General features: G+C 36.6%; 1 non-coding gene across 1 annotated transcript; it reads right to left on the bottom strand.

The window, feature by feature from the left end:
- Positions 1-5,588: 5,588 nt before the first annotated feature.
- Positions 5,589-5,711, bottom strand: LOC117034241 (small nucleolar RNA SNORA32). The gene has a single exon (XR_004425053.1). It is a non-coding gene; the product is annotated as a small nucleolar RNA SNORA32 (small nucleolar RNA).
- Between the last annotated feature and the right edge of the window lie 138,468 nt (positions 5,712-144,179).

Consider the following 144,179-nt stretch of genomic DNA (forward strand, 5'->3'; position numbering starts at 1 on the left):
AAATAAAGACAAAATACCCCTCCATTTATTATATATATCTTTTTAAAAAAAATTAAAGTTTATTGGGGTGACAATTGTTAGTAAAGTTACATAGATTTCAGGTGTATAATTCTGTAACACATTATCTGTATATCACATTGTGTGTTCACCAGCCAGAGTCAGGGGGAAGAGGGTGGTAGATGAGGGTAAATATATGGTGATGGAAAGAAACCCCTCCATTTAAATTGAGTCAGTGAAGCTTTCCATTGACTTCATGACAGTTGATTTACCTGTCTCCCATTGCCTTCCCTTCTTTTCCGGTGTCCTCCCACATTTCCCAGTGCATTTCTGCATCTTTCAGGGTCTTCTTTCCTTACTAGCATTTCCCACTACAGATGATCATTTCAAACTTTACTTACCTCTTCAATTAAAAACTCATCACCATGAAGACAGAAATGATGACAAGCTTTGTATATTACTCCTGTCTGTATCAATTACATTTTAGCATGATAGAAAACATGAAAGGATGAGAATAAACTTCTAATGGTGGAATTTCAAGTATCAGTAACAGAGTTTGGAGAGACATTTTGAGAAGGACAGCATTACCAGAATATTCAAAACACACAAGTTGGGTAACTACCTCCCAGGCCCATTTATGAGGTTAGCCCTGACCAAAGGTGCCTGGTATTTCTTTCAAAGAAGGCAGATACACCCCTAATTTGGCCCTCATGCCATTTCTCTGCACATATTGACTTTATTACAAGAGGGCAGGATTTTCTTCCTAGACAAGTTTATGAGATGTCACTTCCCATTACAACAATTGCAAAAATTTAACAAGTTTAATTTCCTTACCTTTTTCCTTCCACTTTGGGTTCAAACCTAATTTGTCAAATGCAGGAATACTCTTAGATTGTCACCTTGAATAAAAATATGACCCTAAATGTGCTCTACTCTTTAAAACCCATCTATTCTGGATATTCAGACCTATTTGTACCTGAGCATTTGGAACATAGCAAACGAATTATTTCACATATGTAACGAATCACTGATCAAAACTTCCTACTATTGATAAAAATGAATATTTTGCCAAATAATCATTAAATTTAGCATTGTAGATTGGAGAGGTCACGTGTCATTCTGCAGACAAGTGGGGTCTCTATTTCAGTGGAAGGAGTTATTTTTTTAAGTGTGTTTCCAAAGAAAGGTTGCATTTGATTGATTTGTTCCAGAAATTTTGCCGACAAAAATTACAAAAGTGAAGTCATAATTTGTACACAAAGTTTTAGAAAGCTACATCTTGTAAAATGTTTTTGATTGATTTAAAAAATGAAAAAGAATTTTGATTTCCTGATTGGCATGAATGTACACACACACACACACACACACACACACACACACACACACACACTCTGGTACAGTGACTGAGGAAATTTTTAAAAAAATATCTATACTACTTCGTGATGTATATGTTTATTTGAAGAAAATTAAAATTGGGATCACATTCACGATAATTGATTATAGTAAATACGTATATAGTTTATTCTATTTTACTGTTTTTTAGTCTTCCTTTTTAAATGTTTTACTTATTTTTTAATTTATTGGGGTGACAATTGTTAGTAACATTACATAGATTTCAGGTGTACAATTCTGTATTACATCATCTATAAATCCCATTGTGTGTTCACCACCCAGAGTCAGTTCTCATTCCATCACCATATATTTGATACCCCTACCCTCATCTCCCACCCCCCCATCACCCTTACCCTCTGGTAACCACTAAACTATTGTCTGTGTCTATGAGTTTTTGTTTCTCATTTGTTTGTCTTGTTCTTTTGTTGTTTTGATTTATATACCACATATCAGTGAAATCATATGGTTCTCTGCTTTTTCTGTCTCACTTATTTCGCTTAGCATTATACTCTCAAGATCCATTCATGTTGTCACAAATGGTCCTATATCATCTTTTCTTACCGCCGAATAGTATTCCATTGTGTGCATATACTAAAACTTCTTTATCCATTCATCTATCGAAGGATATTTTGGTTGTTTCCATGTCTCAGCCACCGTAAACAAAGCTGCAACGAACATTGAAGCACACGTGACTTTATGTGTAGATGTTTTCAGATTTTTTGGGTAGATACCCAGGAGAGGGATTGCTGGATCATATGGTAATTCTATTCGTAATTTTTTGAGGAACATCCACACTGCCTTCCATAACGGCTGTGCCAGTCTGCATTCCTACCAGCAGTGTATGAGGGTTCCTTTTTCTCCACAGCCTCTCCAACACTTGTTTCTATTTGTCTTGTTGATTATAGCCATTCTGACTGGGGTGAGGTGATATCTCAGTGTGGTTTTTATTTGCATTTTTCTGATGATTAGTGATGTTGAACATTTTTTCATGTCTATTTGCCATTTGTATGTTCTCTTTGGAGAAATGTCTCTTCAGGTCATCTGCCCATTTTTCAATTGGGTTATTTGTATGTTGTTTAATTTCCATGTATTTGTGTTTTTTCTTGCTTTTTTTTTTTTTTTTTTTGCAGTTGATATCCAATTTCAAAGCCTTGTGATCAGAGAATATGCTTGGTATGATTCAATCTTCTTAAATTTGCTGAGGCTGCTTTTATGTCCCAATATATGGTCTATCTTTGAGAATGTTCCATGTACACTAGAAAAAATATATAGTCTGATGTTTTAGGACGAAGTGCTCAATATATGTGAATTATGTCCATTTCATGTAATGTGTCATTTAGGACTGCTATTTCGTTATTTGTTTTATGTTTGGATGATCTATCCATAGCTGTCAATGATGTATTTAAGTCCCCTACTATAATTGTGCTTATTCAATTTCTCCCTTTAGTTCTGTTAGTATTTGCTTGGTATATTTTGGTGCTCCCTGATTGGGGGCATAAATATTGATGACTGTTATGTCTTCTTGTTGTATAGTCCCCTTTACCACTATGAAATGTCCATCTTTGTGTCTTGTTACTTTTTTCACCCTGAAGTCTGTTTCAGCTGATATCGGTATGGTTAAACCTGATTTTCTCTGGATACCATTTGCTTGGAGTGTCAATTTCCACCCTTTCGCTTTGAGTCTATGCTTGTCCTTGTAGCTGAGATGTTTCTCTTGGAGACAGCATATGGTTGGGTTTAGTTTTTTGATCCAATCTGCTACTCTGTGCCTTTTTATTGGTGAGTTCAGTCCATTTACATTTAGGATGATTATTGATATGTGAGGATTTCCTGTTATTCTCTCTTTAGTTTTCTGGGAAGGCTGTGTCTCCATTCTTTCTTTTCCTTTTTGTTGTTGTCTATTATTTCTGTGTGGTGGTATTCTATGATGTTTCCCTCTGTTTCTTCTTTTGTTACAGTGTATATTTCAATTTTGGACTTTTTTTTGGGTGGTTACCCTTAAGTTTAAGTAAAAGAAAGTTTGATATTTAGAGTATTCCATTTTCTTTAGCACGATTACTTTCTCCATTCCCATATTCCAGTTCAGGCCTTTACTCTCCCCGTTTTTATGTTTTGGTTGCCCCAAATTGTCCCTGTTGATGGTGGTCGAATAGCCTCCTTTAGTATTTTTGTAGTGCTGGTCGTGTGTTAGAAAATGCCCTCAGCTTCTCTATGTCTGGAAAGGTCTTTATTCCTCCTTCATATCTAAAGGATATCTTTGCTGGATATATTATTCTTGGCTCATAATTTCTTTCTTTCAATACTTTGAATATTTGGTTCCACTCCGTCCTGGCTAGTAGAGTTTCTGCTGAAAAATCTTTTGATACTCTAATGGGCTTTCCTTTGTAGGTTACTGTCTTCTTTTCCCTGGCTGCCTTGAGGATTCTTTCTTTGTCGTTGATTTTAGACAGCTTCAATACAATGTGCCTTGGAGAAGGCCTCTTGGGATTGAGGTAAATAGGTGTTCTATTTACTTCTTGGATTCGAGGATCCAGTTCTGTCCACAAGTTTGGGATGTTCTCATCGACAATTTGTTTGAACATATTCTCTGTTCTCTTCTCTCTTTCTTCTCCTTCTGGTATGCCCATTATTCTTATATTGTTCTTTCTGATGGAGTCAGAAAGTTCTTGTAGAGTTCTTTCATTTCTTTTAAGTCTCAAGTCTCGTTCTTCATCCATCCGTGTAATTTCCAGGTTTCTATCTTCGATGTCACTGATTCTTTCCTCCATCTGGTCAACTCTATTACCTAAGCTGGCTATTTCATTCTTAATTTCTTCTATTGAGTTCTTAATCTACAGAAATTCTATTTGGTTCTTTTTTAAAATTTCAATCTCTTTCATAAAACGCTCATGTTGTTCTTTGATTGTGTTTCTGAGTTCATTAAACTGCCTGTCTGTGTTTTCATGCATCCAGTTGAGTTTTTTCAGAACTGCAATCTTGAATTCTCTGTCATTTAAGTCACATATTTCCATATCTTTAAGTTCCTTTTCTGGAGACTTTTCACTTTCTTTCTGAGCTATCTTGTTGACTCGGTTATTCATGGCAATTACTGATTTATTATTTCTCTTCCTACACATCTACAGGAGTGACTTCTGCAACAGGTTGATTAGAAAAGGTCTTTCTTTTGTTTTCCCGTACTTGTTGGTAGAATGTTTTATTTTCTCTCTGACTGCAGCCGTTTTTTTTCTCTCTACACGGTAGTGCTGTTTTCTCTGCACTATTACAGCTTCTCACACAATGGGGAAATTTCCTGAGAGATGGGCTTCTCTTCTGTTAATAGTTCGCCTGGGTCACAGAGGGCTGTGTTCGTGTGGGTATGCCGAGAGCTTTTGAAGTTTCAAAGCTCTTCCTGCACCAGATTCAGAGCCTGTATGTTTCATCAGTTCTGCCTAGTCCTCAATGTATCCGTCCAGACAGGTGGGGCCAGGGGCAGGGTGAGTTTTGAGTGGTGGCCCAGAGTAATGGCAGTGACAACCAACACAGCCGGTCCTACTTCCACAGCTCCTTCCTCTTTGCCGGAACTAGTTGTGCTGTGAATCTGTGTGTACGGTCCACAGTTCTCAGAACAGCAAATATTCTGTTCTTTTGATTTGACACTGCTACTGTTGCACTTCTAGCACCGGGCAGGTGGGGAAGGCGAGCTCTTGGAGGGTAGGTAGGTGCCGGCTAGTCTCAGTGCCTAGGGCTTCCATTCTCTGTGGCAGTGAGGTTTTAAATTACCCTTTTCAGCCTTCTTCCCTCAGTCTTTTTTCCGAGGTCTCTGCCATGAGCGTTGGGTTCAGCCATGTTATATCCTGTCCCCTCAGCCCTGTGGGCCATAAACGGAGCCCTATCAGTCCAAGTTCTTCCCTCTCCCACAGCTCAGGTAGCTCCAGGATGCAGCGAGTTCAGAGCACTGAGCTAGGTCTGAGTCCTGCACCCGTGCGGCTCCGTTTCGGCACTTCTCTCTTCCCTCCTCCCCCACTCTTGCAATTCGCCCACCTATAGGTGAATTCTATAGTGGGCCTCTTCGTCTTGCCTGTCTGCTGTGCAGGGAGTCCTTTGTGGAGCTATAGTTGTTCAATTAGTTGCAAATTCCAGGGGAGATTTACAGAGGCTCACCTCACGGCGCCATTTTGATGATGTCTTATTATTTTTTAATTAAAAAAATATTTTTAATAAAATGTTTCCAATAAGCTGAGTGCTAGCAAAATAGCAGAAAGAAAACCTAGGGTGGAAAAATGTTCTGTAGTCATGTCCACAGCAAATGAGAAACTCCATTCTAAAAGCCTTGGTAATGACCATCTAAATATATATATTTTAAAGACCAAGGAATATTAAACTTACATTGTTTAATCTTAGAGAAGCTAATGGCTGTGGAACAAAGATTAGTAGCAGGTAGAGATTCAAAGTGCATTTTTTCTCCTTCTTGCCACTCTAAGAGCTATTTATTGTTAAATGGAAAGTTCGATTTTGGACCGAGAATACAACTTCTACATAGTGAATTGCAAAAATGAAAAGAACAATTTTTTTTCCATTTAATTTATGGGCAATGGAAGCTTCAAACCTAGAAGTGACTATCACCATGTTGTACTGTGGTTTCAATAACAGAAGATCTAGGAGTTTGCAATCCTCAGCTTTTTAGGAAAAAGTAAGATGGGTCTAAACTTTTTTGAATCCCCTCCTCTTTCTCAACACGTCCAGCTATGGATTTTCAATGAACACACAGATCTGTTAAGAAACCAGGGGTGATAATCATAGAAAATTACCTATATTTAAAAAAATAACATAGATGTAAAACTTTTGGTAAATAATATTATTTGTAATGAAATAATAAAACCGACTCATTAAATTAGGCTCACAATTTTCTGACTGTATAACATTCTCTGTGTGAGTGTATACATATATAGCAACCAGAATCGTGAATTTACATCTACTTTTCTGTTTCATAGAACTTGTGTTTGGCACATAGATTACCTAACAACTCTTATGTTGATGAGAGTTAGATTTTCCCACCATAATTTATTCATTTTTTTAAAAGGCCATCGTATCAAGAGTTAAAAGCATATTGTGAAATTTATGATAATACATTTGTTCAGCTGGGCCCATGTTGACCCTTTTCTGCTTCCTTTGGATTCATCTGAATCTTAGTGAACTTAAGGTGAGAGTGAGACACATCAATTCAACATCGAGTTGGGGTGTGCTGAATGTTGCTTTGCCCTAATTAAAAAAGCTATTATGTTTTTATGGCAGGATTCTGGAGGGATGCACTGATTTCCTGATGAATGTTGACAGGACTATTAAAGCTGTGAAACAACATAGCTTGAATATGGCATTAAATGAAAGAACTGGCTTAGCCATGCTGTTCTTGGGTGTTATAAGCTGATTAAATTGGAGCCAAAGGGAAAACCATCTTTGGACTATGGATTTATTTTCTCAGCTTTTCTGTTTGTTTGTTTCTCAGCAACTATTTCACAAAGTTGGTAGCTAAATGTTTTACTATGGCTTTTAAATGCTATCCATGACATAAAGAATAAGCCACTTTGTCTCTGGGTCCTTTAGTTGCCCCAAGACACCTGGTGTGCTACACAAAATAGACCCCCCCTATACTTTGAGCCATAACTTTGGTTGTTTGTGTGTATATACTTCTGTAGAGACAGAATTGACTTAGACCAAATCCATTTCAACTGTGATCACACCCTTTATTTTTCCACAAGTGTTTAACCTCTCTGACACTCAGTATTCCTCAGCTATAAAATAGTCATGATAAGTTTATTATGTGAGTTAGATCATGCAAAGTTCCTAACATAGTTTCTGGCATAGATTAGGCACTCAATGAAAAATAGTTCTTATTATTGTTTTTGAAACAGTCTAGTCAGAGAAAAATGTAGGAGTTATTGCCATTTTTGTTAGATAGAGAGCAATTTGGGTTAGAGGAATAAAATAGTGTTTCTACAAATAAAAATGAAATGAAATCTGAAACACTTGCTTGGAACTAAATTTTAGGCCTCTGGTAAGAATTGGCATACATCTTTGAAGAATTAATTTTGACAAATTTAGTTAATTTGACTTTTATAGAACTTTAAAAAAAGTCCTAAGGGAAGTTGGGTGAGATTCTTCTAGTCATTACACAAAATGTGATGAGTATCGGAGAGCTATTTAAAAACAAGTAATATGATAATATGAAAATAAGAACACATCGAAACAGGTGAGATATGAGCTAAAGCATCACATGACTTTTCTAATGAGGTGTTGAAATATTAAATTAGGAAATTAAGAGAGACCCCAAATACTTCTTATCTGATATTTTTAAATCTGCAATTGGAAGTGTAATTTGTTGATAGGTGATAAGATTCTTAAAAACATTAATCTCCTGAATCTGCAATTCTATTTCTATTTATGCATTCTAGGAGAAAATACAAAAGTCAGAAAATTACTTTATGCCCAAAGATGTTCACTATAGTATTACACACACACACCCACACACACCAATTTAAATGTACAAATATAGGGAAATTATTAAAACAATTGTGTTAAATTTCATGTAAATAAATATTACATAAGCAAGCTATTTGTGAGTTTAATGGGAGAAGATTTCTGCAATATATATATATATACATATATATATATATATATATATATATATATATATATATATATATATAACATTACAGTGGTACCTTGGTATTCGAACATAATCTGTTCTAGAAGACCGTTCGAGTTCTGAAACATTCGAAAACAGCCTACAGCTAGGCCTCAGGATCTTGCACTCAGCAGAAGCCACGTGACACATTCGACTTCCGAGCCATGTTCAAAAACTGAAGTATTTACTTCTGGGTTCACAGTGTTTGTAAACTGAAATATTCGTCAATGGAGACATTTGAAAACAGAGGTACTACTGTATATATAAACTATCATTTTAAGTACATAAAACAGTTATTGTAAAAAAGGCTGTAAGTAAATATTTATTTGAACCATATAAATTTGTTGATTTTGACCTACAGAAGTACTATTTCACATGGTTCAACTTAACACTAACACATGAATGTCTTTGAGAAGTGATAAAATTTTCAGCAATATTCTCTTTCTGTGAAGTTTTGATGATTTTCAATTTACAGAAACATAATTTTATAATTATAAAGAATTTTTAATGAAAAACAACCTGGTCATCTAAAAAGGAACTGTTCTAATTTAGGCAAAATTTATAAAGAATAAATTAGATTTCTATTTCTGGCAGTATTACAAACTTGATACTCTGAAAAGCCTTATACTAAAAATTAATCCAAGATACTATATAAAGTGTTTGGAAAAACTTTTAACGCTTGGTTGAGCTGGCAAAAGAATAAGGAAATCCCCAGCAGTCACACATGAAGCAAAATCATAAATCCTAGGAGAAAAGTCCACTGCTCTCTGGGCACCTGTGAATTTCTGGTGAACCAGAGATTAAGTTTTAATGGCCTCATAGGGAGCAGGGAACAAATCTTAGTGTCCATATAATATAGGGAGGCAGATCAAAGACGTGCATATGAAGTTAAGACTCTAACCTATCCAAAAGGACCACACCTTCAGTGAATATTGAACTAGAGGTAAATCCTAATTTACAAGGGAAATTTGCCCATTTTATTTTCTCCATTAGCTGGGGGGAAAGAAAAATTATTAGAAAAAATGGGCTTAAATGTGGCTAGCAGAAGCAAGAATAAATCTTCTGTGTATAAAAGAACCCTCAACTTTATACCACTAAAGGAATTCTTTCAGATAAAACTTATATCAGATAATGGATGCAACAGTCAAACATCACAAAACAGAAGTGAAAACAAGAAACATTGTTTGTTGTTGAGGATTAGCAGGAATACCCATTAGTTGAATCAAATATATAAGGTTTATGATACTCAAATGGTCAAATACAGAATAGAAAATGAACATATTTTAGAAATTTAAAGAAATATTAAACAGTATTGAAAGTATGAGTAAGGTTCAGAGACTCTACCTGATGACAAGACATATTTGAAAAGGAAAACATAGACCTGAAAAATATAATTGAAATAAACTCAGTTGTTTTTAAAGCAGATTACATGCAGGTCCAACACACATGTTATCAGAGTTACTGAAAGAGAGGCTAGAAAGACTGAAAAATAGATGCTATTCTGAGAGAAAATAGTGAAAAATTTTCCAAATTGATAAAAGATACAAATCCTAAGATTAGGTATAACTAAATTCCAAGCAGGAAAAATGCAAAGACAGATATACCAGTTACATCCTGGTGAAGATGTAGAATAAGAAAGGAAAAAAAATCTAATGAGAAGTTAGAGAGAAAAGACAGATTAGCAACAAATAACATTTAGATTGATGGTAAAAATGAAAAATAGAGTGTAGTGGTATACTACTTTCCAAGCCTGAGAGAAAATAAATGTGAACTTGGAGTTATATAGCTACCAAAACTTTTTTTTAAAGAATGAAAGTATAATTAAGACATTTTCAGAAAATGAAAAAAACTGTTTGCTATTAAATATGGTACTTGTCACCATCAATAGAGGAATTACTGAAGAATGTACTTCAAGAAGAATGAGAATGATCCCAGAAGGAAGGCCTGAGAAGCAAGAAAGAAAGAAGAATAAAGAAAAGAATGGGAGATGTCATCAAAATGGCGGCATGAGGTGAGCCTCTATAAATCTCCCCTGGAATTTACAACAAATCGAACAACTATAACTCTACAAAGGACTGCCTGTACAACAGACAGGCAAGACGAAGAGGCCCACTACTGAAATCACCTAAAGGTGGGCGAATTGCAAGAGTGTGGGAGGTGGGAAGGGAGAAGTGCCGAGATGGAGCCACTCGGGTGCAGGATGCAGACGTAGCTCAGCGCTCCAAGCTCGCTGCATCCCAGAGCTACCGCAGCTGCGGGAGAGGAAAGAACTCAGACTGCTAGGGCTACGCTTATGGCCAACACGGCTGAGGGGACAGCATATAACACGGCTGAACCCAACGCTCACAGCAGAGACCTCAGATCAAACTCTGAGGGAAGAAGGCTGAAAAGGTGGTTTAAGCCCTCACTGCCAAGCAGAGAACAGGAGCCTTAGGCACTGAGACCAGCCGCCAGCTCCCTAGCCTCCCAGAGCTCGCCCCACCCCTACCTGCCCGGTGCTAGAAGTGCAAAAGTAGCACTGTCAGATCAAAAGAACAGAATATTTGCTGTCCAGAGAACTTTGGTCCGCAGACACAGATGTGCAGCCCAACTAGTTCCGGCAAAGGCGAGGATAGCTGTGGAAGCAGGACTGGCTGTGGCGGTGGTTGCCGACATTGCTCTGGGACACCTCTCACAACTCACCCCACCCCTGACCCCATCTATCTGGGCGGATCCCTGCAGGAGAAAACAGAGCTGCTGAAACACCCGGGCTCTGAATCTGGTACAGGAAGAGCTTTGGAACTTCAAAAGCTCTCCGCATACCCACACGGACACTGTGCCCTGTAACCCGGGCGAACTGTCAACAGAGGAGAGGCCCTTTGCCCAGGGAATCCCCCCATTGTGTGAAAAGCTGGAATAGTGCAGAGAAAACATAGCACTACAGTGTCAAAGAGAGTAAAAAAGGCTGCAGTCGGACAGAAAATAAAACATTCTACCAACAAGTACTGGAAAACAAAAGAAAGACCTCTTCCTATAAACCTGTTGCAGAAGCCACACCTATAGATGTCTAGGAAGAGAAATAATAAATCAGTAATTGCCTTGAATAACCAAGACAACAAGACAGCTCAGAAAGAAAGTGAAAAGTCTCCAGAAAAGGAACTTAAAGATATGGAAATATGTGACTTAAATGACAGAGAATTCAAGATTGCAGTTCTGAAAAAACTCAACTGGATGCATGAAAACACAGACAGGCAGTTTAATGAACTCAGAAACACAATCAAAGAACAACATGAGCGTTTTATGAAAGAGATTGAAATTTTAAAAAAGAACCAAATAGAATTTCTGTAGATTAAGAACTCAATAGAAGAAATTAAGAATGAAATAGCCAGCTTAGGTAATAGAGTTGACCAGATGGAGGAAAGAATCAGTGACATCGAAGATACATACCTGGAATTGACACAGATGGAAGATGAAAGACTTGAGACTTAAAAGAAATGAAAGAACTCTACAAGAACTTTCTGGCAACATCAGAAAGAGCAATATAAGAATAATGGGTACACCAGAAGGAGAAGAAAGAGAGAAGGGAACAGAATATATTCAAAGAAATCGTCTATGAGAACTACCCAAATTTGTGGAAAGAACTGGATCCTTGATCCAAGAAGTAAATAGAACACCTAATTACCTCAATCTCAACAGGCCTTCTCCAAGGCACATTGTACTGAAGCTGTCTAATATCAACGACAAAGAAAGAATACTCAAAGCAGCCTGGGAAAAGAAGACGGTAACTTACAAAAGAAAGCCCATTAGAATACCATCAGATTTTTCAGCAGAAACTCTACTAGCCAGGAGGGAGTGGAACCAAATATTCAAAGTATTGAAAGAGAGAAATTATGAGCCAAGAATAATATATCCAGCAAAGATATCCTTTAGATATGAAGGAGGAATAAAGACCTTTCCAGACATACAGAGGGTGAGGGCATTTTCTAATACACGACCTGCACTACAAGAAATACTAAAGGAGGCTATTCAACCACCATCAACAGGGACAATTTGGGGCAACCAAAATATACCAAAATATAAAAAGGGGGAGAGTAAAGGCCTGAACCGGAATATGGGAATGGAGAAAGTAAGCATGCTAAAGAAAATGGAATACTCTAAATATCAAACTTTCTTTTACTTAAACTTAAGTGTAACCACCCAAAAAGAGTCCAGAATTGAAATATACACTGTAACAAAAGAAGAAACAGAGGGAAACATCATAGAATACCACCACACAGAAATAATAGACAACAACAAAAAGGAAAAGAAAGAATGGAGACACAGCCTTCCCAGAAAACTAAAGAGAGAATGACAGGAAATCCTCACATATCAATGATCACCCTAAATGTAAATGGACTGAACTCACCAATATAAAGGCACAGAGTAGCAGATTGGATCAAAAAACTAAACCCAACCATATGCTGTCTCCAAGAGACGTATCTCAGCTACAAGGACAAGCATAGACTCAAAGTGAAAGGGTGGAAATTGACACTCCAAGCAAATGGTATCCAGAGAAAATCAGGTGTAACCATACCGATATCAGTTGAAACAGACGTCAGGGTGAAAAAGGTAACAAGACACAAAGATTGACATTTCATAGTGGTAAAGGGGACTATACAACAAGAAGATATAACAGAACGAAAGGGAGAAATTGACCAAAGCACAATTATAGTAGGGGACTTAAATACATCATTGACAGCTATGGATAGATCATCCAAACATAAAACAAATAACGAAATAGCAGCCCTAAATGACACATTACATGAAATAGACATAATTGACATATATAGAGCACTTCATCCTAAAACATCAAACTATACATTTTTTTTATAGTGTACATGGAACATTCTCAATGATAGACCATATATTGGGACATAAAATCAGCCTAAGCAAATTTAAGAAGATTGAAATCATACCAAGCATATTCTCTGATCACAAGGCTTTGAAATTGGATAACAACTGCAAAAAGAAAGCAAGAAAAAACACAAATACATGGAGATTAAACAACGTACAAATAACCCAATTGAAAAATGGGCAGATGACCTGAAGAGACATTTCTCCAAAGAGGACATACAAATGGCAAATAGACATATGAAAAAATGCTCAACATCACTAATCATCAGAGAAATGCAAATAAAAACCACACTGAGATATCACCTCACCCCAGTCAGAATGGCTATCATCAACAAGACAAATAGAAACAAGTGTTGGAGAGGCTGTGGAGAAAAAGAACCCTCATACACTGTTGGTGGGAATGCAGACTGGCACAGCCGTTATGGAAGGCAGTGTGGAGGTTCCTCAAAAAATTACGAATAGAATTACCATATGATCCAGCAATCCCTCTCCTGGGTATCCACCCAAAAAATCTGAAAGCATTTATACCTAAAGACATGTGTGCTCCAATGTTCATTGCAGCTTTGTTTATGGTGGCCGAGACATGGAAACAACCAAAATGTCCTTCGATAGATGAATGGATAAAGAAGTTGTAGTATATATACACAATGGAATACTATTCGGCGGTAAGAAAAGATGATATAGGACCATTTGTGACAACATGGATGGATCTTGAGAGTATAATGCTAAGAGAAATAAGTCAAACAGAAAAAGCAGAGAACCATATGATTTCACTGATATGTGGTATATAAACCAAAAACAACAATAGAACAAGACAAACCAATGAGAAACAAACTCTCATAGACACAGACAATAGTTTAGTGGTTACCAGAAGGGTAAGGGAGGAGAGGGGAGACAAGGGTAAGGGGAATCAAATATATGGTGATGCAATGAGAAGTGACTCTGGGTGGTGAACACACAATGGGATTTATAGATGATGTAATACAGAATTGTACACCTGAAATCTATGTAATTTTACTAACAATTGTGACCCCAATAAACCTTAAAAAAAAAAGAAAAGAATGAACATATAGGTAAATTCAGATAAATATTTATTGTATAAAAAATACTCAAAATAACAGTGACAGTGATAATATTTACCTTGTAGTATGTAAAAAAGCTTTAGGTACAAGTAGAATATATCCTGACAATAACATATAAATTGGAGTTTTATTATTAAAATGTTTTAGACTTTTGTATGTTTACATGTTAAAATTTCTAAATAGCTATTAAATAATAGAAAGAATGTAAAATTCCAAACTATTATAGGCAAAAAAAAAAAAAAAAAAAAAAGGAAAAATAACAAAACCCCTAAGCAATCCAAAAGAAGTTAATAAAAAAAAATACAAACAAAAAAGCAGGGCAAATAAAAAGGCAAAAATGAGATGGTAAAAATAAATTCAGTAATCTCACTAAATATCAATCTACTAAACTATTTGGTTAGAAGGTTAAGAAATTAAAACATTCTTGACATATTACTGAAAGGTTGAATTCTCTTGGAATTAATAACAGTTCAAAACATGAATGCACACCTCATAGACCATGTCAATGCCTGACTACTGTGTAATACACCTGAAGATGAAATAGAATAACATTGAAGGTCAACTGTAATTCTATAATTAAATATATATGCATTATATAATTAAATATATATATGTTCTATAATTAAATATATAATGTATAATTAAATATATATACATATATATACTTATATATTTGTATTTAATTATAGTATATATTTATTTATAGAATATATATATATATATATATATATATATATATATATATATTTAATTATAGAATTACAGCTGACCTTCAATATTATTCTGTTTCAGCTTCAGGTGTATAAAACAGCTGTCAGGCATTGACACAGTCTATGAGGTGTGCATTCATGTTTTGAGATATGTATATATGTATATATATATATATATATATATATATATTCATCCACAGGATGTAAATACTATATATATTTACAGCATAGGGAATATAGTCAGTGGTATTGTAACATCTGTATACGATGTCAGAGGGGTTTATCATTTTGTGAGGGGTGTAAATGTCTAACTATTATGTTGTTTGTACACCTGAAACTAATTAAAAAAAAAACATGAATGCACATAATAACTTCAAAACATATAAAGTAAATGCTAAAAATCCTATGAGGATAAAGTAAAAAAATTCACCATCATTATAAGCAATATTAAAGTAACTCTCAGCAACTGATAGGTCAAGCAAACAATTAATAAGTTAGGATATAGGACATTTTCCCACCACAATCAACAAATTTAATATATTAACTGTTGTACCAAAAAATTGGAGAAAAACATTCTTTTCAAGCATCCATTGAACATTTATGAAAACTGGCCAGTTACCAGAGAGAAGTCTCATCGTATTTTAGAGAATTGTCATCATACATTCTGTGATAACAACACAATTAAGTTAGACATATATTATGAAAAGATGACTAAAGCACACTGTACATTAAAATTTTTTTTATTGGGGTGACAATTGTTAGTAAAGTTACATAGATTTCAGGTGTACAATTCTGTATTACATCATCTATAAATCACATTGTGTGTTCACCCCCCAGAGTCAGTTCTCATTCCATCACCATATATTTGATTCCCTTTACCCTCATCTACCACCCCCTCTCCCCTTACCCTCTGGTAACAACTAAACTATTGTCTGTGTCAATGAGTTTTTATTTCTCATTTGTTAGTCTTGTTCTTTGGTTGTTTTTGGATTATATACCACATATCAGTGAAATCATATGGTTCTCTGCTTTTTCTGTCAGACTTATTTCGCTTAGCATTATACTCTCAAGATCCATCCATGTTTTCACAAATGGTCCTATATCCTCTTTTCTTACCTCCGAATAGTATTCCATTCTGTATATATACCACACGTTCTTTATCCATTCATCTATCGAAGGACATTTTGGTTGTTTCTATGTCTCAGCCACCGTAAACAAAGCTGCAATGAACATTGGAGCACACGTGTGTTTATGTATGAATGTTTTCAGATTTTTTGGGTGGATACCCAGGAGAGGGATTGCTGGATCATATGGTAATTCTATTCGTAATTTTTTGAGGAACCTCCACACTGCCTTCCATAACAGCTGCGCCAGTCTGCATTCCCACCAGCAGTGTATGAGGGTTCCTTTTTCTCCACAGCCTCTCCAACACTTGTTACTATTTGTCTTGTTGATGATAGCCATTCTGACTGGGGTGAGGTGATATCTCATTGTGGTTTTTATTTGCATTTCTCTGATGATTAGTGATGTTGAGCATTTTTTCATATGTCTATTTGCCATTTGTATGTCCTCTTTGGAGAAATGTCTCTTCAGGTCATCTGCCCATTTTTCAATTGGGTTGTTTGTTTTTTTGTTGTTGAGTTTCATGAGTTCCTTGTATATTTTGGATATTAGCCCCTTATCGGAGGCACTGTTTGCAAAAATGTTCTCCCATTCATTTGGTTGCCTCTTTATTTTGTTGATGATTTCTTTTGCTGTGCAGAAGCTTTTAAGTTACATGTAGCCCCATTCATTTATTTTAGCTTTTACTTCCCTTGCCTTTGGAGTCAAATCCATTAAATGCTCTTTGTACCCAAGGTCCATAAGTTTAGTACCTATGTTTTCTTCTATGCAGTTTATTGTGTCAGGTCTTATGCTTAAGTCTTTGATCCATTTTGAATTAATTTTGGTACATGGTGACAGATAGCTGTCTAGTTTCATTCTTTTGCACCTGGCTATCCAATTCTCCCAGCACCAATAATTGAAGAGGCTGTCTTTTCTCCATTGTATGTTTTTAGATTCTTTGTCAAAAATTATCTGTCCATATTTATGTGGTTTTATTTCTGGGTTCTCAGTTCTATTCCATTGGTCTATGTGTCTGTTTTTCTGCCAATACCATGCTGTTTTGATTATTGTAGCCATGTAGTACAAGCTAAAGTCAGGGAGTGTGATACCTCCAGTATTGTTCTTTTTCCTTAAGATTGCTTTGGCTATTCGGGGTCTTTGGTGGTTCCAAACAAATCTGATGATTTTTTGTTCTATTTCTTTAAAAAATGCCATTGGGATTTTGATGGGGATTGCATTAAATCTGTATATTGCTTTGGGTAATATGGCCATTTTAACTATGTTGATTCTTCCAATCCATGAGCACAGAATATCTTTCCATTTCTTTGTGTCTTCTTCAGTTTCTTTAAAAAATGTCTTATAGTTTTCAGCACATAGGTGTTTCACATAATTGGTTAAGTTTATTCCTAGGTATTTTATTCTTTTGCTGCAATTGCAAAAGGAAATGTTTTTTGTATTTCTTTTTCTGATATTTCATTGTTAGTATATAGGAATGCAATGGACTTTTGTACGTTGATTTTGTACCCAGCAACTTGACTGTATTTGTTGATTGTTTCTAATAGCTTTTTGGTAGAGTCTTTAGGGTTTTCTATATATAGCATCATGTCATCTGCCAAGTGTGATAATTTATCTTCTTCATTCCCAATTTGGATGCCTATTATTTCTTTCCCTTGCCTGATTGCTCTGGCAAGGACTTCCAACACTATGTTGAAAAGCAGAGGTGATAGGGGACAGTCCTGTCATGTTCTTGAACGTAGAGCAAAGAGCTTCAGTTTTTCACCATTAATTATGAGATTGGCTGAGAGTTTGTCATATATGGCCTTTATATTGCTAAGGTATTTTCCTTCTATACCTATTTTATTAAATGTTTTAATCATAAATGAATGTTGTATGTTGTCAAATGCTTTTTCTGCATCAATTGGTATAATCATATGATTTCTGTCCTTTATTTTCTTTATGTGATGTATCACATTGATGGATTTGCAGATTTTGAACCATCCTTGTGCCCCGGGGATAAACCCCACTTGGTCGTGATGAGTAATCTTTTTAATGTATTATTGTTTTCGGTTTGCTAGAATTTTGCTTAGGATTTTTGCATTTGTATTCATCAGAGATATCGGTCTGTAGTTTTTTTTGTGTTGTCCTTACCAGGTTTTCGTATCAGGGTAATGTTGGCCTCATAAAATGAGTTGGGGAGTACTATCTCTTCTTCAACTTTCTGGAAGAGTTTGAGCAGGATTGGTATTAGATCCTCTTTGAACGTTTGGTAGAATTCACTAGTAAAGCCATCTGGTTCAGAACTTTTGCTTTTGGGAAGGTTTTGGATGACTGATTCAATTTCGTTACTGATGATCTGTTTGTTTAGATTTTCCAGTTCTTCATGGTTCAGCCTAGGAAGGCTATATGTTTCTAAGAACTTGTCCATTTCTTCTAGGTTATTGAATTTGGTGGCATATAGTCCTTCATAGTATTCTTGGATGATCCTTTGTATTTCTGTGGCGTCCGTGATAACTTCCCGTTTTTCATTTCTGATTTTGTTAATTAGTGTCTTCTCTCTTTTTATCTTAGTGAGTCTTGCCACGGGTTTGTCAATTTTGTTAATCTTTTCAAAGAACCAGCTCTTTGTCACATTATTTTTTTCTATGGTCTTTTTGTTCTCTATTTCATTTAGTTCTGCTCTGATTTTTGTTATTTCCTTTCTTCTGCTGACCTTGGGTTTCATTTGTTCTTCTTTTTCCAGTTCGTTAAGATGTATCATGAGGTTATTTGTTTGGGATTTTTCTTGATTCTTGAGATAGGCCTGTAATGATATAAATTTCCCTCTTAAATCTGTTTTTGTTGCATCCCAAAAATTTTGGTAGGATGTATTTTCATTGTCATTTGTTTCCATGTATCTTTTGATCTCTCCTCTAATTTCTTCTTTGACCCGGTCGTTCTTTAAAAGTATGTTGTTTAATTTCCATTGATTTGTGGTTTTTCCTGCTTTCTTTTTGCAGTTGATATCCAATTTCAGAGCCTTGTGAGCAGAGAATGCGCTTAATATGATTTCAATCTTCTTAAATTTGTCCAAGCTGATTTTATGTCCCAATACATGGTCTATCCTTGAGAATGTTCCATGTACACTAGAAAAAAATGTATAGTCTGGTGTTTTAGGACGAAGTGCTCAATATATGTCAATTACATCCATTTCATCTAATGAGTCATTTAGGGCTGCTATTTCGTTACTTGTTTTCTGTTTGGATGATCTACCCATAGCTGTCAATGATATATTTAAGTCCCCTAGTACAATTGTGTTTTGGTCAATTTCTCCCTTTAGTTCTGTTAGTAGTTGCTTGGTATATATCGGTGCTCCCTGATTGGGGGCATAAATATTGATGACTGTTATGTCTTCTTGTTGTATAGTCCCCTTTACCATTATGAAATATCCATTTTTGTCTCTTGTTACCTTTTTCACCCTGAAGTCTGTTTCATCTGATATCAGTATAGTTACACCTGATTTTCTCTGGATACCATTTGTTTGGAGTGTCAATTTCTACCCTTTCACTTTGAGTCTATGCTTGTCCTTGTTGCTGAGATGTGTCTCTTGGAGACAGCATATGGTTGGGTTTTTTGTTCCAACCTGCTACTCTGTGCCTTTTTACTGGTGAGTTCAGTCCATTTCCATATAGGGTGATTATTGATATGTGAGGATTTCCTGTCATTCTCTCTTTAGTTTTCTGGTAAGGCTGTGTCTCCATTGTTTCTTTGCCTTTTTGTTGTTGTCTATTATTTCTGTGTGGTGGTGTTCTATGATGTTTCCCTCTGTTTCTTCTTTTATTACGGTATATATTTTAGTTGTGGATTTTTTTTTTTTTTGAGTTGTTACCCTTATGTTTATGTAAGAGAAAGTTTGATACTTAGAGTATTCCATTTTCTTCAGCATGATTACTTTCTCCATTCCCATATTCTGGTTCAGGGCTTTACTCTCCCCCTTTTTATATTTTGGTTGCCACAAGTTGTCCCTGTTGATGGTGGTCGAATAGCTTCCTTTAGTATTTCTTGTAGTACAGGTAATGTATTAGAAAATTCCCTCAGCTTCTGTATGTCTGGAAAGGTCTTTATTCCTCCTTCATATCTAAAGGATATCTTTGCTGGATATTTTATTCTTGGTTCATGATTTCTCTCTTGAAATACTTTGAATATTTGGTTCCACTCCCTCCTGGCTTGTAGAGTTTCTGGTGAAAACCTGGTGATAATCTAATGGGCTTTCCTTTGTAGGTTACTGTCTTCTTTTCCCTGGCTGCCTTGAGGATTCTTTCTTTGTCGTTGATATTAGACAGCTTCAATACAATGTGCCTTGGAGAAGGCCTGTTTGGATTGAGGTAATTAGGTGTTCTATTTGCTTCTTGGATTCAAGAATCCAGTTCTTTCCACAAGTTTGTGAAATTCTCACCAACAATTTGTTTGAATATATTCTCTGTTTCCTTCTCTCTTTCTTCTCCTTCTGGTATGCCCATTATTCTTATATTGCTCTTTCTGATGGAGTCAGAAAGTTCTTGTAGAGTTCTTTCATTTCTTTTAAGTCTCAAGTCTCTTTCTTCTTCCATCTGTGTCATTTCCAGGTTTCTATCTTCGATGTCACTGATTTTTTCCTCCATCTGGTCAACTCTACTACCTAAGCTGGCTATTTCATTGTTAATTTCTTCTATTGAGTTCTTAATCTCCAGAAAGTCTATTTGGTTCTTTTTTAAAATTTCAATCTCTTTCACAAAATGCTTAGGTTGTTCTTTGATTTTGTTTCTGAGTTCATTAAACTGCCTTTGTGTGTTTTCTTGCATCTCGTTGAGTTTTTTCAGAACTGCAATCTTGAATTCTCTTTCATTTAGGTCACATATTTCCATATCTTTAAGTTCCTTTTCTGGAGACGTTTCACTTTGTTTCTGAGCTGTCTTGTTGCCTTGGTTATTCATGGCAATTAATGGTTTATTATTTGTCTTCCTAGAAATCTACAGGAGTGCCTTCTGCCACAGGTTGATAGGAAGAGGTCTTTTTTTTGTTTTCCAGTGCTTGTTGGTAGAATGTTTTTTTTTTCTTTCTCTCTGACTGCAGCCTTTATTTATTTCTGACACTGTAGTGTTATGTTTTCTCTGAACTATTCCAGCTTCTCACACAATGAGGGATTCCGTAGGAGATGGGCTTCTCCTCTGTTGACAGTTCACTCGGGTCACAGCGCGCAGTGTCCGTATGGGTATGCGGAGAGCTTTTGAAGTTCCAAAGCTCTTCCTGCACCAGATTCAGAGCCGGTGTGTTTCAGCAGTTCTGTTTTCTCCTGCAGGGATCCGCCCAGATAGGTGGGGACAGGGTCAGGGTGAATTGTGAGAGGTGGCCCAGAGCAATGGAGGCGACCACCACCACAGCCAGTCCTGTTTCCACAGCTCTCTCCCCTTTGCCGGAACCAGTTGTGCTGCGAATCTCTGTGTGCAGTCCACAGTTCTCAGAACAGCAAATATTCTGTTCTTTTTATCTGACACTGCTACTGTTCTGCTTCTAGCACCAGGCATGTGGGGGTCGGGTGAACTCTGGGAGGGTAAGGAGGGGATGGCTAGTCTGTGTGCCTAAGGCTTCGGTTCTCTGCTTAGCAGTGAGGGCTTACACCACTGTTTTCAGACTTCTTCCCTCAGTTTTTTCTCCGAGGTCTCTGCTGTGAGTGTGTGGTTCAGCCATATTATATCCTGTCCCCTCAGCCCTGTGGGCCATAAATGGACCTCTAGCAGTATGAGTTCTTTCCTCTCCAGCAGCTGCAGTAGCTCCGGGATGTAGTGAGCTTGGAGCACTGAACTAGGTCTGCGTCCTGCACTTGCGCGTCTCCGTCTCAGCACTTCTCCCTTCCCACATCCTCCGCTCATGCGATTCGTCCACCTTTAGGTAAATTTAGTAGTGAGCCTCTTCATCTTTCCAGTCTGCTGTGCAGGCAGTCCTTTGTAGATTTATAGTTGTTCGATTAGTTTTAAATTCCAGGGTAGATTTACAGAGGCTCACCTCATGCCGCCATTTTGATGACCATACATTTGAAAATTTAAAGATTAAATAACTCATGTGTCAAATAAAAATCATAATGATATTTGGAAAATACAGTTGAATGAAAATGAGAATATTACATATTGAATTTGTAAACTGCAGATAAAGAAATACTTAATTTATATTACAAAAGAATGAAAAAAGTTAATAATCTAACACTGCAACTCAAAACTTAAAAATAGCAATAGAACAAAGCCGTAGAAAGTAGAAAGAAAAAAATAATAAAGATAAAAGTAGAAATGAATGAAAAATAGAAAACAGAGGGAAGTTAAAAATTTGGGTTTTTGTGAAGTGACAAATAACATTGCTCAATGTCTGGTAAGACTGATAAAAAAATGAGATAGAAGACATAAAAACAACCTATGTTAGGAATAAATAAAAGGAGACGTGTCTCGAGATGCAGAGAACTTAAATGACAACACAGTATTATATAGAAGTTATTTCAATAAACTGAAAGTTTGGATGAAATGTACAAATTCCTTGAAAAAATACAACTTATCTAAACAAACAAAAGAGGGAAGAAAATCTGGATAGTCTCATTGCCATAAAATAATTTGAACCAGTGGCTTAAAATCTTCTTACAAAGAGAATGCTAGGGTCAGATGATTGTATAAGCAAATTATTCCAAATACTTTCAAATATTTATATAACAGGTAATTCCACAATTTTTTTTCAGCAAGTAAGAACAGAGAGAATATTTCCCAACTTGTTTTATAAGAATGTTAAATCTTATCAAAATCAGACAATGATGGGTAGAAAAGGGGCAATTATAGGATAATTTCGTTCACTACTACAGGTGCAAAAATTCTAAAGGAAATAACAGGCAAATGAAATCCAATGAAACATGTCATTTGCTAAGGTGGTTTCCTAGTTATGAAGGTAGTTCAATATTAGAAAATCACCATATTAAAAGATTAAAGAGGAAAATAATACAATTATCTTAATAGATGAAAAATAAAAGCAATAATTAAGACTCCCAGTTTATTCATATTAAAAATATTTTAGTAAACTAGGAATAAAAAAGAATGTCTTCAATCTGATAAGTGGTTTCTATCAAAGAAATACAGAAGACATTTATTTAAACTATGAAATGTAAAAACATTCCCTTTAAAATCAAAAACAATACAGTAATGCTATTACCATTTCTATTCAATAGTTTACTGCTAGTCCTAACCAACAAACTAAAAGGAAAAAAAATACATAAATGGTGTAAAATTTGGAAAAGAAGACACCAAACTGTCATCACTGAAGATGATAGAATTATCTACATAGAAGGTAAACTGACAATTTCTTTTGAATTAGTAAGAGTTTAGGGTACTAGCTGTAGGTCAAGATATGAATCAATTACATATTTATAATTAACAACAAGCAATTAGAAAATGTATATATTTGAAATATGCTATTTACAATGGCAACAAAAATATGGTCCTAGAAATAAATCTAGTAGGAGGTGCAGAATTTTTAGAGAAAATTATGGAATCCATTGAAAGATACTACTAAGACCTAGACAAAAGATACTTCACGTTTTTGTTAGAAAGACTCAATATCACAAAAAAATATCAGTTATCCTCAAATCTCCAAATTCGATGGAATACCAATCAAAATTTCAGTAGAGTTTTTAATAGAACTTGATAAATGGATTTAAAACTATAAACAGAACAACACAGACCTATGAATAGCTGGGACACTCCTGAAGAAGAACAAAGTAAGAAAACTTAGTCTAGTTGATATCAAGAATTATTAAAAACCTATAGCCAATCACAGCATCATAATTTTGGCAAAAGCATAGAGAATTATGTCAAGAGAACAGAACAGAGAGGTTAAAAGCTGACTTGCGCCTATTTGGAAGCTTAAATTTTAAAGAGCAAGTATTGCAGTCAAGATGGTCGGGATGGCAGGGATGGAACTTGGGGATGTTGGGGGCAACATTTATGTGCCAAATGGTATAAAACAACTTTAATATTTATCAAAGAGTATGGCATGTTGGTGTGAATCATCCTGCCACTCCAGTTTCTTTCTTTTCACCTGTCTGCTTTGGGGTAGGTGGGTCTGCTCTTTCAACCAGCTTAGATCATGGTTCATTACACTGACCATGTGTTTAGTGCAGGAAAGGACTCAGTGCCTCTAAGTAACTTTTTCTGAATTTCTGTTTTGGGCTTACTTCTTGTCTCTGTTTTGAGATGGCATCTTGTACACACCTCCACTACAGCACCTTCCTTGCTCTACTAAGATGTTAAGATCATGGCTGGGGAATAAGATTGACTGGGTTCAGCCATGAACTTGGGCAAATTACTTAATCTCAGTCTTCTCACAATAAAATAGGAATAATAATAAGAATTGTCTTCTACCTTAGAATTCTTGCAAGGATTGAAAGATCCTCACAAAACATTTGAAACATTCTCTGACACTATAATAAGTTATGCATGTGTATATTTTAAAATTAAATTAAAAATTATGACTTTGTTTCCCTTCCTGAATTGCAGACTCCTTAAGGTCAGAGATTATCTTAATTACCTTCAGATGCTCAGTGCCTAGCATGATGCCCGGTAGTAGATGCCCACTTAAAGGCTGTTGAACTAAACAAATGCTATTGGGAAAACTGTACTGTTGGAAATGGTATTTTCTACGGTCTTCTATGGCTTTATTGATTCAATACTTAATTAGTTATTCACTAAACTATAATTATTAATTAACTAATTAAAAATGAATAATTCAATCATTCATTAGTGATGCTTTGGGGTAAGAAGGTCAATCAATCCAGCCTTGGAGACTCACTTCATAAAGGAAGTGATAATAACCAAGCTAGACCCATTGTTGTGTGGGGCATCCGGCAGGGTCTCTGGTCCTGCTCCCCACATAAAAACACAGGACATGGTGATGCCAAAAAGGAACACCCACGGAACTGTAGACAGGGGAGTCATAGCACTATATTCTCGCTGGCAGCTGGTTTGGAGACACAGGAAGCAGGAGCCACACTGTCCACAACCTGCCGCCCTAACTGCAATCTGTGCTTGCTAGCTCAGCCACCATCTTCTTGCTAGCCCCCATTTTCTGCTAGCGTAGCCACCACAGTTATATTAGTGCCCAATGGCTCACTGGTTACAGCTGACGGCCAACTAGCCACAGCTGATGGCCATCTAATCACAGTTGATGGCCATTTACTACCTGAGCCAGCACCTTTCCACGTGAGGCCGAGAACCTGGAAACTGCACTTCTGGCTCTGTCCCCACACCCATGAAGCCCATGGGAGCCATGATTATCTCCATCTCCATCACCACTTTCTATTCAAGGCCCAGTCCATTGCCTGGCCCATAAATGTTAGGTGAAAGAAAGAAGAAATGGGAATTAGGTGGATAGGGAAGACAGTGGTGCCATTCCATGTAGGAAAAATAGCACACTCAACATTTTGAAGGTTGAGTTAGGAGGATGTTCAGACAGTTCAGCAGAATTAGAGAATAAAGTGTGAGTTTGGGAAGGGGCGAGATGAAGCTGGGCAGTAAGGGGCCACATTATGATAGTCCTTGTATGGCACACCAAGGAATTTAGACTTGTTCTTGAGACTAGGTCATTGAAGGCATTTAACTAGAGGAGTGCTATAAGCAGGTCTGCATTTTAGGGAGATCACTGGTCACATTGGGAGGAATCATTTACAAGGGGCAAAATTGGAAGCAGAGAGATCAGCTAGGAACTGCTCAGTCATTCTCTGCTTCACACATTTGGCTTGCAGTTATTCAACTGTTGCCTATGTGGACTTCACCTGTCTCCTATAGAGAAATGTTAGAGTACTTTAAAAACCTTTTCAATTTCTTCCCTTTCCCACCCCATTTGGTGACTCTATGTGCTTTATGTGGGTATTCCATTATTTTCCTTTATTTTCAGAGTGCATAGTCACTAAACTTTCCATAATTTACTCTAAGGTACATTCCATTAATGTCCAGCCCAGTGTCTTTTGTTCAGTGAATCACACACATTTTTCCAAATTTTGCTTCACTGAAGTTTTATGCCTTATTTTTTTCCATTTCTGGGACTCTCCTGGGATTTCATGGGAAAAACGAAGCAGCACATTCAAAGACTCATTTGGCTTCCATGTAGGCCTGTTGATTTATCATCAATAGGTAAATAGAAACTCTACTTTTTTTTTTTTGAATCTATGCTGAGATTTTTTTTTTAAAAACAACTCTCAGACAAAAATTGCTCCGTATGTAGATCCTCTTTGTAGCTGTTTGCTTCCATTTAACTAATCTGGGTACCTCTAGTCCAAGCATGCGAACAAGAGGGGCTCCAAGGCACCACAGCACTCTCCCTCCCATCAGACATAGCTGTATTCCATTTCATTCACACACCAGCTGCTCCCTAAGCTAACATCCTTTAGCTGCAACCTTATTTGAGAAACTCTCTGTCTGAAACTAGTGGGTGTAGAAATAGCAGGTGACTCCATTTCAGCAGTTTTGGTGGCCAGAGACGAATTATTGCTTCCTTCAATTTGTGGCTCTGGTAAGTGCCCAAGAGGTGTAGTCAAAAAATCAACACATTAGTAATCCAGCAGGACTGACTCCAGCTGTTTAACATGGCCTAGCTCAAATGTCACATCCTCGGTGATGCCTTCTCTGACCCCCCCCTCCTAGCCTACTCAGTTTTACTGTACCCTTTGAGCTCCCATATCCCTTTGTTCAAACTAGTACTAATATGACTTTTATCACTCACTGTTATTTTAACTTATTGAAAATTACATTTGAGTTTGGTATAGGGGAAAAAGAATGAATTTTCAGGGGGGACAAAACTGGGTGCCCATCACTCAGGCTTGAGACTTTGGGTAAGTAAAAACCCTCTTTGAACCTCAGTTTCCTTATCTGTAAAAGAGACCATGAGATTAAATAAAGGAGAGTGGATAATGCGAATTACACAGAGCCTGACCTCTAGCAGATATTTAACAAATATCAGTTTCCTTTATTTTCCCTTCCTGCTTAGATGTGGGCCTGTCTATCTCGCCCACGAGACCATGAAGCCTTTAGGGAGACATCTTGACGTTTTAATCTTTCTAGCTCCCAGCCCTAGTACAGTGCCCAATACAGGTGTTCAATACAAGTGTGTTGGCTGCTGAATAAAAGGAAAGCTATGTCAAATCCTGAAAAACTTGGCCTAACTTATTGGCCAGCATCCTTTGACAATGCATGTGAATCTCTGGTTTGGTTACCTCTTTATTTTATCTAAGCCATTGATTTGTGGATGATGAAAAGAGACAGGGTGGCTTAATTAGGTCCATATAGTCTTTGAACTTAAGATAGGTAAATGTAGACTCCTTGTTAAAGTTACTATACAAGAAAGCTGTGAGTTATAAAGAACCAGACTTATATGGTGAAAAAAATGGGGTGGGGGCGTTAAACCTTGGAGCCATTGGAGCGATGTGTGGGAGGTTTTGACTACAATTGGGGTGTTCCCTCAGGAATAGTCCTGCAATACAAACATGGGTTCATGATCAAGGCTCTCTTGGCCTTCTTCCGTGGAAAATCACATGCATTTGGCTGAAGAGAAAAAAGTAACTTGGCAGGTACTGTACTGCTTTAAAGTCCTTTCAATATCTGAATTAATTCCATGTCACCACACTTAGCTTCAAGTTTCATATGAACCATGCCTTGGTTCATACTGCCTGTGGTGTGATTAAGATAAGTTGATGGCAATCCCTTTGTAAGATATCAATCATATAGATAAGTGATGTTGATGACATGTGAATACTTTGCACTTATTAGACATCTTTTTCTTTTGACCATCTCCTCCACAATGCTTTCCAGAGCAGTGCCCAGTTTGAATCTATATAAAAATCAGGCATTTCTTCCCTATCTTTCCACTATAAGTCAGGCATTTTTCTAGGTATAGGGGGTACCATAGGAAGCAAGTCAGACAAAGTTCCTACCCTCCGGGAGTTTGCATGTTAATGCACCTATAAACTCCTTTTCTTTACTCTTATTTTTGGTGTTTTGGCTTTCATTTCCTCACTGTTACTTTGTCTATCTATGAATTCCATTAAGTACATCTTACACACTCTATTTTGCTTTTTAAGGTTTTTGACTTCTCCTTTTCACTTGAGGTTTTATTGATTTTCTAAAAAGCTATGATAAGGTCATAGACTTTTAGAACTAGGTGCACTTTGAGTGAATGTAATCCAACTATGAGCATTGGGGATGTATTGGTTTCTCTGGTCACATGGTGACACTATGGTGGGTGAAACACGGTTCATTGTTTTTAATTACCCATTACACTGTCTGCCCGATGTCCTATCTCATACTTACCTTGATGGTGATTTCCTTTATTCGGCAAAAATTATGGATTTCAACTTCATGCCAGGCTGTGCTCTAGATATTGAAGAGACAAAGGTATAGATCCTTTCTATGGGAAGGATTATCATCTTCCTCCTTTTTGCCTATTTCTCTCCCTTTATTTTAAATTTCTTCATATTATAGTAAGATTTGCTCATTCCTTATATATATCCCTGCCAGATTTCTCAGTTGTTTTTTTATTTCAGGTATTTTTAAACTTTAAATTTCATGTTTATTCCTATTTACACATAAATATGTCCTCTATTGATTCACTTATCTTTTAGATATACCATTCAACATGGTAAATAGGTTTATATGAGCGCTCCTCAATGACACTTTTCTTACAGATTGATTCTAAAATTTTAATTTGTCACTTTTTATGCTTCTTAGCTAACAGATGAAATTCCTTCTTACCACCAGTGACTTGTGGGGATATAGCAGTGGTTTAAACCCTGGGTGCACATTGGATTCCCCTGGGAGGAGGCTTTTAAAAATACTGATATTTGGACCCCACCCCAAACAAATTAATGGGACTATCTGGGGCTGGGGCTTAGACACTGGCGTGGTTAGAAAATGGGATTCTGACATGCAGCCAAGATGGAGAACCACTGGTCTATAGGATATGTCATTTTCTTCCTAATTTTCCCATTTTTTGGAACAATTTTATTTTAGATACTAGCTCTTTTCTTTTCCACAACTGTATGTCTTTTACCAAAGATGACATAATTTTCAAACTTTCGTTAAATGAACTATACCCCATAGATTCATGTTCCTGTAGTGGCCTGTATGAATAGCTCCTAAAGTAGTATCTTTTCAACTTTTTTCCTTGCTATGAAAAACCAACTTTTCTCCTTTAGGGTTCTGTATATGTACAATATTTAAATCCTGTGTTCCAACTTGAATGTGCATTTCCTCCATGACCTTCACACTTAACTGAATCATTTCAGCCCCACTTTGAGCACCCCTTCTTTTTTTCCCTTTGCTGTCTCAGGCTCAGTGTCACTGTGCTCTGTGCTCTTTCTACAGATTTGGAATTTAGGTTTCCTACAATGGGCTACTATTTTCATTTTCCTTTCTTCCCTTCATTTTCCCAAAACTCTCCTGTCCCTTTATCTTTTTTCCTATTAAAATTTATTCTTCAAAAGAAGATTTTGAATATCAGGGTTTTGATATCCAAAAAGAAGTAGCTTTCTAATTTTCTCTACTGTTTTTTGCTCTATGTTGCTTATTCCCAACAATTTTATATTTTATTCTCAATTATGGAAACTTGAAATACATAAAAGGGATCAAACTTATGGTGGTGGAAGGAGATCTGACTCTAGGTGGTGAACACAATGTGATATATAGATGATGTATTACAGAATTGTAACTTCACTAACACTTGTCACCCCAATAAACTTTAATTAAAAATAAATAAATAAACAAACACACGACAATAAATGTAAAAAAAAAAATACTCATCTATTCTCTCTCTTTTGTCTTATTTGAAACCCTTTGTGCTGTCATCTTTCAGTGCTACCTAACGCCATAACTCTTCTTCCCCGTTTGTTACATTTGTATGAGTTCTTCAGCTATGCATATATCACATAACCCCCTTCTATTCCTACATTCAAAATTCCTGGAAAATATTTAACCATCACCTTCCCTTGTCACAGATCTCATTCATAATCATATTTTCCTCATGTAAACCCCAGTATGTTACTTTCAGTGGAACTGTTAGTACATCACCCTATCTGTTTAATTATGCCACATAATTGCTTTTATTCACTCTTTCATTCATTCTTTAAGTAAATGAGGTTGGTATTCAAACCTGCCTAGAGGTTTCTCCACAAACTTATTTCCAGGAGTGCAGATCCTTTCTCTCTTTGATACAATTTCTCCAATAAAATCCTATTTCTCTGTTGCTCTGGAGGCACTACCGAGTCCTAACTGTAAGTGATTTGGATTATTACAAATAGATGCTCAGGCACATCCTGTACTCCTGGAATATCACTATTGAAATAAACACTACATTTTATTTCATCTACACCATTGTGTCCTTTATTTCAACTTATTGGGATTTCCCTCAGCCAGCTTTTGGTTTCACATGGTATCTTTCTCTTGCCCTTGGTTTGTGTTGCTTTATTGATGATTGCTTCCTGTGTGAAACTGGTGGGCTAGCTGCCACTGACTCCCAGCTGCACAAACTAATTCATCCCTGGAGCTTGGTATCCCTGGGCACTTACACATTGCTTTTCTGGCTTACTCTACTTGGAGCTGCATTATACCAGTTGCCTCAGGTTGCTTTTGCTTTTCCTTATCAGCATATTGTATGGTCTAACCTGGTGAATCTGAGTTTTCATTTCAATGAAAAAAGAGGCACTCTGACATAAGCTGAACATGGAAATTTACAGAATAGTGACCTCCACTCTCATTTATTCAATAGCTTTTTGTTGAGCACAGTCTCAGCCAGACACTTTGCTAATATACTCTAAAGTTACAAATATGGGTAAAATTTTAGCTCTGACCTCCAGGAACTTTCAAACTAATAGAAGAGACAGGCAAGTATACCCATAATTAAAGTATATCAGCAAAAATACCATAATTACTAGAAAAGGTAGAATAATCTAGTGCTGAAGAGAACAGGCTTTGACGTCAGACAGACCTGAACTTGAATTTGGACCTCATTACGCATGAGCAGTATGGCCTGGGCAAGTTCCATAATGTTTCTACATTTCCCCTTCTTTTCTATAAAATACTAAGTGACAGTCCTTTCAACATAAGATTGTTAAGAGGATTAAATGAATTAATAGGGGTTACATGCTTAAGCCAATGCTTAGCCCTTAATAAGTGCTTGGCAAATAATGGTTTTAAAAATGATAGTGGTATTTACAAGCTGCTATGAAAACACACTGAGAGAGTCAAGGAAGTTTTCTGGGAAGAAGTGACATGAGTTGAGTTTTGAAAGACAAATAAGCAGTAAGTAGATAAGTAAAGTGAAGAAAAAGAATTCTAAGCAGAGGCAGTAACACATGCAAAGATGTGGAGGTGTGAAATCAAATGATGACTAGGTGAACCAAAGGAGGTTCCTTGTGTATGGGACAATAATACATAACCAGAAGATGGAAAAGTTGATGGCTAAGGCAAAGAAAATATTAAAAGCTAATTTCATCAGAAGAAATTCTGCAACAAAAAAAACATATCACTCTTCTACACAAAGTGCCAAGATGTATGAGAGAGATGCAACCTCAAAATTTCAAAGATGCCTAAGAAGACCTCCCACTAATATGAGGCAGAAAGGACTGCAGAATGAAGAAAAGAGAGAGAGAGAGAGAGAGAAAGGTGGTAGAAATAACATCCTGACACTCAATTAGAAATATGTCATAAAAAAAGACATTGGTGTCTAGTCCAAATGGTTATGAACCTGCAACCTATACAGTTCCTACAGACACATGACCCCCAAAGCCCATTTCCATCCACCATTATATTAAACTTTTAACCATTCCATCACCTGGCTTTTTGTTATTGGACACATAAGTATGTAGTTTAAGATATTAATGAAAGAGCAGAGTAACTTGGTGCTATGACACCTGAGCCCAGCAGCTGTGTGTGAATGACCTGCAGACAGAAAGGCAATACTCCTTGTCCAAGCAACCTAGACATGGCTGCACTGTGTCCTGTAGACACCCAGGGCTGAATTTGCACAGTCATTGCCAGAAAAGCACACCACACCCACATGTCAAAACAAACATGATATCCAGGGGAGGTTTCAGTTGTTTCTTTTTTTCCCTCGCCAAATCCCAAGAATCCAGTGAGTTTTAATAACACTTCTAAAATGTCAGTAGAAAAAAAATCTTACTTTTTAAAAAGTTGGAACAACCAAGGGGGTCTTTTGTAGAGTCTAATTTCACTCTAGTCCCCTCAGGGATGGTAAGGGGTGCAGGTGTGCCTTGCTTTAAGAAAATGCAATGAAAAAAATTAAGCATAGGATAAGGACTTCAGAAGGTGATTATTCATATTATAATATAGGTTTTTAATTTTATCTGAATCATAGGTTGCTTTAAAACAGTGCCCGTCCTGTGAATTAGTGCCTATTTTCTGATTGCTAATTTGATAGAGTTGGGAAGAGAGTGTTGAGCAATTTAGTGTTTAAGGATTAAATAATCGTTTTTATTTATGGAAGATATATCTAAAACAAAGGCTAAGCATTTATGACATGTCAGGAGTCATTGAGAAGGGCAAGAGTATTTATTAAGTATTTATTATGTGTAAGGCACTTTACATATGCGATGAGGATAAAATTTATTAAAGCATGATTCCAATTTCACTTCCTTCCTTTTCTCTGCCTCTTATTCTATACAACTTATCTTGTCCCCTGTTAGAAAAGATTTGAATCTGTGGCCAGGTTCTTGTGATTTTTAAATGCAGAATCAGGAAAGTGGGTAGAGAGAGATCAGACTGGATGGTTCAGGGGGAAGAGGGGAAAAAGACAAAGAAAAGAGCTGATACAGACTTCAGTACTGAGGAGAGCTTGGCAAAAGTGTGTACTAGTGAAGGACTTGGCTAGGGACTCTAGAGAAGCTATGAACTATGAGAAAATTGAAATTTTATGAAGTTGTGCTTTAAGTTATGAATTGAGTTTCCTTTATGTTCAAGAGATGCAAAGGAAGATTTAAAAAAAAAAATTAATTGCTTTTGAATCCTGGACTGTGCTACTTTGAATGTGAAAATCCATTGACACTGTGCAATAGGAGGCTCTGAGTGCTGTCTGATCTCATTCAATCTTGTAATAATCATACAAAACGGGCATTTCATTTTCAATATACTGATGAAAAACTGAGTTGGATAGATGTTCAGAGATCTGCCTAAATCACACAGCTAGTATAGAAGGACCTGGGTTTAAAAATAGGCCTGTTTCTGGTATCAAAAAGAGAGATAACAAGTGTTAGCAATGGTGTGAAGAAAAGGGTACCCTTGTACACTGTTAGTGAGAATGTAAATTGGTGCACCATTATGGAAAACAGAGGGAGATTTCTCAAAAAATTAAAAATAAAACTTTCATACAATCAATATGATCTAACAATCCCAGTTCTCTGTATATAACCAAAAAAGTGAAATCAGTGTATTGAAGACATATCTACACTCCCATGTTCACTGCATCGTTACACACAAGCACCAATATAAGGAAACAACCTAAGTGTCCATTGACAGATGAATGGATGAACAAAATGTGACATATACACACAGTGTAATTTTATTAGCCATGAAAAGAAGGAAATCTTGCCATGTGGGATAACATGGATGAAACTGGAGGGCATTATGCTAAATGAAATAAGTCAGACATAGAAAGATAAGTTCTGTATGATTTTATTTATATGTGAAAAAAAATTTAGCTGAAAAAGTTGAACTCATAGAAGCAGGGAATAGAATGGTGGTTACTGTGGGCTTTGGGCTGGGGGGAATTGGGCGACGTTGGTTAAAAGGTATAAACTTTCAGTTATAAGAGGAATAAGTTCCGGGGAGCTAATGTACAGTATGGTGACTTTAATAATTATGTACTAGAAATTTGCTAAGAGAGTACAGAATACATCTTAAGTGATTTCATCACACAAAAAATGGTTACTATGTGAGATGATGGATATGTTAACTTGATTTTGGTAATAATTTCACAATGTGTACATGTATTAAATCATCACATGTACAACTTAAAAATCACACTGTACAATTTAAATATATACAATTTGTAATTGTTAATCATAACCTCAATAAAATTAGGAAAAAAACCCAAGAACATACAAAAAAATTTTTAAAGATAAAAGTAGTCCTGTTCTTATGATATCTCTATATATTCATATCAACTACCCATCTTTACTTTCTGGGATTTCTTCCCTGTTTATTTATTTATTTTTTTACCTCTAATCATTTAGGAAATAATAATTCTGATTTAATTCTGCTAGTGGTTACCCTTAAGTTATTTAAAAGTATTTGTTGGGCTGGCCCGGTGGCTCAGGCGGTTAGAGCTCCATGCTCCTAACACCAAAGTCTGCTGGTTCGATTCCCACGTGGGCCAGTGGGCTCTCAACCACAAGGTTGCCAGTTCGATTCCTGGAGTCCCGCAGGGGATGGTGGACTCCGCCCCCTGCAACTAGAATTGAAGACGGCACCTTGAGCTGAGCTGCCTCCCCGATGGCTCAGTTAATTGGAGTGCATCATCTCAACCACAAGGTTGCCAGTTCGACTCCCGCAAGGGATGGTGGGCAATGCCCCCTGCAACTAGCAATGGCGACTGGACCTGGAGCTGAGCTGCACCCTCCACAACTGAGACTGAAAGGACAACAACTCGAAGCTGAACAACACCCTCCACAGCTAGGATTGAAGAGACAACGACTTGACTTGGAGAAGGGTCCTGAAGGTACACACTGTTCCCCAATAAAGTCCTGTTCCCCTTCCCCAATAAATCTTTAAATAAATAAATAAATAAATAAATAAATAAATAAATAAATAAATAAATAAATAAATAAAAGTATTTGTTATGATATGTTAATTTTTTGTTAAACAAAGTAAAAAATGTATGTATTTTGATTCTTTTCTGTGTAAAATGAATATTTTGACATGTGTTTTCCTCCTATCACCATCCTACATCTTCCTTTCCCCCTCTTAAGTTTGTATAATTTTAGGAGTACATTTGTTTTTTTCTGTTTTCTTTTAATAATGATTTTTGATATTTATATTCAGATTTTCTCAACTATAGTTCTCAGTTTAACTATGTAACTATAGAGCTATTTTCTACAGATTCTGACAAGCAAATCATTGTCCTTTCAGTGTTATAGTTTTATGTCTTATAATGTGTTTCCATGACATTTTTAGTGGAAGGGTGGTGTGGGGACAGAGTCAGGAGTACAGTTTCCAGGCTCTCGGCCTCATGTGGAAAGGTGCTGGCTCAGGTAGTAAATGGCCATCAACTGTGATTGGATGGCCATCAGCTGCGGTTAGTTGGCCATCAGCTATAACCAGTAAGCCATTGGCCACTAATATAACTGCCGTGGCTACGCTAGCAGTAAATGGGGGCTAGCAAGAAGATGGTGGCTGGCAAGCGCGGATTGCAGATTGCAGAGAAGTGGACAGCAGGTTGCAGACAGTGTGGCTCCTGCTTCCTGTGTCTCCAACCCAGCTGCCAGCAAGACTATAGTGGTATGACTCCCTTACCTATGGCTCCGTGGGTGTTCCTTTTTGGCCTCACCATATGCCGTGTTCTTATGTGGGGAGTGAGAGCAGAGACCCCACAGGCCGCCCCGCACGACAGGTGGGCAGGAGAAGAGGACAATGTAATAGAGCTAAGTATACATATTTTATAAGAGAAAGCAAATAGATAAATTAACAAATAACAATATAATCTTATGGAAGAAATGGCTAAAATATTTAAAAATAACTGCATGAAAGATGATAAAGGTGAGATAGAAGCTGTTTTTATTACATACCTTTTAATATGATTTGATTTTGCAAGTAGCAATGTGCATAGATTTTAAAAATAAACAGTGACATATATACCAAAGTTCTGATCTCAACAGTAAATATGGAATAAATGTGGACAAATATGTGATATATCTGGGTTACTCTCCTCCCCTAGAAGCAGTATATGATCCTACAACCTGGGAGTGGGGGAGAATTAAAGAACCCTCAGGTAGTTAGATCTGGTGAATATCCTCAAGAAGCAGGCCCTGCAGCCTGCTCCTCTCCTATGCTGGACTGAATCTCAGAGAATGGCCATAGAAGTCCCAGACAGATTTGAGGATCCAAATATTGAGGAGTCTTATGTTCCACTTCTTAGTGGGGTTTTGGGAAGCAGCAAAGCTCCCATAGTTCCTTGTGCTACCATGGGCCAGATAAACAGAAGCACCTATATTGTATGCCAAGGCAAACTGACCTCGGGCAAATCCACAGATCTTCCAGGTACCCTAGTGGGGTGCAAGGGCAACAGATTCTTTTCATGGGACTGACATTGAGTAGCATTTGAGACCGAGACTGGAAGACTTGCAGGATGGAGATGTCATAAAAGATGTGGTATGAACCATCAGGATCCTTGGTTAGAAACAAGGAAACAAGTCTGCTTAACATAAGCAGAAAATTAATTTATGGGAAGGATACCAGAGAGTTCTCATAATCAGAGGACTCAGAAAAAGGGAAGAATTGCCTCCAGCCAAAACCACAGCACAGGAAGTTTGGTAAAATGTGGACACAACCACTGCATCATCACTGTCAGAAATGGACACAGGACATCACTGCTGTTAACCTCTGCCACTCCCAGAATAGGACTTTGGATGCTGTTGCTGCTATTACTGCCAGAATAAATTCTGCAGCCTCCCTCACTTCCTGTTCACTGCTGATTTGATGTCTGGGTGAGATTATCCTATTGGCCAACATCAGCCATGTGCCCATTCTCCAGCTGCTTGGGAACAGGCCTATCTTTGGCTTATATCCTTAGGGGATGGTCCCTGAGCACATTTATTGTGGCATCCCTCACCCCTGCCCCACTCAAAGAAAGAAGGTTCTTACTCATGTGGTCAAATATGACAGTTTCTAGCACTCTTAACTAGAATACCTTGAATTAACTGGATTTACTAGAACTGACCACATTTAATTTCTGCCACTAGAAGGAGTGGGAGCTTAAGATATAAGAAATGTTTTAAATTCAACCATAGAAAAAGGTAAACTTACATTTTCACACATCTGAGCTATGGCCTGAAAAATTCATATGTGCTTCATCCGTAGAATGAATGACACCTTACTCGAGCACATGAATGCCCTATTTCACCATCACAACTACCCTGAAATTCATTATTAACCCATTTTCTAGTCAGGAAGCTGAAGGTAAAGGTTGAGACATTTTTCACGTCAGTAATTGGCAGAGCCAAGATTCAATGGGCTTTGGTACTAAGTCTCAGAACCCTTTCAAACATTACATTGTGATTTGTTCTCAACATGTTAAGGCCAGATGGTTACTGAATTAGACTATTCTAGATCATTTGTTCCAAGCTCCTATCCTTAGCATGGTACTTTTTATTATGTCCATTTCCCCTTTTATTATGTCTGTGTACATGTCTGAAATACTGCATGTCTCCTCCAAACACGATACTGAAACTTAATAAACCCCACAGAATTTCTCCTGTTTAGATCACAATCTTGTGTCACCAGAGAAACAAAGAACAAGGTATTCTTTCCCTACCCACCACATTTTTTCAATTACTTGCCCTAGCTCCTTTCTTCCTCTTGCATTTCCTGGGTTGGAAGGGATTAATAGAGAGGAAAGGCATTTTCCAGGTAATTTTTTCTGTTGCACTTCACTCTGACTACACTTGGATCCCCGTGCAGTTACCTCCTCTTAGCTGAGGAGGCAAGAAATGTTTAATACCAGAACTGTAATAGGTTTGTAAGTAAGAAATGTATCTGTTTTTCCATTAAAGAGATTAACTTTTCTGTTGGGGTTGTTACAGGACTAGGTCAGGAGGCTGCTTGCGGCTGATTGTTACTTCTTCTGACTGGGTGGGCAGTGTCCCCCTCTCCCCTCTCAGCTTGCCTCTGAAGCAGGCAGTCTTTTCTTCCAAACCTGCCTTTCTCTGATGAAGTTAGATTAATCAGAGGCCCTGCTTTGAATAGTGACACAAAAGAGTACTAATGGTAAATCCTTGTTTTCAGGACACTAGGGAGTGAAAAAGATAGCACTGTGATCATGTTGTCAATGAAGATGTTCCCATGTTAAATTGCAGAATAATTTTTTTTTCTTTTTTTGGTAAAAATAACCTCTTATGTTGGTTTCCCACACAATATGTTTGTTTATTACTTATATCAATCCAACCCTAGCATGGAGCTTCACCACGTAGTAAACATTAATGAATAGGAGAATGAAAACTTTCTCAAGACTTAGAAGCAGATGCAAATCCCTATAGACCTATGTAAAATTGGATTTACAGTAGACTATGAGGGCACAATGAAGGATGTCAGTTGACTACCAGTTGTAGCTATTCATTTGTTTTCTGGTCAGTTCTTCTCTCCATCCTCTTTGCCCCCCTCCTTTCTCTCTCTCCCCCTTTGTCTCTCTCCTTTTCCTTCCTTCTCTCCCTCCTTCTCTTTCTTTCTTTGTAACTTTCATTATGGCAGTTTTCAAACAAACACAAAAATAGAGAGATTTTTCTAATGTACCCCATGTACATATCACCCAGATTTAATAAACATCTGTTCTTCTGCTTTGTCATTCTTAATCTCCCTGTCCTCACACTTATTTTGAGGTATTTAAATTAAAACCCAACCATTGCATGATTTAACCCACAATTGCTTTAGTATGTATCACAAATAGAAAAGGACTTTTAAAAAAAATCTGCAACCATAATATCATTATCACATCCCCTCCAAAATTAAAAATAAAATGTGTAATATCATCTGATGCTTAATTTGTGTTTGACTATCATCTCTTCTGGGATTCCTGTAAGATTTCTTCTTAAATGTTAATTTGTGGCTTATGACTAATGGTTTCCTACTCTAGATGGCAACCTCCAAAACCTTTCCCTCCAAACACCAATTGGATACTTATAATTGTTAAATGAATAATTTAAATCTCCATTAATTAATTTGGGGAATATTTCATGAGCACTTAAAATGTTCCCATAGTATGAAAGGTTATGGAGCTACCACCATGAATAAGATGGGTGGTGTCTTTGGGCTCAAGGAACTTACAGTTCAAGGGGGGATGTGGTCAGTTTGGATTTCTCTTTAAAATTTCATATTTAGCATAAAATCAACCTCATCATCTTACCCGTAAAAGGCCAGCTCTCCATAAGTTTCTGAAGTCTGACAGTGGCCTTACCATTCTTCATGCTTCCAAGGTCCACACTGTTGACTCTTTTTCTTCATCTTCCATATTCTGTCAGTTCCAACCCTTGCTATTTTTCTTCTGAAATGTTTTCCATATCCATCCTCCCCACCTCCTCAGGGAAGGAAGTGTTTTGTGATGAAGAAAGCCAAGTAAACTGTGTAAGAATTTATAAGCATCCTGCCTTCTATGTTGGGGCAAACTGAGAGGGAGTTAGCAGCAGCTCTGAGAGTCTAGTCCAGTGTTGTGCTGGGAGAGGCTTCATATGCGGTAGGTCAAGGATGCAATGTCAGGATGGAGATAAAAGAACATGGAAAAAAGAGCCTGGAAAATGTCACTGTGCATCCTATGTGATGGGTGTGGCAAGTAGGGACTAGGCAGAAAGGAAGGAAAGCTGTGACCAGGAATGGTGACAGAGAGGTAGTGTTGATGTGAGGTATGACTAGTTGAACCATTTGGAATTTTTACAAGTAGAGAATCACTATCTGATCACCTCATTTACCTAATAGCTTTCTATTGCTGTGTATTAAATTACCACAAATTTAGCAACTTCAACCAAAATTCATTTATTATTGTGTAGTTTTGTAGGTCAGAAGTCAAGGCAGATCAGCTGGGTACTTTGCTCAGGGTCTCATAAAGCTAACGTCCCAGTGTTGGCCAGCCAAGGGTCTTATTTGGAGCCTGGGGAAATCAGCTATCATTTCAATAACCACCCCCTCAAGGTATCAAATAGAGAAAAAGACCCTCTCCAAATCACGGGGATGATTTCTAATTTCTCTGCAATTTTTTCCACCATGCCACTGATCTAACAATAAATACAATCTTTCTACCTGTTTCCTCAGCTTGAGCAATTATTTAATATCCTTACTTGACAAAAGAGACCAGGCTCTCCGTTTATTACAAAGAAACAAACAAATTAATAAAGACGTAGAATTCTTTTATAGGTTTGAAAAAAATAATGCGTGTGTGTGTGTGTGTGTTTATTAAATTGAAGTTTTGCAACTTCATGATGTCACCCCATTGAAAACTGAGATGCTAAGACCCATTGCTCTTTCTCATTGTTCTCAGGGCCATCTGGAATATTTAATATGTTTAACACATGATCACATCAACAATGAACTTTCTAGCTGGTTTTCAAGAAGACTTTTCCTACTTACTTTACAAAAATTATTAAAAATAAGTCTCCTATTTTTAGAAACATAGTATGTCCCTCAGGAATTATTTTTCTCAAAGAATTCAGGAGTTGCTAATTGTAGTTTTTATTTCTGAGGTTAGCATGTGAAAATGACTGAGAATTTTCAGCAGGCTAAGTGATTATAGCAAATACATGATTGAACATTAATGAACATACTGTTTATAAGAAAACACCCTCAATTTTGTGGGGGCACTGTTTTCTTTTTTATGTGGGGTTGAAATTATTACCTATTAATTTTTTAGCATTTTAGGAAAAATTTCCCCTTTATTTTAGGATCCAATAGTTCACCTACATAAGATTTTTAGAATAATGCATTTACTAGAAATTAAAATCCAATCCATTTACCTTGAAAACCAATGGCAATCACAAAGACAGCATTCTTAAAAGACCAAAACAATACCTATAGGTGTTTAAAGATAACCTATTAGGGTTAAGTACTAATATATGATCAAAGTGAGATGACAAAATTGATTTCTATATTTTCAAGTTGATTTTTCCAATTCAGAATCCATTTAAACTAGTGTTGACTTAAAGAGATAATGGAATTATGCTGTGGGCTTTTCTAAAATTTCTCAAAGATTCAAAAACCCCAAACAAGCAGCATCTGGCCTCAGTGTGCCTGTACTTCTTACTAAGCAGCTGCAAGCTTGGCACTAGTGACAGCCAGCCTCAGTTTGAAGCTAAACCTCTCCCAGGAACCTTAAGGCCAGGACAAGTGGCAACCACCTGCAGATTACTTCATAGCTTATACACAGTGGCTCTGGGCAGGGCACATGCAGCAGATGAACTGCGTCTGTACCACAGTCCCTCCCAAAGTCCTCAGAATCAATACACCAAGTGGTCAGCTTCAGACCACACTAGAGCACCGCACAACCACCTTTACAAATGATGCACCCAAAGAGCACACTGGGCAGGCACCAGAACTCTGCTTGTGAATCTGGCTCCATAGGGACAGCCCCTTGACAACAGCTCCTCCACTGCAGTCACTCTCTGTCCTCACAGCCAATCAGCTTAAAAGAAAATCCCTCCCACTGATGTGCAAAGAGTAACCAAGGCTCAACTACAACAGGAGGGCACACACAACTCACACAAGGGACACACCTAGAGCACTTGGCTCAGGTGACCAGGGAGACTGAGCCACTGGACCCCAAAGAACACCTACTATATAAGGCCACTCTACTAAGACCAGCCATAGCTATACATAGAAACAAACACAAGGAGGCAGCCAAATGGGGAGACAAAGAAAAAAGCTCCAGAAAAAAACTAAACAAAATGAAGACAAGCAGTCTACTAGACGCATAGTTCAAAATACTGGTTATAAGGATAATCAATGATCTCAGTGAGAACTTTGAGAAAAAAATTGGAAACATAAAAATGGAGGCAGAACACAAAACAAAAAAAAAAAAACTGGTTAGAAATGAAGAATGCAATAACTGAAATGAAGAATGCATTAGAGGGAATCAACAGTAGATTATATGAAGCAGAAGATCAAATTAGTGATTTGGAAGATAAGATAGCAGAAAACACCCAATATGAACAACAAAAAGAAAAAAGAATCCACAGATAATTGAGGATAGTTTAAGGGGTCTCTGGGACAACATCAAGTGGGCCAACATTTGCATCATAAGGGTACCAGAAAAAGAAGAGAGAAAGCAAGGAATTGGAAACTTATTTGAAGAAATAATGACAGAAAACTTCCTTACCCTGGCAAAGGAATAGATGTCTAGTCCAAGCTAAAGAAGCACAGAATCCCAAACAAGAAAAACCCAAACAGGACCACACCAAGACACATCATAGTTAAAATGTCAAATGTTAAAGACAAAGAGAGAATCTTAAAAGCAGCAAGAGAAAAGCAGTTAATTACCTACAAAGGAGCTCCCATAAGACTGTTAACTGATTTCTCCACAGAAACTTTGCAGGCCAAAATAGATTGGCACAAAATTTTCAATGTGAGGAAAAACAAGGACCTACAACCAAGAATACTCTGCCCAACAAAGCTATCATGTAGAATCGAAGGATAGATAAAGATCTTCCCAGACACGAAAAACCTGAAGGATTTCATCACAACAAAACCAGTATTACAAGAAATGATAAAGGAACCTCTTTAAGAAGAAGAAAAAGAAAAAAAAAAGATTAAAAATATGAATATAAAATGGCAATAATTACATATCAATATAAATGGATTGAATTTTCTAATCAAGACATGGTGGCTGAATGGATAAGAAAACAAGACCCTTACATATTCTGCCTGCAAGGAACTCACTTCAGATCCAAAGACACACACAGACTGAAAGTAAAAGGGAAGGAAAAAGATATTTCATGAAAGTGTAAATAAATAATAAAAAAAGCTGAGGTAGCAATACTTACAGCAGATAAAATAAACTTTAAAACAAAAGCTATAACAAGAGACAAAGAAGGACCCAGTAATCCCACTTCTGGGTATTTATCCAAAGAAACCCAAAACATTACTTTGAAGGGACACATACATCTGTATGTTCATTGCAGCATTATTTACAAAAGCCAAGATATGGAAGCAACCTAAGTGTCCATCAATAGATGAATGGATAAAGAAGAAGTTGTACATATATACTACAGAATATTACTCAGTCATACAAAAAAAATAAAATCTTGCCATTTGCAACAATATGGATGGACCTAGAGGGCATTATGCTAAGCAAAATAAGTCAGAGAAAGACAAATACCACATAATTTCTCTTACATGTGGAATCTAAAAAACAAATGAACAAAACAGAAACAAACTCATAAATACAGAGAACAAACTGATGGTTGCCAGATGGGAAGGGGTTGGGAGGCTGGGTGAAAAAAATGGAAGGGACTAATAAGTACAAAACAATCATGAGGATGTAAAGTAAAGCATAGGGAATATAGTTAATAATATTGTAATAATGGATGGTGTCAGATGGGTACTAGATTTATCAGGATAACTGTACATTATATAAATATCTAATCACTATGCTGCACACCTGAAACTAACATAATATTGTATGTCAACTGTAATTAAAAAAATACAATATTATATAATAAAAGAGATAGTGCTGCAAAGAAAGCAATCCATTCAAAAAATTATTTATACTGGAAGCGTTTCAGTGTTTTGAAATTTATATTCCATTTTATTCAGGAATTGACTTGGCTAAGAAAGAGGTTGAGATGGTTTTAGCACACTTGTGTTTCCCTCATTCTTCTCCTCTTCCCCTTAGTAGATTCAGGCAAGATAAAAGCAATGTTTGGAGGAATGGTGCTGTATAGTTGGTACTCAGTAAATAGTTTTTGAATAAGTGAATGAATTGATGAATGAATGAATGAGGATAGCACACAACCAAGGAGGCTGCATGCTTCTGGAGTGGTTTTTAATCCTCTATAAAGTAACAGGTGATTTGCAGGAACCAAGAACAGAACAGCTGCTTCCCATTACCTTCCCCCAACTCTAGCGGTGGGTGTTGCTGTGACCTCAGTCTTCCTGGCACTTATTGCACAGAGAAGACGTGCAGGTTCAGAAATCTTGTGAAATAAAGTCAAGAAAATTTACAGGATGCCTGCGGGGCAGGGGGTACCAAAAAGACCAAACGGGAGTTTATGTAGTGACTATACCGGTAAAAACTTCCCCTGGTGGCTGGCTGTGAAGTCTAGAATTTGACTCCTAATGTCATCAAGAGTGACACATGTTATTAATGGCACTGCTTCCTGGAATCTGCTTGAATCTTGCAAATTTCTCTCTCTCTCTCTCCATCATATTTTCTTCCTCTCTCCCTCCCTCCATCTATCACACACACTCTCCACTTTTCCAAGTTGGTGGTGGACAGTGTAGGGAAGACAGCTTTACTTAGTGTCTGCTGAGATGGAAGAGGAGTTCCTTCTGTGATAGGTATATTCATGAACTCAAGGTCATACTCCAAGAACATCTAAAGATGATTCAGCATCAGCATGAAGTACTTTGAGTTTTTTGGCATTTTCCAAACTATGAGAGAGGGGGGACAAAAAGGTGGAAATGAATCACTTCATGTAAATATAACTTCAATAGTACTTTTCTGAGAAAAAGCAGAAACAGCCCATCATAGAAATGTCAGTCTCTGTGCCAAGCGGGAAGTAAGCAGGGAGCAGTTTGAACAGACACAAGGTCACCTCCTGGAATAGCCTCGTCTTGCCCATGGGCAAAAAAAAATGGAATTATTCATTCAGGAAAAGTGAGGAAGACAAATAGGTAAATAAATATCATGATAAGAATCATGATCAATACTTGTCAGAGGGAATGATAAAGCAACTAGGCAGCTAGGCACAGAGATGTTAAGGAATTTATTTCCTCTCAGAACTCTCATAAGATAAGTTTCTGGAGTTACTGTTGTTGTTATCATTTGCAGAGAAAAATTTCAGTGACTAGTGACTTGTCCTGATAAGGCTGGTTGGGGGTGTTGATTTGTTTATACTTTCCTCATTCAAGCTCTATTGTAAGACCTAAAATTTCAAGTGCTGTCTTGACATCTTTGAAACTGATAAGTCCCCAAAGGCTTAACTGTGAATTCCCTGTTCTCAGCAGATATGCCCTTCACCCAGTGGAAAGGCTCCACTTAGCTAGTTCCTTCATCAGACAGATCATTTGCACTCCATCTGTATCACAACCTAACAGGCTTCACTTCCTTGCCAGTCTGTAAAATTATTCAAACAGGCTGTAGAAACCAGAGGACAAGGACACCTCACCCTCTTGATACTACAAAGCCTGCCTCTCATAGCCCCTCATTGTCAAGTCTACTCCCAAGTGCAACTCTTATGTGGCCATGCCTGGCATGCAGTGTTGTCCTCCCCAGGCTGTGAGTATATGTGACTAACAAACTGCTGTTGGTCTCATCTGTCCAGTGTCAAGGGCTCTGTGTTCAGCTACCTCATACTGTTTAGGTGGGGTGTACCTCCTTTGTCAACAGGGTTGTGATATACGAGAAATGCATTTGGTATTTTTGATGACCAAAATATATTTCTCATATATATTGGTCTTCTTCCACAGTTTTTAACTCACAGCTCCCCAAACCCTTGGAATTTCCTGAGCAATAAGAGCAATGGGAGCATCTTTTGTCATAATATTTGGTCTCTTGTCTGTAGTTCCTGAAATGGCTTCAGAGCTATAAAGGTGAAATGCGTGTTTTATTATTCATAGCAAGTCCATTTCCACCACAACAGGGTTTATGTTAATGAGGTGATTTTTGGAAATCACCTAAGGTTGGGTGCTGGTCACCAGGGAAACCATGAATAGAGTTGGAACTTTCAGTACTATCTCCCTGACCACTGGGGAGGGAACAAAAGGCTGGAGATTGAATCAATCACCAATGGCCAATGATTTAACCAATCATGGCTATGTAATGAAACTCCCATAAAAACACAGAAGGATGGGATTTGAAGAGTTTCCAGTTAGTAGAACCAGAATGCTTCCACGAGCCACCATATTGGGCTCCAAACTCCACTAGGACAGAAATTCCTTTGTTTGGGACTTTATCGTATGCATCTTTTCATCCAGCTATTGATCCATATCTTTTAATACACTTTGTAATAAATCAGTAATCTAGTGAGTAAATGGGTTTCCTGAGTTCTGTGGGCTATTCTAGCAAATTATTCAAATCCAAGGAGGGGGTCATTGGAATGTCTGATTTATAGCTAGTAGGTCAGAAGTACTAGTAACAACCTGGACTTGTGAATGATGTCAAAGAGATGATTGTGGAAACTTCCAATCTCTAGCGAGTTGCTCAGAAGCACAGGTAACAACCGGGACTTGAGATTGGCATCTAAAGTAGAGAGCAGTCTTGTGAGACTGGTCCCCTAACCTGTAGGATCTGATGCTATCTCCAGGTAGATTGCATCAGAATAGAGATGAATTGTAGGGCACTCAGTATTGCATGTTGTGTGGAAATCTCCACACACACATGTTGAAATTGAGTGCAGCACACTTTTTAAGGGTGAATAGGAGGTTATCTGAACATGTGCACTCATGACTCTCAGGTATTGGCCAATGATTGGCTCACCCTATGACCAAAGGTATAGTCACATTTCTTGGGACAGCCATTTGCAGATAGATGGGAAGCCAAAACACAGAATATAGAATCAATGAACACAGAACTGACCTGATCTTTTAGTTCTTGGATCAAGCCTCATGATCCAGAAAATAGGCGAGGATCAGCAATATGAAATCATCCCATGAAAAACTGACTGTCTCACTCTGTCTCCACATACTTGTTTTTCCCCATTGTGAAGCAAAATCTTTAAGACTTACAGTGTTTTGAAATCAGCTCTTTATTTTATGTCTGGAAACTGTCGTTCTTGAAGTTTCTGATGGCATTGCTTAAGATGAATTTGATATAGAAACATCAACATGGAAAAACAAAGAAAAAATTAGTTAAATTAAACTAGAATTCAGAAGCAAGTTACTACTTTAGATGTTTTCATCTTAATAAAAACAGCCACAATACTAAACAAAGGTTAAGTTACACTGACTGCAATTATTACTTTATATTTAGCTGTGTTATTCTCAGTGTCAAAGAATATTTGGTTCTTTTTTCTTTCTTTTCTTTTCTTTCTATATAGACCCTTAAATGCCATCATTCTGTGGAATATTTTCTTTAAACTTTGATGGAGTAATATATTTAAATATGTTTTTTAAATATAGTTCTTTCTCTTTATTTCACAAAATGAGTAATGCAAGCTGGGATGTGGAGCTATAAAGTCATTGCGGAAAAAAAAAATTACACAGCAAAACTGCTATTTTTGGCTTTTAATTCCTACCAGTTTGCCAACTTGTTGCAAGTTATACTTATCAAGGGATCATACACTTTTTCCATCATGTTTCATCTTGAACCCTAAAATGCTAACAGAGATCATGAATGGTATTTGATTTAATTAGCTAGTGTTGCAATTGCTTGCTACATCTCCCAGCTCTAAATATCTCTAAAAATAAGCTTCCTTTGATTCCAGCTTTAAAGTGACACAAATTGTATTCACAGGAGAGAAAAGCACTACTTAAGTTATCTATAATATATCTGTTTATATTTCTAACTGGTATGCTTTATTACACAGACCTTGGTTTGTGTTATAAAAGGATGGATCTATAATAAGCTAGCAGAAACCACAGGCATTCCTTTGAAATAACTCTTAATGGGATATGTTTTTTAAGAAGGAATATTTAAACTTTGCAAAAATGAATTTTTAATGAACCAGTTTTATTTTATTCACTCTGTGAAATTTAAGACATTGAAATTAAACATTATAATATATAGTACACAGGTGCAGTTTCTTTTTTTCTTTAATAGGAGGTATTTAGTGAATATCATTTTGGTCATTGAAATGAAACAATTTTAACCTATTTTACACAGAGAGAGAAAGACCTCCTCCAAACTAGGGATAGATTTATGTAAAGAATGTTATTTAGTAGTCAAGAGTCTTTATTGGCTAGAATTCAAAGGAAACAATTGCCAACTTTAGATATAAAATTCAACAGAGCGTGTAGTAGGCAGAATTCTAAGATGGGCTCACAGTTTTCCTCCTTCCCAACCCCATGGAGTACATGGTTATGTAATTCCCGGGAATGTGAAAAGGATGGATTTTACTCCGTGATTAGATTATGTTACATGGCACAGTTGTCCTTAATGCAGGTAAATTATCCACATAGGCCTGACCTAACCACATGACTTGGGTCACAGAAGAGGAAGCCAGAGATTTGAAGCAGGAGCAGGATTTGATGCACTGTTACAAGCTTAAAAATGAAAGAGGCCAACTGGCAAAAAATTTTGTGGGCTGGGTCTAGGAGCTGAGAGCAGGCTTTTGATGATAGCAGCAATAAAATGGGATCAATTTTACCATTGCAAGGAGCAAAATTCTGCTAACAACAAGAATAAGCTTGGGAGCAGACTTTTCCCTAGAGCCACAAGAAAAGAACTCATCTAGTCAACACCTTGATTTTGGCCATGTGATATCCTGAGTAGAGAAACCGGCCATGCCATGCCAGACTTCTGAACTAAAGAACTAAGAGCTAATAAATGGCCATTATTTTAAGCTGCTAAGCTTGTAGCAATTTGTTATGTAGGAATACAAAACTAATACAGAGCATAAAATTATATTTTATGGAAAAATTTGCATTTATTAGTCATCATCATTCTTCAAAGGAGAATATGTGGGAACGTAGAAGAGGACATAAACTCCTGCTCAACTGTCTCAAACTATCTGTGGTGAAGTATTGGGTTTTGTTTATTACCAATCTATCATGGATCGGTTCTTTTATAAACTATGATAAAAATAAATCAGTATAAAAATGAAACAAATACACAAAAATATCTAAAAATCAATCCCAAATTTGATATTAATAAATGCAGATCAACTTTGTCAAATTTCTATAAATGTTTATTAGCACTTATTTTCAATTTTTATACTTTTCACTGATCAGTAACAAACAGTCCATGGGCCAGGTCTGGTCTGCCAACCACATTTTGAGTAGCATTGGTTTAGATAACATTAAATTTAAAGGTTTCTGGGGCTAAAAGGATTGATCTGTTCTAAAACTTAAGAAAGTAAAAATTTAGCCATTTTTTTGTTTTCAGCTGCTTTTAAATAAGGATAGCTGGTGAAACTGATACTTGGGCTTCAAAACCTTGATCACTAAAACACTAAGCTATAATGAAAGTGAAAAAGTGGTTTATATGAGTTTGACAGAAATATCCTGAAAACAGTGTCATGAGGCATGAATGTTTGTGTGTTATGAGTCTAGAGAATGACACTAATTTGCATATCCTTTCAAATAAATTAAATTTCTTCCTCAAGTTGACCACTTTGTGATAATATGGGTTATGTGATAGATGGGTTTTCTGATAAGCTATTATTCACAGGCAAGCAGTATAAAGAAAGTGGGATGGCTTAAACATTGTTTCAGTAAGAGAAACTAAGAGTAGCAGGATGGTTTTACAGCATGTTCATATCATAATTTTCGTACTTTATGAAAGGATTCAACTTCATGAGGGTTGTCACCCTATGGAGAAATATGGTGTGGATAATGACAATTTTACTGAACACAGCACCATACGCCTGGAAGCAACATCAAGGTCATTGAATCTAGACCCCAGTTGACAGTGCACAGATAGCATGATCACTCCCTCTATTCTCTCTTCAGTCCCTGGTGGACCATACTAATCATGCAAGATTCTTCCCACTGACTCAAGATACAGTCTCACAATCTTTCTCAACACGGCATTCTAGGAAGTAATACTTATCTGTTGTTGGCTCAAAATCATACCTAAATATGCCATCCATATACTTAACCAAGATAGATTCTATCTCTTCTTCTGTAGATTAAATTGATTGTCATCTCATTCTCATTAAAGGGACTACAGGTAGAAGTGGAACCACATAAAGAGAAACCAATGTCTTTAATTAATATAATCTCTAAAGACAGGGGCATGGCTAGATTAAAATGTTTAAAAGACATTTTCTTTGAACAAAATACCTATCAGAATCCCCTAATTTTTGGTAGCCTGAGAGTTATTGGATAGATTAACTCAGAAACCCTGACAATTGGGTTTAGATCAAACACTGACAAGAGAATACACAACTGGTAAAAATGTTACACCTAGTGATTTATCAGTGGTTTTTCTATCAATTGAAAAGCAGAAGAAAAGATCAGGTGTAATTTTATTGGGGCCAGTCTTTGGCTGACATGTGTTATCATCTCAGTCATGACTAATGATATGGAAAGGAGTACATTTATTAAATTTGGATGAGTAAGTTGGCTAGGATCTTATACAGCTGAATTAATACTCAGAAAGACTGTGGTACTGAAAACACGTTCACTGCTCTGTCTCTAATTCCTAAGCAAAATGTAGGGAACAATAGAAACATTGCTACAAACATGTTTACCTTTGGCAAAACTGGTTTTTGAGAAATATTTGGTAAGTATATGGCAATTTCAAGCAATTGGCCAATATTTGAAGACAGCTTCACAATGGATGCGGCTGGATTGTTAGGGCTGATGTTATGCTACAAAATCCTTACAGTGGTATAACAATTCTGGGTATGTGTGTGGAGCATATGTTATATATGCAATGCTTCATAAAGGAGAAACTTAGAATGAAGCACACCATTGCGAGTGCACTTGAAATTAAAATTAAAACAAAGAATTTGGAAGGAAGCTGCAGCTGAGTTTTTGGTTTTACATGAAACAAGATAGGCATGTGCATCCTAAAATTTATTCATGAACTTCTGTAGGCCAGTAAGTCAGTAGTACCTGGGTATTAAGTAAACATAATCATTGATTTTTTCTGATTATTCAAGCTTGATTCTTTGATAGAATGAAGAGCATGAGAGTGAAAGAGAAAGCAAAGGAGGCAGCAGATGTTAACTTCAGGAGAGTTTTATAATATAAACTAAATGACATACTAATCAAAACTTACTGAAGTTCAAAAACTATTTATGATGAATGAGAGATGATTTCTGGAATGCTGGAGTGATGAACTTTGTAAACCTCTTCCCAGTGAAACATCATACCTGGTGAAAATAACTAAAACGTATATTAAAATGTTGGAAATTGACTTAAAGGCATGCATTTAGAAATGTGCTTGAATGAAGTACATTTATACTTGATAAATAAATGAAAAACATTTAATAAGTAAAAACATTCTACTGTATCTCAATAAGAGTAATAAGAGTTTGTAGCATTTGAGTCATGATTCACTCCCTCCCTCCCAACTCCCAGCTCAAATGATGGAAGCTCTATTTCAGGTGTGTTCAGCCAAGAACATAGGACATCCTCTCTCGCATAGCTCTCAACTGAGGGCTATGCTATTTCCTGCAGAGGCCCACACCACCAGAATCCCCCCCAGTGTGCAGTCTCTGATGTCATGCCTGAAATGATGCAGCTTTGGGCATGTATCTCCCTTCCTAAATCCATGTTGCAGAGGCTCTATTCCCAGAAAGAATGGATGATGGCTCTGAGGCTCTCTTCTATCTCACTCATAGGGTGGAAACTGTACCCCAGGCATGGCAGGCCAGAAATACTGGAGTCCTGATTGCCCTGGTCCAATTTTATTTATAGGGTGAGACTTATACACTGGAAAAAGGATGCTGAGAAGACCAGAGTCTGCTACCCTAGCCCAGTTACCCACGCTTGAGGCAGAGAGAAATAGGTCACTGTTCTCACCTCTAGATCTGGAGCAGTGTTGCAGAGGTTTTTCCAGGGAGAGAACACCATCAGAACAGAGATTGTGGGAATAGAGCCAGGAGTGCAGTTTTCAGGCTCTAGGCCTCACGTGGAAAGGTGCTGGCTCAGGTAGTAAATGGCCATCAACTGTGATTGGATGGCCATCAGCTGTGGCTAGTTGGCCGTCAGCTGTAACCAGTGAGATATTGGCCACTAATATAGCTGCCGTGGCTACACTAACAGAAAATTGGGGCTACCAGGATGATGGTGGCTGAGCTAGCAAGAGTGGATTGCAGTTAGCACGGTGAACTGCAGCTAGCAAGTGAGGTGGGTTAGCAGAGAGAAGTGGACAGCAGGTTGTGGATAGTGTGGCTTCTGCTTCCTGTGTCTCCAACCCAGCCACCAGGGAGAATATAGTAGTATGACTCCCCTATCTATGGCTCTGTTGCTGTTCCTTTTCCGCTTCACCATATCCTGCGTTCTTATGTAGAGAGCGGGAGTTGAGCCCCGCAGGCTGCCCCGCACGACACATGGCGCAGCAAGCAGGGTACGGTGCCGGCCAAAGCTCCCCGAAGGGCAGTGAGGCAGTTTGTGCTTATGAACACTCAGTCTCAGGAAGACCAGGAGGAGCTGCTGCCGGAGATCTGGACCCCCGTGGAAGGGTGGGAAGATGTGGACGGTTCCCCAACCAGCATAGGCTGGAGAAAGCAAAGGTCATTGTGGCCCTGTGGGCTGGGAAGTTCTTGCTGAGGCAGCCCGGATGCAGGACTTGTAGTCCCAGGAGGAAATGCTTGCTGAGTCCTCTATGGGAGATGCGGGTGAGGTCAAGGTTGTCCCTCACCCCCAAGACAGCCCTGGTGAATGACGATGGACTATGGGGAATTGCCTTCCATCCCTAATTTAATGGACAGCTTGACTGTTTGCTTGGGAACATACCACCATGTAGTGGAACTGGCGGAAGTTTGCTTTTGTGTCTCGAGTGGCTGCCATCAAGAATATGTGAGAGAGCCAACGTCATTTTTCACAGAAATAGAACATATAATCCTAAAATTTATATGGGACCATAAAAGACCCCGAATAGCAAAGGCAATCTTGAGAAATAAGAACAAAGTGGGAGGTATAACAATACCTGACTTCAAATTATACTACAAGGCTACAGTAATCAAAACAGCATGGTACTGGCATAAAAACAGACACATAGATCAATGGAACAGAATAGAGAGTCCAGAAATAAATCCACGCCTATATGGCCATTTAATCTACGACAATGGAAGCAAGAATGTACAATGGAGTAATGACAGTCTATTCAATAAATGGTGCTGGGAAACCTGGACAGACACATGCAAAAAAATGAAGTTGGACCACCTCCTTACACCATATACAAAATAAATTCAAAATGGCTTAAAGACTTAAATGTAAGGTCTGAAACCATAAAATACCTAGAAGAAAATATAGGAAGAAACTTCTCAGACATTACCCGGAGTAAGATTTTTACTGATATACACCCTCGCGCGAGGGAACTAAGAGAAAAAATAAACATGTGGGATTATATCAAACTAAAAAGTTTTTTCACAGCAAAGGAAACCATCAATAAAACAAGAAGGGATCCTACTGAATGGGAAAAGATATTTGCCAATGATATATCTGATAAGGGATTAATATCACAAATCTATGGAAAACTTACTCAACCCAACTCCAAAAAAACAAACGATCCAATTAAAAATGGGCAGAGGACTTGAAGAGACATTTTTCTGAAAAGGACATACAGATGGCAAACAGACATATGAAGAAATGCTCAACCTCACTAACCATCAGAGAAATGCAAATAAAAACCACAATGAGATACCACCTCACCCCAGTCAGAATGGCTATCATCAATAAATCAACAAACAACAAGTGCTGGCGTGGATGTGGAGAAAAGGGAACGCTTGTGCACTGTTGGTGGAATTGCAGACTGGTGCAGCCGCTATGGAAAACAGTATGGAGGTATCTCAAAATTCTGAAAATGGAACTACCTTATGATCCAGTAATTCCACTTCTAGGTATCTATCCGGAGAAATCCAGAACTTCAATTCAAAAATCTCTATGCACTCCTATGTTTATTGCAGCACTATACACAATAGCTAAGACATGGAAACAACCAAAATGCCCATCGGTAGATGACTGGATTAAGAAACTGTGGTACATTTATACAATGGAGTATTATGCAGCCATAAAGAAGAAAGAAATCTTACCATTTGCAACAACATGGATGGATCTAGAGAACATTATGTTAAGTGAAATAAGTCAGACAGAGAAAGATAAGTACCATATGATCTCACTTATTTGCGGATTCTAAAGAAAAGAATAAGTGAATGAACTAATCAGAAACAGTTTGGGAGACAATGAAGAAAAACTGAGGGTTGCTAGATGGGGGGGGAGGGTGGGGGGTGGGGGGAAGGGTGAGGGGATTGGAGGGCAGTCGGTGACCACAGGATGGCCACGGGGTTTGAAAATTAATCTGGGGAACGTAATTTGGTGGTTACCAGAGCGTAAGGGGGTTGGGGGGTGGGGGATGAGGGTGAGGGGGATCAAATGTATGGTGATGGAAGGGGAGCTGACTCTGGGTGGTGAACACACAGTGTGATTTATGGATGATGTGATACAGAATTGCACAACTGAAATCTATGTAATTCTACTAACAATTGTCACCCCAATAAATTAAAAATAAATTAAAAAAATAAAAAAAATAAAATAAAATAAAATAAAATAAAATACATATTTCTCCTAAGAATTGAAAGTCCTATAAGCCCTCAAAAATAGCATCTTTTTATATTCACCTAAATTTTTTTATCAAGTAACCCTTTCACATTTCCTGAGGGAAAAATTCCTTAAATAATCATTGTTAATTATAATTCATGAGTTATATAATTATTAGAATCAGCACACTGCCCTGTCATTAAGAAATTGACTTGAAAATCACCTGCAGAGTCTACTGTCACCTGGAAAAAAAAAAATGTGCATCTGTAAAATAATATTCTAGGGATTTACTGCACTAACTAGCCACTATTGCCTCTAAGAATCATTTTTACTTGAATACAGTTGCTAAAAAGTTAATTTTGCTTTTTTTATTTGGTGTTTCTGGGAAACTAAATTGCAACTCACAAAGACACTTATTAAGGTCTGAATATAAAATGTTTAGATTAAATATCATGCTCACATTCAAGAATCATTGAAATTGGTTCATTAAACAGCAGCATTGCAGTGGGGTCTATATTTTTATTTGCTTCATTACTTAAAACTAAATAGCAGTTATTAGCTACATTACAGTGGTTAAAGATTCCACAGTTTACATTGTTTATGTTGAAATTTAGCTTCATATCAACTTGTTGACAATTTTTGCTATTCAATTAATATTGACAAAGTGATAGATGATGGTTTGGCTGTATTCTCTGCTCTGATGTTGAGTTTTATTAAAGGAAGTTGTTTGTATTACTCAAAATATAATGGATTATGAACAATAACAAACTATTTCAAAATCTTAAAAAAAAAAAAAAAAAAAAAAAAAAAAAGAATATGTGAGAGGCCCTGGCTGTGCCTGGGGAGACTGGTGGTACCCTAAGAAGTCCAGGAAGTCTGGCTGTGCCTAGAAGGACTAGTGGTGCCCTTAGAAACCATGGCTGTGTCCAGAGAACCTGGCTGTGTCCAGGATATTGCATTGACCTCCAAGCTCCTCGCACAGGGCCCCTCGCGGAAGATGCTTGTCGCGTAGATTGTGAGGCGAGACCCTGTAGGGGTGGAGTGTGGAGACAGAGCCAGGAGTGCAGTTTCCAGGCTCTTGGACTCATGTGGAAAGGTGCTGGCTAAGGTAGTACATGGCCATCAACTATGATTGGATGGCCATCAGCTGTGGTTATTTGGCCATCAGCTGTAACCAGTGAGCCACTGGGCACTAATATAACTGCTGTGGCTATGCTAGCAGAAAATGGGGCTACCAAGAAGATGGTGGCTGAGCTAGCAAGAGCAGATTGCAGTTAGCATTGTGGATTGCAACTAGCAAGTGAGGTGGGTTGGCTGAGAGAAGTGGATGGCAGGTTGTGGATAATGTGGCTCCTGCTTCCTGTGTCTCCAACCCAGCCACCAAGGAGAATATGGTAGTATGACTCCCCTGTCTATGACTCCGTGGGTGTTCCTTTTTGGCCTCATTGTATCCTGCGTTCTTATGTGGGGAGTGGGACCAGAGGCCCCACATGACACCCTGCATGACAGAGATCTATCTATGAGCTCTCCCCAATGGAATTGACTTTATTTGAAACAGAGTGTGGGGAAGTTTATGCCTAAGTGTGTTCTCAAAAATAATGGAAGTTGTGGTAGTAACCAATTAAGAGAAGTGTGGTAGCTCCATGAGAGCAGCAAGCGAAACTGTAAACCATCAAGAAGTTTGCCAGAAAAAACCTAGGAAAGAGACTGCTAAAGAAACCCCTCATAACAAATCTCAAAGACTGGTTTCAAAAATTAGACCTGCAGAAGAACACAAATTTAATTGAAATTTGTGCTCTAGGGCATTATTTAAAATAACAGAGCAATCAGCTGGCACTGGGTGGAAGATAACAGCTGAGTATGATACCAACAGAACAGACAGCTTAACAGAAGATCAGGGGAAGAGATACTAAAAAAAAGAGTCCTGATAAAATCATTGTCATACCAGGGTAACTGTGTGCATGCCCAAGGCTTTACCCTTTGAGGCATGCTATCAGAGGGTGCACACTGTGTGAGAAATAGACTTCACTAAAATAGCCCAGCCAAGGCATCAAACAAATAAGTAAACAAACAGCAACAAAAATAATTCCTGGGGTGGGAGAGGGCATTAGTATCCAGAGTTCCTACAATATTTGACATAAAATGTCCAGTTTTCATCAAAATTTAAGAGACATGAAAACAACAACAACAAAAAACCAAACCAAAAAAAAAAAAAAAATCCCAGGAAAATATAATCCATTAACAAGAAATAAAGCACTGTCGGAAATTACCTTAGAGAGGGCCCAGGTGTCAGACAACAAGGACTTCAAAGTAGCTATTATGAAGACATAATTTGATTACCTAATCATAAAAAAGACAGCATGAGGTGAGCCTCTTGAAATATCCCGTGGAATTTACAACAAATTGTACAACTGTAACTCCACAAAGGACTCCCTGCACAACAGACAGGCAAGACTAAGAGGTTCACTACTGAAATCATCTAAAGGTGGGCAAATTGTGCGAGCGGGGTAGGAAGGAAAAGAGAAATGCGGACTGACATAGAGGCACTGGCATAGGACACAGACATGAGTTTGAAGCTCCAAGCTCACTGCATTCTGAAACTACAACAGCTATGGGAGAGGGAAGAACGCGGACTGCTAGGACTCTGCTTATGGCCCATGGGGCGGAGCGGACAGCATATAACATAGCTGAACCCAATGCTCGGGGCAGAGACCTCAGAGCAAAGACTGAGGGAAGGATGAAAACAGTGGTTTAAGCCTGCATTGGTGAGCAAAGAATGGAAGCTTAGACACTGAGCCTAGCTGCCCTCTACCTACTGTCCCGGAGCTTGCCCCGCCCCTCACCTGACGAGGGCTAGAAGATGAATGTAGCAGTGTCAGAATAAATTAACAGAATATTTGCAGCTCTGAGAACTGTGGTCCACAGACATGGACTTGCAGTTCAACTAGTTCCAGCAAAGGGGAGGGAGCCATGGAAGCAGGACTGGCTGTGGTGGTGGTCGCCGACACTGCTCTGGGCCACCTCTCACAACACACCCCCCCATGTCCCCACCTATCTAGGCAGATCCCTGTAGGAGTAAAGAGCTGCTGAAACACAAAGGCTCTGGATCTGGTGCAGGAAGAGCTTTGGAACTTCAAAAACTCTCCGCATACCCACACAGACACTGCGCCCTGTGACCCAAGCGAACTATTAACAGAGGAGAAGCCCGTCTCCCAGGGAATCCCCCCATTGTGTGAGAAGCTGGAATAGTGCAGAGAAAACATAGCACTACCGGGTGAGAGAAATAAAAGGCTGCAGTCGGAGAGAAAAGTAAGACATTCTACCAACAAGTACTGGAAAACAAAAGAAAGACCTCTTCCTATCAACCTGTTGCAGAACCCATTCCTGTAGCTGTCTAGGAAGAGAAATAATAAATCATTAATTGCCATGAATAACCAAGGTAACAAAACAGCTCAGAAAGAAAATGAAAAGTCTCCAGAAAATGAACTTAAAGACATGGAAATATGTGACTTAAATAACAGGGAATTCAAGATTGCATTTCTTAAAAAACTCAACAAGATGCAAGAACACAGACAGGCAGTTTAATGAACTCAGAAACACAATCAAAGAACAAAATGAACATATTACAAAAGAGATTGAAATTTTAAAAAAGACAATAAAATTTCTGGAGATTAAGAACTCAATAGAAGAAATTAAGAATGTAATAACCAGCTTAGGTAGTAGAGTTGGCCAGATGGAGGAAAGAATCAGTGACATCGAAGACAGAAACCTGGAAGTGACACGGATGGAAGAAGAAAGAGACTTGAGACTTAAAAGAAATGAAAGAACTCTACAAGAACTTTCTGACTCCATCAGAAAGAGCAATATAAGAATAATGGGCATACCAGCAGGAGAAGAAAGAGAGAAGGGAACAGAGAGTATAGTCAAACAAATAGTCGATGAGAACTCCCCAAACTTGTGCAAAGAACTGGATCCTTGAATCCAAGAAGCAAATAGGACACCTAATTACCTCAACCCCAAGAGACCTTCTCCAAGGCACATTGTGTTGAAGCTGTCAAAAATTAATGTCAAAGAAAGAATCCTCAAGGCAGCCAGGGAAAAGAAGATGGTAACCTACAAAGGAAAGCACATTAGGTTATCATCCCATGTTTCAGCAGACACTCTACAAGCCAAGGGAGAATGGACTCAAATATTAAATCTCTTGAAAGAGAGAAATTATGAGCCTATAATAATATATCCAGAGAAGATATCCTTTAGATATAAAGGAGGAATAAAGACCTTTCTAGACATACAGAAGCTTAGGGAATTTTCTAACACATGACCTGCAGTACGAGAAATACTGAAGGAGGCTATTTGACCAGCATAAATAGGGATAATTTGTGGCAAACAAAACATAAAAGTGGGGAGAGTAAGGCCTGAACTGGAATATGGGAATGGAGATTGTAAGTATGCAAAAAAAATATGAAATTTTCCTTTACATAAACTTAATGGTACCACTCAAAAAAAAAAAAATCCAGAACTGAAATATATGAATTAATAAAAGAAGAAACAGAGAGAAAAATCATAGAATACCATCAAAGGGAAATAATGGACAACAAAAAGGCAAACAAACAATGGAGACACAGTCTTACAAGAAAACCAAGGATAGAATGATAGGAAATTCTCACATATCAACAATCACCCTAAATGTAAATGGGATGAACTCACCAATAAAAAGTCACAGAGTAGCAGACTGGATAAAAAATAAATAAACCCAATGATATGCTGCCTCTAAGAGACACATCTCAGCTACAAGACAAATATAGACTCAAAGTGAAAGGATGAAAATTGACACTCCAAGTGAATCGTATCCAGAGAAAATCAGGTGTATCCATACTGATATCAGAGGAAACAGACTTCAGGGTAAAAAAGGTAACAAGAGACAAAGATGGACATCTCATAATAATAAAAGGGGCTATACAAAAAGAAGACATAACAGTCATCAATATTTATGCCCCCAATCAGGGAGCACCAAAATATGCCCAGCAACTACTAACAAAATTAAAGGGAACATGTTAAGCGAAATAAGTCAGACAGAGAAAGATAAGTACTGTATGATCTCACTTATTTGCGGATTCTAAAGAAAAGAATAAGTGAATGAACTAATCAGAAACAGTTTTGGAGACAAAAAGGAAAAACTGAGGGTTGCTAGATCGGCGGGAGGGGTGGGGGGGGGGGGGGGAGGGAGAAGGGATTGGAGGGCAGTTGGTGACCACAGGATGGCCACGGGTTTGAAAATTAATCTGGGGAACGTAATTTGGTGGTTACCAGAGGGTAAGGGGGTTGGGGGGTGGGGGATGAGGGTGAGGGGGATCAAATGTATGGTGATGGAAGGGGAGCTGACTCTGGGTGGTGAACACACAGTGTGATTTATGGATGATGTGATACAGAATTGCACACCTGAAATCTATGTAATTTTACTAACAATTGTCACCCCAATAAATTAAAAAAAATAATAATAATAATAAAAAAAAATTAAAGGGAGAATTTGAGCAAAACACAATTATAGTTGGGGACCAAAATACATCATTGACAGCTATGGAGATATCATGGAAACAGAAAACAAATAGCAGCCCTAAATGACACATTAAATGAAATGGACATAATTGACATTTATAGAGCATTTCATCCTAGAACAACAAACTATACATTTTTTTTTCTAGTGTACATGGAACAGTCTCAAAGATAGACCATATACTGGGACATAAAACTAGCCGCAGCACATTTTAGAAGATTGAAATCATACCAAGCATATTCTCTGATCACAAGGCTTTGAAATTGGATATCACGTGCAAAAAGAAAGAAGGGAAAATCACAAATACTTGGAGATTAAACAACCTTTAAAGAATGAATGGGTCAAGAAAGAAATAAGGGGAGAGATCGAAAGATATATGGAAGCCAATGAGGATCAAAATACATCCTACCAAAATTTTGGGGATGCAGCAAAACCAGTTTTAAGAGGGAAATTTATACCAATACAGGCCTATCTTAAGAAACAAGAAAATCTCAGGTAAATAAGCTCATATCACACCTTAAAGAACTAGAAAAAGAAGATCAAATGAAACCCAGGGTCAGCAGAAGAAAGGATATAATAAAAATCGGAGTAGAACTAAATAAAATAGAGAACAAAAAGACAATAGAAAAAATTAATGTGACAAAGAGCTGGTTCTTTGAAAAGATTTATAAAATTGGCACACCCTTGGCTAGACTCACTGATAAAAAGAGAAAAGAAACTAATAAACAAAATCAGAAATGAAAAAGGGAAATTGTCATGGATGCCACAGAAATATAAAGGATCATCCAAGAATATTATGAAGGACTATATGCCACCAAATTCAATAACCTAGAAGAAACGGACAGGTTCTTAGAAACATAGCCTTTCTAGGCTGAATCACAAAGAATTGGAAAATCTACGTAGACTGATCACCAGTAAGGAAATTGAATCAGTCATCTGAAACCTTCTCAAAAGCAAAAGTCCAGGACCAGATGACTTCACTAATGAATTCTACCAAACATTCAAAGAGGATCTAATACCTGTCCTACTCAAACTCTTCCAAAAAATTGAAGAAGTGACAATACTCCCTAACTCGTTTTATGAGGCCAACATTACCCTGATATCAAAACCTGGTGAGAATAACAGAAAAAAAGAAAACTACAGACCAATATCTCTAATGAATACAGATGCAAAAATCCTAAACAAAATTCTAGCAAATTGAATGCAACAATACATTAAAAAGATTATTCATCACGACCAAGTGGGGTTCATCCCAGGGGCACAAGGATGGTTCAGCATCCGCAAATCCATCAATGTGATACATCAAATAAACAAAATAAAGGACAAAAATCATATGATTATATCAATAGATGCACACAAAAAAAGCGTTTGACAAGATACAACATTCATTTATGATTAAAACACTTACTAAAATAAGTATAGAAGGAAAATACCTTAGCATAATAAAGGCCATATATGACAAACGCTCAGCTAATATCATAATTAACGGTGAAAAACTGAAACCATATGATCCACGTTCAGGAACACGACAGGGCTGCTGCTATCACCTCTGCTTTTCAACATAGTGTTGGAAGTTCTTGCCAGAGCAATCAGGCAAGACAAAGAAACAAAGGCATCAAAATTGGGAATGAAGAAGTTAAACTGTCACTCTTTGCAGATGAAATGATACCATATATAAAAAACCCTAAAGAGTCCACCAAAAATCTATTAGAAACAATAAATAAATACAGTAAAGTTGCCAGCTACAAAATCAATGTAAAAAAGTCCATTGCATTCCTGTATACTAACAATTAAATCTCAGGAAAAGAAACAAACAAACAAAAAACAAAAACCAATTCCTTTTGCAATAGCAACAAAAAGTATAAAATACTTAGGAATGAACTTAACCAAGGATGTGAAAGGCCTATATGCTGAAAAGTATAAGACATTTTTTAAAGAAATTGAAGCAGAGATAAAGAAATGGAAAGACATTTCATGCTCATGGATTGGAAGATTCAACATAGGTAAAATGGCAGTATTATTCAAAGCAATATACAGATTTAATGCAATCCCCATCAAAATCCCAATGGCATTTTTTAAAGAAATAGAACAAAAAATCACAATAATCACAAAAGATCCTGAATAGCCAATGCAATTCTAAGCCAATGCAATCCTAACAAAAAAGAGCAATGCTGGAGGTATCACTCTCCCTGACTTTAGTTTGTACTACAGAGCAACAATAATCAAAACAGCATGATATTTGCCGAAAAACAGACTCACAGACCAATGGAATGAAATTGAGAACCCAGAAATAAACCCACATGAATAAGGACTGAAAATTTTTGACAAAGAAGCAAAAAACATACAATGGAGAAAAGACAGCCTCTTAAATAAATGGTGCTTGGAGAATTGCAAAGCCACGTGCAAAAGAATGAAACTGGACTACTATCTGTCACTATGTACCAAATTTAATTCAAAATGGATCAAAGCCCTAAGCATACGACCTGAAACAGCAAACTACATAGAAGAAATCATAGGTTTCTTATGCACTTATGGACCTTGGGTTCAAAGAGCGTTTTATGAATTTGACTCCAAGGGCAAGGGTAGTAAAAGCTAAAATAAATGAATGGGACGATATCAAACTTAAAAGCTTCTGCACAGCAAAACAAACCATCAACAAAATAAAGAGGCAACCAACTGAATGGGAGAAGAGTTTTCCACACAGCACCTCCGATAGGGGCTAATATTCTAAATATACACGGGACACATACAGCTCAACAACAAAAAAGCCAAACAACCCAATTGAAAAATGTCAGAGGACCCAAAGAGACATGTCTCCAAAGAGGACATACAAATGGCCAATAGACATATGAAAAAATGCTCAACATCACTAATCATCAAAGAAATGCAAATAAAAACCACAATGAGATGTCACCTCACATAACAAGTGTTGGAGAGGCTGTGGAGAAAAAGGAACCCTCTTACACTGTTAGTGGGAATGCAGATTGGTGTAGCCACTATGGAAGGGAGTGTGGAGATTCCTCAAATTTTTAAGAACAGAATTACCATATGACTCAGCAATCCCTCTCCTGGATATCTGCCCAAAAAATCTGAAAGCTTTTATCCTTAAAGATATGGATTCTCCAATGTTCATTGCAGCTTTATTTATGGTGGATAAGACATGGAAACAACACAAATGTCCTTCAATAGAGGAATGGATAAAGAAGTTTTGGTATTTATACACAATGGAATACCTTTCAGCAGTAAGAAAAGATGAAATAGTACCATTTGTGACAACATGGATGGATCTTGGGATTACAATGCTAAGTGAAATAAGTCAGACAGTAAATATAGAGAACCATATAATTTAACTGATATGTGGTATACAAAACTGAAAACAGCAAAAGAACAAGACAAACAAATGAAGGAACAAAACCTCATAGACATAGACAATAGTTTAGGGGTTACCAGAGGATAAGAGGGAGGGGCAGTTCTAGAAGAGGGTAAACGGGATCTAATGTATGGTGGTGGAAAGAGAACTGACTCTGGGTGGTGAACACACAATGTGAGATATAGATAATACATTACAGAATTGTACCTGAAATCTATGTAACTTTACTAACAGTTGCCATCCCAATAAACTTTAATTTAAAAAAAGAAAAAGAAAAAATAAATATTTCTCCTAAAGAAAGAGGATTTTCAGTTAAGATAAATCTTAAGTGGAGTAGATAAACGCTTAATTTATCAGTTAAGATAAGATAAGATAATTTATCAGTTAAGATAAATCTTATCTACTGGAGTAGATAAACGCTGTGCTCACTTCCTCTCAGGGCCACATCAGTTACAACTAAACTACAGAAAAACTATCATTGAAGATTGTCTGAAGTCTAGCTGAACTGAAGCCCTATAACTATGGACATACAGAAGAAGCCACCTCAAGACTGGTGTAAGGGGCAGAGACACAGAGTGGTCCTACACCCACCTGTGACCATTAAAATTTGTGAAGGCTATGGAGGTTACCCCCCAGAGGAGTGAGGGATTCCAGCTCCATACTAAGCTTCCCAGCTCAGGGTTCCAGTGCTGGAGAGAGAAGTTCCCATAACCTCTGGCTGGGAAGACCAGCAGAGCTTGTGGCTGAGTGAGCCAAAGGACAGCTGCAATTCCAAGTGTTCCTCTTAAAGGATCTGCACATGAACTTACTCACCGAATGATTCACTTGCTCTGAGCTCCAGCACTGGAACAACAGCTCGAAAGGCACCAGAAACATACAGGGAGGAACTGAATTGTCTAATTTCAGGGTGAGAGCAGGAGGGGCAGTTTTCTCCCAGAAGAAGGAGCTGGGTGGAAGCCATTGTTTCTTTGTTCAGCCCTCCCCCTCCCTGCCTGCAGACGCTGTCAGGAAGCATATCTGAGTCTCCATCAGACTACCACCTTTCATCTGCCCCGCCCCAGTGATTCCCAGAGTCCCTGCCCCACCAAACTTTTGGACACACTCCCAGTGGCTTTTCCATACAAAAAAAACTGTCTTAGCTCATGCTGTGGACTTTCATAAAATGTCTCAAAGTTTCACAAAACCCAAACAAGCAGCATCTAGCTTCAGCATTTCCTATACCTCTGGCTGAGCAGCCCTAAGCCTGGGACTAGTGACAGCCAGCCTTGGTTCCCAAATTGGCCTCATGAGGCACTTCTCAGCCCAGTGCAGGTGGCCGCCAACTTCAGATTCTTTTGTGGCCCATACCAGTGGCTCTGGACAAGGCAAAGGCTGTGGTTAATCTTGGCCTGTGGTGGAGCCCCTCTCAGGAAGCCCGAGGCCTGGTATGCCAAGTGACCAGCTTTGAACAAAGACAGAGCATCACCCAAGCACCTCTAAAAACTATATACTGAAAGAGCAGACTAAGCAGGCACCAGAGCCCCAATAAAGTGAACCCTGCTATGTAGAGTCAACCCTTGCACCACAGCTCCTCCACTGTAGTCACAGCCAGTCCTCACAACCAATAAGCTTGAGGGTCAATCCCCTATACTGACATGCAAACAGCAACCAAAGCTCAACTACAACACACAACCCACAAAAAGGACACACCTGGAGCACACGGCTCAGGTGCAGCCCTATATAGAAAGAAACACAGGAAGGCAGCCAAAATGGAGACATAAAGAAACATATCCCAAATAAAACAACAGAACAAAACTCTAGAAAAAGCTAAATAAAACAGAGACAATAGTCTACCAGAAACAGAGTTCCAAATACTGGTTATAAAGCTGCTCAGTGATCTCAAGAAGAACATCAACAAAGATATAGGAAACATAAAAATGGAGATAGAAAACATAAAAAAGAACCAGTCAGAAATAAAGAACACAGCAACTGAAATGAAGAATATATTAGAGGGAATCAATAGTAGATTACATGAAGACGAGGATCAAATCAGTGATCGAATCAGTGATTTAGAAGATAAGGTAGCAGGAAACAACAAGTCAGAACAGCAAAGAGAAAGAAGAACCCAAAAAAAATGAGGATAATTTAAGGGGCCTCTGGGACACGATCAAGTGTACCAACATTTGCATCATAGGAGTACTAGAAGGAAAAAAGAGAGAACAAGGAATTGGAAACCTATTTAAAGAAACAATGACTGAAAATTTCCCTAACATGATGAAGGAAATAAATATACATGTCCAGGAAGCATAGAGAATCCCAAAAAAGACAAAACCAAACCGGCCCACACCAAGACACATCATAATTAAAATGCCACAGATTAAACACAAAGAAAGAATTTTAAAAACAGCAAGTGAAAAGCAGATAGTTACCTACAAGAGAGCTCCCATAAGACTGTCTGCTGATTTCAAACAGAAACTTTACTGTCCAGAAGGGAGTGGCAGGATATATTCAAAGTGTTGAAAAGCAAGGCCCTACAACCAAGATTACTCTACCTAGCAAAGTTATCATTTAGAGCTAAAGTTTCCATAAGACTATCAGTTGATTTTTCTACAGATAATTGCAGGCCAGAAGGGAGTGGCAGATTATATTCAAAGTGATGAAAAACAAGGGCCTACAAAGAAGACTGCTCTATCCAGCAAGGCTGTCATTTAAAATTGAAGGAGAGAAAAAGAACTTCTTAGAAAAGAAAAAAAAAACTAAAGGAATTCATTACCATCAAGCCAGAATTATAGGAAATGTTAAAAGGACTTCTTTAAGCAGAAGAAAGGAGAAAACAAATTAACTAATGAAGACCAGAAATAAAATAATAAAATGGCAATAACTATGTACCTATCAATAATTACTTAACATGTAAATGGATTAAATGTTTCAATCAACAGACATAGAGTAGCTGAGTGGATAAGAAAACAAGACCCATGCATATGCTGTCTATAAGAGACCCACCTCGTTTCAAAAGAAAACACAGACTGAAAGTAAAGGGATGGAATAAGATATTTCACACAAATGGAAATAAGAAAAAGCTGGGGTAACAATACTTATATTAGACAAAATAGACTTTAAAACAAAATTTGTAGTAAAAGACAAACAATGGTATTACATAATAATAAAGAGATCAATCCAACAAGAGGACCTAAGCCTGGTAATCATCTATGCATCCAACATAGGAACACATATGCACACACATGCACACACACACATATACGAGTTCTGACAATTATGTTCGTGAACTTGTTGCAATGATGTTGCCAACCTTTTTTGATATCAGAGGGATTATTCATTATGAATTAGTATGAACTGGGCAAACAGTTAACCAAGTTTACTATTTGGAAGTGCTGAAAAGGCTGTGTGAAAAAGATGACCTGACCTTTTCTCCAACAATTCATGGTTCTTTCATCACAACAATGCACCAGCTCACATGGTATTGTCTGTGAGGGAGTTTCTAGCCAGTAAACAAATAGCTCTATTGGAACACTCTCCCTACTTACTTGACTCTCCCTACTTACTTGATCTGGCCCCCAATGACTTCTTTCTTTACCTAAAGATAAAGGAAATATTGAAAGGAAGACTTTTTGATGACATTCAGGACATCAAGTGTAATACAAGGACAGCTCTGATGTCCATTTCAGAAAAAGAGTTCCAAAATTTCTTTGAAGCATGGACTAGGTGCTGGTGTCGGTGTACACCTTCTGAAGGGGAGTATTTCGAAAGTGGCCCTAGTCACATTCAACAATGAGGTATGTAGCACATTTATTGGATGAGTTCGCAAACTTAATTGTCTGACCTTGTAAAACATATGATTGGCAACATATGGACAGAGATCAACAAAAACTTAATCATAGTAGGGGAATTCAACACCCCACTTACACCAAGGGACAGATCCTCCACACAGAAACTTAATGCGGAAACAGTGGCCTTAAGTGACACATTAGACCAGATGTATTTAATCAATATTTTTAGAGCATTTCACCTCAAAGCAGCTGAATATACATTCTTTTCAAGTGTGCATGGAACATTTTCCAACATAGACTACATGCTAAGCCACAAAACAAGTCTCAATAAATTGAAGAAGATTGAAATCATATTAAGCATCTTCTTTGACCACAGTGTTATGAAACTAGGAATTAAATACAAGAGACTGAAAAACACACAAACACATGGAGACTGAATAACATGCTACTAAAAATGAATGGGTCAACAATGAGATCAAGGAAGAAATCAAAAGATACCTTGAGACAAATTAAAATGAAAATATAGTGACCCCAAATCTATGGGATGCAGCAAATAGAGGGAAATTCATAGCAATGCAGGACTACCTCATACAAGAAACAATGCAAGAAACAAGTAGAATATTAAATCAACAGTCTCTCTTTACACCTAAGGGACCTGGAAAAAGAACTGCAAAATAAGCCCAAAGTAAGTACAAGGAAGGAAATAATAAAGATCAGAGCAGACATAAATGAAATAGAGAAAAAAAAATCAATGAAATCAAGAGATGGTTTTTTGAAAAGATACACAATATTGACAAACTATTAACCAGAGTCATCTAGAAAAAAAGGGAGAGGACCCAAATAAATAAAATCAGAAATGAAAGAGGAGAAGTGACAAGAGATACCACAGGAAAAAAAAATTAAGAAAATACCAAAAGGAAATATATGCCAACAAACTATACAATCTGGAATAAATGAATAAATTCCTAGAAGCATGCCATCTTCGAAGGCTGAATCAAGAAGAAGCAGAAAATCTGCACAGACCAATTACTACCAATAAAATTGAATCAGGAGTCAACAAACTCCCAAGAAACAGAAGTCCTCAACCAGATGGCCTCACAGGTGAATTTTACCAAACACTCAAAAAAGAATGAACACCTATTTTCAAACTATTCCAAAAAATCCAGAAGGAGAGAAGTTTCCCAAGCTCATTTTACGAGACCACCATTACCCTGATCCCCAAACCAAAGACATTACAAAGACAAAGACATTACAAAGATAGAAAACTATAGGCCAATATCCCTAATAAACATAGATGCAAAAATCCTCAACAAAATATTAGCAAACCAATTCAGCAATACATTAAAAAGATCATACAACATGATCAAGTGGTATTCATTCCTAGTATACAAGGTTGGTTCAATATCTGCAAATCAATTAACATAATGCATCACATTAACAAAATGAAACATAACAATCATGTGGTCATATCAATAGATCCAGACAAAGTATTTGACAAAATCCAGCATCCATTTATCATAAAACCTTTCAGCAAAGTGGGAATAGAGGGTACATATCTCAACATAATAAAGGCTATATATGACAAACCCACAGCTAACATCGTACTCAATGGGGAAAAGCTAAAAGCATTCCCCTTCAGATCAGGAACAAGACAGAAATGCCCACTTTCACCGGTTTTATTCAACATAGAAGTGGAAATTATAGCCATTTCAGACTAGAAAAAGAAATAAAAAGCACCCAAATTGGAAAGGAGGAAATAAAATTGTCATTATTTGCAGATGACATGACACAATATATAGAGAGAACCCCAAAGATTCCAGAAAAAAACCTATTAAAACTGATAAATGACTGTAAAGTAACCAAGTACAAAATTAGTATTCAGAAATCAGTTGCATTTGTACACACCAATAACGAACTATCAGAAAGTGAAGTTAAGAAATCAATCTCATTTACAATTGTGTCAAAAACAATAAAATATTTAGAAATAAATTTAACCAAGGAAGTGAAAAAACCTGTATTCATAAAATTATAAGACATTGAAGAGAGAAATTGAAGAAGATACAAATAAATGGGAACATATACCATGCTCATGGATACGAATAATAAATATAGTTAAAATATCCATACTACCTAAAGCAATATACATATTAAATGCAATCCCTATCAAAATACCAGTGACATTTTTCACAGAAGTAGTACAAATAATCCTAAAATTTTTATGGAACCATAAAAGACCGTGAATAGCAATGGCAATCCTGAGAAATAAGAACAGGTATCAAACTACCCTACATCAAATCATACTACAGTGCTCTAGTAATCAAAACAGCATGGGATTGACATAAAAACAGACACATAGATCAATGGAATAGAATACAGAGCCCAGAAATAAATCTATGCTTATACGGTAATTTAATTTATGACAAAGAAAACAAGAATTTACATTGGAGTAAAGACAGTCTTTAATAAATGGTGCTGGGAAAACTGGACAGATAAATGCAAAAAAAAATAATATAACTGGATCACCTTCTTATGCCATATATAAGAATGAACTCAAAATGGATTAAAGACTTAAATGTAAGACCTAAAACCATAATACTAGAAGAAAACATAGGAAGCAAACTCACAGATATTATCCTTAATAATATTTTTACTGATAGGTCCCCTAAGAAAAGGGAAGAAAAAGCAAAAAAGAAAAAATAAACACAGGAGTACATCACACTAAAAAGTATTTTCACAGCAAAGGAAACCATCAACAAAACAAAAAACATCCTACTGAATGGGAGAAAATATTTGCTAATGATCCATCTGCTAAGGGGTTAATATCGAAAATTTATTTAAAAACCTCATAGAACTCAACACCAAGAAAACAAACAACACAATTGAAAAATGGCAGGAGATACAAGGAGACATCTTTGTGAAGAGGACATGCAGATAGCCAATAGAAGAAATGCTCAGAGTCACTAATCAATAGAGAAATGCAAATAAAAGCCAAAATGAAATACCACCTCACTCCTGTCAGAATGGCTATCATCAATAAATCAACAAATAGCAAGTACTGGCAAGGATGTGGAGAAAAGGGAATCCTTGTGCACTGTTGGTGGGATTGCAAACTGGTGTAGCCACTATGGAAAACAGTATGGAGGTTCCTTAAAAAATTAAAAATAGAACTACCTTATGACCCAGCAATTCACTCCTGGGTATATATCCAAAGAAATCCAAAACACTTATTTGAAAAAATATATGCATCCCTATGTTTATTTCAGCACTATTCAGAATAGCCAAGATATGGAAACAACTGAAATGCCCATCAATAGACAATTGGATAAAGAAATTGTGTTACATTTATACAATGCAGTATTACTCTCCTATAAAAAAAGAATGAAATGTTACCTACCAAGATCATGTAGGGTGCCTGATGGTACTGGACTTATTAGGGGGATCACTTCATAGATTGTGTAGGTGACTGAGTACTTGAAGATGAAATAGAATAATACTGAATGTCAACTATAACTAATATATATGTATACTGATATATAACTAATTTATATGTATATATATGTATGTAAATAACTAATATATATGTATATGTATATGTATGTATATATAGTCATGGGATGTAAAGTACATCATAGGGAATATAATCAATGGTATTATAACAGCTATATACAATGTCAAAGGGTTAGTAGACTTGGGGGGGTTATCACTTTGTTAGGGGTATAAATGTCTAATCATTATGTTGTTTTGTACACCTGAAACTAATATAATAAAAATAAATAAAATAAGTATATTTCATGAAAATGGAAACAAGCAAACAAACAAAAATAGCTGAGGTAGCAAGACTTATACCAGACAAAATAGACTAAAACAAAGGCTATAACAAGAGGCAAAGAATGACCCAGTAATCCCACTTCTGGGTATTTATCCAAAGAAACCCAAAATGCCACATTGAGGAGACAAATGCGTCCATAGTTTCTTTGCAGTATTGTTTATCATGGCCAAGGTATGGAGGCAGACTGGGCGTTCATTGATGGATCAATGGATAGAGTAGGTGGTACATTTATACAATGAAATATTGCTCAGCCATGGAGGGGAGGGGATTCTTGCCATCTGTGACGTCATAGATGGACCTTTAGGGTAGGGTGCTGAGTGGAGTATGTCAGACAGAGAAAGACAGATGTGATGTGATTTTACTTATATGTGGACTATAAAGAACAAAATTTAAAAAATAAGCAAAACAGAAACAATCTCATAGACACAGAAAAAATTTTAATGGTTGCCAGATGAAAGGTGGGTTGGGGATGAGTAAAAAAATGGGAAGGGATTAAGAAGTACAAATTGGTTGTCACAAAACAGTTATGGGGATTTAGGATACAGCATAAGGAATATAGTCAATAATATTGTAATAACTATGTATAGTGTCAGATAGTACTAGATTTATTGGGTGATGGAGGGGTTAGGGGGTATGGTGAAAAAAGTGAAGGGATTAAGAACTACAAATTGGTAGTTACAAGATAGTCATGGGGATGTAAAGTAAAGCATAGAGACTATAGTTAATAACATGGTAGTAACCATGCAAAGTGCCAGGTGGTTATATAAATGTCTAACCACTATTCTGTACACCTGAAATTAATATAAAATAATACTGTATGTGAAAATAAATAAATGAAGTTAAAAAACATATATAATTTTTTTAAAAAAAGTAAAGGAAGGAATGACAATATCTTATTAAATAGAGAATATCAATACAGATACAAATGCTTAAAAGGAACCAAATGGAAATTCTGGAGTTGTAAAGGGCAATAAGTAAAATGAAAAAAAAAAAATTACTAAACAGACTCTGCTGGTAGATTTAAACTGGTAGAGGGAAGAATCAGTAAACTTGAAGATGGTGCTGTAGAGATTATACAGTTGAAATAAAAAAGAGCAAAAGGAGTACAGAATAATGAACAGATTCTCAGAAAAATGAGTGCACCAATATATGCATTATGTGAGTACCAGAAGGAGAGGAGAGAAAAAACACAAAAAACAAATAGAAAAATATTTGAAAACATAATGGCTATAAATGTCTCAAAATTGATGAAAAACTTTGATCTATACATCCAGGAACCTCATCACACTCGAAAGGATAAATTCAGAGAGCCTCACCCAGATATATTATATAAAAATGTTAAAAATAAAAAGAAAAAAAAGAAAAAAAATGAAAGTAACCATACATAAATGGCTCAACATGTGCAAGAAAATCTAAGAAAGATGAGCATCTAACTTTTCATCAGACACATGAAGGCCAGAAGGCAGTTAGATAACTATTTAAAGTGCTGAAGGAAAAAATTGTTAACTAAGAATCTTATATCTAAGAAAACTAGATCTTTTAAAAATGGTGAAATAATGACATTACCACATTAACAGCAATTTATTTTTAGCAGACCACCAAAACAAATATATATTGTTTTCCTTTCTTCTCTTAACTGATTAAAAAAGCAATTGCATAAAACTGTACATATATAATTGTATTATTGGATCTATATCATATGGGAATATAATATATTTGATAATAACAACACAAAGGAGGTAAATGTATACCTGTACTATAGTAAGGAAATGATACCAGATGGTCCCCAAATCCACAATTAGCTTGAATGTAAAGGATGTAAAATATATATCGAGTAAACCAAAACCAGAAAATAGCTAGAGTGGCTATACTAATATCAGACAAAATAGATTTAGAAACAAAATATGTTACTAGAGATAAAAAGGGGCATTTTATAATGAATGATAAAAGAATTGATCTGTCAGTCAGATAAAGCAGTTGTAAACATATATGCACTTAACAGCAGAGCTCCAAAATACATGAAGCAAACAGTGAAAAAATTGAAGAAATAAACAACTGAACAATAATTTTTATATGTTTAGCCCACTTTCAATAATGGATAGAACAAACAAGTAGAAGATCAACAGTATAAACCAAGTATAACTAATAAACATTTATAAAATACCCTATCCAAAAACAATAGAATACATACATATTCTTTGCAAGTGAATATTAATAGACCATATACTAAGCCATAAAACAAGCCTTAATAAATTTAAAAGTATTGGGATCATACAAAGTATGCTTTCTGACAACAATGGAATGAAATTATAAATCAATAACAAATTTTGAAAATTCAAAAATGTGTGGAAATTAATCAGCACATGTCTAAATAATAAGTGGGTTAAGAAAAAATTACTGGGGAATTTAGAAAATACTTTTAGATGAGAGGAAATCAAGATAAAATATACCAAAATGTATGGAAAGCAGTGCTTACTGGAAATTTTATAGCTATAAATGCTTATATTAAAAAAGAAAAATGATCTCAAATTAACTACCTAAGCTGCCACCTTAAGACATTGTAAAAAGAAGAGAAAACTAAATCTAAAGAGACAAGAAGGAAGAAAATAATAAAGTTTAGGATGGAAGAGATTGGGTGCATTCAGGGTGGTATAGTCGTTAAAGGGATCAAATATATGGTGGTGGAAGGAGAACTGACTCTGGGTGGTGAACTGACACAATGTGATATATAGATGATGTATTACAGAGTTGTACACTTGAAACCTATGTAACTTTACTAACAATTGTCACCCCAATAAATAATTAATAAAAAAAGACTAGGATGGAAATTAAAGAGCTAGAGAATAGGAAAACAATAGGAAAAAACCCAACAAAACCAAAAAAAGAAAAAGAATGAAATAAGAATCAAGAATGTATTATGAACATCTCTACACCAAAAAGTTAAATTCCTAAAAACCCACAAATTTCTAGAACTGACTAAAGAAAAAATAGCACAACTGACAAAAGAAAAAGTAGATACACTAAACTTCATTAAAATAAAAAAAAAATGTGCTTCAAAGGACACCATGAATAAGCTGAAAAGGCAATCCACAGAATGACGTATTTTCAAATCATATATTTTCTAAGGTACCTGTACACAGAATATATAAAGTGCCTATACAACTCAACAATAAAGGGACACATGATGCTTATGTAACTTTACTAATAGTTGTCACCCCAATGAACTTTAATTTAAAAAAAAATAGAGATAACCCTATTAAAAATGATCGAAGTATCTTAATAGATATTTTTCCAAGGAAAATATACAAATTACCAATAAGCACATGGAAAGATGCTCAACATTATCATCTATCAAAGAAATGTAAATCAAAACCACGAGATACATCTTCATATCCATTAAGATGACTATAATAAAAAAAGATACATAATAACAAGTGTTAGTGAGGACATCAAGTAATTGGAACCCTCTCATACATTGCTGGTGGGAATGCAAAATGGTGCAGCCATTTTGGAAAATAGTCTGTCAGTTGCTCAAATGGTTAAACATAGAGTTACTATAAGACCTAGAAATTCCAATCCTGGGTATATGCTCAAGAGAAATAAAAACATGTATTCTTAAAAAATCTAGTACCTAAATGTTCATAGCAGCATTATTCCTACTAGTGAAATAAATGGAAATAACTCAAATATTCATCAACTGCTGAATGAATAAAATAAATGTGGTATATTCATATAATCAAATATTATTTGGCCATGAAAAGGAATGATGCATTGATAAGTGCTACAACATGGACAAACCTTGAAAATATTATGCTACGAGAAAGAAGCCAATTACAAAGAGCATATATTTTATGATTGTTTATAAAATGTTAAGAATGGACAAGTTTATTGAGACTGAAAGTAGTTTGATTAGTCGCTGCCTAGAGTTGGGAGTAGGAAGTAGATTGGAGAGTGATTGCTAATGGTATGATGTGTTTTAGGGAAGAATAAAGAAAATTTCGAAAATTAGACTTAGTAATGATTTCACAGCTTATGTGAATATACTAAACACCATTAAATAGTACACTTTAAATGGGTGAATGGTATGTGTGTGAAACGTATCTTAATACAGCTTCAAAAAATAAATAAAAATAAAGGTGTGGTTAGAACATTTTAGCTGAGCAGTTTTTAATGATAGTGTTAGTATGGGGAACAGAAAAAACCTGTGGATCAATTGAAAAGGTAAAAGATAAACAGAGGTAATTTAATGTAGTGCTAATCCTTGGCCTGGTTATATTTCATCCAACAAAGAATCAAAGAAGTGTTTATTCATTCATAATTCATTCATATAATTTATTCAATAATTTATTCATTTATTATTTATTCATCTGTTCAACCAAACTTCATTAAGTTCGTGCGATGTACTGTATACCATGATTAGGTCAGGAGATTGTACCTGAGCACAATCGTGTCTATTTGTCTTATATTTACTGAATCACAGAATTTGAGATCTGGAAGCATTTTGGGGAGCTTATTGTACTCAAATGTTTCATTTCACGAGTGGTAAAAGTGACCCCAATGAATATCTAAAGGCATGTTGTGACTGAGAAGTAAAACTGGTTTCTGACTTCAGTTTCTGACTAAATTTTTATTTAAGGTGTTGATAGCATATTTATCTAGCTAGTACCTTAGGTAAATGGATTCACAGTGGAAATGACCCAGGCAAGTGGTCAAGTGAGTTTGTTACTAACTCTAGGGATTAGCAGAGACTAGCTCTGCTCTTAAGAACTGCTGCTACATCACCTAAATATGTGGATGAAAACGTTACTGCTGACTTTTTTTTTGTGGCAAGAGAGAAGGATATTGGCCTTCCTTTTAGTAATTTTCTATGCAGTCATTAGAGAAAGAAGAATATGCAAATTGGTGTAAAAGTGAATGAATACATCTGGCTTTTCAAACAGTGGCTGTGATCTCCGTGCCTGGGAATGAATAGGACTGTGGATATTTGACCAAACAGTAGATCATTATAGTATGTGCACTATAATGATCACTTCCATTTATGCATTGAATTTAATTGCCTAAAATAGGCACTTGTCATTTATTTGGGCTCTTTATTCATTCTGATTCAGCATCTAAACCTTAGTAAAAATTCAAGGGAATTGTTTGTTTAATTTCCCATCCTTTGTGTCTTGGTGTGGAGCAAAGATTGTTTGTTACTGTGGTTGCTGAAAATGCTAGATTTTTTGCTTCTGTAATCTTATTTGCAGTAGACCACAGCACCCAACATACAATCAGGGATATCTACATCTGAATTTGATTTGGAAGCTCATAAGAAGTAAAGAATAAGAACCTTTTCTTTATGGCTGCAAAGCCAATCAACTGAAGTTGTTTCTTCACTGGAAAAGGTTCTAGATTTGGGGAGATTTTATATTGCTGCCTAGCTTCTAATACTTCCAGTGATTTTGTGAATTACCTGATATATTCTTAATTAATTCCTTTTTCTTCTTACTTCAGCAAGAATCTTCCTCTGTTGCTTGCAACTAAAAGCCCAGCTGATGCAATACTCATAGTGCATTACCTTGTTAATGTTGGGGCTAATCAGTCACCAGAAAGGGCTGCTTCTTTAGCATGTGAAGGACAATGATATTAAATGGAGGACATATAACAGGGTTCAAAGAAACAAAACCATTTATAATTTTTCAAACATTTAGAAACAAAAATTTATTTTTAATAAATTGACTTTAAAATAATTTAAAATCAATTAATTAAAATATATTGTATACACACATCATTTACATCAGTTTGTTTCCCAGTGGGAAGATTAAAAGGTACATTATAGCAAAATGGAGAAAATTTTAAATAAATTGGAAGAATAAGGGCAAATAAAAATTAAGTTAGGAAAATAAGGTGAAGTTTATATTGAGGTTTGAGCACAACTTGCATACTATGAAGTCTAAAAGATTTGCTGGAGGTATGATGTAATTCTAGCAACAATATATCATTTATTGGGTAACCTCGGGCACTATTGAAAGTTGAAAGACAACTCTATAATTAATAAATCCAAGAAACTACATGTTAATCTGAACTCTTTCATACAAAAGGGATGATTTAATATAAATTTCACACACACATACACACCCCTACACTCAGATAAACTTGGATTTCACCATTCTATCTAAAATCCTACAATGTTTCATCAGCATATGCTTGGTTATGCTATGGGAAAAAGCAGCCCTCAAATCTCTGTGGCTTGAAAGATAAAGGTTTATATCTTAATCACACTGCATGTATATCAAGGGTCAGCTGGGACTTGCTGTTTCTCCTTCATTACTCAAGACCCAGGGTAATGAAACATCCACTAGTTGGACCATTCTCAGTCAGAGGGAAAGTGGTGTCTATAGCAGTATTTAACTGCAATGCTAGGGAATACGTACTTCTAGCCCCAATTAATTGGCCAGAGGTGGTCACATGCCCCACCTAACTACAGGGGTCCAGGAACTGCAATCTTACTATGTGTCTAGAGTATGGAGAGCTACAAATATGTTTGTTTAGCAACATTAATAACTAGCACACAGAGTATTTTATAAAGACACTCTTCTTTTTTTAAAAAAAAATAAACTTTAGAATAGTTTTAGATTTACAGAAAAGTTGTAAAGATACTACGACCATGTCTTTTTAAAGCGTGACTTTATAACTGAGGAAATGATGATGCTCAGTCCAAAGATGCCAGGAAGGAAAACAAAATCAGAGTATATTGTTGTCTTCACCCTGTATTTTTTATTTTAAGTCCCTCCCGTCTGCCATCCAATATTGAAAATGGCAGAAGTCAATTCCAGGCTTGCCCTATTACTTGAAGCTCTGTCAGTAGCTACCTCTACTACCCTCTAGCAATTGAGGGAAGAATTGAATCACATCTTTAGTTAGATCAGAGACTAAGTTGCTGGGTGACATTTGGAGTGACAGCTTTCTGTACCTGTAGAACCCACAAAACTAATCTAAATAATGAAAAGGTGGGAGATACTAGGATACTAATTACAGGAATGAACTCCTTAATCAACTCATCATCAGAATTTAAGCTTTGGATTTCCTTTTTTGACTGAACTCTGTGAGTGTATCACTAATGCAGTGATGTTAAGACATGGGCTGCTTGAAGGGGGACCTGACAGATTTGATATACGCTGGCTGACACCTATTATGGGCTATCCTAGTAATATCAGATGGTTTTAATAACTGAATGTTCAGCCCCAGGATTCTTATGGAAATGTGTGGATGAAAATAGATATATGGAGCAAGAGTCTTTACCTACTTCCCCCTTGCACTGACTTGCTCATATATTTCCATTAAAAACAAACAAACAAACAAACAAAACCTCTCTTACAAATTACACTGTTATGATGAACATCTTTTTATTCACATCTTTGTATATTGTTTTTTATGATTATCCCAGGCCTTATTTGAATATCTAGGTCAAAAGTATGACACTCGTAAGGCTCTTGATACATATCTCTGAATTGCTTTTCAGAAATTACCAGTTTAAACTCTCAGGAGTAATGAATAAGAAAGTCTATTTCCACACCATCATCAACATTGGATTTTTCAATGTTGAATTTGTAAATTTAATAGATAAAAAATTGTATCTTATTTTCATTTTTATTTCTTTGAAATACTGGATTTTAGACCTTACCCACTGACTCTTAGATGATACATATTTCATATGTTTACGGGCTAATTTAATATGATTTCTTATGACTTTTTTATAGGTATCCTATGCTCATTTTTAATTGGTATGTTCATTTTTATTCTGTTTGATTTATAAAAACCACTCATATATTAACTATATGTAAATATGTATAAATAAATATATATTATATCCATTGCTATCATGTATGCTATAGATACTTTACCAGTTTGTCTTTTGTCATTGTATTTTGTTTATGATAATTTTGACATCCATAACTTTATTTATTCTCACCCTCTTGAACTCACATATAACCATCTTATCCTCTTATATTTTGAGTGTAATTGTATGCTTATAAAGACCAACTCTACCCTAAGAGAAAAATTTCCTCTTTTTCAATATTTTAACTATAATCCACATGACACTGTAGTGCATGCTGTGAGATAGAGAATTACTTTTCTCTCAATACCTGAATGTTCCAGTCTGAATTTTCTTATCATTTGTTAAATTCTTATGTATTCTTGGAATTAAAAAAAAAGAAATTCATGGTCCATCTACTGAGTTCTCTTAGGACAAAAGTGCTGTACTTGTTACATCTTTTTAATGATTTCAAGTTACAGTAATCTTCCCCTCCACCAATTTACTGAGTATTTTCACGTGCTTAATTTACCATGAATTTTAGAATTATTACATTTATAAAGTCACTTTGTAATTCAATGCAATCACAAAATTACAATTGTAATTGCTCTAGTACTATTAATTTGAAGAGATATCATATTATATTTTGAAAAGAGAATTAGGTTTAAGTTTTGAAATTTCCCTGATTGGAATTCTTCATGCATGGGGAGATACTATGGAGAAAACCATTTTTAATTTATTTCAAGAATCCCCAAATGATAAACTTTAGAGACTCTCTCACCTTATGGTATTGTGAGGAACAGGTAAAAAAAAAAAAAAATGAGTAGCTAAAGGGGTGTTTAGGACAATCATGCCAAGGGATGGTAGAACCATGTGAAAGTTGCTTTCTGGTGGGTGAGGGGGCTGGCAAGGGAGTGAGCCCAAGATTAAACTGGTTGAACTGGCCATGTTGGAGGATGCTATAGAGTTTTTCGCTGTTATTATGACCCTAGGATTTTTGTGGTAATAAACATCAGGGAATGGTAGACTTGGAACTTGAGGAAGGAGATATCATCCTGGACTTGGGGATACTAACCAATATAAACACACAGTACAGCTGGGCTCCCCGAGTTCTCCAGAGAGGGAAGAGTGTACATGCTGCTGGCTGGGGGAAGCTTGGAGCAGCCAGAGGCCCCTTTGCCAAGATTCACAAACCAAGATTGAATTTCAGCTGAATTTCCAGGAAATTTGAGCCAAATTGTAAAGGGACCTGGGCTGTGTGGAATGTCAGGTAGGAGACATGAGAAAACCACTTAATTCAGGATTATTCATTTGATCTAAAACTAGAGAGAAAGAGCAGTCTAGGAAATTTAAATTCATGGGAATCTCAACAAATCCTCCTGATATCTGCTTTGTCAGTCTAGAGCTCTGAAGTATATTAGTCTGGTTTTATCCTCACATAATCTTGAACGCAAGAGGGCAAGACCTATTTGTTAACTCAGAGAGCAAAGAAACAACACTATACTTTCTTAGTAATGTTTGATTGCAAAGAAGAATTAATTTCTTCATTGAAGTAACCATGTTAGAAAGTTGGAGATGTTATAGAATTCCTTTCATAGTAATTTTTGAGAAAAGGGAACTCCTCACCCTAACTTCCTCATTTTTCTATCATGGAGACCAGGGGAGAAATAAATTGCTGCCATCTGGAAGTAACTTTAGCTTTTTTAAAATATATTTTTAGAAACATTTATTACATTTTGCTAAGTTATTAAAAATCACATTTATTTAAATGTTTTACAAACACGGTACACTATTTGTAAAATCTTTATGCTCTAATCCTGTCTTTTAGCCATCAGAAGACATAGGATTATATGGTCAGTTGAGCAGCGGAGACCTAGGCTCTAGATCCAACTCTGCTACTAACTACAAAAGAAACTTAGGACAAGTCACTTACCTGCTATGGGCCTCGATATCTTCAATTTGAAAAATGAGGTTGTTGGACTAGGTAATCTTTATAATTACCGCCACGTCACTACCAGCTTTAAGTTTCTAAGATTGTATATGTCCACTTAGAGGTAGGACAAAGGAGTATATTCAATTAAGAAGAAAAGGGTTATCGTATTTATGCTGTAAAATACAATGACCATTCCTATTGCTTATGTCCATTACTCATTAAATGATATCTCAATTAGCTTATGTTTATCGTTTTAGTCAATATCAGTAATTTTCACCACTCTCATCAGATGTTTAAATGCAAAATTGTGCAAACCCATATTTAGACCTTAGTCATATCAGCTGAGAGTATATTGGAGTATGTGTTTGTGTGTGCATGGATGTATTTTCCCATAAGAACAAAACCATTATCTTCAACTGAGGATGTAATACTTCAATAACAATAGCTTCATTACAATTAAAAAATGTTAGTTGCCAAATAAAATAAAATGTCCTTAGCCAACTTTCAGCTGTATAACTGTAGCTTTATTTTTTGTCTCACTCCAAGGAATTGGGTTTAGGTTTTCCTTGGGAAACCTTTTCCTAATCTAAAACATTTATATGGTGTGTCTCTTTATTTTTCTCTGAATTTTTTTTTTGTCTGTTAATCTTAATTAAAATTAAAAAAGAAACTTATCTGGAAAGAAATAAGCCCTATAGAGAAAAGAAAATGCTTTCTATAAGATATTTATATATGACATAGGTAAAGAAAGTATTGCAAAACTTCAGGACAACACACTTCTCTTTGGATAAGTACTAAGTAAAACATACAGTTAACCATGTATGTATGAACCATGTATGTAACCATGAAGTAATGTAGGGAATTTTATATTTCTTTCATCATTAAAACCCTGATTTTACCTATTACTATTGAAGAGATGTGTTATCCTTATAAATGGTCACAGATTGAATTGTTTCTTTAGCTATATTTGGGATCTGAGAGTGTTAAAAAATAATTGGGATGATCTAGTACAAGTTAGTACAAATTACAAGTTAGTAATTTAATGAAAAACTTACAGACGAAGGAAAGTGTCAATAATGACATAGCATTATATCTATTACAATGGCTAAATTTAAAGTTCATGCAAAGCAATCTATAGATTCAATGCAATCTCTTACATTTCTTTTTTTTTTAATGTATTGGAGTGACAATTGTTAGTAAATTTACATAGATTTCAGGTGTACAATTCTGTATTACATCATCTATAATTCCCATTGTGTGTTCACCACCTAGAGTCAGTTCTCCTTCCATTACCATATATTTAATCCCCCTTTCCCTCATCTCCCACGCCACACCCCCCCCTTATTCTCTGATAAGCAATCCCTCACATTTCAAATGGCATTTTTCAAAGAAATAGAAAGATAAATTCTAAAATTTGTATGAAACCATAAAAATACCCCGGATAGCTAAAGCAATCTTGAGAAAGAATAACAAAGAGGGAGTTATCATGCTCCTTGATTTCAAACTATATTACAAATCTATTGTAATCAAAACAGTATGGTATTGCCCTAAAAACAGACACTGGAACAATGATCAGACACTGGATCAATGCAATAGAATAGAGAGCACATAAATAAACCCACAAATATAACGATCAATTAGATTTTGGCAAAGGAGCCAAGAATATACACTGGGGAAAGGAAAGTCTCTTTAATAAATGATTTTGGGAAAAGTGGGTAGCCATATGCAAAATAATGAAACTAGACCACTATCTTATACCATACACAAAAATTAACTCAAAATGAATTAAAGGCTTGAATGTAATACCTGGAATCATTAAACTCCTAGAAGAAAACATAATGGGTAAGCTCTTTGACATCAGTTTTGGTGATTATTTTTGTATTTGACAGCAAAAGCAATAGCAACAAAAGCAAAAATAAACAAATGGAACTATATCAAACTAAAATAAGCTCCTGCACAGCAAAGGCAGCCATCAACAAAATGAAAAGTCAACCTATTAAATAGGAGAAAATATTTGCAAATCATATATCTGATAAGGGGTTGATATATAAAACACATAAAGAACTTGCATAACTCAATAGCCAAAAGAAAAAAAAAAGAAACAGAAAGAGAAAAAGAATCCAAATAAAAATGGGCAGAGGATCTGAATAGACATATTTTTCAAAGAGGATATACAGATAGACAACAGGGATATGAGAAGATGCTCAACATCACTGATGATCAGAGAAATGCAAATCAAAATCACAATGAGATACCACCTTATACCTATTAGAATGGCTGTTATCAGAAAAACAAGAAAAAGCAGGTGCTAGTGAGCATGTGGAGAAAAGGGAATGCTTGTACACTGTTGGTGAGAATGTAAATTGGCACAGCTACTATGAAAAACAGTTTGGGGTATCCCAAAAATTAAAAATAGAACTAAAATATGATCCAGCAATTCCATTTCTGGGTATCTGAATCAAATGAAAACACTAATTTGAAAAGACATATTCACCCCAATGTTTGTTGCAGTATTATTTACAATAACCAAGATTTGGAAATGACCTTAATGTCCATTATAGGTGAACGGATAAATAAAATGTGAGATATATTTAAATACAATTATTGTAATGGAATATTATACTGTATGTGTATAATATATGTATATATAAATATATGAGCATATATCATGAAGTATTATTTGGCCATAAAAAGTAATGAAATCTTGCCATTTGCCACACCATTGACAGAATTTGAGGGCATTATGCTAAGTGAAATAAGTCAGACAGAGAAAAATAAATACCATATGATATCATTTATATACGAAATCTTAAAAAAAAAAAGAGTCCATAGACACAGAGAACAGATCCGTGGTTACCAGAGGTGGGGGATTAGGAGTGGTGTCGGGTAAAGGGGGTTAAAAAGTACAAACTTCTAGTTAGAAAATAAATAAGTCAGGAGGAATGTAATGTACAGCATGGTGCCTATAATTTATAATAATGTATTGCATATTTGAAAGTTCCTGTAGAATTATGTACTTGAAACCTATATAATTTTACTAATTAATGTCACCCTAATAAATTTAATAAAATTTTTAAAAAAACACAAAAAGGAAGATAATAGCTATGTTGCTTTAATGCCTAATAAAAGTTTCTAAGAAAGTAGATCTTAGATGTTCTCTTCACAAGAACAAATGAAATTCTAATGATACCAACTGTTGGCAAGGATGTGAAGCAACTAGAACTCTCATATATTGCTGGTGGGAATATAGAATGGCATCACTTTGGCAAACAGTTTGGAAGTTTCTTGTAAAGTTAAACATATGCTTACCATATGACATAGCAATTTTAGCAGCCATTGGTTTTCACCTCCCAAAAGTAAAAATCATGTCTACACAAAAATTTATTTGAACTAGCTTTATTCATAATAGCCTCAAACTGGAAACAACCCAAATGTTCATTAATAGGTGAACAGATAAACAATCGTGGTGCATTTATGCAGTGGAATACTGTTCAGGATTAAAACAGATGAGCCACTGATTTATGCAACAACATGGATGAATCTCAAGAGCAGTATACTGAGCAAAAGAAGCTAGGCACAAAAGAATACATATTGTATGACTCCATTCATATGAGACTCTAGACAAGACAAATCAAATTTATAGTGACAGAAAGTAAACCAGTGGTTGCTAAGGCCAGGGATGGAGTTTGGGAAAGGGTCACAGAAAACCATTTGGACTGATGAAAATGTTTCATATTTTGATTGTGATTGTGGTTGCATGGATGTATATATTTGTCAAAGTTCCTTGAACTGCAATCTGGTTCTCCACTCCAAAGGTGGGGTGAGGGAGTAGTCCACTCCAAGGTACAAGCAATAAGGGCATGCCATTGTCTGAAGAGAATTAAAAAAAACAAAAACAGTAAAACTGATGAAAAGTCAGTCTTTTATCATTCCCATGCATTAGCAATCCTAGACAATGGCAGTGCTAAAATACTTCTCTCTGAAAGAAAAGTATTTCGTTAGTCTAAGTTCTAAATAATTATTGCTGTTGCTATTGATTTTTTAAAAATATATTTTTAAAATTTTCAATTGCAGTTTACATACAGTATTATATTAGTTTCAGGTGTACAACACAGTGATTTGATATTTATGTAACTTACAAACTGATCATCCTGATAAATCCAGTACCCATATGACAGTTATTACAGTACTACTGATTGTATTCCCCATGCTATGCTCTAAATCCCCATGATTATTTTGTAACTACCAATTTGTACCTCTTAATCCTCTCTCCCTTCACCCATCACCCAAGTCTCCCCAATTCAGCAACCATCAAAATACAGATGAGAGCTGCTCTTTACTGAGCCCTGGCTGCATTATGACCCCAGTAGCAGGTATTCTGTTAAGTGTCTCATGTATATCACCTCATTTTCTCCTCACATAACTTCATGAGCTATTCAGTCATTTAACAGATACTTATCAAGGGCATCCACTGTGTCAGGCACTGTGCTAGGTTCTGGGAATAAGGCAGTGGAAAAAAGCTCTGGGTATCTTGTATCTTATATTCAAAAGAAGATAATAGGCAATAAAAATCAATCAGTAAAATATAATGTCAATTCTGTACAAAAAGGTGGTATTAGATAAATAAATAAGTACATCAAAAAAGAAAAATAATATAATGTCAAGCAGTAACAAGTGCTATGAACATAATAAGGCAGGGTAAATGAATGGCTAGAAAATGTCCTCAGGTGTGCATGCATGGTGCTTTTTTTTTTTTTTCGTAATATAGTCTTTTATTGTCATTATCAAGTACTATGTACTGTACATAATTGTATGTGCTATACTTTTATACAACTGGTAGCACAGTAGGTTTCTTTATGCCAGCATCACCACAAACATGTGAGTAATTTAGTGGTGCTACGATGTTGCCGTGGCTATGATGTCACTAGGTGATAGGAATTGTTCAGCTCCATTATACTCTTATTGGACCACCACTGTAAATGTGGTCCATCAAAGACTGAAACAGCATTATGCAGTGCATGACTATACTCACAACTCTCCTTTGAGGTAAGGGATTTGATTCTTCTCTCCATTTTGTAGACAGAAACCAAGGCACAGAGAAGGGTCCCTCAGCTAAGAAATGCTAGGGCCAGGATTTCAAATTGAGTGTTCTTTTTAACGATGCCATGAAAGGGAGACAAAGACATGGGGGAGTTGTGCAGAGAGGTGGAATGAAATGACAAGGACACAGATATTAATAAAGGAGTAGAATTTGTGAGCAGACTAAGACATGGGGATAAAAGCAGACAACAGGAAAATAAAACTTTAGGGACACATTTCCCAAAATATATGTCATAAAAATTGTTGTCCTGACGTGCTGCATGAAGAAATAGTGTGAGGGTTACTCAAGTGGGAGAAACCCTGCTTATTTTATTTTCTGCTCAGAGATTCACAGTACCCATAGAATTTTGAATACTTCTGACAAGTTTTGCAGAAAAGAACTGTATGTATTTACCTTTGTTTAACCAATCACTCTTCAAACTTATTTAAGCATGGAATCTTTTTACTACTGTTTGTCTCTAATGGTACACAACTAGTTTTCTGGGCCCGGGAAGCTGGAGAAAGGCAACCCATAGATGAGTATCACAGGAGTTAACGTCTTAACATTATTTTTCTTCTGGCCCCATCACCTCTTTTCCTCTTTCATAGCAAGACTCTTAAATATCTACTTATTTTTAAAACTAAACATCAGACATACAAATGTCATATGGAGAATAATGTAAAAGACATCCATGCTAACATCACCCAATTTAAGAAATAACATTATGGATACTATTGAAGCCTCCTGTGAACCTTTCCTAATGACATTCTCTTTTTTATAACCTCACCTGCTCCCCAGAGGTAACTACCAGATCTATCCTGAATGTCTTATGCATCATTTCCATGCGTATCCTTATTGTTTTATTACATATACAGAGGATGCCAAAAAAATGTATACACATTCCAAGAAAGGAAAAAACTATTAAAATTGTAACACTCAATATATACCAATACCAAAAGATGAATACTAGTTGTGTATACATATTTTAGCACCCCTAGTATACGCATTCCTAAACAATGTGGTATGGTTTAACATGTCTTTAAACTTTATGTAACTGTTATCATAATTTATACACCTCTTGTCACTTGCTTTTTGTTCAACATTATGTTTTGAGCTTTTTCCACGTTGATAGATTACCTCTAGTTTATTACCTCTAGATTACCATAGTGTAGTATTTCATTGTATGAATATGCCAATATATATTTATGCATACTTTTATTTATTGGTGTTTGGGGTGTTCCCATTTTACTATTCTAATGATCCTGCAATGAATATTATCATGCATAAATTGAGAAAATGTGAGAAGCTTTCTTTAGCATTTATATATAGAATTGCTGTGTATAGGGTATGCACATAGTGAATCTCACTAGATATTACCAAATTGCTCTCCAAAGTAGGTATGCAGAGTTCATTTTCTCCCCCATGTATGTGTTTCAGTGACTCCACATTAACTCTTCATATTGTCAGCCTACATTATCCTGGCCAAATTAATGGATGTGAAATGATGTTTCATTACGAATTTAAATTGCATTTTTCATTTACTAATGAGATTGATAGTTTAGTTATATGCTTATTGGCCATTCAGGTTTCCTTTTCTGGGAATTGACTATTTAAATATTTAAAAACTTTTTTCAATTACAGTTGGCATAAAATATTATATTAGTTTTGGGTGTACAATATAAAGGTTAGATATTTATATGACTTACAAAGTGATCACCCTGATAAATCTAGTATCCATCTGACACAATACATAGTTGTTACAATATTATGGACTGTGCTCCTGATGCCGTACTTCACATCCATTACGATTTTGAAACTATTAATTTGTATTGCTTTATCCCTTCCCTTTTTTCATCCATTTGCCCAGCCCCCGTCCCATCTGGCAACCATCAAAATGTACTCTGTATCTATGAGTCTGTTTCTGTTTTGTTTACGTGTTTATTTTGTTCTTTAGATTCCACATGCAAGTAGGATCATATGGCATTTGTCTTTCTCTCTCTGACTTACTCCACTCAGCAGAATACCCTCTAGGTCCACCCATGTTGTTGCAGATGTCAAGATTTCATTCTTTTTATGGCAGAGTAATATTCCTCTAGTATATATGTATATATGTACCATCTCTTCTTGATGGACACCCAGGTTGACTCCATATATTGGCTATTGTAGGTAATGCTGCACTGAACCTAAGTATGCGCATCTCCTTTTGAAGTAGTGTTTTGTGTTTCTTCAGATAAATACCCAGAAGTGGGATTAATGGGACTTTCTTTGTCACTTGTTATAGCTTTTTAAAAAAATTAAATTTATTTTGGTATAATGATTAGCAAAATTACATAGGTTTCAAGTGTATAATTTTATAACGCATCATCTATATACCACATTGTGTCCTCACCACCCAGGGTCAGTTCTCCTTCCATAGCCATGTATTTGACCCCCTTTATCCTCTTCTACTATCCCCCTTTGCCCCTTACCCTCTGGTAAACACTAAACTGTTGTCCATGTCTATGAGTTTTTGTTTGTTTGTTTGTCCTGTTCCTTGTTTCTTTCAGTTTTATATCCCACATATGAGCGAAGTCATATATGGTTCTTTACTTTTTCTGTTAGACTTATTTCACTTAGCAAAATAATCTCAAGATCCATCCATGTTGTCACAAATGGAAGTATTTCATCTTTTATTATGGCAGAGCAGTATTCCTTTGTGTATATATACCACATGTTCTTTATCCAATCATCTATGGAAGGACACTTTGGTTGTTTCCATGTCTTGGCCACCATAAATAATGCATGGGATTATATCAAACTAAAAAGCTTCTGCACAGCAAAGGAAGCCATTAACAAAACAAAGAGGCCACCAAACGAAAAGAAGATATTTGCAAACAACACCTCTAATAAGGGGTTAATATCCAAAATATATAAGGAACTGACACAACTCAACAACAAAAAGACAAACAGTCCAATTAAAAAATGGGCAGAGGTAATAAATAGAAACTTCTCCCAAGAACACATACATAGGACCAACAGATAAAAGGAAAAAACGCTCAAATTCACTAGCTATTCGGGAAACACAAATCAAAACCATGATGAGATATCACCTCACACCAGTTAGAAGGACTATCATTAACAGGACAAATATTAACAAGTGTTAGAGAGGCTGTAGAGAAAAAGGAACCCTCATACACTGTTGGTGGGAATGTAGATTGGTGCAGTCACTATGGAAGTCAGTGTGGAGGTTCCTCAAAAAATTAAGAATAGAATTACCATATGACCCAGCAATCCCTCTGCTGGGTATCTAACCAAAAAATCTGAAAACATTTATCTGTGAAGATACATGTACTTTGATGCTCATTATAGCCTTTGTTTTAAAGTCTATTTTGTCTGGTATAAGTATTGCTACCTCAGCTTTCCCCCCGACACACTTCTATTTTCATGAAATATCTTTTTCTATCCCTTTACTTTCAGTCTGTGTACATCTTTTGATCTAAAGTGAGTGTCTTGCACGAAGCATACATAAGGATTTTGTTTTCTTATCCATTCAGCTACCCTGTATCCTCTGATTGGAGCATTTAATCCATTTACATTGAAAGTAATTTTTGATAGATGTGTAGTTACTGCCATATTTATTATTCATATTTTTAATCGTTTTCTTCCTAAATATTTTTTGTAATACTGAATTGGTGGTTATGAACTCCTTTACCTTTTTCTTCTCTGGGAAGCTCTTTATCTCTCCTACAATTCTAAGTGACAGCTTTGCTGGGTAGAATAATCTTGGTTGTAGGTACTTGCTTTTCATAGCTTTGAATATATCCTGCCAATCCCTTCTGACCTGCAATTGTTCTCGAGAAATCAGTTGACAGTCTATGGGAGCTCCCTTGTAAGAACTAACTGCCTTTCTCTTGCTGCTTTTAAGATTCTCTCTTTGTCTTTAACTTTTGGCATTTTAATTATGATGTGTCTTGGTGTGGACATCTGTAAGTTTATTTTGTTTGGCATTCTCTGTGCTTTCTGGGCTTGTATGTCTATTTCCTTTGTCAGGTTAGGAAAGTTTTCTGTCATTATTATTTCTTTAAATAGCTTTTCAATTCCTTGCTCTCTCTCTTCTCCTTCTGGTACCCCTATGATGCAAATGTTGGTACATTTGATGTTTTCCCAGATGCCCCTAAAACTATCCTCTTTTTTTTTGGGGGGGGGGATTCTTTTTTCTTTCTGCTGTTTTGACTGGGTGTTTTCTGTTACTTTATCTTCTATATCGCTGATTTGAATCTCTGCTTCACGTAATCTACTGTTGATTCCCTCTAATGTATTCTTTATTTCAGTTATTATAGTCTTCATTTCTGACTGGTTCTTTTTATGTTTTCTTTCTCCATTTTCATGTTTTCTATCTCTTTCTTGTAGTTCTTTCTGAGATCATTGAGCATTCTTGTAAAAAGTGTTTTGAGCTCTGCATCTGGTAGATTGCTTTTCTCCATTTTGTTTAGTTCTTTCCCTGTTCTTTCATTTGGGACATATTTATTTGTCTTCCCATTTTGGCTGCATTTCTGTGTTTGTTTCTATGTACCAGGTAGAGCGGTTATGTCTCCCGGTCTTAGTAGGCTAGGCTTATGTAGTAGGTGTCCTGTGGGGCTGAGTGACACAGTCTCCCTGGTCACCTGAGTCAGGTGCTGCTGGTGTGTCCCTTGTGTGGCTTGTGTTCATCCTCCTGTTATAGTTGAGTCTTGGTTGTTGTTTGTACATCAGTTGGAGGGATTGTCTTTTAGGCTGATTGATTGTGAGGACTGGCCATAACTACAGTGGAGGAGCTGTTATACAGGGGCTGACCCTACAAAGCAGGATTCACTTTAGCAGGGCTTTTGTGCCTGTCCAATCTGCCTTTATGGATTGTCACTTGTGAGGTGGCATGGTGGTTCTCTGTTGTGGTCCAAAGTAGGCCACCAGTCATGCTGGCCTGCTGGCCCTAGGGCATGCTTGGAGGAGCCCTGCTAAAGGCCAAATTCAGCAGCAGACTGTGCCTTGCCCAAGGCCACCTGGCATGAGCCACAAAGCAATCTGCAGATGTCGTCCTCCCACGCTGGGCTTGGACGAGGCTAAGCAGTGAACTGAGACAGGTTGCTGCTAGCGCAGGGCTTGGGACTACTTAGCAAGATATATAGGGCATGCTGAGGCCAGATGCTGCTTGTTCAGGTTTGTAAGCTTCTGAGAGATTTTAGGGAAGTTCAAAGCATGAGCCAAGACTGGTCGTTTGTATGAAAAAGCCACTGAAAGCAGCTTGAGTAGGCTCATAAGTTTGGTGGGGTGGGGTCTCAGGGAATTACCAGGGCAGAGCAAATGTTGTTAGCCAGGTTGATGGAGACTTATATATGGTGTCTGCCTGTGTGTGCATGCTGGGATGTGGTAGGGCTTAACAAAGAAACAATGGCTTCTACCAGCACTTCTGTCTGGGAGAAAGCTTCCCCTCCAGCCCTTGCCCTGAAGCCAAATAATTCAGTTCCTCCCTGTATGTCCCTGTCACCTTTTGAGCTGCTGCTCCAATGCTGGAGCTCAGAGAGAGTGAGTTTGTCAATGAGTAAGTCTGTGTCCAAGCCCTTTAAGAGGAATGCCTGGAACTCCAGATGCCCTCCATCTCACTCAGGCACAATATCTGCTAATTACCACAGCCAGAAGTTCTGGAGACTTCTCTTTCTTTCACTGGAATCCTAGGCTGGATAATCTGGTATGTGGCTGAGACCCCTTGCTCCTCAGGGAGTACCTCTGCAGTTAAGATATCCAACCCAATTTTTAATCACCACATGTGTGTAAGGGGACTAGCCTGTTCCATGTCTCTGTGCCTGCTAATAGTCTTGATATGGTTTCTTCTGTGTATCCTTATTTATTGGATTTCCATTTGGCTAGACTTAAGGTGATTCCCTGTGATGGTTGTTCTGTAGTATAGATGTAATTTTGATGCGGTTGTGAGAGGATTCAGTGTTTACCTACTCTGAAATCTTGACGACTCGACTTTTTAAATAACATATATGAAGCTTCAAATTAGCAACTATAGTTCAGGTTAATGAACCATATACTAGGTTAATGCAGTAGCTTTGTAAGGCAGTTGCTCTCATTTCAGTCTCTTCTTATTCCAATGTGTCATTCATACTGCTACCAACATCTCTGAAAAGCTCCTCTGGTTAAAGGTACCAATTATTTCCCTTACCAAAACTATAAGGATAATTCTTTAGCTAGGAAAACTGGGCCCTTCAGGTTGTAGATCAAACTCTTCCTTTTTAGACTCTCATTGGTCATTTCTCATATTTTCTATTTTAGTATTTTTCACACCATGCACCTCCTGCATTAGAATCACAGAGAGGTGTGGATTGCAGGTATGGATGTCCCTAAGCCCTGCTCAAAATCTGCAGAGTCAGTGTATCTGGGGATGGAGTTCTAAGCTCCTCAGATAATTCCTAAGCATAATAAAATTTAAGAATTTCTGCTCTATCATCACCAACTACTTCGTTGTTTTCCTGAACATGTGGTGTGCCTCCACACTAGACATCTCTGTATTGTAGTTACCTTCACTACCCTAGAATATGCTTTTCCCATTTTTCTTTACAAAATGAATCTTTCCTGTATTTTAAGGTCCAACCTTATTGTCATCTCCTTTATAGAAACTACTCTTTACCTCAAATACCCTTCTTTATGCTCCCACAGCACTTTTTACACACTTAGATTACAGTTCACATGACTTGGTGCTATAGTTATTTTGGTAGATATTAATGTGATTTTCCAAATGTTTCTGTTTTCCTCTCTTCCATGATAGGATTGAATTCCTGGCTCTGTGAGGTTATGCAGTCATGCAACTAATTCTGATCAATAAATCGTGAATGGAAGTTTTATGTACCACTTCCAGGACAGAATATTTAATACAGCCCTATATCCCTCTACCCTGGCAACCTGGTAATATTCCAAAAAGTGATTATGGACCTCCATCTGAAAGGAGAATCGACTGGGGTGGCTTTGTGGGCCCTTATGTCTACTCTCCATAGATACATGTTACTTAGAGCTATTAGTAATGACTATTAGTGGATCAAGGATATTGTCCGAGTCCATTTAGTTTGCTGTAAAAAGTACCGTACATTGGCTGTCTTAAACAACTATATATATATATATATATATATATATATATATATATATATATATATATAATATATATATATAATATATATTTTATTTATTGGGGTGACAATTGTTAGTAAAATTACATAGATTTCAGGAGTACAATTCTGTATTACATCATCTATAAATCCCGTTGTGTGTTCACCACCCAGAGTCAGTTCTACTTCCATCACCACATATTTGATCACATTTACCCTCATCTCCTACCCTCCACCCCCCTTACCCTTTGGTAACAACTAAACTATTATCTGTGTCTATGAGTTTTTGTTTCTCATTTGTTTGTCTTGTTCTTTTGTTGTTTTGGGTTCATACACCACATATCAGTGAAATCATACGGTTCTCTGCTTTTTCTGTCTCACTTATTTCGCTTAGCATTATAATCTCAAGATCCATCCATGTTGTCACCAATGGTCCTATTTCATCTTTTCTTACTGCCGAATAGTATTACATTGTGTATATATACCACAACTTCTTTATCCATTCATCTATCGAAGGACATTTTGGTCGTTTCCATGTCTTGGCCACTGTAAATAAAGCTGCAATAAACATTGGCGCGCACGTGTCCTTATGTATAAATGTTTTCAGATTTATGGGGTAGATACCTAGGAGCGGGATTGCTGGGGCATACGGTAATTCTATTTGTAAATTTTCGAGGAACTTCCACACTGCTTTCCATAGCGGCTGCACCAGTCTGCATTCCCACCAACAGTGTATGAGGGTTCCTTTTTCTCCACAGCCTCTCCAACACTTGTTTCTATTTGTCTTGTTGATGATAGCCATTCTGACTGGGATGAGGTGATATCTCATTGTGGTTTTTATTTGCATTTCTCTGATGATTAGTGATGTTGAGCATTTTTTCATATGTCTATTTGCCATTTGTATGTCCTCTTTCGAAAAACGTCTCTTTAGATACTCTGCCCATTTCAATTGGGTTGTTTGTTTTTTTGTTGTTGAGTTGCGTGAGTTCCTTGTATATTTTGGTTATTAGCCCCTTATTGGAGGCACTGTTTGCAAAAATCTCTCATTCAGTTGGTTGCCTCTTTGTTTGGTCAATGGGTTCTTTTGCTTTGCAGAAGCTTTTAAGTTACATATAGCCCCATTCGTTTATTTTAGCTTTTACTTCCCTTGCCTTCGGAGTCAAATTCATGAAATGCTCTTTGAACCCAAGGGTCATAAGTTTAGTACCTATTTTCTTCTATGCAGTTTATTGTGTCAGGTTGTATGCTTAAGTCTTTGATGCATTTTGGATTAATTTTGGTACATGGTGACAGATAGCAGTCCAGTTTCATTCTTTGCACGTGGCTATCCAATTCTCCCGCACCATTTATTGAAGACGCTGTCTTTTCTCCATGGTATGTTTTTTGCTTCTTCGTCAAATATTTTCTGTCCGTACTTATGTGGTTTTATTTCTGGGTTCTCAATTCTGTTCCATTGGTGTATGCGTCTGTTTTTCTGCCAATTCCATGCTGTTTTGATTATTGGCGACCTGTGGTACAAGCTAAAGTCAGGGAGTGTGATACCTCCAGCATTGTTCTTTGTTTCTTAAGATTGCTTTTACTATTCAGGGTCTTTTGTGGTTCCAAACAAATCTGATGATTTTTTGTTCTATTTCTTTAGAAAAGGCCATTGGGATTTTGAGGGGGATTGCATTAAATCTGTATATTGCTTTGGGTAATATTGCCATTTTAACTATGTTGATTCTTCCAATCCATGAGCACGGAATATTTTTTCAATTCTTTGTGTCTTCTTCAATTTCTTTAAAAAATATCTTATAGTTTTCAGCATATAGGTCTTTCATGTCCTGGGTTAAGTTTATTCCTAAGTATTTTATTTTTTTGCTGCAATTGCAAAAGGAATTGTTTTTTTTTATTTCTTTTTCTGAGCTTTCATTGTTAGTATATAGGAATGCAATGGACTTTTGTACCTTGATTTTGTAGCCAGCAACTTTACTGTACTCGTTGATTGTTTCTAATAGCTTTTCGGTAGAGTCTTTAGAGTTTTCTATATATAGCATCATGTCATCTTCAAAGAGTGACAATTTTACTTCTTCATTCCCAATTTGGATGCCTTTTATTTTTTTCTCTTGCCTGATTGGTCCGGCGAGGACGTCCAACACTATGTTGAAAAGCAGAGGTGATGGGGAAAGCCATGTCGTGTTTCTGAACGTAGAGCAAAGGGCTTCAGTTTTTCACCATTAATTATGAGATTAGCTGAGGGTTTGTCATATATGGCCTTTATTATGTTAAGGTATTTTCCTTCTATACCTATTTTATTAAGTGTTTTAATAATAAATGGATGTTGTATCTTGATGCTTTTTCTGCAAAAATGGATATAATCATATGATTTTTTTCTTTTATTTTGTTTATGTAATATATCACATTGATGGATTTGCATGTGTTGAACCACCCTTGTGCCCCTAGGATGAACCCCACTTGATTGTGATGAATAATCTTTTTAATACATTGTTGCATTTGATTTTCTAGAATTTTGTTTAGGATTTTTACATCTGTATTCATCAAAGATATTGGTTTGTGGTTTTCTTTTTTTGTGTTTTCCTTACCAGGTTTTGGGAGCAAGGTAATGTTGGCCTCATAAAATGAGTTAGGGAGTACTGTCTCTTCTTCAATTTTTTGGAAGAGTTTGAGCAGGATTGGTATTAGATCCTCTTTGAAGGTTTGGTAGAATTCACTATGGAACCCATCTGGTTCAGGATTTTGTTTTTAGGAAGGTTTTGGATGACTGATTCAATTTTGTTACTAGTGATCGGTCTGTTTAGATTTTCCAGTTTTTCATGGTTCAGCCTAGGAAAGCTATATGTTTCTAAGAACTTGTCCATTTCTTCTAGGTTATTGAATTTGGTGGCATATACTCCTACATAGTATTCTTGGATGATCCTTTGTATTTCTGTGGCGTGCGTGATAACTTCCCCTTTTTCATTTCTGATTTTGTTAATTAGTGTCTTCTCTCTTTTTATCTTAGTGAATCTAGCCACGGGTTTGTCAATTTTGTTAATCTTTTCAAAGAACCAGCTCTTTGTCACATTAATTTTTTTGTGTGTGTTTTTGTTCTCTACTTCATTTAGCTCTGCTCTGACTTTTGTTATTTCCTTTCTTCTGTTGACCTTGGGTTTCATTTGTTCTTCTTTTTCTAGTTCTTTAAGGTGTAACTTGAGGTTATTTATTTGGGATTCTTCTTGCTTATTGAGAAAGGCCTCTAATGATATAAATTTCCCTCTTAAAACTGCTTTCGCAGCATCCCAAAAATGTTGGTAAGATGTATTTTCATTGTCATTTGTTTCTAAGTATCTTTTGATCTCTCCTCTAATTTCTTCTTTGACCCGGTCATTCTTTAAAAGTATGTTGTTTAATTTCCATGTATTTGTGTTTTTTCCTGCTTTCTTTTTGCAGGTAATATCCAATTTCAGAGCCTTGTGATCAGACAATATGCTTAGTATGATTTCAATCTTCTTAAATTTGCTGAGGCTGATTTTATGTCCCAATATATGATCTATCCTTGAGAATGTTCTATGTACTAGAAAAGAATGTATAGTCTGATGTTTTAGCATGAAGTGCTCTATATATGTCAATTATGTCCATTTTATCTAATGTGTCATTTAGGGCTGCTATTTCGTTATTTGTTTTATGTTTGGATGATCTATCCATAGCTGTCAATGATGTATTTAAGTCCCCTGGTATAATTGTGTCTTGGTCAATTTCTCCCTTTAGTTCTGTTAGTAGTTGCTTGGTATATTTCGTGCTCCCTGATTGGGGGCATAAATATTGATGACTGTTATGTCTTCGTGTTGTATAGTCCCCTTTACCATTATGAAATGTCCATCTTTGTCTCTTGTTATCTTTTTCACCCTGAAGTCTGTTTCATCTGATATCAGTATAGCTACACCTGATTTTCTCTTGGTACCATTTGCTTGGAGTGTCAATTTCCACCCTTTCGCTTTGAGTCTGTGCTTGTTCTTGTAGCTGAGATGCGTCTCTTGGAGACAGCATATGGTTGGGTTTAGTTTATTGATCCAATCTGCTACTCTGTGCCTTTTTATTGGTGAGTTCAGTCCATTTACATTTAGGGTGATCATTGATATGTGAGGATTTCCTGTCATTGTATCTTTTGTTTTCTGGTAAGGCTCTGTCTCCATTGTTTCTTTGCCTTTTTGTTGTCTATTATTTCTATGTGGTGGAATTCTATGATGTTTCCCTCTGTTTCTTCTTCTATTACAGTATATATTTCAGTTCTGGATTTTTTTTTGAGTGGTTACCCTTAAGTTTATGTAAAAGAAACTTTGATATTTAGAGTATTCCATTTTCTTCAGCACGCTTACTTTCTCCATTCCCATATTCCAGTTCAGGTCTTTACTCTCCCCCTTTTTATGTTTTGGTTGCCACAAATTGTCCCTGTTGATTGTGGTCGAATAGCCTCCTTTAGTATTTCTTGTAGTGCAGGTCGTGTATTAGAAAATTCCCTCAGCTTCTGTATGTCTGGAAAGGTCTTTATTCCTCCTTCATATCTAAAGGATATCTTTGCTGGATATATTATTCTTGGCTTATAATTTCTCTCTTTCAATATTTTGAATATTTGGTTACACTCCCTCCTGGCCTGTAGAGTTTCTGCTGAGAAATCTGATGATAATCTAATGGGCTTTCCTTTAGAGGTTACCATCTTCTTTTCCCTGGCTGCGTTGAGGATTCTTTCTTCGTCGTTGATTTTAGACCGCTTCAATACAATGTGCCTTGGAGAAGGCCTGTTGGGATTGAGGTAATTAGGTGTTCTATTTGCTTCTTGGATTCGAGGTCCAGTTCTTTCCACAAGTTTGTGAAGTTCCCATCGACTATATGTTTGAATATATTCTTTGTTCCCTTCTCTCTTTCTTCTCCTTCTGGTATGCCCATTATTCTTATATTGCTCTTTCTGATGGAGCTAGAAAGTTTTTGCAGAGTTCTTTCATTTCTTTTAAGTCTCAAGTCTCTTTCTTCTTCCATCCGTGTCATTTCCAGGTTTCTATCTTCGATGTCACTGAGTCTTTCCTCCATCCGGTCAACTCTACTACCTAAGCTGGCTATTTCATTCTTAATTTCTTCTACTGTGTTCTTAATCTCCAGAAATTCTATTTGGTTCTCTTTTAAAATTTCAATCTGTTTCGTAAAATGCTCATGTTGTTATTTGATTGTGTTTCTGAGTTCATTAAACTGCCTTTCTGTGTTTTCTTTGCATCTCGTTGAGTTTTTTCAGAACTGCAATCTTGAATTTTCTATCATTTAAGTCACATATTTCCATATCTTTAAGTTCCTTTTCTGGAGACGTTTCACTATGTTTCTGAGCTGTCTTGTTGCCTTGGTTATTCATGGCAATTAATGGTTTATTATTTCTCTTCCTAGACATCTACAGGAGTGGCTTCCGCTACAGGTTGGTAGGAAGAGGTCTTTCTTTTGTTTTCCAGTACTTGTTGGTAGAATGATTTATTTTCTCTCTGACTTCAGCCTTTATTTCTTTCTCACACTGTAGTGTTATGTTTTCTCTGAACTATTCCAGGTTCTCACACAATGGGGGATTCCTGGGAGATGGGTTTCTCCTTTGTTAACAGTTCACCTGGGTATGCAGATAGCTTTTGAAGTTCCAAACCTCTTCCTGCATCAGATTCAGAGCCCATGTGTTTAAGCAGTTCTGTTTACTCCTGAAGGGATCTGCCCGGATAGGTGGGGACAGGGCCGGGGTGAGTTGTGAGAGGTGGCCCAGAGCAATGGCGGCGCCCACCACCACAGCCAGTCGTGCTTCCACGTCTCTCTCCCCTTTGACAGAAGTAGTTTGGATGTGAATCTGTGTCTGCGATTCACAGTTCTCAGAACAGCACATACTCTGTTCTTTTGATCTGACACTGCTACTGTTCCACTTCTAGCTCTGGGCAGGTATGGGCGGGTCGGCTAGTCTCAATGCCTGAGGCTTCCGTTCTCTGCTTGGCAGTGAGGGCTTAAACCATTGTTTTCAGCCTTCTTCCCTCAGTCTTTTCTCCGAGGTCTCTGCCGTGAGCATTGGGTTCAGCCGTGTTATATGCTATCCCCTCAGCCCTGTGGGCCATAAACGGAGCCCTAGCAGTCCAAGTTCTTCCCTCTCCCGCAGCTGCGGTAGTTCTGGGATGCAGCGAGCTCAGAGCACTGAGCTAGGTTTGCGTCCTGCGCCCCTGGGGCTCCATCTCCGCACTTCTCCCTTCCCTCCTCCCCCGCTTTCGCAATTCGCCCACCTTTAGGTGAATTCAGTCGTGGACCTCTTCATCTTGCCTGTCTGCTGTGCAGGGAGTCCTTTGTGGAGTTTGATTAGTTTTAAATTCCAGGGGAGATTTACAGAGGCTCACCTCACGCCACCATTTTGATGACATCTAAACAACAATATTTTTGATGTGGAATTTTAAAAATTAAATTTATTAAGGTAACTGGTTAATAACATTATATAAATTTCAGGTGTACAAGATTATATTTTACACTGTATACTCAATTGCGTGCTCACCACCAAAAGTGTAGTTTCTTTGTTAGTATATGTTCGACTCTTTTACCCAATTCACCCTTCCCTCACCCTTCCCCTCTGATAACCACCATTCTGTCATCAGTATCTATGAGTTGGTTTGTTTTGTTAGTTCATTTGTTATTTTATTGTTTCATATTCCACATATGAGTGAAATCATATGGTTTTTATCCTTGCCTACCTGACTTATTTCACTTAGCATAATGCCCTCATGATCCATCCATGTTAAACAGCAATTTATTTTTACAGTTCTGGTGGCTGAAAGTCTGAGATCAAGGTGTTAGCAGATTTGATGTTTGGTGAGGTACTGCTTCTTGATTCATAGATGACTGTCTTCTCACATGGGGTATGGAAAAACGGAGCTCTCTGGGGTCTCTTTGATGAGGTACAAGTACCATTTATGAGTGCTTGACCTTCATGACCTAACTATCTCCAAAGGCCCCTCTTCTTATACTATGACATAGGGTATTAAGTTTCAGTTTGTGGGAGACACAAACATTCAATCCATAGCAGATAATATAGGATAATTTTCATTCCATTACTTTGTCTTTTTTCCTCACTCTTCATTAACCTGGAACATGTGAAAGAGCATGGAGGCAGTTTACTTTACTAGTTAAGACCAGGTTTAGATCTAGATTCAAAGCCCAGTTCCACCATTTATTGGCTATATAACCATGGTCAAATTATCTAAGCTCTCTAAATATCAATTTTCTTATCTTTAAAATGAGAATAAGAATTTCTACTCTAAAGGATTGTGGTGAGAATCAAATAAGATAATGTGTAACTCTGTGTTAGCACATTGCCAGGCATCTAACAGTACTTTGGTAATCAAGGAGGACTGCCTGTATTCGTGGGACCATCTTGCCTAAGGGGTTTTGCTTTCTGAGGTCACACCTCAGGTATATAATTCAATTGTCTAAGCCTAACCTTTCTGTTTTAATTGGGTAGTTTTTTTTTTTTTTTTTTTTCAAGCAGGCCAATGCAATTACTTAAATAATTAAAAAAAAAAAACACTAAAGTGATATTTATATAAAACTGAGTGCTAAATAAATTGTTAATATCTTTTTGTTTAGCAATTTTGTTTTTAAATCTTGAACTTTACAACTTCCCTTAATAGCCATAGAGAATTTGTACCAAAAAATGTCTCTTTATATTACTAGGACATATTATTTATTGTTGCTGTTTTACCAGCATTTTCACTAAAATGTACAACTTCGTCCTAAAGTCAAAGACATTTATAATTCAAAATGGTTTCAGAAATAATCTGATTCCTTACTTTCACTTCAAAGGTGAAGAAATTACAACCAGTTAGTTTATGTGATTATTAGAACTAAACCACCAAGATTCTTGAATCAAATGATTTCTCCCTAACACCATACTGCTTTAGATGGGCTATATTCTTAATATGAATTTACTCTTTTACAAGAACTCTTCAGAAATATAAGGTACTGCACTTTGGGTGAATATCAAAATAATCTGTATTTATCTTTATCGAATCTTACATCATTTCAGTTAAATCATTCAGTTGATTCATTTACCTTAGTGCTCAGAATTCAAATTTTATCCATGGTGAGTTGATATCCCCCATGAACTCTTATTTTTCACAAGTTTTACAATGCAGTCTACATTCCACTGCCTAAGCCATGTTTCTGTCTGTATGACCATAACCCTGGTGACGTAAGTTGTTGAAGCTATGTCAAATTATTTTAAAATAACTCTAATTAGATCAAATTGTACTGTTTAGACATTACATACTTTGTTACTTAAAATTACATGCCATTCATTCAACTTCCTTCCTTCCTTCTCTCCTTCCTTCCTTTCTCTCCCTTTCTTCCTTCTTTCCTTCCTTCCTTCCTTCCTTCCTTCCTTCCTTCCTTCCTTCCTTCATTTCTCCCTCTCTTTTGAAAATATTTATTTGGCATTTACAGTGTCAGGAAAAGTGCCAGAGGCCAGAAATACAGTGGTGAACAAAACTAACCAGGACCCTGACCTTATAGAGCATAGTACCTAACAAAGAAGAAGGACATTAAGCATACAAATATAATAAAGTGTGATCAATGTTACAGGGATGTGTGGAATACTAAAATGGATAAATTTTTAGTGTGGGTTATTATAATTTGTGGTTTCTTAAAACAAAATTGTTACACAGTGACTTTTAGCAGAATACCTGAAGTAGCAGTGACTAGTAATATGTTAACATTTTCTCCCCATTTTTGACCGTAGACACCATTATTATATTCTGTCTGCTTTTTGTTCTCCCCTCATTTTTCTGTCCATCAACACTATTCTCCGCTATTGTTCACACGCATAGAACCTATTGTTGTTTCTCTTCAACATCTCAGAATCACCATTGAAGTTTCATCACATGGAGTACTTTTTATAAACATAATTTATAAATTCCAGCAAAAGACAAATATTCATACCTTGAAAAATTCTAAAAGCACATCTTCTGACACTCTTGTGTTTGTCCTACTTTATAATGATTATGATGTAACTTCTTGTCTCCAAGTAAGTGTAGACATTGACATTAATTTATGTGAACTATGATGTATGTCTTCATTGTTTTGGGGAAGAAAAAAGATGTTATGAACTTTAATAGTGTGCACTAGCACATGAAATTTTTGCTTGACCTCAGAACCACTATTTTTATCCTATAATTTTTCTATCTCCTACTTGGTAAATGAAAGAATTGTTTCTAGTTAGCTAAACTGATTGTCAGTTTTAGTTTGTTCCCCATGGCAAGATCTGTGGATCTTGATTTGGGTTTATAAAACCTCACTGACACAGGACCACACCATTCAGGTAAAATTACTTGGTATGTGATTTGTTCCATGTTCTGTTCCTTCCAGATCATCCATGGGCTTCAAAACCAGCCTCATCTTTGCACTTGAGATTTCTGCCTTCCTCTAAGTGTTCTCACGGTCTCTTCCTGTGCTTATCTATTGTGGGCCTAATGGTCAGTCCACCATGCTTCACTATACTTATGCCTTCCTCACACCTGTTCCTGTTATCAACCTAGACTGTCCCTGGTGTCTGTTATATTCAGTTCCATTACATCTTCCATAACCATAAAAAGGCATCTCATTTTTGCTACCTCCCTCCCCCTGTTGCATTGAAGCTTTATATAGGTGAACTTTACTGTCCTTAATTACTTCCCTCACCTGCTTAAGATCAGCCAAAAATAACATCCAAATGGGAAGTTTACAGTCTTGGAAGATAGAGTTTACACTTAGTTGACATTGGAAAGCAAACTTCATTTTGGCCATTCTATAATCAGCCACATGATTCTAAATTCTTTCTTCTTTTTTCCCTTTTGCTTCTTGGTTAGTTAAAGGATCTCCACAACAATTTTACACATAATTAAATCTTTACATCTTGGCAATGTGTATAGACTAGAATAAAATGTGGCTCAGGTGGGGTTTGATGTTTTCTTAAATATTTAGCTAGGCAAAGCTTCAAGTAAGAAAGCAGTGTAACTATTCTCCATGAGAATATTTAGATAAATAATTGTTCATATTCTCTCTTACAGCAAGGCTGGTTTGTTCTTGACAGTCCTTCAAAGTCCTTTGTTCCTCCCTGGTCACAGTCAACGTAAGCTGACTTGGCAAGTGACCAGATTGCCTCTACAAGGATTATAAGTTATTAGTATCATTGCTTGTTTTACTGTACAAATGGTTGCTATGTTTAGGACAGTAACCAGGCAGCACTTAGATGCAACCAGCCTTTCACAATATCCTTTAAGGAAGAAGGCCATGTACATTTGACTTCAAGATCTGAATCTCCTCCATGGGTTTTCTGAGCAAACTAACTTACTTTTGACCTTAAATTTCCAAGCCAACAGGTAAGTAACTGCCAAAGAAGACCTGTCCCAGGAAAGGCTCTGTGTGTGAATCCAGCCGCTGGTCTCCAGGAGTTTTCACCAAGATGGGCCTTTTTTCCCTCACTTGAATCATAGTATGGATATAAGCTCTGCTGGATTTCAGTTAGGCTTTTCCCTGTGACCAACTGGCACAAAGACCCAGTGACAATAACTCCCTACTTGACTCTACACTGCATTATCTTTAGTCTCCCACCTGCCTTTTTTTATCAAATTCAGTGTCCTCTGTCTTTTGACTTTTCTCTGATAGATATTATAGGCTACTGGAAAAAGCTGTGTGGCTAAATGAATTTTTTGATCTCCAATGCAAAGTGGTTTTTAGTAGTGGAAAGCAGATAATTATGTATTACCTGGTGATTTGGGCAGCCCAATTAAGTTGGGGATATTACAGATCTAGAAATATATCCTGAGATATCTGCTCAATAATGTTGCCTGAATATAGTCTAGAGAAAAAACAGAGCTCCACATGACTGAACTTATGTTTTCTGGAAAACTGAGAGTTATGTAAATAAATGGCTTTACCAGAAAGAAAGTGAGAATCATACGTTCAGGAATGCCAGGTATATGATAGTTACTCTTCTTTCTCTATTTATAGTTATTATAAAAGTATTACAAAGACTTCGGGGTATTGTGAAATAAATAAATACTTGATGCCTGAGAAACTGTTCTGTTTTTTTTTTCTTTTTTTTTCTATGATGTGTAGAGTATACTAACATGGTTGAGATAAAAGATTTCCTTTAAAATACATGCCTCATTGTAAGTGAGGAGTGCTCTTGGTTTCAGGGGTGACAGATTATACAATTTGAGGTTGATGACTTAACTTTCTTATTCCTTATTTCCTTTTTCTATCAAGTGGATAAAATAATTCCTGCATATATGAGATAATATCTAATATACCACAGTATTGCATTTTTTATAAATATATTCAAAAATTTTGCCAAAAGGATTTCCCACACTCAAAATGGACAGTACCATAATAACTGTAGAATACTTGAATAGTTATTTAATTCTTTAGTGGTGTGGATTTTGCTATAAGCACCTAAATCAAACTAGAATTTAAAAGAAAATTTTATTTCTAATAATAATGATTCTATTTAGAGTTCACCATTACTAATATGTTGAGATATTGTGCACATGTGTGATCTGGAATCCCTCAGCCAAGGACTGGGAAATATTGTTAGTGATTAAATGAAAATGAATCTCACCTTGGGAATGAAAGAATTAAGTATGTTTGAGAATAACTTCAACATTCATGCCTGGGTTTGGAGCAGGACTGCTTTAATGTTGTAATCCTTTAAAAAGGTTTTAAATGAAGTAGATAACTAGTTTGTCCTCCAGAAAAACCTTCTCAGGTTACTCTTTGTGTGTGCAGGATGGTTCCGACTACACTTGAGGACTTTTTGTTTAACACACTCATCATCTGACTGGAACTGAGCTGAGTGGAATGAGGGAAGGTTAAATGGGAAAGCTTTGTGTTTTCAGACAGTTCTAATGTTTCTAGGGAAGTTAATTAGGAAGTAAAACCTTTAGCAGTGGCAATGTGCATTGTTGGCTACTAGGGCATGGTGACAAATAACCCTAAAAGGTCTTCACTTTCTTTTGTAAACACAAAGGTAAGGAATTTGCACAAAAATGCTCTGGTGAAGATCTGCTTTTCATCAGCGTCTACCCACATAGTAAACAACAGAAATAACTTGTTTTAATAAAGCATGGTGTTGAAACATTTATCAGCAAGTCCTTTCTACTGGCTTCAAAAGGTATATTTGGATAAGAGAAACCCTTGCCCAAAAGAACACAATCTGAAATTTAGTTATAACATTTTCTTCATCTCAGGTCAAAAAATTTAAGGGAAAAGTTTGACTTTCATGTAATCATGAATTTATCTCTTATTAGGCTGAGATATTATGACTGAGTATTTACTTATTATTAGGAGTAGATGTGACTGAGGAAGGGGAGAGGACCCTGCAAAATGTTTGATATAGAATGGTTTTAATAAATTCGATTATTCTAAGTGCTTGTTTTCTTTCTCTTCCTCTGGATAGATTGTACTGGGTTCCATGGGAAAAACCTTTCCAAATGAAAAAATGTACTGTTATGATAAGAAAATATAACAAGATCCAGACTGATGTGGTAGAAAGCATAGGTAATCCTGGGAGGTAAGTCGAGGCTGGCTCACGGAAAGTGTAAAAGCATTTGAGGTGCAAAGCTTAAGGAAGTAGGATTCAGCAGTCCAAGTAGACAAATTAAAAAATGAAAGAGAAAGAAAGGAAGAGAGAACATTAACATCATAGTTTCCAATTTGGGGGTGGGTACTGAAAGCTTACAAGAATTACAGAGAAGCAATTACAATTATTTTTTTAATTCTATAGGATTTGTTGAAGTCTCATTTTCTCTCCTCCAAATAAGGAGCAGAACCTACTAGGGAGGCTGCACAGTGCTGTTCAATGGAACATTCTGAGATAATGGAAAATTATCTGTGCTGCCTAAGACTGTGACCACTACTCACATATAGTTACTGAACACTTGAATGGGGCTAGTGTCTTTTTAATGCCACTTTTTAGTGGCTTCCCAAATGTCTGGAGAATTTCATACTATTAGTGAATATTATGAAAGAGAATAGGAAGTTAAAAAAAAGTGAGAAAAAGAAATTTTACTGCTTCAAAAACAGTGGCACATCCCCTGAAGTGGTAAATGGACCACCTGTGTGCTCTGGCATCAGAAAATATATAATTTATTTTAAAGTACTGGTATATATCTTTTCCTTTCAAATGTCTATCTTAAAAAATGTGTGTATTATATATGAAAACTAAGTGGGGAAACATTGGACTTTTTAAACATTATGTGCTTATTTACTTCAAAGCTATTATTCTTCCTGTCAACAAAAATAAAATTTATTAACTCAGAAAAGTAAAAAGAATCAGGCATTTTCTTGCAATAAAGAGTATAAATAGATCACATCTTGAAAACATGTCTGCTCACATTTGGAAAAGCACTGCCTTGATTGTAAACATTTTATTTGAAAGTCTACAGACATTGAAGGGGGAAAGGGAAAGCTTAAGTTCTGATGGAACCCATGTCCTGTCTGAGTTGTGCTAGGATTTTTATCTCTGAACTTCTGAGCCTTACTGATAGTTTGTTTAGGTGTTCAGCTTTAAACTCAGAGTTAAAGGAAAGGATCTGTTATTTCCTCTAGCTAGTCCCAACTCCTTCCTTCTTTTCAATACTGGTTTACTACTTATAAGAGTTATAGAAACACAGAAATCAGAGATGGAAAATCTCTATGGAATTACACCTTTCCCCTCTGCATGCCAACCTCTTATTTATCTCAAAATTATCTCTGTGTGTATGTGGGGTTGGGGTGGTGGTGGCAGTTATGAGTTGATGGAAAGAGTAGAAATTCACCCAGTAACATTTTAGCAAAACCCATGTTTCTGGAATCTCTTTTCTCCCTCCCTTGATCTTCAGGCATCCTTCCTTCAGTAAATGCTGCCATTCTATTTCTGCCAAGCTGGTTTACTTTCAGTTCTTTTGCACCTCTGGACCTTCCCATTTGCTGTTCCCTCAGTCTGAAACACGCTTCACTAGCCTAAGTTCTGGTCACCTGTAGGTCTCAACTTAAATATCTCCTCCCTCACAGGAGATGTTTGTCCTTTGACTTGATTTATGGTGTGTATTTTGCCTCTAAAAGATATTTGTAAGAATTGGAATTTTGACTTTAGACCAAAGAGAAAATATTGTCATTTAAGACTGAACCCAAAGTTAGCTTTTAATTTATTGTTGACTTAAAAAAAAAATCATCTCTTTTCTACTGAATGATATTTAAGACATTACAATATTTTAATTTGCAATAGTGGCTCTTTTTTTAATCTCTGTATTGAATTTCTTTTTTTCATAATGTGGTGATTTCTATTCTTTTACTTCCCCAGAGTTTTCATAATTTTAGCTTGGTTGCTAGATAAAATTTAATTCATTATAGAACAAACATCTGAATAACCACCAGTCACTTCTTGGAGTAACCATTATCCTCATTTTTTTTTGTTATGGTTACTTTTATTTTCTTTACTATTTATGCATACTTGAACAGTATAATTTAGTTTTGTTTATATTTGAGATTGACTTACATAGGCCAATACTTGATATATTTTTTGTGGCTTGCTTCTTTCATTCAATATGTTAGTGAGATTTAACATTTTTGCATGTAGTTGTAGATCATTTCCAAAATTTATTTATCCACTCTACTATTAATGAATAAAATTTGTGTTGCTTCCAGATGCATATTTTTTGTTATATATCCTTGCGTACATGTACATGAGTTTCTCTTGGATATATATACTTACTTTTGTTGGATCATTTAATACTACTATCTTCACTTATACTAGGTAATGACAAACTGTTTTGTGAAGTGGTTGCACCAGTGTACACTTCCATCAGAAATATATGAGTTTCCATTGCTCTGCATTTTTGCCAGTGTTTGATATTATTAGACTTTTACATTTTTCCCCATCTGGTGAGTAAAAAAAAAAAAAAAAAAAAAAAACACTTTTATTTTGTATATCACTGATTACTAATGAGATTTCATGCCTTTTTATCTGATTATTTACCATTGGGATATCTTCTATTAACTGAGTGTCCATTTTTGAGGGGGGTAATATGTTTTTTCTTATTAATTTGTATGGGATATTAACATTACAGTGTGTTGGGAGGGGGAAAGGGCTCTGTGCCAGGAAGTTATTCAGAAATTCCTTCCATCCAGTAGTCCCATCACCTCCTAGGACCTTGGAGTCCTCTGCCATATCCTCTGCATTTGGTTAGAAGATGAAAGACAACAGACATAATGTGAGAGGAGGAGGATCATATGAGAAGTTTTTTAGAAGTCAGGCCTGGAAGTGCTGTAATTCACTCACTTCTGCCTATATTCTAATGGCCAGATGCCAGTTATGCTGTCCCTAGGAAATATAAACGAAGCTAGGAAATGTGATTTTTGGAGTGCATACAAGGAAAAGGGTTTTAGGTTTGATGAACCCAAAGCACTGTCTCTGCCATATGATAAGTAAGTTCACAAACTGATCTTAGAAAAAGTGTTATATACCTCATTGCTGAATATCACTATAGTCACCTTCGAAGTAATCCCCTTGGGAAGCTGTGCACTGATGCCAGTGCCTAGTTCACCCTTCAAAGCAATTTTGGAACTCTCTTTCTGGAATGGCCATCAGAGCTGTCATTGTATTACTCTTGCTGTCCTGAATGTCATCAAAATGTCTTTCTTTCAGTATTTCCTTTATCTTCGGGTAAAGAAAGAAGTCATTGGGGGCCAGAAGAGGTGGGTAAGGAGTGTGTTCCAATGCAGTTATTTGTTTACTGGCTAAAAAATTCCTCACACACAGTGCCGTGTGAGCTGGTGCATTGTCGTGATGCAAGAGCCATGAATTGTTGGCGAAAAGTTCAGGTCGTGTGGGGACAGAGCCAGGAGTGCAGTTTCCAGGCTCTCAGCCTCACGGGGAAAGGTGCTGGCTCAGATAGTAAATGGCTATCAACTGTGATTGGATGGCCATCAGCTGTGGCTAGTTGGCCATCTGCTGTAACCAGTGAGCCATTGGCCACTAATATACTTGCTGTGGCTATGCTAACAGAAAATGGGGGCTAGCAAGAAGATGGTGGCTGAGCTAGCAAGCATGGATTGCAGTTAGCAGAGTGGATTGCAGCTAGCAAGTAGAGTGGTCGGTTGGCAGGCAGAAAAGTGGACAGCAGGTCACACGTTGTGTGAATCCAGCCTCCAGTGAGACTATAATGGTATGACTCCCCTACCTATGGCTCCGTGGGTGTTCTTTTTTGGCCTAGCCGCATCCTGCATTCTTATGTGGAGAGCGGGAGCTGAGATCCCACAGGCCGCCCTGCACGACAGGTAATCTAACTTTCTCACGCAGCATTTTCAGCACTTCCAAATAGTAAACTGTATGTACAGTTGGTACAAATTCATAATGAATAATCCCTCTGATATCAAAGAAAGGTTAGCCATATCATTGCAAAAAGTTCACGAACTTAATTGTCAAACCTTTTCTCATGGCCATGATGACATTCTTGTATATTATTTTCTAAAAGCTTATGGTTTCTTTCATTTTACATTCAAATGTTTAACCAATTTGGAGTCAATTTTTGTGTATAATGTTAAATAGCCATACAATTTAATTAAAAAAATAATTTGGATGCTCAATTGTTCAAGCATTGTCTTGAAAAATCTGTCCTTTCACCTGATCTAAAGTGGCACCTGTCTTAATCCAAGAGTCAATATATGTGTGGGTCTATTTCTGGGCTCTCTATTCTGTTTTGTTACTACTCTATATGTCTCTCACAGGTTCAATATCACACACATCACCTTGTCTTCATGTACAACACCTTGTTTAAAAAAAAAAACAAAAAACAAAAAACAAACAAACAAAAACAACTCATAGATACAGACAATAGTTTAGTGGTTATCAGAGGTTAAGGGGCGTGGGGGGTGGGAGATGAAGTTAAGGGGGATCAAATATATGGTGATGGAAGGAGAACTGACTCTGGGTGGTGAACACACAATGTAATTTATAGATGATGTGATACAGAATTGTACACCTGAAATCTATGTAATTTTACTAACAATTGTCACCCCAATAAATTAAAAAAAAAAGAGAGAGAAACTGAAGGATAAGCTTCTGTCTATAACTGCCTCACTTGCGCCTTGATTGTATTTAACTATTGTCGATCTCATCTCTACAATGGAGAGATTAACAGGCTAGAGAAATGCTTCATGAGTTTGCTTTAATTTATAAAAAGTACTATTTTATATTAAATGAAAATCACATTATTTGGACCCATGGAGTATTTTTATGTTTGTTGTCTATTTTTTTCTAAATAATAAAGCAACTTGAACAGACATTTTGGTACATCTGACATAATAATCATCTCTTAGTCTCTTTCTGCTAAATTAATGATTGTGTTCTCTTTGGAAAATTATTCAACCCACGACACTCTTCCTTACAAGCACTTTTGTTTTTTTTTTCATTTCCCTATCCATTTTATGTCTTTTCTTTTTACCCCAGTTTAATTTATGGAAGTTTTCATTTCTCTTATGAATTTGCATAGCATTCCTTTATTTCCAATGATCCTCAACCCTTTTGCTGAATGCCCTATTGCACTGTTTTCTCAGTTGGTTTTCTTTCCTTTTTCTATTTAATTAAAAAAAAAATTGGTCTTTTTACTTTCAGAGCTTTGAAGAGTCCCCTATGAATCCACAGAGTCTAGTTCTTGGTATTTACATTTTTTCCTTTTCAATGAAACTGTAGCTTATTTCATCTCTTTTGCTGTTCCAACTCTCTTTTACACTCATGCGTTTTTATTGCTTCCTCCCCCACAACAGCGGTCCCTCCACCTGTTCCCTCACGAGCCATGAGTGGCTCACAAATCTGTTTCAGGTGACCCATAAGCTGCCTGTCTACAACCCTCTTGCCTTCATAGGCAAAGTGGTCACCAATGAGACCTTCTCATGCTTCCTAGTCACTGTCAGAGCTGTTGCCCTCCTATTCCACCAGTCTCCCTCCACCACAGAAATAAACTTTCTTTTAACTTTATGACTCATAACATTATTATTGGGGCAGATCACAGTAATTTGAATAATAAAAAAGGATACCTTAACAATCACACCATACCAACAGGAAGTTCATATTTCCTTAAGACTTGTGAACTGAGTATGAGTTTTACACATTCACAAACTCAGGTATACCACAAAAAATAAAATAATGGATTTACCTATCTATAACTAAACTCATCTGAGATTGAAAAATCCATCTTGACTTGGTAGTAAAAAAAATTAATCTTGCCAGTTCTAGAAAATTCACTAACTTCTAGTGTAACGCTTAATCCCTTAGTGGGGAGTGGGGAGTAATTAATTAGCCAAATCAGGGTTCTCCTCTCTATCTGGATTTTTCTCTTCCTCCTGGTTTGGAGGGGGTATATATCATGAATGACATACACAGGGGTTGGTGCGGGGAGTTTGGCATGTGTCCGTGATCACGTCCTGTCCTTTTTGGCTTGTTACAGATGTAATCATCCAGTCAGGCCTGGGCAGTGCTGTGTAAGTCTGCCTGACTCTGCTGGTGTCAGCAGTTCCTCCATGGCTCCCAATGTTGACTCTTCTCACTCTGTTCTCTCCTTACTGTGCATTGTCCTCACACTAACCAGGAGTCCTCTTCTGGTCTATTTCCAGTCTATCAGCCCTTCCTGCCACTTGAGTGAATGCTGGGGTGGAGGGCGAGAGGGTGGGGCTGCAGGTTTTCCCCACAGCACTGTGAAAAGTTCAGGATTCTGTGAGGCTTCTTGGCAGTCTGTTTTCCTAGGAACCTTTTCTTTCAGTTATGGCTTCTTTACTGCTTAGGAACCATGTGGTATACGGAGATTCCCTCTGTGGCTTGTAGTCTTCTAGCTTATGCTCTGGGAAGCAGATAGGAAATGCTCTATTTTGCTCTGGGACCCCACAGATTTCTGAGAAGCTTCTATAATAAAGCTCCTGGGATCCAATTCAGGTTGGTGGTGTGGCCGTTCTCTTTCCTGTCTTCCGCTAGGTGAAAAGACCCTCTTCTCCTTTAGGGTGGGTGGATGGCACTACATCACCCTGCGTTCATCCTCACTTTATTGTATAAATTGTAAGTTCTAGGTTTCCCAGGATTTGGTTTTTGATACTGAAATCAATCTCTTGAATTGCAAAAAAGTTTTCTTTCAATTGCCTGACTCTTGTGACTAAAAACCACGGCTTTTAAAACTGTTGTTTCTGCTCTGGATTTATAAAATTGATTTTAGAACTAAAAAAAAAAGAAAAACAAGAGTGTGATGTGTAATTCTCTCTCTATAGTAACTTCCCTAGGGAAAGTGCATATTGAAAGACCTTATTGCCACTTGAATGGGAGGAGGGTATAGGGCATAGAACTGCACCCACATTGTTTAACCTTAAAATATTACCCCTGTAAATTGTCTTTCTTTTAATAGAGTATGTAATAATAACTCTAGAAAGGTCTCCCTACCATCCATCATTCTTTCTGGTAGTGTTATCATATTGGGAAAGCCTGTGACTGATAAGCATATGAGATCAAATAATTGTAATGAACTTCTAAAAATCATGGCATTCTAAATATTTACAAATATATCATTTCATACGTAATTTTAATTATTATAATATTCTATATGGCATTTGAATGGGGGGAGATATGATGGAGTAGCTTTGGAGTTAAATAAGGTTTTGAATCCTGGATCTGGCACATATTAGTTTTGTGACCTTGGATAACTGACTAAAGGCCCTCTGAGCCTTTAGTTCTTCATTTGTAAAATTAGGGATAACAATTTTTCAGTGCTGCTCTCTAGAAAACTAGAAAGAACAGAATGCAAAAAAGAGAGATTTCATGATCAAATAAAATCAGAAAACACTAAAAAAAGGCACAATTAAATAAATATCTTCACCATGGTACCTCCATGATCTTGTGTTCAGGTAAGTTGTCTTGATTATTCTGGAAGGGAATATTGAAGAAGAGTGGCTCTTAGTCGCAAATAACAGAAACTTATTTTGATCAATATAAATTGAAAAAAAAGCATCAAAAAAGCATACTAAAATACTATTAAAGTATTATACAGTATTTTCTAAATGTATTAAAAAGCAGAGACTCTACTTTTTATTTTTTCTTGAAGCATTTACAGAACATCGTCAAGCAAGGCTAGATTACAAATAATGATGATAAAGCATATAGCGATAGTATTCTCTCAAAAAATGGTGATCTTTTTGTGGTTATTATTTGTAGCTACCACATTAAGCTAAAAACCAACAAGTTTGATACCTGCAGAAAACTACTGTTCTATTAGTCTTCTTGTGTAAAAATATGCTGGTACAAATCATGACAAGATTGAGGCAGTGGAACTTTGATAAAAGACAAGGAAGGAAATGAGGAATTGAGCATGAGGAAAGATGTGGAGTAGCTTGGGAATGATGTTCAGTTCTCCATGTGAGGAAGGAATGGAGTCAGAGAGGAAAGAGTGGTGCCTGTGGAAATGAGGGTCTTGGTCCTGATGGGGGCAGTCGACATAGAGAGGGAGAGTCACATATGAGGGATTCTGTGAAGGAAGGATTCACAGGGTTTGGCAACTGACTATAATAGCAAATGAATTTGGAAAGAGAACTAATATAGTTTCAAGGTTTGAAGACGAGGGTCCATTCAAAAAATGATGCTAAAATTGTGCTAAAAAGAGGTGCTAAAATAGAGACTTTGAAAAAGGAGCTGTTTAGGGCAAAATTTGGATTTGTTTTAGATTTCCTTTAGGACATTTTAAATTGGGGCTAGAATTAATATGTTGGGCTTGCAGATGTAGCTTTGGGTGCCATGAGGATGAATAAGCCAGTTCAGGCTCTAAGAGTATGTGAACTAGGCAAGGAACAAGAGAGCAAAGTAGTCACATGGGAATCTTAGTATAACTATTGTAGAATTTTGAGATAATTTGATTCAGTCTACTCTACCTATTGATAATAATATGAAGCCCAGAAGTTCTAAGGGAAAAGGAAAAATAATCAGTAAAAGAGACTGAAAACAAGCCATCAGAGGTGTGACAAAACAGTCAGAAAAGTCTGATATAACAGAAGCAAAGGAAAAGGGACACAGGTGCATTAAAGAAGGACTTGAATGAAAGAAACAACTATTATCTGAGCCAATCCCATAGATTTGAGGTGTGGTACTAGGTGGGTTTTTACATGTATTAGCCCATTTAATTCTTACAGCATCCCTGCAATATATGATCTACACTCGTTTGACAGTTGGTGATACTGAAGCTAAGAGCGATTGAGTACCTTGCCAAAGATCAGGTAGTCGGTGAGTTGTAGAACTGTGATTTGACCTCATTTGCCTGTTGAATTGTAGAAAATATTTAGTGTAGGGGAGCATGTGGGAGAGACATCTGGAAGGGCAAGGATTAGTTTAGGAGATGTTTCTGGAACTCCCTAAAATTAACTGCCATACGCAGACCTTGACATGTTCTGTATGCCTGACCCAGCCCAGAATTTTTACAATTGGTTGAAAATTCTCAAGGTGCAAACTCTAAATACATGAGGGAATCCCAGTTAAAAGTGGTATCACAGAAGGCTGCTTAGTTCAACTGGAGAAAAAGGTTGCATTGGTGACAAATTCTCTTGGTCTAATTCTTGAAAAATTTGTCTACTAACCTAGTCAGTCTGGTTTCTCTTCTTAGAGCTCCAGGCCAGACCTGAAACATTCCATCTTCCACATCCTGAATTTTGAAAGGGTCATGTCCCCTCTGCTCAAAGTCCCCAGGTCTACCCAGGTACCCCTACTGACAAAAGTCCACTTGAGCTAACTTTTCTCTTGATTTTATCTTCTGTATTCTTTCTTTTATTTTTAATTAAAGTTTATTGGGATGAAAATTGTTAGAAAATTGTTAGTACATAGATTTCAGGTGTACAATTCTGTAATACATCACCTTTATACATCACATTGTTTGTTCACCACGCAGAGCCAGTTCTCTTTCCAGCACCATATTCACCCTCATCTACCATCCCTCTACCCCTTCCCTCTTACCCTCTGGTAACCACTAAACTATTGTCTGTGTCTATGAAGTTTTGTTTCTTCATTTGTTTGTCTTATTCGTTTGTTGTTTTCAGTTTTATATACCATATATCAGTGAAATCATATGGTTCTCGACTTTTTCTGTCTGACTTATTTCGCTTAGCATTATGATCTCAAGATCCATCCATGTTGTTGCACATGGTACTATTTCATATTTTCTTCTGGCAGAATAGCATTCTATGGTGTATATATACCACAGCTTCTTTATCCATTCATCTATCGAAGGACATTTTGGTTGTTTCCGTTTCTTGGCCACCATAAATAAAGCTGCAATGAACACTGGAGCACATGTATCTTTATGGATAAATGATTTCAGATTTTTTTGGGTAGATATCAAGGAAAGGGACTGCTGGGTCATACGGTAATTCTATTCATAATTTTTTGAGGAACCTCCAAACTGCCTTCCATAGGGACTGTCTAAATTCCCACCAACAGTGTATGAGGGTTCCTTTTTCTCCACAGCCTCTCCAACACTTGTTACTATTTGTCTTGTGGATGACAGCCATTCTAACTGGTGGGAAGCATTGTACAGATTTAATGCAATCTCAATTAAAATATCAATGGCATTTTTTAAAGAAATAGAACAAAAAATCATCAGATTTGTATGGAACCACAAAAGACCTTGTATAGTGAAAGCAATCCTAAAAAAAAAAAAAAAGGAACAATGCTGGAAAACAGAACTTCCTGACTTAAGCTTGTACTACAGGGCAACAATAATCAAAATAGTAAGGTATTGGCAGAAAACAGAAACACAGACCAATAGAATAGAATTGAGAACCCAGAAATAAACACACATAAAAGTGGGCAGATAATTTTCAACAAAGAAGCCAAAAACATACAGTGGAGAAAAGACAGCCTCTTCAATAAATGGTGCTGGGAGAATTGGAAAGCCATGTGCAAAAGAATGAAACTAGACTTCTATCTGTCACCATGTACCAAAATTAATTCAAAATGAATCAAAGACCTAAACATAAGATCTGAAACAATAAACTGCATAGAAGAAAACATAGATACTAATCTTATGGTCCTTGGGTTCAAAGACAATTTTATGATTTGATTCCAAAGGCGAGGGAAGTAAAAGCTAAAATAAATGAATGGGACTGTGTCAAACTAAAAAAGCAAAAGAAACCATTGACAAAATAGAGTCAACTGAATGGGAGAAGATTTTTGGAAACAATGCCTCCTACAGGGGGCTAATATCCAAAATACATAAGGAACTTATACTACTCAACAACAAAAAAATAAACAATCCAATTAAAAAATGGGCAGAGGTGATATCTCAATGTGGTTTTTATTTGTATTTCTCTGATGATTACTGATGTTGAGTCTTTTTCATATGTCTATTGACCATTTGTATGTCTTCTTTTGAGAAATGTCTCTTCAGGTCCTCTGCCCATTTTTCAGTTGGGTTGTTTGTTTTTTATTGTTGATTTGTATGAGTTCCTTGTATATTTTGGTTATTAGCCCCTTATCAGAGGCACTGTTTGCAAAAATCTTCTCCCATTCAGTTGGTTGCCTCTTTCTTTTGTCGATGGTTTCTTTTGCTGTGCAAAAACTTTTTAGTTTGATATAGTCCCATTGATTTATTTCAGCTTTTACTTCCCTTGACTTTGAAGTCAAATTCATAAAATGCTCTTTGAACCCAAGGTCCATACGTTTAGTACCTATGTTTTCTTCTATGCAGTTTATTGTTTCAGGTCTCATTCTTAGGTCTTTGATCCATTTTGAGATAATTTTGGTACACGGTGACAGATAGCAGTCTAGTTTCATTCTTTTGCACATGGCTTTCCAATTCTCCCAGCACCATTTATTGAAGAGGCTGTCTTTCCTCCACTGTATGTTTTTGGCTTCTTTGTTGAAAATCATCTGTCCATATTTATGTGGACTTATTTCTGGGTTTTCAGTTCTATTCCATTGGTCTGTATGTATGTTTTTCTACTACTACCATACTGTTTTGATTACTGTTGTTCTGTAATACAAGCTGAAGTCAGGGAGTGTGATATCTCCAGCATTGTTCTTTTTTCTTAGCATTGCTTTCACTATTCAGGGTCTGTTGTGGTTCCACACAAATCTGATAATTTTTTGTTCTATTCCTTTAAAAATGCCACTGGGATTTTGATAGGGATTTGCTTTGGGTAATATGGCTATTTTAACTATGTTGATTGTTCCAGTCCATGAACATGGAATGTCTTTCCATTTCTTTGTGTCTTCTTCAATTTCTTTTAGAAATGTCTTATAGTTTTCAGTATATATGTCTTTCACATCCTTGGTTAAGTTTATTCCTAGATATTTTATTCTTCTTGTTGCAATTGCAAAATGATTTTTTTTTTAAATTTCTTTTTCTGAGATTTCATTGTTAGTATGTTGGAACAGAATGGCCTTCTGTACATTGATTTTGTAGCTGGCAACTTTATTGTATTCATATGTTGTTTCTAAAAGCTCTTTGGTGGAGTCTTTAGGGTTTTTTACATACAACATAATGTCATCTGCAAAAAGTGACAATTTAACTTCTTCATTCCCAATTTAGATGCATTTTATTTCTTTCTCTTGCCTGATTGCTCTGGCCAGGACTTCCAATACTATGTTGAAAAGCAGAGACGATAGGGGACAGCCCTATTATGTTCCTGAATGTAGAGCAAAGGGCTTCAGTTTTTCACCATTATGATATTAGCTGAAGTTTTGTCATATATGGCCTTAATTATGTTGAGGTTTTTTTTCCTTCTGTACCTATTTTATTAAGTGTTTTAATCATAAATGGGTGTTGTATCTTGTCAAATGCTTTTTCTGAATCTCTTGATATAATCATATGATTTTTGTCCTTTATTTTGTTTTTGTGATGTATCACATTGATCGATTTGCATATGTTGAACCTTCCTTGTACCCCTGGGATGAACCCCACCTGGTCGTGATGTATCATCTTTTTAATGCATTGTTGCATTCGATTTGCTAGACTTTTGGTTAGGAATTTTGCATCTGTATTCATCAGAGATATTGGTCTGTAGTTTTCTTTTTTTGTGTTCTCCTTACCAGGTTGTGGTATCAGGGTAATGTTGGCCTCATAAAATGAGTTAGGGAGTACTGTCTCTTCTTCAATTTTTTGGAAGAGTTTGAGAAGGATTGGTATTAGATCCTCTTTGAAGGTTTGGTAGAATTCACTAGTGAAGTCATGTGGTCCTGGACTTTTGTTTTGGGGAAGTTTTTGGTTGACTAATTCAATTTCCTTACTGTTGATTGGTCTATTTAGATTTTTCCAACTCTTTGTGATTCAGCCTAGGAAGGCTATAAGTTTCTAAGAACATGTCCACTTCTTCTAGGTTATTGAATTTGTTGGCATATAATTCTTCATAGTATTCTTGGATGATCCTTTGTATTTCTGTGGCACCTGTGGTAACTTACCCTCTTTCAATTTTGATTTTGTTTATTTGTGTCTTTTCTCGTTTTATCTTAGTGAGTCTAGCCAAGGGTTTGACAATTTTATTAATCTTTTCAAAGAACTAGCTCTTTGTTGCATTAATTATTTCTATTGACTTTTTGTTCTCTATTTCATTTTGGTTTACTCTGATTTTAATTATTTCCTTTCTTCTGCTAACCTTGGGTTTTACTTGTTCTTCTTTTTCTAGTACTTTAAGGTGCAATGTGAGGTTATTTATCTGGGATTTTTCTAGTTTCTTGAAATAGGCCTGTAATGATATAAATTTCCCCTTTAAAACTGCTTTTGTTACATCCCCCAAATTTTGGTAGGATGTATTTTTTTTTTTTAAATTTATTGGGGTGACAATGGTAGGATGTATTTTCATTGTCGTTTGTTTGTATGTAACTTTTGATCCCTCCTCTTATTCTTTCTTTGACCAAGTCATTCTAAAAGTATGTTGTTTAATCTCCACATGTTTATGATTTTTCCTGATTTCTTTTTGCAATTGATATCCAACTTCAAAGCCTTGTGATCAGAGGATATGCTTGAGATGATGTCAATTTTCTTAAATTTACTGAGGCTTGATTGGTGTCCCAGTATATGGTCTACCCTTTAGAATGTTCCATGTACACTAGAAAAGAATGTGTAGTCTGATGTTCTAGGATGAAGTGCTCTATAAATGTCAATTATGTTCTTTTCATCAAATGTGTCATTTAGGACTCATATTTCTTTACTTATTTTCTGTTTGGATGATCTCTCCGTAACTGCCAATGATGTATTTAGGCCTCCTACTATAATTGTGTTTGGTTAATTTCTCCCTTTAGTAGTTGCTTAGCATATTTTGCTGCTCCCTGATTGGGGGCAAAAATATTGATGAATGTTATGTCTTCTTGTTGTATAGTCCCCTTTATCACTATGAAATATCCATCTTTGTCCCTTATTACTTTTTTTTATCCTGAAGTCTGTTTCATCTGATATCAATATGACTACTCCTGATTTTCTCTGAATATCATTTGCTTGGAGTGTCATTTTCCCCTTTTCACTTTGGGTCTATATTTGTTCTTGTAGCTGAGTTTTGTCTCGTGGAGGCAGCGTATGGTTGGATTTAGTTTTTTGACGCAATCAGCTACTCTGTGACTTTTTATTGATGAGTTCAGTCCATTTACATTTAGAGTGAGTATTGATATATGAGAATTTCCCTTCATTCTATCTCTTGTTTTCTAGTATGATGGTGTCCCCATTGGCTTTTTGCCTTTATGTTGCTGTCTTTTATTTCAGTGTGGTGGTATTCTATGATTTTTCCCTCTGTTTCTTCTTGTTTTATATTATGTATTTCAGTTCTAGTTTTTGTTTTTTTTTTTCCTGAGTGGTTACCATTAAGTTTATGTAAAAGAAAGTTTCATATTTAGAGTATTTCATTTTCTTCAGCATGCTTCTTATTTTCTTCATTCCCTTGTGCCGATCAGATCTTTATTCTCCTGACGTTTATATTTTTGTTGTCACAAATTATCACTATTTATGCTGTGAATTGATTTCTGCACTGCAGTAGCAAGTGGTCTTTTTTTCTTTCAAGTTTTTTCCCCCACCTTGGGACTGTGTGCCATAAGCGGAGCACTAGCATTCTGAATTCTTCCTTCTTTCATGACTGCAGTGGCTCCAAAATGCAGGGAACTTGGAGCTCCAAGTTCCATCTGAGCTTCGTGGTCCGTGCCGCAGTCTGGCCCATATCTCCACACTTCCCCCTTTCCTCTTTCCCGCTCACCCAATTTGCCCACCTTTTGATGATTTCAGTTGTGTGTCTCTTGCCTGTCTGCTGTGCAGGCAGTCCTTTGTGGAATTATAGCTGTTCAATTTGTTGTAAATTCCAGGGGAGACTTCAAGAGGCACCTCAAGCCACCATTTTTTTAAATTCATCTGTTTTCTAAACTACACTTTGATTCATTTCCCTACTTAAATAGTAGCTTAACTGCAGTTTCTTACCTATTTTACATTTATTTATATGTGTAAGAATCCAATTTCTATCTCAATATACATTGTACTTCCAAAAGGGTATGTATGCAGTTTGGACACAAGTAAGACCAGGTTCATTTTTCACAGAGCAATCAATGATAGAAAGAGACAGCCTATCCAGAGAAGTCATAGGTTTGCAAGTGAGATTTCAGAGTGGCAACAAAGTGGATAGTATGGGAATCCAAGAGAAAGTATAAAATATTTGATTGAAAAACTTGGCTGAGGGAAGAAAGTAGTACTATTCAGGGCTCTTAAAAAATAAGAACTTAATTTTTGTTGTTGTTTAGTTTTAAATAGAGGCTGCTGTGGTTTATATTATGGAATTGGAAGTTAGGAGAGCAAAGTGATTATGAGATGAAGTTCTAGCGTCAGGAAATTATGGCCGGTAATCCCAGGTTGTCCTTCTTAATAGTTGGGTGTTTGGGGGCATGGTACTTAACCATCAAGCTCATTGCTACTCAAATTGTGGTCTATGAACTGTCATCCATCTGCATCACCTAGAGCTTGTTAGAAATGTAAAATCATGTTCTTTGCTCCAGGCCTTGTATTTTGAAAATATATCTGAATAGTTCATACATACATTATATTTTGAGAAGCACTACACTAAGCCACAGTTCCCTCATTTATAATATAGGGATCATAATGATAATGGAGTAGTAGTGAGAATGAAATGGCATGATGCATGTCAGGCATGTAGTAAGTGCTCAAGAAATGTTCGATTATTATTGTTAATGTAATAAAGGTTGAACACAGTGAAGAGGAGAGAACACATTTGTTAAGACTCTTCCTTAGCAGGAGCATAGGGAAAAGCTCAGGTGTAGTGGGAGGAGTTAGCTCTCCAGAGAAGCAGGACTGACTTGTCCATAGGGGCATAAAAGGAGGATGCGTCTCTCCCTTAGCACTCTCTTCCATGAAGAGGGCGATCTCTGAGCACCAGCTCCAGTTTCTTTGGCTATTCAGGCCTTCTAATTATCTCTGGAATGTTAAAATTCCAAAAATTATGAAGACCCTCTTTAAACACCCCTGTAGAATGTAAATTGATTCATAAAGAAATTTTAGTGCATTCAACCCTCAGGCTTTAGTATTAACAGTGGGTAGAGGCACCAATTTTTAACCTGGTATCTAAGTATTCATTTGAATTTTGCTTAAATTGGCGGCAATTCTAAAATACATTTTTGTGAAGGAATAGACAGTAAAGATAATGTTATTCTGTTGTTTCCATGACAACGGACATGCTTTATGGAATATATCCATCATGTATAGTCTTGGACCATCTGGTTTCTAAGGCCTTGGTGAAAACCCTCTAGGAATGAAGTGTAGGTAAACTTTAATCAGTTTTATAATTACTATAGTCCTTGCAGAAATTATTTAACTTGATTTTGCAGCTGCTTCGACATAAGGCCCAGAGGTCTTATTAGGGTTTTTATTGCCACTTTTAAGGAGAAGTTTAAGAATCATTATTGTACTTTAGCTGCAGTTGCCACTGTTTCTGTTTTAGGTTCTGAGACTAGGTTGTAGTGACATCACACAAAGACAGAGAAAGGTCAAAGTTATTTTTTTCCAATTGGCTCTGTCAAATATGAAAATTAACCATACTTTGAGCTGGGTTTTATGTATTGTTAATGTATGTTTATGTTAGAGTTTCTGTCAAAACAAGGATTAAAGATAAATGTAGCTAATTAAAAGAACATTTGCTTAGAGCTCCTAGTAATAGATACCTCTTTGTGAGGTCTTGAGGTATGGCTTTCTTTAAGAACTGATGCAATTTGTGTGACTGAATATGAAGAGAAAAGGAGAGTTTCAGTTTTCTGAAAATAAAGTAAGAGTCTAAGCTCTATCCAGTGTGAGCTTTAAGGAAATAACCCAAGTAGTTGTTGTGTAAAGTTTGCTTATATATTTAGATATATAAAATGCACATGTCTAATCTACTTCTGACCTTTTATCCTGCCAAATAGTTTTCCAGCAAAACCTTTCAAGCAAGTCTGCTCTGTCAGAAAGTGATACACCTTAGCTAGTACTGAATGAGTCAACATATTTGGAACTGAGCCCTGGATGATTAAAAAATAAACTTTCAAAATCAAATTAGTCAATTGTTGCCTTTTTTAAAATTAGTTTCAGGTGTACAAAGCAATGTAATAGTTAGACATTTGCACTCCTCACAAAGTGATAACCCTGCCCACCCCCCAATCTATTACCTCTCTATTGCCTTGTTTTATTCCTTGTTTCTACCAGGTAGTTGGACCTTCACTGCTAATGATGTTTCTGTAATCTGTGTTTTCCTATTTTTCCATAGTGAGGAGGGGAAATGTGGGAACCAAAAGGTAGCTTTTCCTGCTTCTGATCAACTGCTGATGCCAATTGGATTTATGGTCCAAAAGATGTAGGTTGATTCCTAGAAATTAGAACACATCTTATAAAAGTGGTAGAATCATTCTCTCTCTCTGTCTCTGTCTCTCTCTCTCTCTTCCTCTCTCTCTCTGTCTCTCTCGTTCTGTGCAATTTTATACCATGTATAAATTTCTCTCACCCACACCTTCATTTTTGAGAGCTATTTTTACTGCATATAGAATTCCGGGTTGACAGTTTCTTCAGCACTTTGGAGATGTTAGTCTGTTGTCTTCCGCTTGCATAGTTTTTGATAACAAGTCTACTGTAATTCTTATCTTTGTTCCTTTATATGTAATAATGTATGTTTTATCTCTCTGGCTGTGTGATGGTTAATTTTATGTGTCAACTTGACTGGACTACCAGATGCTAAGATATTTGGTCAAATATTATTTCTAGGTGTTTTAGTGAAGGTGTTTTTGGATGAGATTAACATTTACATTGGTAGATTGAGTAAAGTGGAATGCCCTCCCAGGTTTGTGTGGGCCTCGTCCAAATAGTTGAAGGCCTGGATAGAACAAAAAGGCTGACCCTCCCCAGAGTATGAGAGAATTCTTCCTGCCTGTTGGCCTTTGACCTGGGACATTGGCTCCCTCTTCCCCCATTCAAACTCAAACTGAAACATGTTCTTTTCCTCGGTCTCAAACCTGCCAACCTTCAGACAGGAACTATACCATTTGCTCTCCTCGTCCTGAGTCATTCACACTCAGACTAAAACTAAACCATCAGCTCTCCGGGATCTGCAGCTCAACAATTCACCTTGCAGATCTTAAGACTTGCCTGCTTCCATAATTGCATGAACCAATTCCTCATAACTGATCTTTTTTTTAAAAAAAATAAGAGTGATAGCATAATTTATCTAAAAAAGCCCATTGTATCTTACAAAGCTACATGTTACATGGTGTTACACAAAAGAAAAGTTTGATCTACCAATGAAGAGATTTAAATGTCAGGGGTAGATGCAGTAACATTTCCAAAATAAACCACAGTAATTGCAAAAAGTTTTCATACTTGAAACAATTTTATATTTAAGGGGTTAGGGACCATCAGAGTGATCTTCTAATCACCAGAGTGATTCTGGAACTCATTCCTAACCTCTCATTTTACTTTGACATAACTTAGGAAGTGCTATTCCATGGATTTAAATATTTATTAGTTTCAAACCTCTTGCCAGGAAAACACACAGATGCCACAAAAAGGTATATAAACTAAAAACCTGTGCTCATTTTAATAAAAGGTTCTGCCAAACTTCCGGATGTGAAATGTAAGTTTTTGCTGTTAGATTGCTAAGAGGTTTATGCTAGGGAAGTTAATAGTGAGGATAGTAATTAGACCACCAGGGGGCTCCATTTTTTTTCTTGAATGCAGTCAGAAGAGAGAAAAGTTTTGGTATTTAAGAAAAAAAATTCTTTCTCATCTCATATGTCCACGCCGTATACCACAACTTAAAGGAAAAAAAAGAAAAACAGAAACCCCAAAATACATAGGTTTCCATTCATCTACCCCAAGTTTTAAAAATATGTGGAGAAAAATTTGCTTCTAGGTTTCTGGGGCAGTTTTATTTTCTTTGTGGAGATTAAAAAAAAAATTCAAAACATCTTACAGGCTTCTTTTTGTGTATATGATGTTGAGATTTTATTTTGTTGACAAATTTTAAGGCCTCCCTGGAGTCAGAAAGAGTGAGAAAAGTGAAGATGGTGTTTTCAGTTAAGTTGGTTGACCTACAGGGGATTCCAATAAACTGTGAGGAGTGAAACAGGCAAATGGAGTATGTAGTGGAGTAGACCTCATAGGAACCTGTACAGGGTCCACATGCTTATTGAGGCAGTACTCTGCACAGCAGCAGGCTGAGGAAGGCACAGCATGTAGGGAAAGAGTGACCTACGATGACAGAGAGCTTACAATGTAAATTGGTAAATCACATTGCTGCGCAGGGCAAGCAGCAAGGATGAACAACTTTGAATAAGGGAGTAATTATTTCAGAACATAAAGATTTTGTAATAAAATTTATGTTTGAACATAAATGACTAGAATTTGTTGATGCTGAGTGACTAAATATATGTCAGCTCATCTACTTATGTTTCCATTCATTTATCACCAATTTATACCTCACATTTTTCCTCCAAATATTTAAACATTTATTCATTTGAATTTTTTTTTCAGTTAGTGATACCCTAGAACATTCACAGTGCAAATTCATTGGCTGTGAATTCTTATTTCTGGTTCTGACATTCAAGAAATTAACTCTGTTATCTTAGGATATTACATTACCTACCTCCTTGATCTTCCATTTATTGTGCATGATCGGACAATTAAGTTTGCGAACTAATACTAGAAAAAGTGCTGCATACCTCATTGCTGACTATCACTACTGTCACCTTTGAAGTATTCCCCTTGGGTAGCTATGCACTGATGCCAGTGCCTAGTCCACCCTTCAAAGCAATTTTGGAAGTCTTTCTCGAAAGGCCATCAGAGCTGTCATTGTAATGACCTTGATGTCCTGAATGTCATCAAAATGTCTTCCTTTCAATATTTCCTTTGTCTTGGGTAAAGAAAGAAGTCATTGGGGGCCAGATCAGGTGAGTAGGGAGGGTGTTCCAATACAGTTATTTGTTTACTGGCTAAAAACTCCCTCACAGACAGTGCCGTGTGAGCTGGTGCATTGTTGTGATGCAAGAGCCATGAATTGTTGGTAAAAATTTCAGGTCGTCTAACCTTTTCACGCAGACTTTTCAGCACTTCCAAATAGTAAACTTGGTTAACTGTTTTGTCCATTGGTACAAAATCATAGTGAATAATCCCTCTGATACCCAATACAGGTTAGCAACATCATTGCAACAAGTTCTCAAACTTGTCAGACCTCGTATGTAGCTTTATTGAGATATCACTTACATACTATAAAATTTACCGAGTTTAAGTGTATAGTTCAATGATGATTAGAAAACTTTTGGGCTTGCAGATGTAGCTTTGGGTGCCACCAGGATGAACAAGCTAGCTCAGGCACTAAGTGTGTGAACTAGGCAAGGAGCAAGAGAGGGAAGTAGTCACATGGGAATCTTAGAGTTTGAGATAATTTGATTCAGTCTACTCTACCTATCTTTTTTTAAAAAAAATTTAGAATTCACTAGTGAAGCCATTTGGTCCCAGACTTTTGCTTTTGGGTAGGTTTTGGAGGACTGCTTCAATTTCATTAGTGGTAGTCAGTCTGTTTAGATTTTCCAGTTCTTTGTGGTTCAGCCTAAGAAGTAAATATGTTTCTAAGAACTTGTCCATTTCTTCTTGGTTATTGAATTTGGTGGCATACAGTCCTTCACAGTATTCTTGGATGATCCTTTGTATTTCTGTGGCGTCCGTGATAACTCCCCCTTTTTCATTTCTGATTTTGTTTATTAGGTCTTCTCTCTTTTATCTTAGTCAGTCTCACCAAGGGTTTGTCAATTTTGTTAATCTTTTCAAAGAACCAGCTCTTTGTCACATAAATTATTTTTATTGTCCTTTTGTTCTCGATTTCATTTAGTTCTGCTCTGATTTTTATTAATTCCTCTCTTCTACTGACCTTGGCTTCATTTGTTCTGTTTCTAGTTTTTTAAGGTGTAACATGAGGTTATTTATTTGGGATTTTTCTTGTTTTTTGAGATAAGCCTGTAATATAAATTTCCCTCTTAAAACTGCTTTCGCTGCATCCTAAAAATTTTGGAAGGATGTATTTTCATTGTCATTTGTTTCTGTGTATCTTTTGATGTCTCCTCTAATTTCTTCTTTGACCCAGTCGTTCTTTAAGAGTATGTTGTTTAATCTCCATGTATTTGTGTTTTTTCCTGCTTTCTTTTTGCAGTTGATATCCAATTTCAAAGCCTTTTGATCAGAGAGTATTGATGGTATGATTTCAATCTTCTTAAATTTGCTGAGGTTAGTTTTATGTCTCAATATATGAGAATGTTCCATGTACACTAGAAAAAAAATGTATAATCTGATGTTTTAGGATGAAGTGCTCTATAAATGTCAATTATGTGCATTTCATCTAATGTGTCATTTAGGGCTGGTATTTCATTATGTATTTTCTGTTTGGATGATCTATCCATAGCTGTTAATCATTCACTTAGGTCCACTAGTGTAACTGTGCTTTGGTCAATTTCTGCCTTTAGTTCTGTTAGTAGTTGCTTGGTATATTTCGGTGCTCCCTGATTGGGGGCATAAATATTGATGACTGTTATGTCTTCTTGTTGTATATTCCCCTTTACCATTATGAAATGTCCGTCTTTGTCTCTTGCTACGTTTTTCATCTTGAAGTCTGTTTCATCTGGTATCATTATGGCTACACCTGATTTTCTCTGGGTACCATTTGCTTGGAGTGTGAATTTCCACCCTTACACTTTGAGTCGATGCTTGTCCTTGTAGCTGAGATGTGTCTCTTGGAGACAGCATATGGTTGGGTTTAGTTTTTTGATCCAATCTGCTACTCTGTGCCTTTTTATTGGTGAGTTCAGTCCATTTACATTTTGGGTGATTATTGATATGTGAGGATTTCCTATCATTCTATCTTTAGTTTCTGGTAAGACTGTGTCTCCATTGTTTCTTTGCCTTTTTGTTTTTGTCCATTTCTGTGTGGTGGTATTCTATGTTTCCCTCTGTTTCTTCTTTTATTACAGTATTTCAGTTCTGGATTTTTTTTGAGTGGTTACCATTAAGTTTATGCAAAAGAAAGTTTGATATTTAGCATTTTATTCAGCATGCTTACTTACTCCATTCCCATGTTCCAGTTCAGGCCTTTACTCTCCCCCTTTTTATGTTTTGGTTGCCACAAATTGTTCCTGTTGATGGTGGTCAAATAGCCTCCTTTATTATTTCTTGTAGTGCAGGTCGTGTATTAGAAAATTCCCTCAGCTTCTATATGTCTGGAAAGGTCTTTATTCCTCATTCATATCTAAAGGGTATCTTTGCTGGATATATTATTCTTGGCTCATGATTTCTCTCTTTCAATAGTTTGAATATTTGGTTCCACTCCCTCCTGGCTTGTAGAGTTTCTGCTGAAAAATGTGATGATAATCTAATGGGCTTTCCTTTGTAGGTTACCGTCTTCTTTTTCCTGGCTGCCTTGAGGATTCTTTCTTTGTCATTGATTTTAGACAGCTTCAATAAAATGTGACTTGGAGAAGGCCTGTTGGGTTGAGGAAATTAGGTGTTCTATTTGCTTCTTGGATTCGAGGATCCAGTTCTTTCTACAAGTTTTGGAAGTTCTCATTGACTCTTTGTTTAAATATACTCTCTGTTCCCTTCTCTTTCTTCTCCTTCTGGTATGCCCATTATTCTTATATTGCTCTTTCTGATGGAGTCAGAAAATTCTAATAGAGTGTTTTCATTTATTTTAAGTCTCAAGTCTCTTTCTTCTTCCTTCCGTGTCATTTCCAGGTTTCTATCTTCGATGTCACTGATTCTTTCCTCCATTTAGTCAACTCTACTACCTAAGCTGGCTATTCCATTCTTAATTTCTTCTATTGTGTTCTTAATCTCCAGAAATTCTACTCGGTTCTTTTTTAAAATTTAAATCTCTTTTGTAAAATGATCATGTTGTTCATTGACTGTGTTTCTGAGTTCATTAAACTGCCTTTCTGTGTTTTCTTGCATCTCGTTGAGTTTTTTCAGAACTGCAATCTTGAATTCTCTGTCATTTAAGTCACATATTTCCATATTTTTACGTTCATTTTCTGGTGACTTTTCACTTTCTGAGCTGCCTTGTTGTCTTGGATATTTATGGCAATTAATGATTTATTATTTCTCTTCCTAGACATCTGCAGGAGTGGGTTCTGCAACAGGTTGATAGGAAGAGGTCTTTCTTTTGTTTTCTAGTACGTGTTTGTAGAATGTGTTATTTTCTCTCTGTTGCAGCATTTTTTTTTCTCTCACACTGTTGTGTTATGTTTTCTCTGCACTATTCCAGCTTCTCAAACAATAGGAATAGCAGGCTTTTCCTCTCTTAACAGTTTAATTGTGTCACAGGGCATCACTTCCCTGTGGGGATGCGGAGAGCTTCTAAAGTTCCAGAGCTCTTTCTGCACCAGATTCAGAGCCCCTGTGTTTCAGCAGCTCTGTTTACTCTTGCAGGGATCCTCCCAGATAGGTGGGGACAAGGGTAGCGTGAGTTGTGAGAGGTGGCCGGAGCAATGGTGACAACCACCACAGCAGCCAGTCCTGTTTCCACAGCTCCCTCCCCTTTGCCAGAACTAGTTGGGCTGCGAATCTGGGCTGCAGAACTGTAAGAATTCTGTTCTTTTGATCTGACACTGCTACTGTTCTGCTTCTAGCACTGGGTAGGGGTGGCAGGATGGGCTCTGGGAAGGTAGAGATGGAGTGGCTTGTCTTAGTGCCTACGGCTTCTGTTCTCTGTGGCAGTGAGGGCTTCAACAACCATTTTCAGCCTTCTTCCCTCAGTCTGTGCTCCGAGTTCTCTGCCGTGAGCGTTGGTTTCAGCGGTGTTATATGCTGTCCCCTTAGCCCTGTGGGCCATAAACGGAGTCCTAGCAGTCCGAGTTCTTCCCTCTCCTGCAGCTGTGGTAGTTCCAGGATGCAGCAAGCTTGGAGCACTGAGCTAGGTCTGCGTCCTGCACCTGCGTGGCCCATTCTCCACACTTCTTCCTTCCCTCCTCCCCTGCTCATGCAATTTGCCCACCTTTAGGTGAATTCAGTAGTGAGACTCTTTGTCTTGCCTGTCTGCTGTGCAGGGAGTCCTTTGTGGAGTTATAGCTATTCAATTTGTTGTAAATTCCAGGGGAGATTTCCAGAGGCTCACCTCACGCCGCCATTTTGATGTCATCACTTCTCATCTTTTCTACTCTACCTATCGATAAGAAAATGAAGCCCAGAAGTTGTAAGTGAAAGGAAAAAATAATCAGTAAAAGAGATTGTGTGTGACAACGCAGTCAGAAGGGTCCAATATGATAAAAAAAAAAAAAAAAGAAAAGGGACACAGGTGCATTGAAAAGGAACTTGAATAAAAGAAACAACTACTGTTTGAACATAACCCCGTAGATTTGAAGTGTGGTACTACTAGACATGTTTTTACATGTATTAGCCTATTTAATTCTTACAGCATCCCTGCAGTGTAAGATATTACTGTCATTGTGCAACCATCACCACAATCTAGTATTAGAACATTTTCATCACCCCACAAAATTCCCTTATGCCTGTTTGCATTCAATCTGTGCTCCCTGAACCTTAGCCAATCAGCAATCTGCTTTCTGTCTCTATGAATTTCTTTTTTCTGGAATTTTCATATTAATAGAATTCTACAATATGTATTTTTGTTGTGACTGGTTTCTTTCACTTAGCACAATGATTTTTAGGTTTATCTGTAATGTGGCAACTATCACTGCTTTGTTCTTTTTTATTGCTGAGTAGTATTCTATTGTATGAATGTGTCACATTTTGTTTAAGAAATGTGAATTGTTTCCAGTTTGGGGTTATTACAAATAACCCCAAACTGGAAACAATTATGCATGTCATGGATATGCATGTTCAGACTTTTTGTGAACATATATTTATATTTCACTGGGTACATATGTAGGAATAGAATTGCTTGCCATACAGGAATTATATATTCAATTTTAAGGAAACTCTCAAAATTTCCTAATATGGCTGTGCCATTTTACATTCTCTTCAGTAGTGTATGAAGGCTGCAGTTTATCTATACTTTCACCACACTTTTTATTATTAGTCTTTTTTATTATAGACATTCTGGTGGTTATGTAGTGATAGCTCATTGTGAGTTTAATTTGCATTGCGCTAATGATTAATTATTTTTAGTATTTTTGTGCACTTAATCACTACATATATCTCTTCTTTGGTGAAATATCTATTCAAATATTTTGTCCATTTTTAATTGTTTTTTTGTCTTTTTATCAAGTTATGAGAGTTCTTTGTATATTCTTAATGTCTTTTTTAAATTAATAGAATTTACTTTTCAGAGAAGTTAGGTTCAGAGCAAAAATAAGCAGAAAATATAAAATTCCCATGTGCCCCTTACCATGCCCCCCAACACACACAAACTACCTCAGTAGTTTCTTCTCACATCACAGTAGTACATTTTTTTATAACTGATCAAGTTATGCTGACATATCATTATCACATGAAGTCCATAGTTTACATTAGTGTTCACTTTTGGTGTTGTATATTCTATAGGTTTTGACAAATGTACAATGACATGTATCCATTCAATGACATACAATTGCAGTATCACTCAGAATAGTTTCACTGTCCTAAAAAAAGAGAGCATAAAATCTGCAGATGTCCAATATTCTCATGCAAAGTTCTAGTAGCTTATTATGAATTAATGCATCTCAATATATTATTTATTTTTGGTCAATTTACAGAGATCTTAAATACCCATTTTTGACATATTTTGTCCTGTTTAAACTTATTTTCTGGAGAGAATATTTGCCAGCCTCTTAACTTTGCTACAGATGGAAGTCCTGTCCTAAATAAGTTTTTAACTCACAGTTATTTATGTTTATATGTTTTTTCCATGAAATATCCTCTGTATCATTGGAAGCATTGATGATGCAGTATTTCTTAAAATACTGTTCTGCAATAGTCTCTGGGATTTTTTTCTAGTCATTGATGCTTACTTTGCAAAATTAGATGCTGGAACTTCCTTAATCTGACCATAAGGTATCAACAAAAGATGGTCAGGCAACAACTTGTGTTCATATTCCTTCTTCAAATAGTGTTTAAATTGTCTGTTAACCAAACTGTTGAGAAGTTGACATTGTTCAATCATTCCACCACAATTGACAATTAATTAAGCTTGTTTATATGCCTACAGTGACAACTACATCACACCTGTCAACTAGATAACAGTAATTGTGAGTCACCTCAATTAAAGAGATATTAAAATGTGTAAAAATATCTCTTAGAATTGATAAAATATGTTAATATCGTAATCCTGTTTACTCTAGAGAAAAATCTAAGATTAGATAATTTTTTCTATTTTTTTTAAAAGTTTATTTTTATTGCATCTTTTCCAAGAGTCTGACGTGCCTAAAGAAAACAAGAGGTTCTTTCTTATAAAGGGATTATACACAACATCATTAATTATAAAATTCTGAAATTATCTTTCAACATGGGCTCAGAAAATAGTCATTGAGAGAATCTGGTTTATTTCTTCTCTGTATCCTTTTTTATTGAGACTATGATTTTGTTCAAAAGACAGTAAAAAATGTTTCACTATGATCCGAGTAAAGGAAAAGAACAAAGCCATTAGAACAACTTGAACTTAATCAAAATCTTGCCTGTAGTGAACTTTCAGATTGGAAAATGGCTTTAAAGTATGGAATTAGTCTATTTTTGTCTTTGAGTATTAATACTTGTTTAAATTCCTGACATTCAAAGAACTTAAGTAGGATTTATCTTTATCTTTTCCTCTGTTTTGAACATAATATTCCAAAACCCTTATAAAAATTAGATCATAGCAGAGGAAACAAAAGTAGGAAAAAGAAGCATATTTATCCTCACCAGTCACTTCTGTACTGGTGAGGGAAGTACTGTTCTGCACCTTTCCAAAAGCTTGTCCTATATATCTGTTATAACACCAAAACACATGACTTTAGAAAGGGCTTGGTAGTTGATGAGAGAAATGAGGAGGGCACAGTGCCCAGGAGTTCTGACTTCTGGCCATATTGATAACCATCATTAGACGATAAATTTATAGAGTTGGAAGGAATTGTACAGATCACTTAGATTTGGTGACACACATACAAAGGCCTACAGAGGCCAGAGAAGTAATGCAAATAAGTAAAGAAAGCCAATTTTATGATTTTGCCTATATTTCTCGAAACACATGGTCGTCTTAGTATATATATCTTTTCCCTACTATTTACAGTTAACATGTGTAGGGAGAAATATTTCTCTGAGAAAAACAGCAGACCAAGTGAAAATATATATGGCAGAGGTTGGTAAACTAGCCCAATGGCCAAATTCAGCCAGCTCTCTGTTTTTGGACATGAGGTTTTTTTTGTTTATTTTGTTTTTATAACACAACAATACTCATTTATTTACGTATTGTCTATGGTTATTTTCATGCTATAATGACAGAATTGAATACCTGTGATAAAGAATATATGGTCCATAAAGCATAAAATATTTATTATATGGCCCTTAATAGAAGAGATTGCTAACCCCTGATAAATGGCAACTCACCACCCCCCAACCCCTCATGGCAAACTGGCAAGCTAGAAAGTTTTAACAGACTGTTGTCTTTTGTGAATTGGCTTTTGTGAAGTGTTGCCAGATCTCAATTTATGACAAAATCTCAAAATTTGAACTTTATGTGAAATCTTCCTATTTTTAACGATTGGTTCAAGATTTTATTTAAACACTGTGGACCAAACCCTCAGAACTCCCCATATGTATTCAGGCTAGAGTTGCCTTTATGACTTAAGATCTTTTTTCTTAATTTTGGTTGTCCCATTGTTTTCTTTCTTTCTAGAAGTTATACTGAGGTGTTTTTTTTGGTTTTGTTTTGTTTTTAAACAAAACTGCTATGCTAGTTTTTATAGTTTCCTTAGTTCTTGTATATATTTTCAAACTTATCTTTTAAGTGTGGTTGTTTTATAGTTTTCACCTGATAATTCTAGTATCTGAAGTTTTTGTAGTTCTGTTTTCTGTTGTCATTTCTGCTGCATACACCCGTAGTGCCTCTTTCTTTAAATGCCTGGTTATCTCTGATACAATATATTCATCATACTTGAAAGATTTATTTATAGGAATAACTTGAGGTCTAGAATGAAGGCACTTTCTTCTTGAGAGGATTTATTTGCTTCTCTCAGGCACATGAAGAAACTAAAGTCTGGGGCCACCTTTATCCAAGTTCAAGATTTCAGATTTCCTGAAGCATGGAAAGTAGATCGTGAGAACACGAGAGAGTAGGGTTATCTTAAACTTCCAATTTACTGTGGAGAGTTTTTCCTATTAAATATCTCACATTATGCAGGTTGAGTCCTTCAAATTTCTATCTGAGGCCAACAAAATAAAAATCGAAATTTGTTGGAATTTTCAAATGCCTTTACAGCATAAGCAACTTCTTTCCTGTTTATTACACTGGTTCCTTGTTTTCCTTCAGTTTTGCCCTGATAATTCTTTTATTCTTGTTAGTTCTTTGATGTTTTTAAGAATATATTTTTATATATCTTACCCAGTATTTTTAGTTTTCAGTGAGCGGGGTATGCAAATAGCAACCCATCATTATCAGAAACTGGAACCTGATCTATTTCAATTCTCTCATTTTGTAGATGAGGAAACTTTAGGTCCAGAACTTGAATTATTTAAGATCATACAAATACATAGCACTTTGCAACACTTGGGTTAGCACTTAATTCTCTTGATCCCCAAACCAGAATTCTCTCTACCATCCATACTTTCATTTAGGATGTTAGTCAGTGGTATGCTGGCAAATGTTTGACAACTGGATTTCTGGAGAAAAAATTCCTGATCATTGTCTATGCCAATTTCCTGGCGTAAATAATCCCACTATGGCCAATTTCAAGGTACCAACTTGATGATACTGAACACAAAATTGAGAAAAGATGCAAACATTTGCCTCTCATGAGCTGTTATAACCTGTCTCCAGCACACCACTATACCAATTAAGAGAAAGTTAACATTTTAAAAATATCCTAACATGTCAGGTACTCTACTTATACTGTCTGGTTTAATTTTCATAACAATATCACAAGGCTATTATTATGACAATCACAATTTTATAGATGAGGAACCTGAGATTCACAAAGATAAAGCTATTCAAAGTGACACATACAACAAATGGCAGAACCAATATTTGAAACCAGATCTGTGAGATTATCAAAGACAGAGCTTTTCTGATATCCAGCATTATTTCATGAGAAATGTAGTGGATTTAATGTCTTCTCATAAGGTGTAATAATTGGGGGGCATAGTGGAGGTTTTCTCTTCAAGTGATTTCCTGAGCTACCTTCTTTTCTGACTGGTTGGTTTCTTCCCTTGACTCTACTACATTTTTCCAAGAAGGAGTACCCAAGTTAACGTAGTGTTGTTTCATTCTTATTCTGTCTATGAATCTTCTCAAGATTAGTCTAGAGTTTTAAATTAAAATCTAGTTTCTGTTTAGGTGCTGCCCATATCACTCTTTCAATTCATATTTAGCCCTGGTTTCTTGAGAGCATCTGTCCATCTATTTCTTCGCCCTTCTTTCTTTCTTTCTATCTATCCATCCATCCATCAATAAATGTGCCAGACATTGTGTTATGTTCTGGGATACGGAAATTAATTTAGAGGTTAGAAGTCTCTACCCTAATGAAGTTCCCTATATAACATCCAAAAAAATGTCAGGAATGTTGATACTTCTTCCCTAGAGGAAAAAAAATGATGTTGTATTACAAAATCCGTGGAGTTTCTTAAGGCTGAGAAATCAAAGTAGTCTAGCTACGAAGCTGGTTGTTCTTGTATCCCATTTTCATAGTTCTCTATTTTGCAAGAGGCTCCTACACTGAGAGAGAAGGAGCATATTTTAAAGTGACAGGTAGACAAACTAGCATTCTCTTGCAGTCCTCCCACTTCCAGCTGCAGAGGATGCCCCCTTTGACCTAGTTGGAGACCTATTTAACACATCCATTTCAAAGGATGGGGGTTAAGTTCCCTTTGACCTCCTCTCAGCTGCAAATTCTAGTCCAGTTCCCTACTTTAAGTAATGATTTAATGTAAATATATTTAAAATGATAATCATGGCCTCCTTCTGCCCTCTCCTTCACAGCTGTGTCTTCCTATCTTGAGATGCATCTGAACTGCGATTAATACATGTGTTTAAAAAAATAGTCACTTCTCCATTTTTCCTCTTCCTCACAGCTGTGTTATTCCCACCTTAGCAATTTCTCTATTGTACGTATTACCCATACATATTTTAGTTTCAGACTCACAGAAACAGTTTTTTTTTAAATACTGGATGTTATATGCTCCCTTTATGGTATACCAGTGCCCTCACACTATGATTCCATTCCAAGATCCTGAAGCTGCTTTAAGCAGATATCCTCATGTGTCTCAAGTGAGTAACAAAGTCATGATGACAAATGCCTGGTGATCACAGCTCTTCTTGGTCTTAGGAAAGGCAATATTTCTTCTTTCTTCTTGTTACTGAAGAGGAACATGGTGAGCACTACAGTTCAGAGCCTCCCAAGACTTTTGGTTATGTGGGATTGTATTCTTTGTTAATGGAGCATTCTCTTCTTTATGTCTTCTAGGGATATATATATATATATATATATATATATATATGTATATATATATATATATATATATGAATATATAAATTTTGAGGTGAAATTCACATAACATAAAATTAATCACTATAAAGTATAAAAACGAGTTGCATTTAGTGTATTCATATTATTATGCAACCATCACCTCTATGTAGTTCCAAAATACTTTCATCACCCCCAAAGGTGACACCCATATCCATTAAGCAGTCTTTTCCCATTTCCCCTTCCACTCAGCCCCTGGCAACCACTAACCTTCTTTCTGTCTCTGTGGAATGGTCATGATTTTTGAATAGAAGTGTCAACCATACTACCAATTTGAACAAATTTCTGAGTGTGGTTTGTTCCACAGATGAGGGATGAAGGTCTTAAAGTTACAACAATCTAGCAACAGGGTCACACTAGCATATTATGCTCTTACAGTTAGAGAATATCTTAGTGACTAATTCAATGCGTGATGGATTGTACCTGGATCTGAGATGGTCTAGCCTCCTTGAAATCCAGAATTAACATGTGACAATTTGAAAATTGTGACAAGGAAATTTCTAAACACCTCCCAATAATGACTTAAGACCTAAAAACAGTCATCAAAGGATGGTTTAAATGAAGTCAATCATCAAAATGGAAGAACAGCATAAAAAGTGGATGGAGAATGGCAGAAGGCTGGGGGTCCATTCAGAAACTTCTAAATTCCAAGCACAGAGATTTTACAATATTTCTATACAAGGTCAAAACAAAAGGAGGAAGAAATCTTTAGCTTCACTTCTCTCCCCTGAACTCAGTTATGACCCTTGTGCCTCTATCTTCTACTCAATTAATTCTGGAAATGCATGAATTGTGGTTAGGGCTGGGTCTTTGTTTTTCCTTTGTTACAGTGCTTCCTCAGTGGCCTCCCATGTATTCCCCAGAGCATTAGTTCTAGAGAGTTTTATAGGTAAAACTATGTGGAAATGGTGCCATGGTTTGTTTGTTTATTCATTTTCTCATTCATCCATTCACCATTCATTCATTCATTTAACAAGTGTTTACTGAATTCCCCTGATACATTTAGCATTTTTGTAGATTCTGAAAATAAAGGAGTGAACAAAAGAGGCACACCAAATCTGTTCATTAAAACAACATCTCGAGGATGACGTCATAGAAATGGCGGCAGCTGGGCGCACTCTCTGAGTTCTCCTCCAGATCTTATTACAAACGGGACCTATAATCCATCAAAAAACTCTTTGCTCATCACACAAAACAGCTAAGAGACTTGTGGAAGGATTACTTGAAGGTGCGTTAACTGGGCGAACAGGGGAAGGAAGGAAGGGAGCGGAGTGAAAACTCGCGGCCCGCGGCGGTGGTGGCGAAAACCGCGGTGGCACCCGCAGTTCCAGGCACTCATGGGATCCCAGGGCGGAACGGAGAGCACAGAGACCAGGAGGTGGGCTCCTTTCCTGCGTCCCACGGCTGATTTCTCCCGCCGGGAGGGCGGCTAGTGGGCCCTAGGGCGGACAAAGAACACAGACTCCATATCTGGGCCCCTCTCCCCGCTCTTCCAATCCTACCTCCGCCCTTCCAGAGACTTAAACTGGTCCCTGAACTGAGGAGTAGTGTCAGATTACAGAGGAGCTATAGTGTTCAGGCTCTGGGAAGACTGCCAGGCAGCCCTGACCTAGGGAAGAGGCTGGGAAGAGTGTGATTTTGCCTGAGCTAGGAGAGAAGAGACTCCTCCACCCCCAGCCACCACCTTTTCTGGCCTGCGGGAAGAGGGTCACGCGCGGCTGGGCTGGGAGAGAGAAGACCCCTCCATCCCCAGCCCCCACCCTTTCTGGCCTGCCTAGGGCAGGGCAAGTGCAACTGCTGAGACACTCCCAGGGATCAGAAGTAAGGCAGACGCAGCTCTGGGCTTTCAGCAGCTCAGAAATCTCCCGCCCGCACCCCCCCATACACACACACACTGAAGAAGTGCCCTAAGACTCAGGAGTACTGGACACGGGGCTGGTGGTGCTACTCTCAGTGTGCATATGTGCAGGCAAGGGCAGAAACTGCACTGACTTTGTAAAAACTATCATCCAGACTCCTCAGGCCAACACATTTAAATCTACAGTCCCAAAGTCACTCTGGGCACCAGGTGACCGGCTCTGCCTGCGCAATAAGCAGGGGGCTCTTTGGTAAAGCAGAGGACAACCTGGACATTACTTGGTGGGCTTAACCCAAGACTGGTGCTGCTTTTTGTTTTGCTTTGTTTTGTTTTGTTTTGCTTTGCCTTTATATCTTTGATATCTTTGCCTGTGTTGAGTGGGGGTTATCGGGTATTTTTACATGTGAATGTATTTGATTTTTTTCTTTGTTGTTGTTGTTGTTGTGCTTGGTGATTTGCTTTGTTCTGAAACTGCCCTACCAGGGCCCAGCTTAAGAGGCACAAGATTCAGCATATCCAGAGGCCAACTCCAGACCAAACCAGAGTACTACTGGGTTTGACCTACAAGTCACACACCCAGAGGGAATTCGCTGCAGACACTAGAGCCCATAGAGGCTAAACCACATTTAAGTGGTCAACCCTCACGCAGCAGAACACCCTGCGCTGGGCAGAGCCAAGTCTCATAACGAGTCAGCCTAGGAGTTAACCCCACCTACTCACAAGCAAAAAGCAATTAAAGATCTTCTTGAAAATGACAATATACACAACACAAGAGTCACCTTTGGAGCACACACAGAGAAGAACGAAGTAGTGCAAGTCAAATATAAAGGACACATACTACATAAGATAATCTAGCAAGAACTAAGAACTCTAGGGGATCTACCTGATACTTCAAAGCAAACACAGAGTCAGCCAGAATGGGGAAACAAAGATACACGTCTCAAATAAAAGAACAGAAGAAACCTCCACAACTGGAACCAAAAGAAGCAGAGGTAACCAACCTTTCAGAGACAGAGTTCAGAACACTGGTGATAAGAATGTTTAAGGAGCTTAGAGACGACATAAAGAAGGATGTAGAAATATTAACGAACAACCAGTTAGAACTAAAGAACACAATTACCGAAATTAAGAACTCACTTGAAGGAATTACCAGCAGGCTAGATGAAGCAGAGGATCGAATCAGCGACTTAGAAGACAAGGTAGCAGAGATCACCCAAACGGAACAACAGAAAGAAAAAAGAATAAAAAACAATGAGGATAGCTTAAAAGACCTCTGGGATAACATCAAGCGCAACAACATGTGCATCACAGGAATGCCAGAAGATGAAGAGAGGAAGCAAGGGATTGAGAATATATTTGAAGTAATAATGTCCGAAAACTTCCCCAACCTGATGAAGGAAACCAACATACAAGCCCAGGAAGTGCAGAGAGTTCCAACCAGGATAAACCCAAACAGGTCCACACCAAGACACATTATAGTTAAAATGGCAAAGCTTAAAGACAAAAAAAAGAATCCTAAAAGCAGCAAGAGAAAGACAGAGGGTTACATACAAGGGAACCCCCATAAGACTATCAAATGACTTTTCTACAGAAACATTGAAGGCCAGGAGGGAGTGGCAGGAGATACTCAAAGTGATGGAAAACAAAGGCCTACAACCTAGATTGCTTGATCCAGCAAGGCTATCATTTAAAGTTGATGGAGAGATAAAGAGCTTTCCAGAAAAAAATAAGCTAAAGAAATTTATTACCACCAAGCCAGCATTGTAAGAAATACTAAAAGGACTTCTGTAAATAGAAGAAAGATCAAAACAACCTAACTACAAATTTAAAAATGGCAATAACTATGTACCTATCAATAATCACTTTAAATGTAAACGGATTAAATGCTCCAATCAAGAGACATAGGGTGGCTGACTGGATAAGAAAGCAAGACCCTTGTATATGCTGTAAACAAGAGACTCACCTCAGAACAAAAGACACACACAGGCTGAAAGTGAAGGGTTGGAGTAAGATATTTCATGCAAATGGGAATGAGAAGAAAGCTGGAGTTGCAATACTTATGTCTGACAAAATAGACTTTGAAATGAAGAAATTATTAAAAGACAAAGATGGGCACTATATAATAATAAAGGGATCGATCCGACAAAAGGACACAACCCTAGTAAACATCTATGCATCCAACATAGGAGCACCTAAATATATAAAACAGGTACTGACTGACATAAAGACAGAGATCAACAGTAACACTATCATAGTAGGGAACTTCAACACACCTCTGACAACAAGGGACAGGTCTTCCAGACAGAAAATCAATATGGAAACAACAGCCTTAAATGATACATTGGACCACTTGGATTTAATCGATATTTTCAGAACATTTAACCCGAATGTTGCAAAATACACGTTTTTCTCAAGCGCACATGGAACATTTTCCAAGATAGACCATATGTTAGGTCACAAAACAAGTCTTGATACATTTAAGAAAATTGAAATCATACCAATTGTCTTCTCTGATCACAATGCTATGAAATTAGAAATGAACTACAAGAAAGAAACTGGAAGATACAGCAATTCATGGAGGCTGAATAATTTATTACTAAATAATGAATGGGTCAAGCAAGAGATCAAGGAAGAAATCAAAAGATATCTCGAGACAAACGAAAATGAAAACACGACGACCCAAAATCTATGGGATGCCGCGAAAGCAGTCCTAAGAGGGAAATTCATAGCTTTGCAGGCCTACCTAAAGAAACAAGAAACATCACTAATCAACAGTTTATCTTCACACTTAAGGGATTTGGAAAAAGAACAGCAAAATAAGCCCAAAGGGAGCACAAGGAAGGAGATAATAAAGACCAGAGCAGAAATAAATGAAATAGACACCAGAAAAACAATACAAAAGATCAATGAATCCAAGAGTTGGTTCTTAGAGAAGATAAACCAAATCGACAAACATTTAGCCAGACTCATTAAAAAAAAGAGAGAGAGACCCAAATTAATAAAATCAGAAATGAAAGAGGAGAAGTGACAACGGACACCGCAGAAATACAAAAAGTTTTAAGAAGTTACTATGAGCAACTATATGCCAACAAATTTGACAATCTGGTAGAAATGGACAATTTTCTAGAGACGTACAACCTTCCAAGGCTAACTCAAGAAGAAATAGAAAACCTGAATAGACTGATTACCACCAGGGAAATTGAATCAGTAATCAACAGTCTCCCAACAAACAAAAGCCCTGAACCAGATGGCTTTACAGGTGAATTTTACAAAACGTTCAAAAAAGAATTATCACCTATTCTCCTCAAGCTCTTCCAAAAAATCCAGAAGGAGGGAAGACTCCCAAACACTTTTTACGAAGCCACTATCACCCTGATCCAAAAATCAGACAAAGACACCACAAAAAAAGAAAACTACAGGCCAATATCTCTAATGAACATAGATGCAAAAATCCTCAACAAAATATTAGCGAACAGAATTCAGCAATACATTAAAAAGATCATACACCATGATCAAGTGGGATTCATCCCTGGTATGCAAGGGTGGTTCCACATCCGCAAATCAATTAATGTGATACACCACATTAACAAAATGAAAAATAAAAATCACATGATCATATCAACAGATGCAGAAAAAGCTTTTGATAAAATCCAACAGCCATTTATGATAAAAACCCTTAAGAAAGTGGGAATAGAGGGACCATATCTCAACATAATAAAGGCCATATATGACAAACCCACAGCTAACATCATACTCAGTGGGGAAAAGCTAAAACCATTCCCCCTAAGTTCAGGAACAAGGCAATGTTGCCCACTATCACCGCTTCTGTTCAACATAGTGCTGGAAGTTCTAGCCACAGCAATCAGACAAGAAAAAGAAATAAAAGGCTTCCAAATTGGTAAGGAGGAAGTAAAATTATCATTATATGCAGATGATATGATACTATATATAGAGAACCCTAAAGACTCCACCAAGAAGCTATTAGAGCTGATAGATGAATTTAGTAAAGTAGCAGGATACAAAATTAATATTCAGAAATCAGTTGCATTTGTATATACCAATAATAAACATCAGAAGGAGAAATTAAAATAACAATCCCATTTACAATTGCTCCAAAGACTATAAAATACCTGGGAATAAATTTAACCAAAGAAGTGAAAGATCTGTACTCAGAAAATTATAAGAAACTGAAGAAAGGAATGAAAGAAGATATAAATAGATGGAAACACATATCATGTTCATGGATAGGAAGAATTAATATAGTTAAAATGTCCATACTGCCTAAGGCAATATACATATTCAACGCAATTCCTATCAAACTACCAATGATGTTTTTCACAGAAATAGAACATATAATCCTAAAATTTATATGGGACCATAAAAGACCCCGTATAGCCTCAGCATTCTTGAGAAACAAGAACAAAGTGGGAGGTATAACAATACCTGACTTCAAATTATACTACAAGGCTACAGTAATCAACACAGCATGGTACTGGCATAAAAACAGACACATAGATCAATGGAACAGAATAGAGTCCAGAAATAAATTCATGCCTATATGGCCATTTAATCTACGACAATGGAAGCAAGAATGTATGATGGGGTAAAGACAGTCTATTTAATAAATGGTGCTGGGAAACCTGGACAGACACATGCAAAAAAATGAAGCTGGATCACCTCCTTACACCATATACAAAAATAAATTCAAAATGGCTTAAAGACTTAAATGTAAGATCTGAAACCATAAAATACCTAGAAGAAAATATAGGAAGAAACTTAACAGACATTACTTGGAGTAAGATTTTTACTGATATATTCCCTGGCGCGAGGGAAGTAAGAGAAAAAATAAACATGTGGGATTATATCAAACTAAAAAGTTTTTTCACAGCAAAGGAAACCATCAATAAAACAAAAAGTGATCCTACTGAATGGGAAAAGATATTTGCCAATGATATATCTGATAAGGGATTAATATCACAAATCTATAAAAAACTCACTCAACTCAACTCCAAAAAAACAAACGACCCAATTAAGAAATGAGCAGAGGACTCGAAGAGACATTTTTCTAAAAAGGACATACAGATGGCAAACAGACATATGAAAAAAATGCTCACCCTCACTAACCATCAGAGAAATGCAAATAAAAACCACAATGAGATACCACCTCACCCCAGTCAAAATGGCTATCATCAATAAATCAACAAACAACAAGTGCTGGCGCGGATGTGGAGAAAAGGAAACGCTTGTGCACTGTTGGTGGGATTGCAGATTGATGCAGCTCCTATGGAAAACAGTATGGAGGTATCTCAAAAATCTGAAAATGGAACTTCTTTATAATCCAGCAATTCCACTCCTAGGTATCTATCCGGAGAAATCCAGAACTTCAATTCAAAAATCTCTATGCACTCCTATGTTTATTGCAGCACTATACACAATAGCTAAGACATAGAAACAACCAAAATGCCCATCGGTAGATGATTGGATTAAGAAACTGTGGTACATTTATACAATGGAGTATTATGCAGCCATAAGGAAGAAAGAAATCTTACCATTTGCAACAACATGGATGGATCTAGAGAACATTATGTTAAGTGAAATAAGTCAGACAGAGAAAGATAAGTTCCATATGATCTCACTTATTTGCGGATTCTAAAGAAAAGAATAAGTGAATGAACTAATCAGAAACTGGGAGACAATGAGGAAAAACTGAGGGTTGCTAGATGGGCGGGGGGAGTGGGGGGTGGGGGGGAGGGTGAGGGGATTGGAGGGCAGTCGGTGACCACAGGATGGCCACGGGGTTTGAAAATTAATCTGGGGAACGTAATTTGGTGGTTACCAGAGCGTAAGGGGGTTGGGGGGTGGGGGATGAGGGTGAGGGGGATCAAATGTACGGTGATGGAAGGGGAGCAGTCTCTGGGTGGTGAACACACAGTGTGATTTATGGATGATGTGATTCAGAATTGCACAACTGAAATCTATGTAATTCTACTAACAATTGTCACCCCAATAAATTAAAAAAAAAAAAAAAAAAAAAAAAAAAAAAAAAAAAAAAACAAAAAAAAAAAACAAAAAAAAAAACAAAAAAAAAAAAAAAAATGCCATTGGGATTTTGATGGGGATTGCATTAAATCTGTATATTGCTCTGGGTATTATATCCATTTTAACTCTGTAGGCTCTTCCAATTCATGAACACAGAATGTTTTTCAGTTTCTTTGTGTCTTCTTCAATTTCTTTTAAAAATCTCTTATAGTTTTCAGTATATAGGTCTTTCACATCTTTGGTTAAGTTTATTCCTAGGTATTTTATTCTTCTTGTTGCAATTGCAAAATGATGTCTTTTTTCTTTTTCTGAGATTTCATTGTTAGTGCAAAAGCATGCAATGGACTTTTGTACATTGATTTTGTAGCTAGCAACTTTGCTGTATTCATTTATTGTATCTAATAGCTTTTCAGTGGATTCTTTATCGTTTTCTACATATAGCATCATGTCATCTGCAAAGAGTGACAATTTAACTTCTTCATTTCCAATTTAG

Source organism: Rhinolophus ferrumequinum, chromosome 14 (genome assembly GCF_004115265.2).
Source record: "Rhinolophus ferrumequinum isolate MPI-CBG mRhiFer1 chromosome 14, mRhiFer1_v1.p, whole genome shotgun sequence".
Taxonomy (NCBI): Eukaryota; Metazoa; Chordata; class Mammalia; order Chiroptera; family Rhinolophidae; genus Rhinolophus; species Rhinolophus ferrumequinum.